This window comes from Hyla sarda, chromosome 10 (assembly GCF_029499605.1).
Source record: "Hyla sarda isolate aHylSar1 chromosome 10, aHylSar1.hap1, whole genome shotgun sequence".
In the NCBI taxonomy this organism is placed as follows: Eukaryota; Metazoa; Chordata; class Amphibia; order Anura; family Hylidae; genus Hyla; species Hyla sarda.
The window spans coordinates 1,447,178-1,573,536 of NC_079198.1; the positions used below are offsets into that span (position 1 = coordinate 1,447,178).

At 52.7% G+C, this 126,359-nt stretch overlaps 5 protein-coding genes across 7 annotated transcripts; 4 read left to right on the forward strand and 1 right to left on the reverse strand.

Annotated features, from left to right (window-relative positions):
- The first annotated feature begins 17,783 nt into the window (after positions 1 to 17,783).
- Positions 17,784 to 73,808, forward strand: CAPZB (capping actin protein of muscle Z-line subunit beta). Its single transcript, XM_056542041.1, has 9 exons — positions 17,784 to 17,967; positions 52,897 to 52,986; positions 60,703 to 60,824; positions 61,352 to 61,465; positions 67,513 to 67,654; positions 67,758 to 67,874; positions 67,955 to 68,020; positions 68,441 to 68,517; positions 73,198 to 73,808. The coding sequence occupies exons 1-9, from the start codon at positions 17,965 to 17,967 to the stop codon at positions 73,283 to 73,285; spliced, it is 819 nt and encodes a 272-aa protein (XP_056398016.1). The 5' UTR covers positions 17,784 to 17,964; the 3' UTR covers positions 73,286 to 73,808.
- A 2,873-nt stretch (positions 73,809 to 76,681) lies between these two features.
- On the reverse strand, positions 76,682 to 86,798 carry SLC66A1 (solute carrier family 66 member 1). Of its 2 annotated transcripts, XM_056542042.1 has the most exons (9): positions 86,725 to 86,781; positions 84,932 to 85,029; positions 84,369 to 84,562; positions 82,213 to 82,342; positions 82,058 to 82,145; positions 81,303 to 81,445; positions 81,094 to 81,186; positions 79,721 to 79,906; positions 76,682 to 77,040 (listed from the first exon to the last, which is right to left on the reverse strand). In XM_056542042.1, the coding sequence occupies exons 3-9, from the start codon at positions 84,551 to 84,553 to the stop codon at positions 76,954 to 76,956; spliced, it is 912 nt and encodes a 303-aa protein (XP_056398017.1). In that variant the 5' UTR covers positions 84,554 to 84,562; positions 84,932 to 85,029; positions 86,725 to 86,781; the 3' UTR covers positions 76,682 to 76,953. The 2 variants fall into 2 exon arrangements, with proteins under 2 accessions (XP_056398017.1, XP_056398018.1); XM_056542043.1 differs by lacking the exon at positions 84,932 to 85,029 and having other exon boundaries at positions 86,725 to 86,798.
- Positions 86,799 to 89,984: 3,186 nt separating this feature from the next.
- Positions 89,985 to 100,392, forward strand: LOC130293404 (aflatoxin B1 aldehyde reductase member 2-like). Its single transcript, XM_056542044.1, has 7 exons — positions 89,985 to 90,493; positions 92,915 to 93,102; positions 93,382 to 93,486; positions 96,411 to 96,507; positions 99,116 to 99,218; positions 99,302 to 99,431; positions 100,134 to 100,392. Exons 1-7 carry the CDS (start codon positions 90,220 to 90,222, stop codon positions 100,293 to 100,295), a joined length of 1,059 nt encoding a protein of 352 aa, XP_056398019.1. The 5' UTR covers positions 89,985 to 90,219; the 3' UTR covers positions 100,296 to 100,392.
- Positions 100,393 to 106,898: 6,506 nt separating this feature from the next.
- Positions 106,899 to 114,534, forward strand: LOC130293812 (aflatoxin B1 aldehyde reductase member 2-like). Its single transcript, XM_056542942.1, has 7 exons — positions 106,899 to 107,185; positions 112,161 to 112,351; positions 112,518 to 112,622; positions 113,294 to 113,390; positions 113,552 to 113,651; positions 113,944 to 114,073; positions 114,206 to 114,534. Exons 1-7 carry the CDS (start codon positions 106,996 to 106,998, stop codon positions 114,386 to 114,388), a joined length of 996 nt encoding a protein of 331 aa, XP_056398917.1. The 5' UTR covers positions 106,899 to 106,995; the 3' UTR covers positions 114,389 to 114,534.
- Positions 114,535 to 117,953: 3,419 nt separating this feature from the next.
- Positions 117,954 to 125,987, forward strand: LOC130293454 (aflatoxin B1 aldehyde reductase member 2-like). 2 transcript variants are annotated; one of them, XM_056542136.1, is made up of 7 exons: positions 117,954 to 118,637; positions 123,196 to 123,386; positions 123,549 to 123,653; positions 124,371 to 124,467; positions 124,629 to 124,728; positions 125,012 to 125,141; positions 125,557 to 125,987. In XM_056542136.1, the coding sequence occupies exons 1-7, from the start codon at positions 118,448 to 118,450 to the stop codon at positions 125,710 to 125,712; spliced, it is 969 nt and encodes a 322-aa protein (XP_056398111.1). In that variant the 5' UTR covers positions 117,954 to 118,447; the 3' UTR covers positions 125,713 to 125,987. The 2 variants fall into 2 exon arrangements, with proteins under 2 accessions (XP_056398111.1, XP_056398112.1); XM_056542137.1 differs by lacking the exon at positions 117,954 to 118,637 and adding an exon at positions 121,823 to 122,081.
- Positions 125,988 to 126,359: the final 372 nt, after the last annotated feature.

The following is a 126,359-nucleotide window of genomic DNA, read 5'->3' on the forward strand; positions in this document are numbered from 1 at the left end:
ATATAGAGGGACTGTGTGATGTCATCATGTCTATATAGAGGGACTGTGTGATGTCATCATGTCCATATAGAGGAACTGTGTGATGTCATCATGTCCATATAGAGGGACTGTGTGATGTCATCATGTCTATATAGAGGGACTGTGTGATGTCATCATGTCCATATAGAGGAACTGTGTGATGTCATCATGTCCATATAGAGGGACTGTGTGATGTCATCATGTCTATATAGAGGGACTGTGTGATGTCATCATGTCTATATGGAGGAACTGTGTGATGTCATCATGTCTATATGGAGGAACAGTGTGATGTCATCATGTCTATATGGAGGAACTGTGTGATGTCATCATGTCCATATGGAGGAACTGTGTGATGTCATCATGTCTATATGGAAGAACTGTGTGATGTCATCATGTCCATATAGAGGGACTGTGTGATGTCATCATGTCTATATAGAGGGACTGTGTGATGTCATCATGTCCATATAGAGGAACTGTGTGATGTCATCATGTCTATATGGAGGAACAGTGTGATGTCATCATGTCTATATAGAGGAACTGTGTGATGTCATCATGTCTATATGGAGGAACTGTGTGATGTCATCATGTCTATATAGAGGAACTGTGTGATGTCATCATGTCTATATGGAGGAACTGTGTGATGTCATCATGTCCATATAGAGGAACAGTGTGATGTCATCATGTCTATATGGAGGAACTGTGTGATGTCATCATGTCCATATAGAGGAACTGTGTGATGTCATCATGTCTATATGGAGGAATTGTGTAATGGTCAACTTGTGACAACATTTTGTTTCCCGTACGTACACATGTTTATACCTCAAATGCGATGTGTGCTGCACTCAGGGCCGGTGCAAGGATTTTTGGCTACACAGGCATAGGGCATTTTTGCACCCCTCACTCCCCCCCCCCCCCCCAATCCCATCAATCCCATCCAAATCCCCTGCCTGCAGCTGGAGGTTTGGATGTTTCTGCCCCTCCACCGCCTGCACCATAAGGCAGCTGCCTAAACTGCCTTATGTTAGCACCGCTGGTCTTGTAGTGAGGAAAAATTATAACTCCAATTCAGGCGCTTCTCCCAATAAGAGGTTTTCTTTATTTTCAAGATTATGCATAAAATATTTTAAAAGGCACTTCCAATGCATTTCTAGCTCGGACCGAGCTCTTTATCAAGACGTGCATGTATGACTTGATAAAGCTCGGTCCGAGCTAGAAACGCGTTGAAAGTGCCTTTTAAAATATTTTATGCATAATCTTGAAAGTAAAGAAAACCTTTAATGACAGACTATAATGGAGGCCACGGTGACTATAGATGACTTGAGATGGTGACAGACAATTGAGATGACTTACTCAGGACCGACTGCTGGCTGCAGGAATTTAGGCTTGAGGCCTCCAATGGCTGGACACAGGCACCGAAACACTTGGCTGGACATAGGCACCGGAACACTTGACTGGACACAGGCACCGGAACACTTGGCTGGACACAGGCACCGGAACACTTGGCTGGACACAGGCACCGAAACACTTGGCTGGACACAGGCACCGGAACACTTGGCTGGACACAGGCACCGGAACACTTGGCTGGACACAGGCACCGGAACACTTGGCTGGACACAGGCACCGGAACACTTGGCTGGATACAGGCACCGGAACACTTGGCTGGACACAGGCACCGGAACACTTGGCTGGACACAGGCACCGAAACACTTGGCTGGACACAGGCACCGAAACACTTGGCTGGACATAGGCACCGGAACACTTGACTGGACACAGGCACCGGAACACTTGGCTGGACACAGGCACCGGAACACTTGGCTGGACACAGGCACCGGAACACTTGGCTGGACACAGGCACCGAAACACTTGGCTGGACATAGGCACCGGAACACTTGACTGGACACAGGCACCGGAACACTTGGCTGGACACAGGCACCGGAACACTTGGCTGGACACAGGCACCGGAACACTTGGCTGGACACAGGCACCGGAACACTTGGCTGGACACAGGCACCGGAACACTTGGCTGGATACAGGCACCGGAACACTTGGCTGGACACAGGCACCGGAACACTTGGCTGGATACAGGCACCGGAACACTTGGCTGGACACAGGCACCGGAACACTCGGCTGGACACAGGCACCGGAACACTTGGCTGGACACAGGCACCGGAACACTTGGCTGGATACAGGCACCGGAACACTTGGCTGGACACAGGCACCGGAACACTCGGCTGGACACAGGCACCGGAACACTTGGCTGGATACAGGCACCGGAACACTTGGCTGGACACAGGCACCGGAACACTTGGCTGGACACAGGCACCGGAACACTTGGCTGGATACAGGCACCGGAACACTTGGCTAAACACAGGCACCGGAACACTTGGCTGGACACAGGCACCGGAACACTTGGCTGGACACAGGCACCGGAACACTTGGCTGGATACAGGCACCGGAACACTTGGCTGGACACAGGCACCGAAACACTTGGCTGGACACAGGCAACGGAACACTTGGCTGGACACAGGCACCGGAAAACTTGACTGAACACAGGCACCGGAACACTTGGCTGGATACAGGCACCGAAACACTAGACTGGACACAGGAACCGGAACACTTGGCTGGACACAGGCACCAGAACACTTGGCTGGACACAGGCACCGGAACACTTGGCTGGACACAGGCTCCGAAACACTTGGCTGGACACAGGCACCGGAACACTTGGCTGGACACAGGCACCGGAACACTTGGCTGGACACAGGCACCGGAACACTTGGCTGGACACAGGCACCGAAACACTTGGCTGGACACAGGCACCGGAACACTTGGCTGGACACAGGCACCGGAACACTTGGCTGGACACAGGCACCGGAACACTTGGCTGGACACAGGCACCGGAACACTTGGCTGGATACAGGCACCGGAACACTTGGCTGGACACAGGCACCGGAACACTTGGCTGGATACAGGCACCGGAACACTTGGCTGGACACAGGCACCGGAACACTTGACTGGACACAGGCACCGGAACACTTGACTGGACCTCAGCAGGAAAGATTACAGCCCCTCCCCTTGTTACATAGGGGGCTGTGCAAGGAGCCCATAGGTCACTGGGAAGTCACCTGGTTACTGGAGCCCAACGGCTGTCCGGCCATGCTGGGAGTTGTAGTTTTGCAACATCTGGAGGTCCGCAGGTTGAAGATCACTGTGCTAGACCCTCACAAACCCCACCCACAATAAGCCGCACCCACAATAAACCACACCCACATTGAGCAACACATAATAAGCCACACCCATAATAAGGGATACTCCTTGTTGTCAAAGCCGAAGTGTCCCAGGAAAATATTTGATAGTTTCGTTTATACTGGTTCCATGTGTGTCAGGAGCCTTATAGTGATAATGGCGGCCATATTAGTCGTCAGACAGCGAGAAACCGCTAAATATTTCCCAACCATCTGATGTATTTCACATCACGTGACTGACCGCACGGCTCATGTGTCTTATGGTTTATGTACAGTACTGAGCCTGAAGATAAGTGAGGTCGCTGCGCGTCATACTTCCTCTTGTCAGTGCGCAGCACTATGACTGAGCACCATTTACAGGATGTTCATCGCCCATGAGTGTCCATTAAGTGGTTAATGAATGGCGCCCAGCACTGATCCAAGGAGGCCCCAATACAAATTCTATAACAGGCCCCTACTTGTGAGCTGAGCCTGGGGCATTGTACCTACGGAGGACTCACTGTAGCTTTAAGTTATAGTTAACCTGTTGTTTCCCAAAGAGAAGACGTCTGTATATTACTCTATATCAGTGTTGTGGTGGTTGTGGTGATCTTAATGCTGCTGTGGTGGCCCAGTACGGGATGGTGAGTCCCCGTACATTTCTCCTGCTCTGTCAGGCAGCGTCCCTCCATGTCCCCTGGGCCCCCTGCACCTTTTCCTCTTGTATAGTTATGTTTATATTGTTGCGGTGGCCCAGTACGGGATGGTGAGTCCCCGTACATTTCTCCTGCTCTGTCAGGCAGCGTCCCTTCATGTCCCCTGGGCCCCCTGCACCTTTTCCTCTTGTATAGTTATGTTTATGTTGCTGTGGTGGCCCAGTACGGGATGGTGAGTCCCCGTACATTTCTCCTGCTCTGTCAGGCAGCGTCCCTCCATGTCCCCTGGGCCCCCTGCACCTTTTCCTCTTGTATAGTTATGTTTATATTGTTGCGGTGGCCCAGTACGGGATGGTGAGTCCCCGTACATTTCTCCTGCTCTGTCAGGCAGCGTCCCTTCATGTCCCCTGGGCCCCCTGCACCTTTTCCTCTTGTATAGTTATGTTTATATTGTTGCGGTGGCCCAGTACGGGATGGTGAGTCCCCGTTCATTTCTCCTGCTCTGTCAGGCAGCGTCCCTTCATGTCCCCTGGGCCCCCTGCACCTTTTCCTCTTGTATAGTTATGTTTATGTTGTTGTGGTGGCCCAGTAGGGGATGGTGAGTCCCCGTTCATTTCTCCTGCTCTGTCAGGCAGCGTCCGTCCCCTGGGCCCCCTGCACCTTTTCCTCTTGTATAGTTATGTTTATGTTGTTGTGGTGGCCCAGTACGAGATGGTGAGTCCCCGTTCATTTCTCCTGCTCTGTCAGGCAGCGTCCCTCCATGTCCCCTGGGCCCCCTGCACCTTTTCCTCTTGTATAGTTATGTTTATGTTGCTGTGGTGGCCCAGTACGGGATGGTGAGTCCCCGTACATTTCTCCTGCTCTGTCAGGCAGCGTCCCTCCATGTCCCCTGGGCCCCCTGCACCTTTTCCTCTTGTATAGTTATGTTTATGTTGCTGTGGTGGCCCAGTACGGGATGGTGAGTCCCCGTTCATTTCTCCTGCTCTGTCAGGCAGCGTCCCTCCATGTCCCCTGGGCCCCCTGCACCTTTTCCTCTTGTATAGTTATCTTAATGCTGCTGTGGTGGCCCAGTACGGGATGGTGAGTCCCCGTACATTTCTCCTGCTCTGTCAGGCAGCGTCCCTCCATGTCCCCTGGGCCCCCTGCACCTTTTCCTCTTGTATAGTTATCTTAATGCTGCTGTGGTGGCCCAGTACGGGATGGTGAGTCCCCGTACATTTCTCCTGCTCTGTCAGGCAGCGTCCCTCCATGTCCCCTGGGCCCCCTGCACCTTTTCCTCTTGTATAGTTATGTTTATGTTGCTGTGGTGGCCCAGTACGGGATGGTGAGTCCCCGTTCATTTCTCCTGCTCTGTCAGGCAGCGTCCCTCCATGTCCCCTGGGCCCCCTGCACCTTTTCCTCTTGTATAGTTATGTTTATGTTGCTGTGGTGGCCCAGTACGGGATGGTGAGTCCCCGTACATTTCTCCTGCTCTGTCAGGCAGCGTCCCTCCATGTCCCCTGGGCCCCCTGCACCTTTTCCTCTTGTATAGTTATGTTTATGTTGCTGTGGTGGCCCAGTACGGGATGGTGAGTCCCCGTACATTTCTCCTGCTCTGTCAGGCAGCGTCCCTCCATGTCCCCTGGGCCCCCTGCACCTTTTCCTCTTGTATAGTTATCTTAATGCTGCTGTGGTGGCCCAGTACGGGATGGTGAGTCCCCGTACATTTCTCCTGCTCTGTCAGGCAGCGTCCCTCCATGTCCCCTGGGCCCCCTGCACCTTTTCCTCTTGTATAGTTATGTTTATGTTGCTGTGGTGGCCCAGTACGGGATGGTGAGTCCCCGTACATTTCTCCTGCTCTGTCAGGCAGCGTCCCTCCATGTCCCCTGGGCCCCCTGCACCTTTTCCTCTTGTATAGTTATCTTAATGCTGCTGTGGTGGCCCAGTACGGGATGGTGAGTCCCCGTACATTTCTCCTGCTCTGTCAGGCAGCGTCCCTCCATGTCCCCTGGGCCCCCTGCACCTTTTCCTCTTGTATAGTTATATTTATGTTGTTGTGGTGGCCCAGTACGGGATGGTGAGTCCCCGTACATTTCTCCTGCTCTGTCAGGCAGCGTCCCTCCATGTCCCCTGGGCCCCCTGCACCTTTTCCTCTTGTATAGTTATGTTTATATTGTTGCGGTGGCCCAGTACGGGATGGTGAGTCCCCGTTCATTTCTCCTGCTCTGTCAGGCAGCGTCCCTTCATGTCCCCTGGGCCCCCTGCACCTTTTCCTCTTGTATAGTTATGTTTATGTTGTTGTGGTGGCCCAGTACGGGATGGTAGGTCCCTGTGTCACTGGTCTCCTCCTTGGCATATTGGCTGTACTGCATAGACTGTCATCTGTCTACCCTCAGTAAAGCTACCGTTTGTCCGTAACTTGGCATTGGTGTCTTCGTTGCCCCCGTGCCTAGCCCAGGACCAGCGGTATTACCATCGGGTGGTTAAGGCTAAACCACGCCCTGGCATCACGACAAGATGGGATTAATACCATCTGCCCCCAGGGTCACAAGATCTGCCCTGCATTGCACCCCGCTACACCACACTGTGTATTGTATATAAAAGTGTTATGTCTTTAAGAACCGTTGACATGTGACTAATCAGTGTCATGTGATTGTAACCCAGTGAGGTATCAGTGACCATGTGACCTTGGGGTGACCTATGGGACTCCTCCTAGTCTCCCCCATATAAGCCCGGGGGAGGGGGGGGGGGCTAGCTCGCTCTCTTGATTTCCAGTTAAGTCTTTGCTGAGGTCCAGTGCAGTCAAGTCCTAAGAGTCTGTCTGGAGTCCAGAGGAGGCCTCAAGTCTACAAGTCCACAACCCCCAGGTCCCAGTCAGAGCCTGGTGAGCAACAAATGGGGTATAGTCAGTCAAAGTCAACCTGTCTTCAGTCAGCATGGTCTGCATCAAAATTGTTCCAGTCCACTACAAGTCCAGCAAGCCCTAAAGTCTCTGAAGTCACTGGTCACCTCCGTGGCCCTGGCTGAACTGTATAGACTTTTCCACCTGTTCTAACTCAGTAAAGCTACTGTAACTTGGCGTCCGAGTCATTATTGCCCCCGTGCCTACCCCAGGATCCAGTGGTATACCTTCGGGTGGTATTGAGGATAAACCACGCCCTGGCGTCACGAATACAAGGGGTTAATGTCATCTGCCCCTACCGCCATTTCATCTGCCCTCATCACACCCTCTACTACAGTGTATACCAAACCGTGTGCATGTAGCTGTTGGAAAACTACAACTCCCAGCATGCCCGGACAGCCAAAGGCTGTCCGGGCATGCTGGGAGTTGTAGTTTTGCAACATCTGGGGACAAATTAATTGGGAAACACTGGTCTAGAACAGTGCACCCCTAACACATTTGACCAACGTCATTTTAACATGGCGCAAAGGGCAACAGCGGGTATCGATGGACCCCATTATAGTCAAGCAGTATTTTGTCTCCAGCTATTCACCCCGGCGGCACGGTAATGTTGAAGTAGCCAAGATGTGGCAGACACATGTCACAAATTTTGATCAGTTGGGGTCCGAAGGATTGGGAATAACTTATAGATCGCGGGAGGTCCGAAGACTGGATCCCCCGCGATCTCCTGTACGGGGCCGCAGCAGTCTGCAAGAAGGGGGCGCTCCATTCCTGCATGATGTGGCAGCCAACACGCCCTCATAGAGATACATGGAGGGGGCTTGTCTGAGGTGGGCTTCCTCAGGTGGGCTGCACTACTGAGGCCAGGGGTGACCGCCTCAATAAGTAAAGTTGAGTTTTTGCAGTTGCTGTGTCGCCCCTTCTTGCAGCACTACAACCTTCTTACATGGCGGTCACCTGCCGGACTCCTCACCGTCCACATGTCGCCTAACCCGCCACTCCTCACCCCTTTACCATGCGCCATTTATAGGCCTGTGTCTTCTCAGGTGCCGAGTATAAACGCATCCTCTATTGTTACATAAATGTAGCCCAGACGCCTGGAGGATGACAAAGCCATGAAGCCGTCTACATGTCTGTCATATAAGCCGCGGTCAGTCTCTTGACCACATCTGCTGGACACGTATCTGGCGGAGGTCGGTAATGGGAGAGGATGTGACTTGGAGCCTCCATTTGAGGTCACTCAGCACTTTTAGTGGGTAGCCTCCGCCTGACATTTTGTAGCTGGGGCCTGTGATTTGCGGACAAATTATGTAATAGCTTTGTCTTGTCTCTCCCTGAAAGCTGTGGACAGAAGGAGAAGGACGATGGTCAGTGCTGTGGACAGAAGGAGAAGGACGATGGTCAGTGCTGTGGACAGAAGGAGGAGGACAGGGGTCAGTGCTGTGGACAGAAGGAGGAGGACGATGTCAGTGCTGTGGACAGAAGGAGGAGGAGGACATGGGTCAGTGCTGTGGACAGAAGGAGAAGGACGATGTCAGTGCTGTGGACAGAAGGAGAAGGACGATGGTCAGTGCTGTGGACAGAAGGAGGAGGACAATGGTCAGTGCTGTGGACAGAAGGAGGAGGACGGGGGTCAGTGCTGTGGACAGAAGGAGGAGGACAGGGGTCAGTGCTGTGGACAGAAGGAGGAGGACGATGGTCAGTGCTGTGGACAGAAGGAGGAGGACGGGGGTCAGTGCTGTGGACAGAAGAAGGAGGACAGGGGTCAGTGCTGTGGACAGAAGGAGAAGGACGATGGTCAGTACTGTGGACAGAAGGAGGAGGACGGGGTCAGTGCTGTGGACAGAAGAAGGAGGAGGACAGGGGTCAGTGCTGTGGACAGAAGGAGAAGGACGATGGTCAGTGCTGTGGATAGAAGAAGGAGGAGGACAGGGGTCAGTGCTGTGGACAGAAGGAGGAGGACAGGGGTCAGTGCTGTGGACAGAAGGAGGAGGACGATGGTCAGTGCTGTGGACAGAAGGAGGAGGACAGGGGTCAGTGCTGTGGACAGAAGGAGGAGGAAAGGGGTCAGTGCTGTGGACAGAAGGAGGAGGACGATGGTCAGTGCTGTGGACAGAAGGAGGACTGGGGTCAGTGCTGTGGACAGAAGGAGGAGGACGGGGGTCAGTGCTGTGGACAGAAGGAGGAGGATGGGTGTCAGTGCTGTGGACAGAAGGAGGAGGACGGGGGTCAGTGCTGTGGACAGAAGGAGGAGGACGGGGGTCAGTGCTGTGGACAGAAGGAGGAGGACAGGGGTCAGTGCTGTGGACAGAAGGAGGAGGACGATGGTCAGTGCTGTGGACAGAAGGAGGAGGACAGGGGTCAGTGCTGTGGACAGAAGGAGAAGGACGATGGTCAGTGCTGTGGACAGAAGGAGGAGGACGGGGTCAGTGCTGTGGACAGAAGAAGGAGGAGGACAGGGGTCAGTGCTGTGGACAGAAGGAGGAGGACAGGGGTCAGTGCTGTGGACAGAAGGAGGAGGACGGGGGTCAGTGCTGTGGACAGAAGGAGGAGGACGATGGTCAGTGCTGTGGACAGAAGGAGGAGGACAGGGGTCAGTGCTGTGGACAGAAGGAGGAGGAAAGGGGTCAGTGCTGTGGACAGAAGGAGGAGGACGATGGTCAGTGCTGTGGACAGAAGGAGGACGGGGGTCAGTGCTGTGGACAGAAGGAGGAGGACGGGGGTCAGTGCTGTGGACAGAAGGAGGAGGACGGGTGTCAGTGCTGTGGACAGAAGGAGGAGGACGGGGGTCAGTGCTGTGGACAGAAGGAGGAGGACGATGGTCAGTGCTGTGGACAGAAGGAGGAGGACGGGGGTCAGTGCTGTGGACAGAAAGAGGAGGACGATGGTCAGTGCTGTGGACAGAAGGAGGAGGACGATGGTCAGTGCTGTGGACAGAAGGAGGAGGACGATGGTCAGTGCTGTGGACAGAAGGAGGAGGACGATGGTCAGTGCTGTGGACAGAAGGAGGAGGACGGGGGTCAGTGCTGTGGACAGAAGGAGGAGGACGATGGTCAGTGCTGTGGACAGAAGGAGGAGGACAGGAGTCAGTGCTGTGGACAGAAGGAGGAGGACGATGGTCAGAGCTGTGGACAGAAGGAGGAGGACGATGGTTAGTGCTGTGGACAGAAGGAGGAGGACGATGGTCAGTGCTGTGGACAGAAGGAGGAGGACAGGGGTCAGTGCTGTGGACAGAAGAAGGAGGAGGACAGGGGTCAGTGCTGTGGACAGAAGGAGGAGGACGGGGGTCAGTGCTGTGGACAGAAGGAGGACGGGGGTCAGTGCTGTGGACAGAAGGAGGAGGACGATGGTCAGTGCTGTGGACAGAAGGAGGAGGACGGGGGTCAGTGCTGTGGACAGAAGGAGGAGGACGATGGTCAGTGCTGTGGACAGAAGGAGGAGGACGATGGTCAGTGCTGTGGACAGAAGGAGGAGGACGGGGGTCAGTGCTGTGGACAGAAGAAGGAGGACAGGGGTCAGTGCTGTGGACAGAAGGAGAAGGACGATGGTCAGTGCTGTGGACAGAAGGAGAAGGACGATGGTCAGTGCTGTGGACAGAAGAAGGAGGAGGACAGGGGTCAGTGCTGTGGACAGAAGGAGGAGGACAGGGGTCAGTGCTGTGGACAGAAGGAGGAGGACGATGGTCAGTGCTGTGGACAGAAGGAGGAGGACAGGGGTCAGTGCTGTGGACAGAAGGAGGAGGAAAGGGGTCAGTGCTGTGGACAGAAGGAGGAGGACGATGGTCAGTGCTGTGGACAGAAGGAGGACTGGGGTCAGTGCTGTGGACAGAAGGAGGAGGACGGGGGTCAGTGCTGTGGACAGAAGGAGGAGGATGGGTGTCAGTGCTGTGGACAGAAGGAGGAGGACGGGGGTCAGTGCTGTGGACAGAAGGAGGAGGACGGGTGTCAGTGCTGTGGACAGAAGGAGGAGGACAGGGGTCAGTGCTGTGGACAGAAGGAGGAGGACGATGGTCAGTGCTGTGGACAGAAGGAGGAGGACAGGGGTCAGTGCTGTGGACAGAAGGAGAAGGACGATGGTCAGTGCTGTGGACAGAAGGAGGAGGACGGGGTCAGTGCTATGGACAGAAGAAGGAGGAGGACGATGGTCAGTGCTGTGGACAGAAGGAGGAGGACAGGGGTCAGTGCTGTGGACAGAAGGAGGAGGACGGGGGTCAGTGCTGTGGACAGAAGGAGGAGGACGATGGTCAGTGCTGTGGACAGAAGGAGGAGGACAGGGGTCAGTGCTGTGGACAGAAGGAGGAGGAAAGGGGTCAGTGCTGTGGACAGAAGGAGGAGGACGATGGTCAGTGCTGTGGACAGAAGGAGGACGGGGGTCAGTGCTGTGGACAGAAGGAGGAGGACGGGGGTCAGTGCTGTGGACAGAAGGAGGAGGACGGGTGTCAGTGCTGTGGACAGAAGGAGGAGGACGGGGGTCAGTGCTGTGGACAGAAGGAGGAGGACGATGGTCAGTGCTGTGGACAGAAGGAGGAGGACGATGGTCAGTGCTGTGGACAGAAGGAGGAGGACGGGGGTCAGTGCTGTGGACAGAAGGAGGAGGACGATGGTCAGTGCTGTGGACAGAAGGAGGAGGACAGGAGTCAGTGCTGTGGACAGAAGAAGGAGGACGATGGTCAGAGCTGTGGACAGAAGGAGGAGGACGATGGTTAGTGCTGTGGACAGAAGGAGGAGGACGATGGTCAGTGCTGTGGACAGAAGGAGGAGGACAGGGGTCAGTGCTGTGGACAGAAGAAGGAGGAGGACAGGGGTCAGTGCTGTGGACAGAAGGAGGAGGACGGGGGTCAGTGCTGTGGACAGAAGGAGGACGGGGGTCAGTGCTGTGGACAGAAGGAGGAGGACGATGGTCAGTGCTGTGGACAGAAGGAGGAGGACGGGGGTCAGTGCTGTGGACAGAAGGAGGAGGACGATGGTCAGTGCTGTGGACAGAAGGAGGAGGACGATGGTCAGTGCTGTGGACAGAAGGAGGAGGACAGGGGTCAGTGCTGTGGACAGATTGAGGAGGACGGGGTCAGTGCTGTGGACAGAAGGAGGAGGACAGGGGTTAGTGCTGTGGACAGATTGAGGAGGACGGGGTCAGTGCTGTGGACAGAAGGAGGAGGACGGGGTCAGTGCTGTGGACAGAAGGAGGAGGACGGGGGTCAGTGCTGTGGACAGAAGGAGGAGGACGGGGGTCAGTGCTGTGGACAGAAGGGGGAGGACGGGATTCAGTGCTGTGGACAGAAGGAGGAGGACGGGGTCAGTGCTGTGGACAGAAGGAGGAGGAAGGGGGTCAGTGCTGTGGACAGAAGAAGGAGGACAGGGGTCAGTGCTGTGGACAGAAGGAGAAGGACGATGGTCAATGCTGTGGACAGAAGGAGGAGGACAGGGGTCAGTGCTGTGGACAGAAGGAGAAGGACGATGGTCAGTGCTGTGGACAGAAGGAGGAGGACAGGGGTCAGTGCTGTGGACAGAAGGAGGAGGACAGGGGTCAGTGCTGTGGACAGATTGAGGAGGACGGGGTCAGTGCTGTGGACAGAAGGAGGAGGACATGGGTCAGTGCTGTGGACAGAAGGAGAAGGACGATGGTCAGTGCTGTGGACAGAAGGAGGAGGACAGGGGTCAGTGCTGTGGACAGAAGGAGGAGGTCAGGGGTCAGTGCTGTGGACAGAAGGAGGAGGACGATGGTCAGTGCTGCGGACAGAAGGGGGAGGACGGGGGTCAGTGCTGTGGAAAGAAGGAGGAGGACAGGGGTCAGTGCTGTGGACAGAAGGAGGAGGACAGGGGTCAGTGCTGTGGACAGAAGGAGGAGGACAGGGGTCAGTGCTGTGGACAGAAGGAGAAGGACAATGGTCAGTGCTGTGGACAGAAGGAGGAGGACAGGGGTCAGTGCTGTGGACAGAAGGAGGAGGACAGGGGTCAGTGCTGTGGACAGATTGAGGAGGACGGGGTCAGTGCTGTGGACAGAAGGAGGAGGACGGTGGTCAGTGCTGTGGACAGAAGGAAGAGGACAATGGTCAGTGCTGTGGACAGAAGGAGGAGGACAGGGGTCAGTGCTGTGGACAGAAGGAGGAGGAAGGGGGTCAGTGCTGTGGACAGAAGGAGGACGGGGGTCAGTGCTGTGGACAGAAGGAGGAGGACGATGGTCAGTGCTGTGGACAGAAGAAGGAGGAGGACAGGGGTCAGTGCTGTGGACAGAAGGAGGAGGACAGGGGTCAGTGCTGTGGACAGAAGGAGGAGGACGATGGTCAGTGCTGTGGACAGAAGGAGGAGGACGATGGTCAGTGCTGTGGACAGAAGGAGGAGGACGGGGGTCAGTGCTGTGGACAGAAGGAGGAGGACAGGGGTCAGTGCTGTGGACAGAAGGAGGAGGAAGGGGGTCAGTGCTGTGGACAGAAGGAGGACGGGGGTCAGTGCTGTGGACAGAAGGAGGAGGACGATGGTCAGTGCTGTGGACAGAAGAAGGAGGAGGACAGGGGTCAGTGCTGTGGACAGAAGGAGGAGGACAGGGGTCAGTGCTGTGGACAGAAGGAGGAGGATGGGGTCAGTGCTGTGGACAGAAGGAGGAGGACGATGGTCAGTGCTGTGGACAGAAGGAGGAGGACAGGGGTCAGTGCTGTGGACAGAAGGAGAAGGACGATGGTCAGTGCTGTGGACAGAAGGAGGAGGACAGGGGTCAGTGCTGTGGACAGAAGGAGGAGGACGGGGGTCAGTGCTGTGGACAGAAGGAGGAGGACAGGGGTCAGTGCTGTGGACAGAAGGAGGAGGACAGGGGTCAGTGCTGTGGACAGAAGGAGAAGGACGATGGTCAGTGCTGTGGACAGAAGGAGGAGGACAGTGGTCAGTGCTGTGGACAGAAGGAGGAGGACAGGGGTCAGTGCTGTGGACAGATTGAGGAGGACGGGGTCAGTGCTGTGGACAGAAGGAGAAGGACGATGGTCAGTGCTGTGGACAGAAGGAGGAGGACAGGGGTCAGTGCTGTGGACAGAAGGAGGAGGACAGGGGTCAGTGCTGTGGACAGAAGGAGGAGGACGGGGGTCAGTGCTGTGGACAGAAGGAGGAGGACGGGAGTCAGTGCTGTGGACAGAAGGAGGAGGACGGGGGTCAGTGCTGTGGACAGAAGGAGGAGGACGATGGTCAGTGCTGTGGACAGAAGGAGGAGGACGGGTCAGTGCTGTGGACAGAAGAAGGAGGACAGGGGTCAGTGCTGTGGACAGAAGGAGGAGGACGGGGTCAGTGCTGTGGACAGAAGGAGGAGGACGGGGTCAGTGCTGTGGACAGAAGGAGGAGGACGGGGTCAGTGCTGTGGACAGAAGGAGGAGGACGATGGTCAGTGCTGTGGACAGAAGAAGGAGGAGGACAGGGGTCAGTGCTGTGGACAGAAGGAGGAGGACGATGGTCAGTGCTGTGGACAGAAGGAGGAGGACAGGGGGTCAGTGCTGTGGACAGAAGGAGGAGGACGATGGTCAGTGCTGTGGACAGAAGGAGGAGGACAGGGGGTCAGTGCTGTGGACAGAAGGAGGAGGATGGGGGTCAGTGCTGTGGACAGAAGGAGGAGGATGGGGGTCAGTGCTGTGGACAGAAGGAGGAGGATGGGGGTCAGTATGTGCTGGGATCCACCATACCCCAGCCCCAGTGTTATTATTGTAATGTCTTCCTACGCCCGGTGAACTATATAGGATTATTCCTCAGTGCTCCCTCATGTGCTAAGTCCAGTGGTCTCCAAACTGTAGACTTCCAGGTGTTGCAGGACAACAACTCCCAGTATGCCCGGAGAGCCAAAGGCTTCGGTATGGGTGAAAAGACAATATAAGAGCCGCGCTATTATTACCAATCACCCTTGATTATTATTACTATAATCCTATATGACTGGCCCCTGATTATTATTATCCTATATGACTGGCCCCTTATTATTATTATCCTATATGACCGGCCCCTTATTATTATTATCCTATATGACCGGCCCCTTATTATTATTATCCTATATGACCGGCCCCTGATTATTATTATCCTATATGACCTGCCCCTGATTGTTATTACTATACTCCTATATGACCGGCCCTTGATTATTATTATTATTATCCTATATAACCGGCCCTTGATTGTTATTACTATAATCCAATATGACCGGCCCCTGATTGTTATTACTATAATTATATATGACCGGCCCTTGATTATTATTATCTTATATGGTCGACCCCTGATTATTGTAATCCTATATGACCGGCCCCTGATTATTATTATCTTATATGGTGGACCCCTGATTATTATTATCCTATATGACCGGCCCCTGATTATTATTATCCTATATGACCGGCCCCTGATTATTATTATTCTATATGACCGGACCCTGATTATTATTATCACCCTATATGACCGGCCCCTGATTATTATTATCCTATATGACAGGCCCCTGATTATTATTATCATAAATGACCAGCCCCTGATTATTATTATCCTATATGACCAGCCCCTGATTATTATTATCCTATATGACCAGCCCCTGATTATTATTATCCTATATGACCGGCCCCTGATTATTATTATCCTATATGACAGGCCCCTGATTATTATTATCATAAATGACCAGCCCCTGATTATTATTATCCTATATGACCGGCACCTGATTATTATCCTATATGACCGGCCCCTGATTAATATTATCCTATATGACCGGCCCCTGATTATTATTATCCTATATGGCCGGCCCCTGATTATCATTATCATATATGACAGGCCCTTGATTATTATTATCCTATATGACCGGCCCCTGATTATTCTTATCCTATATGACTGTCCCCCGATTATTATTATCCTATATGACCGGCCCCTGATTATTATTATCCTATATGACCGGCCCCTGATTATTATTATCCTATATGACCAGCCCCTGATTATCATTATCATATATGACCGGCCCCTGATTATCTAATATGACTGGCCCCTGATTATTATTATTATCATATATAGCCGGCCCCTGATTATTATTGTCCTATATGACCGGCCCCTGATTATTATTATCCTATATGACCGGCCCCTGATTATTATTATCCTATATGACCGGCCCCTGATTATTATTATCATATATGACCGGCCCGTAATTATTATTATTATTATCCTATATGATCGTCCCCTGATGATTATTGTTATTATCCTATGTGACCAGCCCCTGATTATTATTGTTATTCTATATGACCGGCCCCTGATGATTATTATTATCCTATATGACAGGCCCCTGATTATTATTATCATAAATGACCAGCCCCTGATTATTATCCTATATGACCGGCCCCTGATTATTATTATCCTATATGACCGTCCCCCGATTATTATTATCATAAATGACCAGCCCCTGATTATTATCCTATATGACAGGCTCCTGATTATTATTATCCTATATGGCCGGCCCCTGATTATTCTTATCCTATATGACCGTCCCCCGATTATTATTATCCTATATGACCGGCCCCTGATTATTATTATCCTATATGACCGGCCCTTGATTATTATTATCATATATGACCGGCCCATAATTATTATTATTATTATCCTATATGATCGTCCCCTGATGATTATTGTTATTATCCTATGTGACCGGCCCCTGATGATTATTATTATCCCATATGACCGGCCCCTGGTTATTATTACTATTCTTTAAGACCGGCCCCTGATTATTTTTTACTATTATCCTATATGTCAGGCCCCTGATTATTATTATCATCATATATGACCGGACCCTAATTATTACTATTATCCTATTTGACCAGCCCTATTTTATTTTTATTATTATTAGTATTATTTGACTTATTATTATTAATAATAATAATTAATTAATTATATTGTTATTATTATATTATTATAGTTATTAAAATGGTTATTATAGCTATTATTATGGTTATTATTATTAGTTTATTAGTGATGTTAGTTGGCATTAGTATAGTTATTATAATTATCATTAGTATTATTATAGTTATTATTATTATTATTTTCATTAGTATTTTTATAATTATTATTATTTGTATTATTACAGTGGTTATCATAGTTATTATTAGTATTATTATTTTAGTTAATATTATTAGTATTATTATTTGTATAATCATAGTTCTTATTATTATTTGTATTTTTATAGTTAGTATTATAATTATTATTTGTATTATTATAGTTATTATCATAGTTATTATCATTTGCCTTTTTATAGTTATAGTTAGTAATATTTGATTTATTATAGTTATTATTATCATAGTTACTATCATTTGTATTTTTTGTTATTATTATTATTAGTTATTATTATCAGAGTTACTATCATTTGTATTTTTCTTTGTTATTATTAGTCATTATTATCATAGTTATTATCATTTGTATTTTTTTAGTTATTATTAGTTATCATTATTATTAATTATTTTCATAGTTTTTATCATTGTTATTATTATTAGTTATTATTATCATAGTTATTATCATTGTTATTATTATGATTATTAGTTATTATTATCATAGTTATTATCATTGTTATTATTAGTTATTATCATAGTTATTATCATTGTTATTATTATTAGTTATTATTATCATACTTACTATCATTATTATTATGATTATTAGTTATTATTATCATAGTTATTATCATTTGTATTTTTTGTTATTATTATTAGTTATTATTATTAGTTATTATTATCATAGTTATTATCATTGTTATTATTATTAGTTATTATTATTAGTTATTATTATCATAGTTATTATCATTGTTATTATTAGTTATTATCATAGTTATTATCATTGTTATTATTATTAGTTATTATTATCATAGTTACTATCATTATTATTATGATTATTAGTTATTATTATCATAGTTGTTATTATTATTATTCTGGTTCTTCTATCCCTCTCATTACTATCAACAGTCTTAGCCCCGCCCTCTCCCGCTCGCGCCCGGCTCCGCCTACCTGTCAGTTACGTCACGTACTCCATACTTGGCGATGACTGAGAGGAGAAGCTCTGATTGGCTGACGGCGCCGGCGGTGGGCGTGTCCGGAGCTCAGGAACTGCTGACCCGGATGTTCACTCCTAGGTCCTGAGGAAGTGGAGGCGCCGCCGGGCCTACGGGGCACAGCGATACCGAACCGTCACCGCACCGGAGAGCCCGGCCCTCACCCACCGCAGCCATGGTAACGGCAGGGGACGCCCTCCAGTGGGGGTGGGAACCGGGGACGGGATCTGTCACACTGCGCCCGTGACGTCAGCCTGCAGGCACCATGACGACACAGGGGATCCAGGGCGCGTTATAGGGCCTCATATAACAACATGTGAGTGTGCTGTGGTGGTCATACCTCTGTATAACGCCCAACGTGTCATTATAGAGAGATCAGGACTCCTGTACACCACCCTGTCTGTATATAGAGATCAGAACCCCAGTATAACACCACCCTGTCTGTATATAGAGATCAGAACCCCAGTATAACACCACCCTGTCTGTATATAGAGATCAGAACCCCAGTATAACACCACCCTGTCTGTATATAGAGATCAGAACCCCAGTATAACACCACCCTGTCTGTATATAGAGATCAGAACCCCAGTATAACACCACCCTGTCTGTATATAGAGATCAGAACCCCAGTATAACACCACCCTGTCTGTATATAGAGATCAGAACCCCAGTATAACACCACCCTGTCTGTATATAGAGATCAGAACCCCAGTATAACACCACCCTGTCTGTATATAGAGATCAGAACCCCAGTATAACACCACCCTGTCTGTATATAGAGATCAGAACCCCAGTATAACACCACCCTGTCTGTATATAGAGATCAGAACCCCAGTATAACACCACCCTGTCTGTATATAGAGATCAGAACCCCAGTATAACACCACCCTGTCTGTATATAGAGATCAGAACCCCAGTATAACACCACCCTGTCTGTATATAGAGATCAGAACCCCAGTATAACACCACCCTGTCTGTATATAGAGATCAGAACCCCAGTATAACACCACCCTGTCTGTATATAGAGATCAGGACCCCAGTATAACACCACCCTGTCTGTATGTAGAGATCAGAACCCCAGTATAACACCACCCTGTCTGTATGTAGAGATCAGAACCCCAGTATAACACCACCCTGTCTGTATATAGAGATCAGAACCCCAGTATAACACCACCCTGTCTGTATATAGAGATCAGAACCCCAGTATAACACCACCCTGTCTGTATATAGAGATCAGAACCCCAGTATAACACCACCCTGTCTGTATATAGAGATCAGAACCCCAGTATAACACCACCCTGTCTGTATATAGAGATCAGAACCCCAGTATAACACCACCCTGTCTGTATATAGAGATCAGAACCCCAGTATAACACCACCCTGTCTGTATATAGAGATCAGAACCCCAGTATAACACCACCCTGTCTGTATATAGAGATCAGAACCCCAGTATAACACCACCCTGTCTGTATATAGAGATCAGAACCCCAGTATAACACCACCCTGTCTGTATATAGAGATCAGAACCCCAGTATAACACCACCCTGTCTGTATATAGAGATCAGAACCCCAGTATAACACCACCCTGTCTGTATATAGAGATCAGAACCCCAGTATAACACCACCCTGTCTGTATGTAGAGATCAGAACCCCAGTATAACACCACCCTGTCTGTATATAGAGATCAGAACCCCAGTATAACACCACCCTGTCTGTATATAGAGATCAGAACCCCAGTATAACACCACCCTGTCTGTATATAGAGATCAGAACCCCAGTATAACACCACCCTGTCTGTATGTAGAGATCAGAACCCCAGTATAACACCACCCTGTCTGTATATAGAGATCAGAACCCCAGTATAACACCACCCTGTCTGTATATAGAGATCAGAACCCCAGTATAACACCACCCTGTCTGTATATAGAGATCAGGACCCCAGTATAACACCACCCTGTCTGTATGTAGAGATCAGAACCCCAGTATAACACCACCCTGTCTGTATATAGAGATCAGAACCCCAGTATAACACCACCCTGTCTGTATATAGAGATCAGAACCCCAGTATAACACCACCCTGTCTGTATATAGAGATCAGAACCCCAGTATAACACCACCCTGTCTGTATATAGAGATCAGAACCCCAGTATAACACCACCCTGTCTGTATATAGAGATCAGAACCCCAGTATAACACCACCCTGTCTGTATATAGAGATCAGAACCCCAGTATAACACCACCCTGTCTGTATATAGAGATCAGAACCCCAGTATAACACCACCCTGTCTGTATATAGAGATCAGAACCCCAGTATAACACCACCCTGTCTGTATATAGAGATCAGAACCCCAGTATAACACCACCCTGTCTGTATATAGAGATCAGAACCCCAGTATAACACCACCCTGTCTGTATATAGAGATCAGAACCCCAGTATAACACCACCCTGTCTGTATATAGAGATCAGAACCCCAGTATAACACCACCCTGTCTGTATGTAGAGATCAGAACCCCAGTATAACACCACCCTGTCTGTATATAGAGATCAGAACCCCAGTATAACACCACCCTGTCTGTATATAGAGATCAGAACCCCAGTATAACACCACCCTGTCTGTATATAGAGATCAGAACCCCAGTATAACACCACCCTGTCTGTATGTAGAGATCAGAACCCCAGTATAACACCACCCTGTCTGTATGTAGAGATCAGAACCCCAGTATAACACCACCCTGTCTGTATATAGAGATCAGAACCCCAGTATAACACCACCCTGTCTGTATATAGAGATCAGAACCCCAGTATAACACCACCCTGTCTGTATATAGAGATCAGAACCCCAGTATAACACCACCCTGTCCGTATATAGAGATCAGAACCCCAGTATAACACCACCCTGTCCGTATATAGAGATCAGAACCCCAGTATAACACCACCCTGTCTGTATATAGAGATCAGAACCCCAGTATAACACCACCCTGTCTGTATATAGAGATCAGAACCCCAGTATAACACCACCCTGTCTGTATATAGAGATCAGAACCCCAGTATAACACCACCCTGTCTGTATATAGAGATCAGGACCCCAGTATAACACCACCCTGTCTGTATATAGAGATCAGGACCCCAGTATAACACCACCCTGTCTGTATATAGAGATCAGAACCCCAGTATAACACCACCCTGTCTGTATATAGAGATCAGAACCCCAGTATAACACCACCCTGTCCGTATATAGAGATCAGAACCCCAGTATAACACCACCCTGTCTGTATATAGAGATCAGGACCCCAGTATAACACCAGTCTGCCCCTATATAGAGATCAGAACCCCAGTATAACACCCGTCTGCCCCTATATAGAGATCAGAACCCCAGTATAACACCCGTCTGCCCCTATATAGAGATCAGAACCCCAGTATAACACCCGTCTGCCCCTATATAGAGATCAGAACCCCAGTATAGCACCAGTCTGCCCCTATATAGAGATCAGGACCCCAGTATAACACCACCCTGTCTGTATATAGAGATCAGGACCCCAGTATAACACCAGTCTGCCCCTATATAGAGATCAGGACCCCAGTATAACACCCGTCTGCCCCTATATAGAGATCAGAACCCCAGTATAACACCAGTCTGCCCCTATATAGAGATCCGGACCCCAGTATAACACCACCCTGTCTGTATATAGAGATCAGAACCCCAGTATAACACCACCTTGCCTGTATATAGAGATCAGGACCCCAGTATAACACCAGTCTGCCCCTATATAGAGATCAGAACCCCAGTATAACACCAGTCTGCCCCTATATAGAGATCAGGACCCCAGTATAACACCAGTCTGCCCCTATATAGAGATCAGGACCCCAGTATAACACCAGTCTGCCCCTATATATAGATCAGAACCTCAGTATAACACCACCTTGTCTGTATATAGAGATCAGGACCCCAGTATAACACCAGTCTGCCCCTATACAGAGATCAGAACCCCAGTATAACACCAGTCTGCCCCTATATAGAGATCAGAACCCCAGTATAACACCACCCTGTCTGTATATAGAGATCAGAACCCCAGTATAACACCACCCTGTCTGTATATAGAGATCAGGACCCCAGTATAACACCACCCTGTCTGTATATAGAGATCAGAACCCCAGTATAACACCACCCTGTCTGTATATAGAGATCAGGACCCCAGTATAACACCACCCTGTCTGTATATAGAGATCAGAACCCCAGTATAACACCACCCTGTCTGTATATAGAGATCAGGACCCCAGTATAACACCACCCTGTCTGTATATAGAGATCAGGACCCCAGTATAACACCAGTCTGCCCCTATATAGAGATCAGAACCCCAGTATAACACCCGTCTGCCCCTATATAGAGATCAGAACCCCAGTATAACACCCGTCTGCCCCTATATAGAGATCAGAACCCCAGTATAACACCCGTCTGCCCCTATATAGAGATCAGAACCCCAGTATAGCACCAGTCTGCCCCTATATAGAGATCAGGACCCCAGTATAACACCACCCTGTCTGTATATAGAGATCAGGACCCCAGTATAACACCAGTCTGCCCCTATATAGAGATCAGGACCCCAGTATAACACCCGTCTGCCCCTATATAGAGATCAGAACCCCAGTATAACACCAGTCTGCCCCTATATAGAGATCCGGACCCCAGTATAACACCACCCTGTCTGTATATAGAGATCAGAACCCCAGTATAACACCACCTTGCCTGTATATAGAGATCAGGACCCCAGTATAACACCAGTCTGCCCCTATATAGAGATCAGAACCCCAGTATAACACCAGTCTGCCCCTATATAGAGATCAGGACCCCAGTATAACACCAGTCTGCCCCTATATAGAGATCAGGACCCCAGTATAACACCAGTCTGCCCCTATATATAGATCAGAACCTCAGTATAACACCACCTTGTCTGTATATAGAGATCAGGACCCCAGTATAACACCAGTCTGCCCCTATATACAGATCAGGACCCCAGTATAACACCAGTCTGCCCCTATATACAGATCAGGACCCCTTTATATTGCCATATACAGAGAGCAGCGGACCATGTGTCACCCGATGAGCTGCCTGCGGGTCCCCTATATATAGCACCTGGGGGTGACGTGACCTCTGCCCCCATGTGCCCTGTATGAGGTCATCAGGAGGTCACAGTGACGCTCATCAGCGGGGGGTGTCCCTATAATGGTATGACCCATCCTGTATATAACAGTCAGGCCAGATCTGGCCCAGTGTATCGGTGCAGACAATGCTCTGTGAGCTGAACCAACACTGATACATTGTAGCAAAACCTCAGTGGTGAGAAGTATGTGTCCAGTTATGGGGCCCCTGATATGTCCTATATGGTTGATGCTATTACTCTCTGTTATCAGCCATTACAGTCTGGGTAGGAGCCAGTTGTTGTGGAATAGTGTGTAAGGCAGTGTTTCCTAATCTGGGTGCCTCCAGCTGTTGCAAAACCACAGCCCCCAGCATGCCCGGACAGCCAACGGCTGTCCGGGCATGCTGGGAGCTGTAGTTTTGGAACAGCTGGAGGCACCCTGGTTGGGAAACACTGGTGTAAGGAAATCTCATGTCCTGCTCTTTTGTGCGCCATTGATTTTTCGGGACTTCCTGGTGTTGGCGGTGACGTCCTGACCGCGCCGGCCGCGCTGTATGGTGCTGTGTGTAATCTCTGATCTGATACTTCTCACAGCTGAGGGGTTGTTACAGTGGTTTTCAGTCTACACAATCCTATCTGAGGTTAATCATCTGCACATTCTTCTGTTCTGATTGTTTGCTACAATGTATCAGTGCAGAATAAACAGCCGTCAGCATAAGACCCTATCACAAAACGACGACTCCCAGTCAGGACAGGGGGAAAGTTATAGATCTGAAGCTGTAACAAACCCTCAGCTGTGAGAAGGAACTCAGTACATGTCTTCAGCCTTGACATGTAAACAGGATTGTGTTCAGTGACAAGAAGCAGAGGTACTAAACATGGCGAGCCTGATGAGCGCCTCCTGCCTGTGCTGCAGGTAGATACTGATGGTCACATGACGCTCCCTATGGACCCGCGGTCACATGACGCTCCCTATGGACCCACGGTCACATGACAACCTGGCCCGTGCTGTGTGTGTTCAGGGTTACTTGCATCCAATGGGTTAGGTTCTTTTTGGGGTACAAGGCTCTTTAGTTTTGGGGGTCGGTGCTCTTTAGCTTTGGGTGTCGGTGCTCTTTAGCTTTGGGGGTCGGTGCTCTTTAGTTTTGGGGGTCGGTGCTCTTTAGTTTTGGGGGTCTGTGCTCTTTAGTTTTGGGGGTCTGTGCTCTTTAGCTTTGGGGGTCTGTGCTCTTTAGCTTTGGGGGTCTGTGCTCTTTAGCTTTGGGGGTCTGTGCTCTTTAGTTTTGGGGGTCGGTGCTCTTTAGCTTTGGGGGTCGGTGCTCTTTAGCTTTGGGGGTCGGTGCTCTTTAGCTTTGGGGGTCGGTGCTCTTTAGCTTTGGGGGTCGGTGCTCTTTAGCTTTGGGGGTCGGTGCTCTTTAGCTTTGGGGGTCGGTGCTCTTTAGCTTTGGGGGTCGGTGCTCTTTAGCTTTGGGGGTCGGTGCTCTTTAGCTTTGGGGGTCGGTGCTCTTTAGCTTTGGGGGTCGGTGCTCTTTAGCTTTGGGGGTCGGTGCTCTTTAGCTTTGGGGGTCGGTGCTCTTTAGCTTTGGGGGTCGGTGCTCTTTAGCTTTGGGGGATGAAATTCTTAAGTTTAAGGGTATGATGATGTTTAGTTTTGAGGTATGGGGTTCTTTATTATTGGGGTACAGGGTTCTTTATTATTGTGGTCCTTTATTATTGGGGTGGTGGGGTCCTTTTATTATTGAGGTTGGGGTTTTAATTATTGGGGTACGGGGGTTCTTTATTATTGGGGTTTGGGTTCCTCATTATTGGGGTTCGGGTTCTTGATTATTGGGGTTCTTTATAATTGGGGTACGGGGGTTCTTTATTATTGTGGTTTGGGTTCCTTATTATTGTGGTTCGGGCTTGGTTAGTTTTCTTGTCGGAGTTCCTCAGTTTTGTCTCGCGTAGTTGCAGTGCACTGTGGGTAATGTATCTGGTAACTTCCTGCAGTTCTTTATTATTGTGGTTCGGTTCTTTATTATTGGGTTACGCGGTTCTTTATTGGGGTTTGGGGTTCTTTATTATTGGGGTTCGGGTTCTTGATTATTGGGGTTCTTTATTACTGGGTTACGCGGTTCTTTATTATTGAGGTCGGGCTTCTTTATTATTGGGGTTCGGGTTCTTTATTATTGGGTTCGGGGTTCTGTATTATTGTGGTTTGGGTTCCTTATTATCAGGTTCAGAGTTCATTAGTTTTCTTGTCGGAGTTCCTCAGTTTTGTCTTGCATAGTTGCAGTGCACTGTGGGTAATGTATCTGGTTACTTCCTGCAGTTCTTTATTATTGTGGTTTGGGTTCCTCATTATTGGGGTCGGGGTTCTTGATTGTTGGGGTTCTTTATTACTGGGTTACGCGGTTCTTTATTATTGAGGTCGGGCTTCTTTATTATTGGGGTTCGGGTTCTTTATTATTGGGTTCGGGGTTCTGTATTATTGTGGTTTGGGTTCCTTATTATTGGGTTCAGAGTTCATTAGTTTTCTTGTCGGAGTTCCTCAGTTTTGTCTCTCATAGTTGCAGTGCACTGTGGATAATGTATCTGGTTACTTCCTGCAGTTCTTTATTATTGGGGTTTGGGGTTCTTTATTATTGGGGTCGGGGTTCTTGATTATTGGGGTTCTTTATTACTGGGTTACGCGGTTCTTTATTATTGAGGTCGGGCTTCTTTATTATTGGGTTCGTGGTTCTTTATTATTGTGGTTCTGGTTCTTTATTATTGGGTTGGGGGTTCTTTATTACTGTGGTTCTTTATTACTGGGTTACGCAGTTCTTTATTATTGGGTTCAGGGTTCATTAGTTTTCTTGTCGGAGTTCCTCAGTTTTGTCTCGCATAGTTGCAGTGCACTGTGGGTAATGTATCTGGTTACTTCCTGCAGTTCTTCCTCTTAGGACAAGCTGAGTCCTGCTGTGGGAGCTGCACGCCCGCTCCTGCCCGCTCCTGCCCGCTCCTGTCCTCACCGCTGCCTCAGGGCGAGATCCTCCAGCTTTGTGTCTTTGTTATTTTGGTCACATGACCGGCGCCTCGTGCCTCTTGTGAAATCTCAGAACCTGGTTCCGCCACGTCTGTGCGTCTCCGGGGGTTGTGTCTTCTTCATCTCCAACCTGTGCCCCGTCACATGATGCAGAAGTACAACTCCCAGCATGCCGTGCGGGGGGTTATATGTGTAGCTGCAGTGACGGGCACAGTTGTGCGGTATAGTCACACTGCAATAGAAGTGAATGCAGAAAAGTTGTGGAGACCCTCGGCCCGGCCACTGTAATCGAGCGAGACTGCTTCATGTTGTGGCAAATCTGTATAAGATCAAAGCTGCAGCACCGCCCTGGGTGATGTGGTGTGCGGCAGTAGGAGGTGCGGTTGTGGTGTTGCACTTGCCCTGGGTGATGTGGTGGTGTGCGGCAGTAGGAGGTGCGGTTGTGGTGTTGCACTGGCCCTGGGTGATGTGGTGTGCGGCAGTAGGAGGTGCGGTTGTGGTGTTGCACTTGCCCTGGGTGATGTGGTGGTGTGCGGCAGTAGGAGGTGCGGTTGTGGTGTTGCACTGGCCCTGGGTGATGTGGTGTGCGGCAGTAGGAGGTGCGGTGTGGTTGTGGTGTTGCACTTGCCCTGGGTGATGTGGTGGTGTGCGGCAGTAGGAGGTGCGGTGTGGTGTTGCACTGGCCCTGGGTGATGTGATGGTGTGCGGCAGTAGGAGGTGCGGTTGTGGTGTTGCACTGGCCCTGGGTGATGTGATGGTGTGCGGCAGTAGGAGGTGCGGTTGTGGTGTTGCACTGGCCCTGGGTGATGTGGTGGTGTGCGGCAGTAGGAGGTGCGGTTGTGGTGTTGCACTGGCCCTGGGTGATGTGGTGTGCGGTGTGGTTGTGGTGTTGCACTGGCCCTGGGTGATGTGGTGGTGTGCGGCAGTAGGAGGTGCGGTCGTGGTGTTGCACTGGCCCTGGGTGATGTGGTGGTGTGCGGCAGTAGGAGGTGCGGTCGTGGTGTTGCACTGGCCCTGGGTGATGTGGTGGTGTGCGGCAGTAGGAGGTGCGGTTGTGGTGTTGCACTGGCCCTGGGTGATGTGGTGTGCGGTGTGGTTGTGGTGTTGCACTGGCCCTGGGTGATGTGGTGGTGTGCGGCAGTAGGAGGTGCGGTCGTGGTGTTGCACTGGCCCTGGGTGATGTGGAGCGGTGTGCGGCAGTAGGAGGTGCGGTTGTGGTGTTGCACTGGCTCTGGGTGATGTGGTGGTGTGCGGCAGTAGGAGGTGCGGTCGTGGTGTTGCACTGGCCCTGGGTGATGTGGTGGTGTGCGGCAGTAGGAGGTGCGGTTGTGGTGTTGCACTGGCCCTGGGTGATGTGGTGGTGTGCGGCAGTAGGAGGTGCGGTTGTGGTGTTGCACTGGCCCAGGGTGATGTGGTGGTGTGCGGCAGTAGGAGGTGCGGTGCGGTCGTGGTGTTGCACTGGCCCTGGGTAATGTGGTGGTGTGCGGCAGTAGGAGGTGCGGTCGTGTTGTTGCACTGGCCCTGGGTGATGTGGTGGTGTGCGGCAGTAGGAGGTGCGGTCGTGGTGTTGCACTGGCCCTGGGTGATGTGATGGTGTGCGGCAGTAGGAGGTGCGGTCGTGGTGTTGCACTGGCCCTGGGTGATGTGGTGGTGTGCGGCAGTAGGAGGTGCGGTCATGGTGTTGCACTGGCCCTGGGTGATGTGGTGTGCGGCAGTAGGAGGTGCGGTTGTGGTGTTGCATTGGCCCTGGGTGATGTGGTGTGCTGCAGTAGGAGGTGTGGTTGTGGTGTTGCACTGGCCCTGGGTGATGTGGTGGTGTGCGGCAGTAGGAGGTGCGGTGTGGTCGTGGTGTTGCACTGGCCCTGGGTGATGTGGTGGTGTGCGGCAGTAGGAGGTGCGGTCGTGGTGTTGCACTGGCCCTGGGTGATGTGGAGCGGTGTGCGGCAGTAGGAGGTGCGGTTGTGGTGTTGCACTGGCCCTGGGTGATGTGGTGGTGTGCGGCAGTAGGAGGTGCGGTCGTGGTGTTGCACTGGCCCTGGGTGATGTGGTGGTGTGCGGCAGTAGGAGGTGCGGTTGTGGTGTTGCACTGGCCCTGGGTGATGTGATGGTGTGCGGCAGTAGGAGGTGCGGTCGTGGTGTTGCACTGGCCCTGGGTGATGTGATGGTGTGCGGCAGTAGGAGGTGCGGTCGTGGTGTTGCACTGGCCCTGGGTGATGTGGTGGTGTGCGGCAGTAAGAGGTGCGGTGTGGTCGTGGTGTTGCACTGGCCCTGGGTGAAGTGGTGGCGTGCGGCAGTAGGAGGTGCGGTTGTGGTGTTGCACTGGCCCTGGGTGAAGTGGTGGTGTGCGGCAGTAGGAGGTGCGGTCGTGGTTTTGCACTGGCCCTGGGTGATGTGGTGGTGTGCGGCAGTAGGAGGTGCGGTCGTGGTGTTGCACTGGCCCTGGGTGATGTGGTGGTGTGCGGCAGTAGGAGGTGCGGTCGTGGTGTTGCACTGGCCCTGGGTGATGTGATGGTGTGCGGCAGTAGGAGGTGCGGTCGTGGTGTTGCACTGGCCCTGGGTGATGTGATGGTGTGCGGCAGTAGGAGGTGCGGTCGTGGTGTTGCACTGGCCCTGGGTGATGTGGTGGTGTGCGGCAGTAGGAGGTGTGGTCGTGGTGTTGCACTGGCCCTGGGTAATGTGGTGGTGTGCGGCAGTAAGAGGTGCGGTGTGGTCGTGGTGTTGCACTGGCCCTGGGTGAAGTGGTGTGCGGCAGTAGGAGGTGCGGTTGTGGTGTTGCACTAGCCCTGGGTGATGTGGTGGTGTGCGGCAGTAGGAGGTGCGGTCGTGGTGTTGCACTGGCCCTGGGTGATGTGGTGGTGTGCGGCAGTAGGAGGTGCGGTCGTGGTGTTGCACTGGCCCTGGGTGATGTGATGGTGTGCGGCAGTAGGAGGTGCGGTCGTGGTGTTGCACTGGCCCTGGGTGATGTGATGGTGTGCGGCAGTAGGAGGTGCGGTCGTGGTGTTGCACTGGCCCTGGGTGATGTGGTGGTGTGCGGCAGTAGGAGGTGTGGTCGTGGTGTTGCACTGGCCCTGGGTGATGTGGTGGTGTGCGGCAGTAGGAGGTGCGGTGCGGTGTGGTGTTGCACTGGCCCAGGGTGATGTGGTGGTGTGCGGCAGTAAGAGGTGCGGTGTGGTCGTGGTGTTGCACTGGCCCTGGGTGATGTGGGGGTGTGCGGCAGTAGGAGGTGCGGTTGTGGTGTTGCACTGGCCCTGGGTGATGTGGTGGTGTGCGGCAGTAGGAGGTACGGTGCGGTTGTGGTGTTGCACTGGCCCTGGGTGATGTGGTGGTGTGCGGCAGTAGGAGGTGCGGTGCGGTGTGGTGTTGCACTGGCCCAGGGTGATGTGGTGGTGTGCGGCAGTAAGAGGTGCGGTGTGGTCGTGGTGTTGCACTGGCCCTGGGTGGTGTGCGGCAGTAGGAGGTGCGGTTGTGGTGTTGCACTGGCCCTGGGTGATGTGGTGTGCGGCAGTAGGAGGTGCGGTGTGGTTGTGGTGTTGCACTGGCCCTGGGTGATGTGGTGGTGTTCGGCAGTAAGAGGTGCGGTGTGGTCGTGGTGTTGCACTGGCCCTGGGTGATGTGGTGGCGTGCGGCAGTAGGAGGTGTGGTTGTGGTGTTGCACTGGCCCTGGGTGATGTGGTGGCGTGCGGCAGTAGGAGGTGCGGTGTGGTCGTGGTGTTGCACTGGCCCTGGGTGATGTGGTGGCGTGCGGCAGTAGGAGGTGCGGTCGTGGTGTTGCACTGGCCCTGGGTGATGTGGTGGTGTGCGGCAGTAGGAGGTGCGGTGCGGTCGTGGTGTTGCACTGGCCCTGGGTGATGTGGTGGTGTGCGGCAGTAGGAGGTGCGGTTGTGGTGTTGCACTGGCCCTGGGTGATGTGGTGGTGTGCGGCAGTAGGAGGTGCGGTCGTGGTGTTGCACTGGCCCTGGGTGATGTGATGGTGTGCGGCAGTAGGAGGTGGGGTCGTGGTGTTGCACTGGCCCTGGGTGATGTGGTGGTGTGCGGCAGTAGGAGGTGCGGTGTGGTTGTGGTGTTGCACTGGCCCTGGGTGATGTGGTGGCGTGCGGCAGTAGGAGGTGCGGTCGTGGTGTTGCACTGGCCCTGGGTGATGTGGTGTGCGGCAGTAGGAGGTGTGGTTGTGGTGTTGCACTGGCCCTGGGTGATGTGGTGGTGTGCGGCAGTAGGAGGTGCGGTCGTGGTGTTGCACTGGCCCTGGGTGATGTGGAGCGGTGTGCGGCAGTAGGAGGTGCGGTTGTGGTGTTGCACTGGCCCTGGGTGATGTGGTGGTGTGCGGCAGTAGGAGGTGCGGTCGTGGTGTTGCACTGGCCCTGGGTGATGTGGTGGTGTGCGGCAGTAGGAGGTGCGGTTGTGGTGTTGCACTGGCCCTGGGTGATGTGATGGTGTGCGGCAGTAGGAGGTGCGGTCGTGGTGTTGCACTGGCCCTGGGTGATGTGATGGTGTGCGGCAGTAGGAGGTGCGGTCGTGGTGTTGCACTGGCCCTGGGTGATGTGGTGGTGTGCGGCAGTAGGAGGTGTGGTCGTGGTGTTGCACTGGCCCTGGGTAATGTGGTGGTGTGCGGCAGTAAGAGGTGCGGTGTGGTCGTGGTGTTGCACTGGCCCTGGGTGAAGTGGTGGCGTGCGGCAGTAGGAGGTGCGGTTGTGGTGTTGCACTGGCCCTGGGTGAAGTGGTGGTGTGCGGCAGTAGGAGGTGCGGTCGTGGTGTTGCACTGGCCCTGGGTGATGTGGTGGTGTGCGGCAGTAGGAGGTGCGGTCGTGGTGTTGCACTGGCCCTGGGTGATGTGGTGGTGTGCGGCAGTAGGAGGTGCGGTCGTGGTGTTGCACTGGCCCTGGGTGATGTGATGGTGTGCGGCAGTAGGAGGTGCGGTCGTGGTGTTGCACTGGCCCTGGGTGATGTGGTGGTGTGCGGCAGTAGGAGGTGTGGTCGTGGTGTTGCACTGGCCCTGGGTAATGTGGTGGTGTGCGGCAGTAAGAGGTGCGGTGTGGTCGTGGTGTTGCACTGGCCCTGGGTGAAGTGGTGGCGTGCGGCAGTAGGAGGTGCGGTTGTGGTGTTGCACTGGCCCTGGGTGATGTGGTGGTGTGCGGCAGTAGGAGGTGCGGTGCGGTGTGGTGTTGCACTGGCCCAGGGTGATGTGGTGGTGTGCGGCAGTAGGAGGTGCGGTCGTGGTGTTGCACTGGCCCTGGGTGATGTGGTGGTGTGCGGCAGTAGGAGGTGCGGTTGTGGTGTTGCACTGGCCCTGGGTGATGTGGTGGTGTGCGGCAGTAGGAGGTGCGGTGCGGTGTGGTGTTGCACTGGCCCAGGGTGATGTGGTGGTGTGCGGCAGTAAGAGGTGCGGTGTGGTCGTGGTGTTGCACTGGCCCTGGGTGATGTGGGGGTGTGCGGCAGTAGGAGGTGCGGTTGTGGTGTTGCACTGGCCCTGGGTGATGTGGTGGTGTGCGGCAGTAGGAGGTGCGGTGCGGTTGTGGTGTTGCACTGGCCCTGGGTGATGTGGTGGTGTGCGGCAGTAGGAGGTGCGGTGTGGTGTTGCACTGGCCCAGGGTGATGTGGTGGTGTGCGGCAGTAAGAGGTGCGGTGTGGTCGTGGTGTTGCACTGGCCCTGGGTGATGTGGTGGTGTGCGGCAGTAGGAGGTGCGGTTGTGGTGTTGCACTGGCCCTGGGTGATGTGGTGTGCGGCAGTAGGAGGTGCGGTGTGGTTGTGGTGTTGCACTGGCCCTGGGTGATGTGGTGGTGTGCGGCAGTAAGAGGTGCGGTGTGGTCGTGGTGTTGCACTGGCCCTGGGTGATGTGGTGGCGTGCGGCAGTAGGAGGTGTGGTTGTGGTGTTGCACTGGCCCTGGGTGATGTGCTGGTGTGCGGCAGTAGGAGGTGCGGTGTGGTCGTGGTGTTACACTGGCCCTGGGTGATGTGGTGGCGTGCGGCAGTAGGAGGTGTGGTTGTGGTGTTGCACTGGCCCTGGGTGATGTGGTGGCGTGCGGCAGTAGGAGGTGCGGTGTGGTCGTGGTGTTGCACTGGCCCTGGGTGATGTGGTGGCGTGCGGCAGTAGGAGGTGCGGTGTGGTCGTGGTGTTGCACTGGCCCTGGGTGATGTGGTGGCGTGCGGCAGTAGGAGGTGGGGTTGTGGTGTTGCACTGGCCCTGGGTGATGTGGTGGTGTGCGGCAGTAGGAGGTGCGATGTGGTCATGGTGTTACACTGGCCCTGGTTGATGTGGTGGTGTGCGGCAGTAGGAGGTGCGATGTGGTCATGGTGTTACACTGGCCCTGGTTGATGTGGTGGTGTGCGGCAGTAGGAGGTGCGATGTGGTCATGGTGTTGCACTGGCCCTGGGTGATGTGGAGTGGCGCTTTGTAATGTGGTTTGATCCTGGGTGGTGTGGTGACGGGTGATGTAGTGCGGCCCTGGGTGGTGAGGTGCGGGGTGGTGGTGCGGTGGTGGCGGGTGGTGGTGCGGCGGCCCTGGGTGGTGTGGTGGCGGGTGGTGGTGCGGCGGCCCCGGGTGGTGTGGTGGTGGTGCGGTGGCCCCGGGTGGTGTGGTGCCGGGTGGTGGTGCGGCGGCCCTGGGTGGTGTGGTGCCGGGTGGTGGTGCGGTGGCCCTGGGTGGTGTGGTGCCGGATGGTGGTGCGGTGGCCCTGGGTGGTGTGGTGCCGGATGGTGGTGAGGCGGCCTTGGGTGGTGCAGCGGCGGCCCTGGGTGGTGGTGCAGCGGCGGCCCTGGGTGGTGTGGTGCGGGGTGGTGGTGTGACGGCCCTGGATTGTGTGGTGCCGGGGGTGGTGCGGCGGCGGCCCTGGGGGGTGTGGTGCCGGGTGGTGGTGGTGCGGCCCTGGGTGGTGTGGTGCGGGGTGGTGGTGTGGCGGCCCTGGTTGGTGTGGTGCGGCGGCCCTGGGTGGTGTGGTGCCGGGTGGTGGTGCGGTGGCCCTGGGTGGTGTGGTGGCGGGTGGTGGTGCGGCGGCCCTGGGTGGTGTGGTGGCGGGTGGTGGTGCGGCGGCCCCGGGTGGTGTGGTGCCGGGTGGTGGTGCGGCGGTCCCGGGTGGTGTGGTGCCGTGTGGTGGTGGTGCGGCGGCCCTGGGTGGTGTGGTGCCGGATGGTGGTGCGGCGGCCCTGGGTGGTGTAATGCCGGGTGGTGGTGCGGCGGCCCTGGGTGGTGTAATGCCGGGTGGTGGTGCGGCGGCCCTGGGTGGTGTGGTGCCGGATGGTGGTGCGGCGGCGGCCCTGTGTGGTGTGATGCCGGGTGGTGGTGCGGCGGCCCTGGGTGGTGCGGCGGCCCTGGATGGTGTGGTGCCGGGTGTTGGTGCGGCGGCCCTGGGTGGTGTGGTGCCGGATGGTGGTGAGGCGGCCCTGGGTGGTGCAGCGGCGGCCCTGGGTGGAGCGGCGGCCCTGGGTGGTGTGGTGCGGGGTGGTGGTGTGGCGGCCCTGGGTTGTGTGGTGCCGGGGGTGGTGCGGCGCGGCGGCGGCCCTGTGTGGTGTGGTGCCGGGTGGTGGTGGTGCGGCCCTGGGTGGTGTGGTGCCGGGTGGTGGTGCGGCGGCCCTGGGTGGTGTGGTGCCATATGGTGCAGCGGCGGCCCTGGGTGGTGCGGCGGCGGCCCTGGGTGGTGTGGTGCGGGGTGGTGGTGTGGCGGCCCTGGGTTGTGTGGTGCCGGGGGTGGTGCGGCGGCGGCCCTGGATGGTGTGGTGCCGGGTGGTGGTGGTGCGGCCCTGGGTGGTGTGGTGCCATATGGTGCAGCGGCGGCCCTGGGTGGTGCGGCGGCGGCCCTGGGTGGTGTGGTGCGGGGTGGTGGTGTGGCGGCCCTGGGTTGTGTGGTGCCGGGGGTGGTGCGGCGCGGCGGCGGCCCTGTGTGGTGTGGTGCCGGGTGGTGGTGGTGCGGCCCTGGGTGGTGTGGTGCCGGGTGGTGGTGGTGCGGCCCTGGGTGGTGTGGTGCCGGGTGGTGGTGGTGCGGCCCTGGGTGGTGTGGTGCCGGGTGGTGGTGGTGCGGCCCTGGGTGGTGTGGTGCCGGGTGGTGGTGGTGCGGCCCTGGGTGGTGTGGTGCCGGGTGGTGGTGCGGCGGCCCGGGGTGGTGGGGTGTCGGCCCTGGCTTGTGTGGTGCTGGGGGTGGTGCGACCCTGAGATGTGGGGGTCATTGGCTGTAGATAAATCATCCATCCTGTACATTATATTAATATTACGGGGGGGCGGGGGGCGGCTGGGTGGGCAGCGCGACCTCGGGCTCCACATTCCGGCACATTAGTACTTTCACATCTGCTGTAACTCTATCCCCCCCAGGCTCCGGGCAGCCGCTTCCTGACGCTTTCCATTCTGATCGGCCAAAAATAGAGATGGTCCCTGAATGGTGGCTCGGACATTAGTGCGGTAACCGGCGGGACGGAGGGTGAGGGTGAGGCCGTCCACGGGGAGGTCCGAGCTGTGGACTGGATGTTACTATGTATAGGCAGTGTTTTACAACTAGGGTGCCTCCAGCTGTTGCAATACTACACATCCCAGCCGTTGGCTGTCCTGGCATGCTGGGAGGTGTAGTTTTGCAACAGCTGGGGGCACCCTGTTTAGGAAACGCTGGCTCAGGGGCTGATCACATGACCTCTAGATTCCCCTGCAGGTCAGATGCTGAATTCCCAATTCTTCTGGTTCCCCATTAGCTCTCAGGTCGCAGGGCCTCACGTTTCGGTGCCTTCCCCTTCTGGATTGTTCCGCAGTGCATTATGGGACCATCGTATGATGAAAGCTTCAGTGACGTCTTCGCTCACTTCTGCTTTCCTTAGAGCTCTGAGGATATATATCCTGGTGCATTGTGGGAGATTTAGTGTTTGCGTCATCTCTAGTCACCCCTTCTACTCCAGTCACCCCCAGAGCTGCGCTCCTGATTCTTCTGGTTTCCTATTAGCTCTTGTTGCAGGATTTGACGTCTCAGCCCTCACCCCTGGAGGAGGAGGAGGGGTCTGGCTTGTGCTGCAGTGCATTGTGGGAGTTGTAGACTGTGGTTATATATGGGAGGGGTCTATGTGGCAGCAGAAGATTGAATGCAGCTCTGGAAGTGAATGGAGAGTACGATGCGGATTCTGGGGCAGACGGTTTAGTGTTAGGATTTTTCCGTGTTCTGTGATGTGTAGTGTGGATTGCGCAGCTCGTGGCGCTGTGGGCGTGGCCTTATGTACAGTATCCACCTATAATCCGTCTCCTACTACTTTCCTTTCCTATGTAATGTTTCTGGGATTTGTAGTTCTCATCATTACTCTGTATTATTCCTCTTCAGTCTCTGAGGAAAGAAAGTCTGTGACCCCCAACCCTTCCTTGCCCTGTGGACCCCCGCCTTGCCCTGTGGGCGCCTCGGGGACCCCCCGCCTTGCCCTGTGGGCGCCTCGGGGACCCCCCGCCTTGCCCTGTGGGCGCCTCGGGGACCCCCCGCCTTGCCCTGTGGGCGCCTCGGGGACCCCCCGCCTTGCCCTGTGGGCGCCTCGGGGACCCCCCGCCTTGCCCTGTGGGCGCCTCGGGGACCCCCCGCCTTGCCCTGTTGGCGCATGAGTCATGTTCCTCAGCAGCGGGCGGTCGGAGGATTTATGTTGTTGGTGTAGAATGACCCCCAGTAATGGGACTACCACCCTCACCGTCCGCTCTGCTTATATCTTCAGTCACCGTCCGTCCTGGTGAAATCACATTTACGCGTCTGCCAAGATTGAACGACAACATGGAGGCACTGGATACAGGAGTACTGAGAAGAATGGTGGCTGCGGCCCCTGGCCCCTCGGGCCCCCGTCTATGTCCCGGGACGGACGTCCTCCTTTCAGAGTCTTTTAAAGTTTTCCTTCAGGTTGTGAATGGCGTTGGGTGGACAGAGGGCGGGTATAGTTGGCAGGAGCGCCCTGTGCCCCCATAGACTCCACATACCAGGGAGCTGCCGCCTCTCGGCTTTCACTGCTGACCGGACAACCTGACACCTGAGCGGCGCTGACATTCTGCACAGCAGCACATTCCTGCGTCCACTATCACAGGCACGGTGGGGGGCACCACAGGGAGCCCCCCCATACTAATGGACATAGAATGTGTCCGCAGATACACCACTCCTGTCCTGATCATCCAGCATATTTACCATTCAGGGGTCTGGGAAAGAGGAACCTTGATTGGCTGCCGTAAACTTTACATAGGTGACAAAGACAGAAGAGTAACTTTTGCAAACTGTCTGATTTACTAGACTCATGTCTAATCCTCCAGAGCTGCACTCACTATTCTGCTGTTACATCATGTCTTATCCTCCAGTCACCTCCAGAGCTGCACTCACTATTCTGCTGGTACACCATGTCTTATCCTCCAGAGCTGTACTCACTATTCTGCTGTTACATCATGTCTTATCCTCCAGTCACCTCCAGAGCTGCACTCACTATTCTGCTGGTACACCATGTCTTATCCTCCAGAGCTGCACTCACTATTCTGCTGTTACATCATGTCTTATCCTCCAGTCACCTCCAGAGCTGCACTCACTATTCTGCTGGTACACCATGTCTTATCCTCCAGAGCTGCACTCACTATTCTGCTGGTACACCATGTCTGATCCTCCAGAGCTGCACTCACTATTCTGCTGTTACATCCTGTCTTATCCTCCAGAGCTGCACTCACTATTCTGCTGTTACATCCTGTCTTATCCTCCAGAGCTGCACTCACTATTCTGCTGTTACATCATATCTTATACTCCAGAGCTGCACTCACTATTCTGCTGTTACATCCGGTCTTATCCTCCAGAGCTGCACTCACTATTCTGCTGTTACATCATATCTTATCCTCCAGAGCTGCACTCACTATTCTGCTGTTACATCATATCTTATCCTCCAGAGCTGCACTCACTATTCTGCTGTTACATCATATCTTATCCTCCAGAGCTGCACTCACTATTCTGCTGTTACATCCTGTCTTATCCTCCAGAGCTGCACTCACTATTCTGCTGTTACATCCTGTCTTATCCTCCAGAGCTGCACTCACTATTCTGCTGTTACATCCTGTCTTATCCTCCAGAGCTGCACTCACTATTCTGCTGTTACATCATGTCTTATCCTCCAGAGCTGCACTCACTATTCTGCTGTTACATCATATCTTATACTCCAGAGCTGCACTCACTATTCTGCTGTTACATCCGGTCTTATCCTCCAGAGCTGCACTCACTATTCTGCTGTTACATCCTGTCTTATCCTCCAGAGCTGCACTCACTATTCTGCTGTTACATCATATCTTATCCTCCAGAGCTGCACTCACTATTCTGCTGTTACATCATATCTTATCCTCCAGAGCTGCACTCACTATTCTGCTGTTACATCCTGTCTTATCCTCCAGAGCTGCACTCACTATTCTGCTGTTACATCCTGTCTTATCCTCCAGAGCTGCACTCACTATTCTGCTGTTACATCATATCTTATCCTCCAGAGCTGCACTCACTATTCTGCTCTTACATCATGCCTTATCCTCCAGAGCCGCACTCACTATTCTGCTGTTACATCCTGTCTTATCCTCCAGAGCTGCGGTTTCCAGTGCACTTTCAGCGTTTCGTTGCGCACCAGCAGAATTTAGAACTGAGCTCTGGATAAACAGCATAAAATAATTGGAATCCTTTACGGGTTTCATCCCTGTATATAGTGATGATTTCTCTGTATATAGTGATGATTTCTCTGTATATAGTGAGGAGGTTTTCCCTGTATATAGTGATGATTTCTCTGTATATAGTGAGGAGGTTTTCCCTGTATATAGTGAGGAGGTTTTCCCTGTATATAGTGAGGAGGTTTTCCCTGTATATAGTGAGGAGGTTTTCCCTGTATATAGTGAGGAGGTTTTCCCTGTATATAGTGAGGAGGTTTTCCCTGTATATAGTGAGGAGGTTTTCCCTGTATATAGTGAGGAGGTTTTCCCTGTATATAGTGAGGAGGTTTTCCCTGTATATAGTGAGGAGGTTTTCCCTGTATATAGTGAGGAGGTTTTCCCTGTATATAGTGAGGAGGTTTTCCCTGTATATAGTGAGGAGGTTTTCCCTGTATATAGTGAGGAGGTTTTCCCTGTATATAGTGAGGAGGTTTTCCCTGTATATAGTGAGGAGGTTTTCCCTGTATATAGTGAGGAGGTTTTCCCTGTATATAGTGAGGAGGTTTTCCCTGTATATAGTGAGGAGGTTTTCCCTGTATATAGTGAGGAGGTTTTCCCTGTATATAGTGAGGAGGTTTTCCCTGTATATAGTGAGGAGGTTTTCCCTGTATATAGTGAGGAGGTTTTCCCTGTATATAGTGAGGAGGTTTTCCCTGTGTATAGTGAGGAGGTTTTCCCTGTGTATAGTGAGGAGGTTTTCCCTGTGTATAGTGAGGAGGTTTTCCCTGTGTATAGTGAGGAGGTTTTCCCTGTGTATAGTGAGGAGGTTTGCCCTGTATATAGTGAGGAGGTTTGCCCTGTGTATAGTGAGGAGGTTTGCCCTGTGTATAGTGAGGAGGTTTGCCCTGTGTATAGTGAGGAGGTTTGCCCTGTGTATAGTGAGGAGGTTTGCCCTGTATATAGTGAGGAGGTTTGCCCTGTATATAGTGAGGAGGTTTGCCCTGTATATAGTGAGGAGGTTTGCCCTGTATATAGTGAGGAGGTTTGCCCTGTATATAGTGAGGAGGTTTGCCCTGTATATAGTGAGGAGGTTTGCCCTGTATATAGTGAGGAGGTTTGCCCTGTATATAGTGAGGAGGTTTGCCCTGTATATAGTGAGGAGGTTTGCCCTGTATATAGTGAGGAGGTTTGCCCTGTATATAGTGAGGAGGTTTGCCCTGTATATAGTGAGGAGGTTTGCCCTGTATATAGTGAGGAGGTTTGCCCTGTATATAGTGAGGAGGTTTGCCCTGTATATAGTGAGGAGGTTTGCCCTGTATATAGTGAGGAGGTTTGCCCTGTATATAGTGAGGAGGTTTGCCCTGTATATAGTGAGGAGGTTTGCCCTGTATATAGTGAGGAGGTTTGCCCTGTATATAGTGAGGAGGTTTGCCCTGTATATAGTGAGGAGGTTTGCCCTGTATATAGTGAGGAGGTTTGCCCTGTATATAGTGAGGAGGTTTGCCCTGTATATAGTGAGGAGGTTTGCCCTGTATATAGTGAGGAGGTTTGCCCTGTATATAGTGAGGAGGTTTGCCCTGTATATAGTGAGGAGGTTTGCCCTGTATATAGTGAGGAGGTTTGCCCTGTATATAGTGAGGAGGTTTGCCCTGTATATAGTGAGGAGGTTTGCCCTGTATATAGTGAGGAGGTTTGCCCTGTATATAGTGAGGAGGTTTGCCCTGTATATAGTGAGGAGGTTTGCCCTGTATATAGTGAGGAGGTTTGCCCTGTATATAGTGAGGAGGTTTGCCCTGTATATAGTGAGGAGGTTTGCCCTGTATATAGTGAGGAGGTTTGCCCTGTATATAGTGAGGAGGTTTGCCCTGTATATAGTGAGGAGGTTTGCCCTGTATATAGTGAGGAGGTTTGCCCTGTATATAGTGAGGAGGTTTGCCCTGTATATAGTGAGGAGGTTTGCCCTGTATATAGTGAGGAGGTTTGCCCTGTATATAGTGAGGAGGTTTGCCCTGTATATAGTGAGGAGGTTTGCCCTGTATATAGTGAGGAGGTTTGCCCTGTATATAGTGAGGAGGTTTGCCCTGTATATAGTGAGGAGGTTTGCCCTGTATATAGTGAGGAGGTTTGCCCTGTATATAGTGAGGAGGTTTGCCCTGTATATAGTGAGGAGGTTTGCCCTGTATATAGTGAGGAGGTTTGCCCTGTATATAGTGAGGAGGTTTGCCCTGTATATAGTGAGGAGGTTTGCCCTGTATATAGTGAGGAGGTTTGCCCTGTATATAGTGAGGAGGTTTGCCCTGTATATAGTGAGGAGGTTTGCCCTGTATATAGTGAGGAGGTTTGCCCTGTATATAGTGAGGAGGTTTTCCCTGTATATAGTGAGGAGGCTTTCTCTGTGTATAGTGAGGAGGGTTTCCCTGTGTATAGTGAGGAGGTTTGCCCTGTGTATAGTGAGGAGGCTTTCTCTGTATATAGTGAGGAGGGTTTCCCTGTGTATAGTGAGGAGGTTTGCCCTGTATATAGTGAGGAGGTTTTCCCTGTGTATAGTGAGGAGGTTTTCTCTGTATATAGTGAGGAGGTTTTCCCTGTATATAGTGAGGAGGTTTTCCCTGTATATAGTGAGGAGGTTTTCCCTGTATATAGTGAGGAGGTTTTCCCTGTATATAGTGAGGAGGTTTTCCCTGTATATAGTGAGGAGGTTTTCCCTGTATATAGTGAGGAGGCTTTCTCTGTGTATAGTGAGGAGGGTTTCCCTGTGTATAGTGAGGAGGGTTTCCCTGTGTATAGTGAGGAGGTTTTCCCTGTGTATAGTGAGGAGGTTTTCCCTGTGTATAGTGAGGGTGTTTTCCCTGTGTATAGTGAGGGTGTTTTCCCTGTGTATAGTGAGGAGGTTTTCCCTGTATATAGTGAGGAGGTTTTCCCTGTGTATAGTGAGGAGGTTTTCCCTGTGTATAGTGAGGAGGTTTTCTCTGTGTATAGTGAGGATGTTTCCCTGTATATAGTGAGGAGGTTTTCTCTGTATATAGTGAGGATGTTTCCCTGTATATAGTGAGGAGGTTTTCCCTGTGTATAGTGAGGAGGTTTTCCCTGTATATTGTGTGTGTTGTTGCGCTCTTCAGGGCCGCGGGGTCTGTGCGTCGCGGTGGTAGAGCCATTGGCGTCGCGGTGGAATGGTTCCCAGCTGCAGACAGAGGTGAGCGCGTCCAGCCGGATGCAGAACCCCGTGCAGAGCGCACATTGCTGGCAGCGTCCGGCCGCCCTCATCATGGAGTTCTGGCAGCGGATGAAAGGAAAGTCAGATTTCTGCGCTGCGTCTAACAAGGGGAGAAAAATGATTCTATAGAGAGATAAACATCCGTCTGTAAGATAAACACCGCGCGGTGATCACCGCCACACGAGGCAAGATGCACCGCTCACCTCCCCACAGTGCTCCCACATAACCTGCAGCTGTCCCCTGCCCCATGGGTCACATCTGCCCCAGTATACAGCCCTGCGCTTCATATCTGCCCCTGTATACAGCCCTGTGCCTCATATCTGTCCCAGTATACAGTCCTGCGCCTCATATCTGCCCCAGTATACAGTCCTGCGCCTCATATCTGCCCCTGTATACAGCCCTGTGCCTCATATCTGCCCCAGTATACAGCCCTGCGCTTCATATCTGCCCCTGTATACAGCCCTGCGCCTCATATCTGTCCCAGTATACAGTCCTGCGCCTCATATCTGCCCCAGTATACAGTCCTGCGCCTCATATCTGTCCCAGTATACAGTCCTGCACCTCATATCTGCCCCTGTATACAGCCCTGCGCCTCATATCTGCCTCTGTATACAGCCCTGCACCTCATCTGCCCCAGTATACAGCCCTGCACCTCATCTGCCCCAGTATACAGCCCTGCGCCTCATATCTGCCGCTGTATACAGCCCTGCGCCTCATATCTGCCCCTGTATACAGCCCTGCACCTCATCTGCCCCAGTATACAGCCCTGCGCCTCATATCTGCCCCTGTATACAGCCGTGTGCCACGTATCTGCCCCTGTATACAGCCCTGCGCCTCATATCTGCCCCTGTATACAGCCCTGCACCTCATCTGCCCCAGTATACAGCCCTACGCCTCATATCTGCCCCTGTATACAGCCATGCGCCTCATATCTGCCCCTGTATACAGTCCTGCGCCTCATATCTGCCCCAGTATACAGTCCTGCGCCTCATATCTGCCCCAGTATACAGCCCTGTGCCTCATATCTGCCCCAGTATACAGCCCTATGCCTCATATCTGCCCCTGTATACAGCCCTATGCCTCATATCTGCCCCTGTATACAGCCCTATGCCTCATATCTGCCCCTGTATACAGCCAAATGCCTCATATCTGCCCCAGTATATATATCGGATCCTTGGATATGGAATAATTTATTTTTTACTAGACTACTCTTTTAACTGCCCCTGCATACAGGCCTAGGGGCCTCTGTGCTCTGTTAGGTCTGATCAGTGATTGGGGGCGCTGTGCTCTGTTAGGTCTGATCAGTGATTGGGGGCGCTGTGCTCTGTTAGGTCTGATCAGTGATTGGGGGCGCTGTGCTCTGTTAGGTCTGATCAGTGATTGGGGGCGCTGTGCTCTGTTAGGTCTGATCAGTGATTGGGGGCCCTGTGCTCTGTTAGGTCTGATCAGTGATTGGGGGCCCTGTGCTCTGTTAGGTCTGATCGGTGATTGGGGGCGCTGTGCTCTGTTAGGTCTGATCAGTGATTGGGGGGCTGTGCTCTGTTAGGTCTGATCAGTGATTGGGGGGCTGTGCTCTGTTAGGTCTGATCAGTGATTGGGGGGCTGTGCTCTGTTAGGTCTGATCGGTGATTGGGGGCGCTGTGCTCTGTTAGGTCTGATCAGTGATTGGGGGGCTGTGCTCTGTTAGGTCTGATCGGTGATTGGGGGCGCTGTGCTCTGTTAGGTCTGATGGGTGATTGGGGGCGCTGTGCTCTGTTAGGTCTGATCGGTGATTGGGGGCGCTGTGCTCTGTTAGGTCTGATCGGTGATTGGGGGGCGCTGTGCTGTGTTAGGTCTGATCAGTGATTGGGGGGCGCTGTGCTCTGTTAGGTCTGATCAGTGATTGGGGGGCGCTGTGATCTGTTAGGTCTAATCAGTGATTGGGGAGCGCTGTGCTCTGTTAGGTCTGATCAGTGATTGGGGGCGCTGTGCTCTGTTAGGTCTGATCAGTGATTGGGGGCACTGTACTGTATGAGGCGAGGGCACTGTACTGTATGATACAGTGCTGTATGAGGTGAGGGCACTGTACTGTATGGGGTGAGGGCACTGTACTGTATGGGGTGAGGGTGCTGTACTGTATGGGGTGAGGGCGCTGTACTGTATGGGGTGAGGGCGCTGTACTGTATGGGGTGAGGGCGCTGTACTGTATGGGGTGAGGGCGCTGTACTGTATGAGGTGAGGGCACTGTACTGTATGGGGTGAGGGCACTGTACTGTGTGAGGTGAGGGCACTGTACTGTATGAGGTGAGGGCACTGTACTGTGTGGGGTGAGGGCACTGTACTGTATGAGGTGAGGGCACTGTACTGTACTGTGTGGGGTGAGGGCACTGTACTGTACTGTGTGGGGTGAGGGCACTGTACTGTACTGTATGAGGTGAGGGCACTGTACTGTATGAGGTGAGGGCACTGTACTGTACTGTATGAGGTGAGGGCACTGTACTGTACTGTGTGGGGTGAGGGCACTGTACTGTACTGTGTGGGGTGAGGGCACTGTACTGTATGAGGTGAGGGCACTGTACTGTATGGGGTGAGGGCACTGTACTGTATGGGGTGAGGGCACTGTACTGTATGGGGTGAGGGCACTGTACTGTATGGGGTGAGGGCACTGTACTGTATGGGGTGAGGGCGCTGTACTGTATGGGGTGAGGGCGCTGTACTGTATGGGGTGAGGGCGCTGCACTGTGTGAGGTGAGGGCGCTGCACTGTGTGAGGTGAGGGCGCTGTACTGTGTGAGGTGAGGGCGCTGTACTGTGTGAGGTGAGGGCACTGTACTGTATGAGGTGAGGGCACTGTACTGTATGAGGTGAGGGCACTGTACTGTACTGTATGGGGTGAGGGCACTGTACTGTATGAGGTGAGGGCACTGTACTGTATGAGGTGAGGGCACTGTACTGTGTGGGGTGAGGGCACTGTACTGTATGAGGTGAGGGCACTGTACTGTACTGTGTGGGGTGAGGGCACTGTACTGTACTGTGTGGGGTGAGGGCACTGTACTGTATGAGGTGAGGGCACTGTACTGTATGAGGTGAGGGCACTGTACTGTACTGTGTGGGGTGAGGGCACTGTACTGTACTGTGTGGGGTGAGGGCACTGTACTGTATGAGGTGAGGGCACTGTACTGTATGGGGTGAGGGCGCTGTACTGTATGGGGTGAGGGCGCTGTACTGTATGGGGTGAGGGCGCTGTACTGTATGGGGTGAGGGCGCTGTACTGTATGGGGTGAGGGCGCTGCACTGTGTGAGGTGAGGGCGCTGCACTGTGTGAGGTGAGGGCGCTGCACTGTGTGAGGTGAGGGCGCTGCACTGTGTGAGGTGAGGGCGCTGCACTGTGTGAGGTGAGGGCGCTGCACTGTGTGAGGTGAGGGCGCTGTACTGTGTGAGGTGAGGGCGCTGTACTGTATGAGGTGAGGGCGCTGTACTGTATGAGGTGAGGGCGCTGTACTGTATGAGGTGAGGGCGCTGTACTGTATGAGGTGAGGGCGCTGTACTGTATGAGGTGAGGGCGCTGTACTGTATGAGGTGAGGGCGCTGTACTGTATGAGGTGAGGGCGCTGTACTGTATGAGGTGAGGGCGCTGTACTGTATGGGGTGAGGGCGCTGTACTGTATGGGGTGAGGGCGCTGTACTGTATGAGGTGAGGGCGCTGTACTGTATGAGGTGAGGGCGCTGTACTGTGTGAGGTGAGGGCGCTGTACTGTGTGAGGTGAGGGCGCTGTACTGTGTGAGGTGAGGGCGCTGTACTGTGTGAGGTGAGGGCGCTGTACTGTGTGAGGTGAGGGCGCTGTACTGTGTGAGGTGAGGGCGCTGTACTGTACTGTGTGAGGTGAGGGCGCTGTACTGTACTGTGTGAGGTGAGGGCGCTGTACTGTATGAGGTGAGGGCGCTGTACTGTATGAGGTGAGGGCGCTGTACTGTATGAGGTGAGGGCGCTGTACTGTATGAGGTGAGGGCGCTGTACTGTATGAGGTGAGGGCGCTGTACTGTATGAGGTGAGGGCGCTGTACTGTATGAGGTGAGGGCGCTGTACTGTATGAGGTGAGGGCGCTGTACTGTATGAGGTGAGGGCGCTGTACTGTATGAGGTGAGGGCGCTGTACTGTATGAGGTGAGGGCGCTGTACTGTATGAGGTGAGGGCGCTGTACTGTATGAGGTGAGGGCGCTGTACTGTATGAGGTGAGGGCGCTGTACTGTATGAGGTGAGGGCGCTGTACTGTATGAGGTGAGGGCGCTGTACTGTATGAGGTGAGGGCGCTGTACTGTATGAGGTGAGGGCGCTGTACTGTATGAGGTGAGGGCGCTGTACTGTATGAGGTGAGGGCGCTGTACTGTATGGGGTGAGGGCGCTGTACTGTATGGGGTGAGGGCGCTGTACTGTATGGGGTGAGGGCGCTGTACTGTATGGGGTGAGGGCGCTGTACTGTACGGGGTGAGGGCGCTGTACTGTACGGGGTGAGGGCGCTGTACTGTACGGGGTGAGGGCGCTGTACTGTACGGGGTGAGGGCGCTGTACTGTACGGGGTGAGGGCGCTGTATGTACTGTACGGGGTGAGGGCGCTGTATGTACTGTACGGGGTGAGGGCGCTGTATGTACTGTATGGGGTGAGGGCGCTGTATGTACTGTATGGGGTGAGGGCACTGTATGGGGTGAGGGCACTGTATGGGGTGAGGGCGCTGTATGTACTGTATGGGGTGAGGGCGCTGTATGTACTGTATGGGGTGAGGGCGCTGTATGTACTGTATGGGGTGAGGGCGCTGTATGTACTGTATGGGGTGAGGGCGCTGTATGTACTGTATGGGGTGAGGGCGCTGTACTGTATGGGGTGAGGGCGCTGTACTGTATGGGGTGAGGGCGCTGTATGTACTGTATGGGGTGAGGGCGCTGTATGTACTGTGTGAGGTGAGGGCGCTGTACTGTACTGGGGTGTGGGCACTGTATGTACTGTACTGGGGTGTGGGCACTGTATGTACTGTACTGGGGTGTGGGCACTGTATGTACTGTACTGGGGTGTGGGCACTGTATGTACTGTACTGGGGTGAGGGCACTGTATGTACTGTACTGGGGTGTGGGCACTGTATGTACTGTACTGGGGTGTGGGCACTGTATGTACTGTACTGGGGTGAGGGCGCTGTACTGTATGGGGTGAGGGCGCTGTACTGTATGGGGTGAGGGCGCTGTACTGTATGGGGTGAGGGCGCTGTATGTACTGTATGGGGTGAGGGCGCTGTATGTACTGTATGAGGTGAGGGCGCTGTATGTACTGTATGAGGTGAGGGCGCTGTATGTACTGTATGAGGTGAGGGCGCTGTATGTACTGTATGAGGTGAGGGCGCTGTATGTACTGTACTGTGTGAGGTGAGGGCGCTGTACTGTATGGGGTGAGGGCGCTGTACTGTATGAGGTGAGGGCGCTGTACTGTATGAGGTGAGGGCGCTGTACTGTATGAGGTGAGGGCGCTGTACTGTATGAGGTGAGGGCGCTGTACTGTATGAGGTGAGGGCGCTGTACTGTGTGAGGTGAGGGCGCTGTACTGTGTGAGGTGAGGGCGCTGTACTGTGTGAGGTGAGGGCGCTGTACTGTGTGAGGTGAGGGCGCTGTACTGTGTGAGGTGAGGGCGCTGTACTGTGTGAGGTGAGGGCGCTGTACTGTGTGAGGTGAGGGCGCTGTACTGTGTGAGGTGAGGGCGCTGTACTGTATGAGGTGAGGGCGCTGTACTGTACTGTGTGAGGTGAGGGCGCTGTACTGTACTGTGTGAGGTGAGGGCGCTGTACTGTACTGTGTGAGGTGAGGGCGCTGTACTGTACTGTGTGAGGTGAGGGCGCTGTACTGTATGAGGTGAGGGCGCTGTACTGTATGAGGTGAGGGCGCTGTACTGTATGAGGTGAGGGCGCTGTACTGTATGAGGTGAGGGCGCTGTACTGTATGAGGTGAGGGCGCTGTACTGTATGAGGTGAGGGCGCTGTACTGTATGAGGTGAGGGCGCTGTACTGTATGAGGTGAGGGCGCTGTACTGTATGAGGTGAGGGCGCTGTACTGTATGAGGTGAGGGCGCTGTACTGTATGAGGTGAGGGCGCTGTACTGTATGAGGTGAGGGCGCTGTACTGTATGAGGTGAGGGCGCTGTACTGTATGAGGTGAGGGCGCTGTACTGTATGAGGTGAGGGCGCTGTACTGTATGAGGTGAGGGCGCTGTACTGTATGAGGTGAGGGCGCTGTACTGTATGAGGTGAGGGCGCTGTACTGTATGAGGTGAGGGCGCTGTACTGTATGAGGTGAGGGCGCTGTACTGTATGAGGTGAGGGCGCTGTACTGTATGAGGTGAGGGCGCTGTACTGTACGAGGTGAGGGCGCTGTACTGTACGGGGTGAGGGCGCTGTACTGTACGGGGTGAGGGCGCTGTACTGTACGGGGTGAGGGCGCTGTACTGTACGGGGTGAGGGCGCTGTACTGTACGGGGTGAGGGCGCTGTATGTACTGTACGGGGTGAGGGCGCTGTATGTACTGTACGGGGTGAGGGCACTGTATGGGGTGAGGGCGCTGTATGTACTGTATGGGGTGAGGGCGCTGTATGTACTGTATGGGGTGAGGGCGCTGTATGTACTGTATGGGGTGAGGGCGCTGTATGTACTGTATGAGGTGAGGGCGCTGTATGTACTGTATGAGGTGAGGGCGCTGTATGTACTGTATGAGGTGAGGGCGCTGTATGTACTGTACTGTGTGAGGTGAGGGCGCTGTACTGTATGGGGTGAGGGCGCTGTACTGTATGAGGTGAGGGCGCTGTACTGTATGAGGTGAGGGCGCTGTACTGTATGAGGTGAGGGCGCTGTACTGTGTGAGGTGAGGGCGCTGTACTGTGTGAGGTGAGGGCGCTGTACTGTGTGAGGTGAGGGCGCTGTACTGTGTGAGGTGAGGGCGCTGTACTGTGTGAGGTGAGGGCGCTGTACTGTGTGAGGTGAGGGCGCTGTACTGTGTGAGGTGAGGGCGCTGTACTGTGTGAGGTGAGGGCGCTGTACTGTGTGAGGTGAGGGCGCTGTACTGTGTGAGGTGAGGGCGCTGTACTGTACTGTGTGAGGTGAGGGCGCTGTACTGTACTGTGTGAGGTGAGGGCGCTGTACTGTACTGTGTGAGGTGAGGGCGCTGTACTGTATGAGGTGAGGGCGCTGTACTGTATGAGGTGAGGGCGCTGTACTGTATGAGGTGAGGGCGCTGTACTGTATGAGGTGAGGGCGCTGTACTGTATGAGGTGAGGGCGCTGTACTGTATGAGGTGAGGGCGCTGTACTGTATGAGGTGAGGGCGCTGTACTGTATGAGGTGAGGGCGCTGTACTGTATGAGGTGAGGGCGCTGTACTGTATGAGGTGAGGGCGCTGTACTGTATGAGGTGAGGGCGCTGTACTGTATGAGGTGAGGGCGCTGTACTGTATGAGGTGAGGGCGCTGTACTGTATGAGGTGAGGGCGCTGTACTGTATGAGGTGAGGGCGCTGTACTGTATGAGGTGAGGGCGCTGTACTGTATGAGGTGAGGGCGCTGTACTGTACGGGGTGAGGGCGCTGTACTGTACGGGGTGAGGGCGCTGTACTGTACGGGGTGAGGGCGCTGTACTGTACGGGGTGAGGGCGCTGTACTGTACGGGGTGAGGGCGCTGTACTGTACGGGGTGAGGGCGCTGTACTGTACGGGGTGAGGGCGCTGTATGTACTGTACGGGGTGAGGGCGCTGTATGTACTGTACGGGGTGAGGGCGCTGTATGTACTGTACGGGGTGAGGGCACTGTATGGGGTGAGGGCGCTGTATGTACTGTATGGGGTGAGGGCGCTGTATGTACTGTATGGGGTGAGGGCGCTGTATGTACTGTATGGGGTGAGGGCGCTGTATGTACTGTATGGGGTGAGGGCGCTGTACTGTATGGGGTGAGGGCGCTGTACTGTATGGGGTGAGGGCGCTGTACTGTATGGGGTGAGGGCGCTGTACTGTATGGGGTGAGGGCGCTGTATGTACTGTATGGGGTGAGGGCGCTGTATGTACTGTATGGGGTGAGGGCGCTGTATGTACTGTACTGTGTGAGGTGAGGGCGCTGTACTGTACTGGGGTGTGGGCACTGTATGTACTGTACTGGGGTGTGGGCACTGTATGTACTGTACTGGGGTGTGGGCACTGTATGTACTGTACTGGGGTGTGGGCACTGTATGTACTGTACTGGGGTGTGGGCACTGTATGTACTGTACTGGGGTGAGGGCACTGTATGTACTGTACTGGGGTGTGGGCACTGTATGTACTGTACTGGGGTGTGGGCACTGTATGTACTGTACTGGGGTGAGGGCGCTGTACTGTATGGGGTGAGGGCGCTGTACTGTATGGGGTGAGGGCGCTGTATGTACTGTATGAGGTGAGGGCGCTGTATGTACTGTATGAGGTGAGGGCGCTGTATGTACTGTATGAGGTGAGGGCGCTGTATGTACTGTACTGTGTGAGGTGAGGGCGCTGTACTGTATGGGGTGAGGGCGCTGTACTGTATGAGGTGAGGGCGCTGTACTGTATGAGGTGAGGGCGCTGTACTGTATGAGGTGAGGGCGCTGTACTGTACGAGGTGAGGGCGCTGTAGTGTACTGTATGGGGTGAGGGCGCTGTACTGTATGGGGTGAGGGCGCTGTACTGTATGAGGTGAGGGCGCTGTACTGTACTGGGGTGTGGGCACTGTATGTACTGTACTGGGGTGTGGGCACTGTATGTACTGTACTGGGGTGAGGGCACTGTATGTACTGTACTGGGGTGAGGGCACTGTATGTACTGTACTGGGGGCACTGTACTGTGCTGTATGAGGTGAGGGTACTGTGCTGTATGAGATGAGGGCACTGTATGTACTGTACTGGGGTGTGGGCACTGTATGTACTGTACTGGGGTGAGGGCACTGTATGTACTGCACTGGGGTGTGGGCACTATATGTATTGCACTGTACTGGGGTGTGGGCACTGTATGCACTGTACTGGGGTGTGGGCACTGTATGCACTGTACTGGGGTGTGGGCACTGTATGCACTGTACTGGGGTGTGGGCACTGTATGTACTGCACTGTACTGGGGGTGTGGGCACTGTATGTACTGCACTGTACTGGGGTGTGGGCACTGTATGTACTGCACTGTACTGGGGTGTGGGCACTGTATGCACTGTACTGGGGTGTGGGCACTGTATGCACTGTACTGGGTAGAGGGCATGTTCCTGGGTATGATTACTTGGTTAGCTCACTCCCTGGCTCTGGTTTCCGCCGCGGCTCTGTGTGTACTGGATGGGGTGTGGGCACTGTATGCACTGTACTGGGGTGTGGGCACTGTATGCACTGTACTGGGGTGTGGGCACTGTATGCACTGTACTGGGGTGTGGGCACTGTATGCACTGTACTGGGGTGTGGGCACTGTATGCACTGTACTGGCGTGTGGGCACTGTATGTACTGTACTGGGGTGTGGGCACTGTATGTACTGCACTGTACTGGGGTGTGGGCACTGTATGTACTGTACTGGGGTGTGGGCACTGTATGTACTGCACTGTACTGGGGTGTGGGCACTGTATGTACTGTACTGGGGTGTGGGCACTGTATGTACTGTACTGGGGTGTGGGCACTGTATGCACTGTACTGGGGTGTGGGCACTATGTACTGCACTGCACTGTACTGGGGTGAGGGCACTGTATGTACTGTACTGGGGTGTGGGCACTGTATGTACTGCACTGTACTGGGGTGTGGGCACTGTATGCACTGTACTGGGGTGTGGGCACTGTATGCACTGTACAGGGTTGTGGGCACTGTATGCACTGTACGGGAGTGTGGGCACTGTATGGGGTGAGGGCGCTGTACTGTATGGGGTGAGGGCGCTGTACTGTATGGGGTGAGGGCGCTGTACTGTATGGGGTGAGGGCGCTGTACTGTATGGGGTGAGGGCGCTGTACTGTATGGGGTGAGGGCGCTGTACTGTATGGGGTGAGGGCGCTGTACTGTATGGGGTGAGGGCGCTGTACTGTATGGGGTGAGGGCGCTGTACTGTATGGGGTGAGGGCGCTGTACTGTATGGGGTGAGGGCGCTGTACTGTATGGGGTGAGGGCGCTGTACTGTATGGGGTGAGGGCGCTGTACTGTATGAGGTGAGGGCGCTGTACTGTATGAGGTGAGGGCGCTGTATGTACTGTATGAGGTGAGGGCGCTGTATGTACTGTATGAGGTGAGGGCGCTGTACTGTATGAGGTGAGGGCGCTGTACTGTATGGGGTGAGGGCGCTGTACTGTACTGTATGAGGTGAGGGCGCTGTATGTACTGTACTGGGGTGTGGGCGCTGTATGTACTGGGGTGAGGGCGCTGTATGTACTGTACTGGGGTGAGGGCACTGTACTGTGCTGTATGAGGTGAGGGCATTGTACTGTACTGGGGTGAGGGCACTGTATGTACTGTACTGGGGTGAGGGCACTATGTACTGTACTGGGGTGTGGGCACTGTATGTACTGCACTGGGGTGTGGGCACTATATGTATTGCACTGTACTGGGGTGTGGGCACTGTATGCACTGTACTGGGGTGTGGGCACTGTATGCACTGTACTGGGGTGTGGGCACTGTATGCACTGTACTGGGGTGTGGGCACTGTATGCACTGTACTGGGGTGTGGGCACTGTATGCACTGTACTGGGGTGTGGGCACTGTATGCACTGTACTGGGGTGTGGGCACTGTATGCACTGTACTGGGGTGTGGGCACTGTATGCACTGTACTGGGTAGAGGGCACGTTCCTGGGTATGATTACTTGGTTAGCTCACTCCCTGGCTCTGGTTTCCGCCGCGGCTCTGTGTGTACTGGATGGGGTGTGGGCACTGTATGCACTGTACTGTATGGGGGCTGGGCACTGTACTGGGGTGTGGGCACTGTATGCACTGTACTAGGGTGTGGGCACTGTATGCACTGTACTAGGGTGTGGGCACTGTATGCACTGTACTGTATGGGGGCTGGGCACTGTACTGGGGTGTGGGCACTGTATGCACTGTACTGGGGTGTGGGCACTGTATGCACTGTACTGGGGTGTGGGCACTGTATGCACTGTACTGGGGTGTGGGCACTGTATGCACTGTACTGGGGTGTGGGCACTGTATGCACTGTACTGGGGTGAGGGAACGTTCCTGGGTATGATTACTTGGTTAGCTCACTCCCTGGCTCTGGTTTCCGCCGCGGCTCTGTGTGTACTGGATGGGGTGTGGGCACTGTATGCACTGTACTGTATGGGGGCTGGGCACTGTACTGGGGTGTGGGCACTGTATGCACTGTACTAGGGTGTGGGCACTGTATGCACTGTACTAGGGTGTGGGCACTGTATGCACTGTACTGTATGGGGGCTAGGCACTGTACTGGGGTGTGGGCACCGTATGCACTGTACTGGGGTGTGGGCACCGTATGCACTGTACTGGGGTGTGGGCACTGTATGCACTGTACTGGGGTGTGGGCACTGTATGCACTGTACTGGGGTGTGGGCACTGTATGCACTGTACTGGGGTGTGGGCACTGTATGCACTGTACTGGGGTGTGGGCACTGTATGCACTGTACTGGGGTGTGGGCACTGTATGCACTGTACTGGGGTGTGGGCACTGTATGCACTGTACTGGGGTGAGGGCACGTTCCTGGGTATGATTACTTGGTTAGCTCACTCCCTGGCTCTGGTTTCCGCCGCGGCTCTGTGTGTACTGGATGGACAGGAATAAGTTACATTAATGGCGGCCGGGCAGTGCACTCTACAGATATCAATGTGCGGTTGGCAGGACTGTGGGTAGACGCTGCCAGGCCCTGGGTCATCTCCACAGAGAGCTGATTCCAAACATTCCCATCCTTATCACTGCTGCACCACGAGCCCAGCGCCACCTGCTGGAAGACACTGTAACAGCTGCCCCAGCCCGATCCTGTGAGAGGTTTCCTGCAGACTTGTAGGGTGGATTACAGAATGCACCACCAGGGCTCCTCCCTGGACCTGTCGGCAGGGGGCACAGGTGGTGGCGCTGGTTCGGGGCTCTTCTGGAGTTATGGGGTGGTGGGTGGTTTTGGGTGAAGATGCTGATTTTTCCTGATGACATCATTGATATTTTTGTGTCTTGTGTTGCAGAGTGACCAGCAGCTGGACTGTGCCTTGGATTTAATGAGGCGTCTCCCCCCACAACAGATCGAGAAGAACCTCAGTGACCTCATTGATTTGGTAAGAGCCTAGAGATCTGGTTATGTCCCTCTCCTCCTCCTCCTGTAGATCGGGTTATGTCCCTCTCCTCCTCCTCCTGTAGATCGGGTTATGTCCCTCTCCTCCTCCTCCTGTAGATCGGGTTATGTCCCTCTCCTCCTCCTCCTGTAGATCGGGTTATGTCCCTCTCCTCCTCCTGTAGATCGGGTTATGTTCTCTCTTCCTTCTGTAGATTGGGTTATATCCCTCTCCTCCTCCTGTAGATTGGGTTATGTCCCTCTCCTCCTCCTCCTGTAGATTGGGTTATGTCCCTCTCCTTCTCCTGTAGATCGGGTTATGTCCCTCTCCTCCTCCTGTAGATCGGGTTATGTCCCTCTCCTCCTCCTGTAGATCGGGTTATGTCCCTCTCCTCCTGTAGATCGGGTTATGTCCCTCTCCTCCTCCTGTAGATTGGGTTATGTCCCTCTCCTCCTCCTGTAGATCGGGTTATGTCCCTCTCCTGTAGATTGGATTATGTCCCTCTCCTTCTCTTGTAGATCGGGTTATGTCCCTCTCCTCCTCCTCCTGTAGATCGGGTTATGTCCCTCTCCTTCTCCTGTAGATTGGATTATGTCCTTCTTCTTCTCCTGTAGATTGGGTTATGTCCCTCTCCTCCTCCTGTAGATCGGGTTATGTCCCTCTCCTCCTCCTCCTGTAGATTGGATTATGTCCTTCTTCTCCTGTAGATTGGGTTATGTCCCTCTCCTCCTCCTGTAGATCGTGTTATGTCCCTCTCCTCCTCCTGTAGATCGGGTTATGTCCCTCTCCTCCTCCTGTAGATCGGGTTATGTCCCTCTCCTCCTCCTGTAGATCGGGTTATGTCCCTCTCCTCCTCCTGTAGGTCGGGTTATGTCCCTCTCCTCCTCCTGTAGATTGGGTTATGTCCCTCTCCTCCTCCTGTAGATCGGGTTATGTCCCTCTTCTTCTCCTGTAGATTGGGTTATGTCCCTCTCCTCCTCCTGTAGATTGGGTTATGTCCCTCTCCTCCTCCTGTAGATTGGGTTATGTCCCTCTCCTCCTCCTGTAGGTCGGGTTATGTCCCTCTCCTCCTCCTGTAGGTCGGGTTATGTCCCTCTTCTTCTCCTGTAGATCGGGTTATGTCCCTCTCCTTCTCCTGTAGATTGGATTATGTCCTTCTTCTTCTCCTGTAGATTGGGTTATGTTCTCTCTTCCTTCTCCTGTAGATCGGGTTATGTCCCTCTCCTTCTCCTGTAGATCGGGTTATGTCCCTCTCCTTCTCCTGTAGATCGGGTTATGTCCCTCTCATTATCCTGTAGATCAGGTTATGTTCTCTCTTCCTTCTGTAGATTGGGTTATGTCCCTCTCCTCCTCCTGTAGATTGGATTATGTCCCTCTCCTTCTCCTGTAGATCGGGTTCTGACTAGAGATGAGCGAACTTACAGAAAATTTGATTCGTCACGAACTTCTCGGCTCGGCAGTTGATGACTTTTCCTGCATAAATTAGTTCAGCTTTCAGGTGCTTCCGTGGGCTGGAAAAGGTGGATACAGTCCTAGGAAACTCTTTCCTAGGACTGTATCCACCTTGTCCAGCCCACCGGAGCAACTAAAATCTGAACTAATTTATGCAGGAAAAGTCAGCAACCGCCGAGCTGAGAAGTTCGTGACAAATCGAATTTACTGTAAGTTCGCTCATCTCTAGTTATGTCCCTCTCCTCCTGTAGATCGGGTTATGTCCCTCTCCTTCTCCTGTAGATCAGGTTGTGTTCTCTCTTCCTTCTGTAGATTTGGTTATATCCCTCTCCTCCTCCTCCTTTCTCCTCCTGTAGATTGGGTTATGTCCCTCTCCTCCTCCTCCTGTAGATTGGGTCATGTCCCTCTCCTGCCCCTCCTCCTGTAGATTGGGTTATGTCCCTCTCATCCCCCTCCTCCTGTAGATTGGGTTATGTCCCTCTCCTCCTCCTGTAGATTGGGTTATGTCCCTCTCCTCCTCCTCCTGTAGATTGGGTCATGTCCCTCTCCTCCTCCTGTAGATTGGGTCATGTCCCTCTCCTCCCCCTCCTCCTGTAGATTGGGTTATGTCCCTCTCCTCCTCCTCCTGTAGATTGGGTTATGTCCCTCTCCTCCTCCTCCTGTAGATTGGGTTATGTCCCTCTCCTCCTCCTCCTGTAGATTGGGTCATGTCCCTCTCCTCCTCCTGTAGATTGGGTTATGTCCCTCTCCTCCTCCTCCTGTAGATTGGGTTATGTCCCTCTCCTTCTCCTCCCGTAGATTGGTTTATGTCCCTCTCCTCCTCCTCCTCCCGTAGATTGGGTTATGTCCCTCTCCTCCTCCTGTAGATTGGGTTATGTCCCTCTCCTCCTCCTCCTGTAGATTGGGTTATGTCCCTCTCCTTCTCCTCCCGTAGATTGGTTTATGTCCCTCTCCTCCTCCTCCTCCCGTAGATTGGGTTATGTCCCTCTCCTCCTCCTGTAGATTGGGTTATGTCCCTCTCCTCCTCCTGTAGATTGGGTTATGTCCCTCTCCTCCTCCTGTAGATTGGGTTATGTCCCTCTCCTCCTCCTCCTGTAGATTGGGTTATGTCCCTCTCCTTCTCCTCCCGTAGATTGGGTTATGTCCCTCTCCTCCTCCTGTAGATTGGGTTATGTCTCTCTCCTCCTGTAGATTGGGTTATGTCTCTCTCCTCCTGTAGATTGGGTTATGTCCCTCTCCTCCTCCTCCTGTAGATTGGGTTATGTCCCTCTCCTTCTCCTCCCGTAGATTGGGTTATGTCCCTCTCCTCCTCCTGTAGATTGGGTTATGTCTCTCTCCTCCTGTAGATTGGGTTATGTCTCTCTCCTCCTGTAGATTGGGTTATGTCTCTCTCCTCCTGTAGATAGGGTTATGTCCCTCTCCTCCTCCTGTAGATTGGGTTATGTCCCTCTCCTCCTCCTCCTGTAGATTGGGTTATGTCCCTCTCCTTCTCCTCCCGTAGATTGGGTTATGTCCCTCTCCTCCTCCTGTAGATTGGGTTATGTCTCTCTCCTCCTGTAGATTGGGTTATGTCTCTCTCCTCCTGTAGATTGGGTTATGTCTCTCTCCTCCTGTAGATCGGGTTATGTCCCTCTCCTCCTCCTGTAGATCGGGTTATGTCCCTCTCCTCCTCCTGTAGATCGGGTTATGTCCCTCTCCTCCTCCTGTAGGTCGGATTATGTCCCTCTCCTCCTCCTGTAGATTTGGTTATGTCCCTCTCCTCCTCCTCCTGTAGATCGGGTTATGTTCTCTCTTCGTTCTGTAGGTTTGGTTATGTCCCTCTACACAGGTTTTTGGGCCCTGTCCTGTCATATGTCTGCACAGGGCCCATGGGACATATGTTTAGATATTCCCTCATTCTCTGTCCTACCTCCTGGTGTTGAGCCTTACAGTCCCATTGACTCTCTTGCTACAGTCATTGCCTCTGCTGCCCCCCTCAGGCCGGACATTGAATCCAACACATTCAGGGAGCAACTGAACAACAAGTGCGCTGTGTGCCCTATGGCCCCCGCGCCATTCCCAGACAGTTTCCCCTCATTATCGGAGCCTCCTGATGCGCCCGCGGTCACGTTCCCAGCGCCGATAATTAGATCACATTAGCCGAGCCGTCAGTCACACGTCTGGTGATCCACACAGGCGGCAGGGGCCCAAGCGTGACTGGAGCGAGACGGAGTTAAGCCGCAGCGTTCTCTCAGATCCTCTTAATGAAGCCGCGGATTGTGGCCTTTATCCCAGGGGAGAAAAGCTGCATCACATAGGGGGGGGATGGACCCCAAACCACAAGCTGTGAAAGCTTCCACCATCAGCGGGGCCCCTGTGGCTTCTGGGGTCTGCAAACATGGACAGGGCACTGGATACAATATAAAGGGGTTTACCTGGAGTCAGACATTGATGAGGAACCTTATGATAGGGCCGACACTGGGGGCTCCAACCTATGGCTTACACAGGATACAAATAGAGTCCTGGGCTGTGGGTCCTAACCAGTGTATGAAGGGCCCCACCAACCCGGTGTATGAAGGGGCCCCCCCCCAACCCAGTGTATGAAGGGCCCCCCCCCCAACCCAGTGTATGAAGGGCCCCCCCCAACCCAGTGTATGAAGGGCCCCCCCAACCCAGTGTAGGAAGGGCCCCCCCAAACCGGTGTAGGAAGGGCCCCCCCAACCCGGTGTAGGAAGGGCCCCCCCAACCCGGTGTAGGAAGGGCCCCCCCCAACCCGGTGTAGGAAGGGCCCCCCCCAACCCGGTGTAGGAAGGGCCCCCCCCAACCCGGTGTAGGAAGGGCCCCCCCCAACCCGGTGTAGGAAGGGCCCCCCCCAACCCGGTGTGGGAAGGGCCCCCCCCAACCCGGTGTGGGAAGGGCCCCCCCCAACCCGGTGTAGGAAGGGCCCCCCCCAACCCGGTGTAGGAAGGGCCCCCCCCAACCCGGTGTAGGAAGGGCCCCCCCAACCCGGTGTAGGAAGGGGCCCCCCCCCCCAACCCGGTGTAGGAAGGGGCCCCCCCCCAACCCGGTGTAGGAAGGGGGCCCCCCCCCCCAACCCGGCGTAGGAAGGGCCCCCCACCCGGCGTAGGAAGGGCCCCCCCCACAACCCGGTGCACGAAGGGCTCCCCAACCCAGTGTGCCCATTAACCCATCCCTGGAAGATTAACCTGTGGACCTCCAACTGTTCCAAAACTACAACTCCCAGCATGCCCTGAGAGCATCACTCATAGTATGGGGCAGCGATATCCAACCTGTTGCTTTCAGCATTGCTCATTATTTAGGTCAAAGACCTCCAATCTCTGACTGTCCAGCTATTGCAGAACTACAACTTGTAGAATGCTGGTGGTTGTAGTTTTGCAACAGCTGGAGAGCCATGCATGATCAATAGCAGTGTTTCCCAACCAGTGTGCCTCCAGCTGTTGCACAACTATAACTCCCAGCATGCCTAGACAGGCTTTGCAACAGCTGGAGAGCTATGGGTTGAAGATCAATGATTCATAACAATGTTTCCCAACCGGGGTGTCTCCAGCTGTTGCAAAACTACAACTCCCAGCATGCCCGGACAGCCAACGGCATGCTGGGAGTTGTAGTTTTGCAACAGCGCTCAAGCCATTGGCTGTTCGGACATGCAGGGAGTTTTGCAACAGCTGGAGGCACTCTAGTAGGGAAACACTGCATTAAGCACTAGAATTTTCAGTGGGTTAGACTGGTGATCACATGACCCAGTTACACTAACAAAATGCATTGATGCAACGGCTGTCTGGGCATGTTGGGAGTTGTGGTTTTGCCACAGCTGGAGGCACCCTGGTTGTCAAACACTGATCCATAGGCTTCTGCTCTGTTGTCCTCCATTGCCCGTGTTCCGCACCAGTTCTCCGCGGTTTCGCTCTAACAACCCCATTTCTTGTCCCCACACTCGGAGCGGATGTTTCCCATGTCGGGTGGTCCGGGGGTCTACACTTCGGCCTCAGGTTTCCTTCGTCTCTGCCGTACTTAAATGTTGTAGGAGGAGATGAATTGTAAGGAACCTCCGGGGCTCCATTGTGCGCAGATCCGTGGGGCCACGTCTGAGCCACGTCCCACCTGTCGGCCGGCAGCGCTCGGATGCTTTCATTTTCCTCTTGGGCCGTATCCCAGCTCGCCATCTCCGCCGCTATCTGGTTACGGCCCTGGACAATGGCCGCAGTCTTGTACGGTTGGTTTACAAGTGGTTAAGTTATTTAAGTTGTGTTCAGATACCTGGCGCAGGGGGCGGAGGAGGGGCCGCGGCTCCAGGTACGACAAGAGGAACCTTGTTCCATGCGCAGCGATCAGAATCTCATTAACTTCTTACAATTTGTCTTCTCTTTGTGTTTCACCTCTTTTAATGTCCCCTGAAGACTTTCTGAAGTTTCATTGTTGAACCCCCTGCTCCCCCCCCCCCGCCCCCGCCCCTCCTCCGTTCGGAGATTTCCGACCCCTTCACCACTCGTCCTCTCAGCACTGATCAATCCGTCCACACACCGGACTCAACCATGACCTGTACAAACTCCTCAGCCCACCCAAGTCTGCTATCCCCCCCAACCAGGTGCATGACGGCCATAGTGAGGGCGGCCATTGTTATATGGATTAATTCATAGGAACACGAACAGCTTCAATATAGAAGAAATCAGCCACTATGTATATACTGATCCTGTATTATACTCCAGAGCTGTACTCACTATTCTGCTGGAGGGGTCACTGTGTACATACATTACATTACTTATCCTGTACTGATCCTGAGTTATATCCTGTATTATACTCCAGAGCTGTACTCACTATTCTGCTGGTGAGATCACTGTGTACATACATTACATTACTTATCCTGTACTGATCCTGAGTTATATCCTGTATTATACCCCAGAGCTGTACTCACTATTCTGCTGGTGAGGTCACTGTGTACATACATTACATTACTTATCCTGTACTGATCCTGAGTTATATCCTGTATTATACTCCAGAGCTGTACTCACTATTCTGCTGGTGAGATCACTGTGTACATACATTACATTACTTATCCTGTACTGATCCTGAGTTATTTCCTGTATTATACACCAGAGCTGTACTCACTATTCTGCTGGTGAGGTCACTGTGTACATACATTACATTACTTATCCTGTACTGATCCTGAGTTATATCCTGTATTATACCCGAGAGCTGTACTCACTATTCTGCTGGTGAGGTCACTGCGTACATACATTACATTACTTATCCTGTACTGATCCTGAGTTATATCCTGTATTATACTCCAGAGCTGCACTCACTATTCTGCTGGTGAGATCACTGTGTACATACATTACATTACTTATCCTGTACTGATCCTGAGTTATATCCTGTATTATACCCCAGAGCTGTACTCACTATTCTGCTGGTGAGGTCACTGTGTACATACATTACATTACTTATCCTGTACTGATCCTGAGTTATATCCTGTATTATACTCCAGAGCTGTACTCACTATTCTGCTGGTGAGGTCACTGTGTACATACATTACATTACTTATCCTGTACTGATCCTGAGTTATATCCTGTATTATACTCCAGAGCTGTACTCACTATTCTGCTGGTGAGATCACTGTGTATATACATTACATTACTTATCCTGTACTGATCCTGAGTTATATCCTGTATTATACTCCAGAGCTGTACTCACTATTCTGCTGGTGAGATCACTGTGTACATACATTACATTACTAATCCTGTACTGATCCTGAGTGATATCCTGTATTATATCCCAGAGCTGCACTCACTATTCTGCTGGTGAGATCACTGTGTACATACATTACATTACTTATCCTGTACTGATCCCGAGTTATATCCTGTATTATACTCCAGAGCTGTACTCACTATTCTGCTGGTGAGATCACTGTGTACATACATTACATTACTTATCCTGTACTGATCCTGAGTTATATCCTGTATTATATCCCAGAGCTGTACTCACTATTCTGCTGGTGAGGTCACTGTATACATACATTACATCACTTATCCTGTACTGATCCTGAGTTATATCCTGTATTATACTCCAGAGCTGTACTCACTATTCTGCTGGTGAGGTCACTGTGTACATACATTACATTACTTATCCTGTACTGATCCTGAGTTATATCCTGTATTATACTCCAGAGCTGCACTCACTATTCTGCTGGTGAGCTCACTATGTACATACATTACTTATCCTTTACTGATCCTGAGTTATATCCTGCACTCACTATTCTGCTGTTGGTTGCAGGTCCCCAGTCTCTGTGAAGATCTCTTGTCCTCGGTGGATCAGCCCCTGAAGATCGCTCGGGATAAGGTGGTCGGGAAGGATTATCTGCTTTGTGACTATAACAGAGATGGCGACTCTTACAGGTAACACACGAGCAGAACTGGTGGCCATATAAAGACCCCTGACCGCAGAACTACAACACCCAGCATGCTCTGTGTTTTGCAGTAGATTAGTGTTTTTCTAACAGTGTGTCTATGGTTGTTGCTAAGCTTCAACTCCCAGCATGCCATGTTTGGAGATGAATGATCCATAGCAGTGTTTCCCAACCAGGGTGCCTCCAGCTGTTGCAAAACTACAACTCCCAGCATGCCAACGGCTGTCCGGGCATGCTGGGAGTTTTGCAACAGCTGGAGGTACCCTGGTTGGGAAACACTGCAGTAGATTGGGAGCTACAGGTTGGGGAAGCTCCATGTGGCCATCCAGGCATGCTGGGAGTTGTAGTTTTGCCCCAGACTGAGGAGATATAAATATGGGGGGGGGGGGGAGGGAGATCTCCTCAGTCACGTGGGACATATTTCTGTGTTCATGTGGTCCTGTCGGACAGTCAGGTTGCTAGGCAGAGAGACCCTAGCAACCCCGATCTCATCCGGTCTTGTCTCTTCGCCCGCAGGTCACCGTGGAGCAATAAGTACGACCCGCCCCTGGAGGATGGAGCCATGCCGTCCGCTCGTCTGCGCAAGCTGGAGGTGGAAGCCAACAACGCCTTCGACCAGTACCGAGACCTGTAGGTGGTCTGTGATGGGGGAGGGGGGGCCGCGCCGTGTAGCAGAGCTGAGTGTGTGGGACGATGATTGAATCCAGATTTCTTTGTTTGGGGCTGGAGCACCAGGGTAACGCAGGATCGGGCCTGGCGCAGACGGCGTGATGTCATGATGAGGTCATGGCTCCCAGCGAGTCGTGTGGTCTCCACATCACACTCCCCCGAACACCCGACAAGCGTTTCTCCAGCTGCCGGGCGGAGTGTCGGCCCCCGGGGGCCCCGCTCTGGGCTCTTCTTCTTCTTCTGCAGTTTCTTGTTTTGTTTCCTATGGAGATATAAACAGGATCTGCAGTCAGGAGACGGGAAAGATGGATCCTGGGATAGAAATGATCGGCACGTCAGATGTCCGGGTCCGGATAACGAGCGGGGGATGCTGGGAGTTGTATACCTGGAGCAGGGGGTAATAGGTGTAAGGGAGGGCGGTCCTGAAAGCCCCCGTGGGCGCACCTCATACAGTGGTCCCTCAACATGCCATGGGAATTCCTTCCAAATGAACCATCGTTACCTGAATCCATCGTATGTTGAGGGATCCGAGCAATAATAATATAGAAAGTTATACTCGTGTCCCCACCGCTCCGGACCGTCACCGCTGCCCTGGATCGTCACTGTCATTACATCCCCGGGGTGTCCCCACCGCTCCGGACCGTCACCGCTGCCCTGGATCGTTCCTGTCATCACATCCCCGGGGTGTCCCCACCGCTCCGGACCGTCACCGCTGCCCTGGATCGTCACTGTCATTACATCCCCGGGGTGTCCCCACCGCTCCGGACCGTCACCGCTGCCCTGGATCGTCACTGTCATCACATCCCCGGGGTGTCCCCACCGCTCCGGACCGTCACCGCTGCCCTGGATCGTCACTGTCATCACATCCCCGGGGTGTCCCCATCGCTCCGGACCGTCACCGCTGCCCTGGATCGTCCCTGTCATCACATCCCCGGGGTGTCCCCACCGCTCCGGACCGTCACCGCTGCCCTGGATCGTCACTGTCATCACATCCCCGGGGTGTCCCCACCGCTCCGGACCATCACCGCTGCCCTGGATCGTCACTGTCATTACATCCCCGGGGTGTCCCCATCGCTCCGGACCGTCACTGCTGCCCTGGATTGTTCCTGTCATCACATCCCCGGGGTGTCCCCACCGCTCCGGACCGTCACCGCTGCCCTGGATCGTCCCTGTCATCACATCCCCGGGGTGTCCCCGCCGCTCCGGACCGTCACCGCTGCCCTGGATCGTCACTGTCATCACATCCCCGGGGTGTCCCCACCGCTCCGGACCGTCACCGCTGCCCTGGATCGTCCCTGTAATCACATCCCCGGGGTGTCCCCGCCGCTCCGGACCGTCACCGCTGCCCTGGATCGTCCCTGTCATCACATCCTCGGGGTGTCCCCGCCGCTCCGGACCGTCACCGCTGCCCTGGATCGTCCCTGTCATCACATCCCCGGGGTGTCCCCACCGCTCCGGACCGTCACCGCTGCCCTGGATCGTCGTTGTCATCACATCCCCGGGGTGTCCCCGCCGCTCCGGACCGTCACCGCTGCCCTGGATCGTCCCTGTCATCACATCCCCAGGGTGTCCCCGCCGCTCCGGACCGTCACCGCTGCCCTGGATCGTCGTTGTCATCACATCCCCGGGGTGTCCCCGTCGCTCCGGACCGTCACCGCTGCCCTGGATCGTCACTGTCATCACATCCTCGGGGTGTCCCCACCGCTCCGGACCGTCACCGCTGCCCTGGATCGTTAGTGTCATCACATCCCCGGGGTGTCCCCGCCGCTCCGGACCGTCACCGCTGCCCTGGATCGTCCCTGTCATCACATCCCCGGGGTGTCCCCACCGCTCCGGACCGTCACCGCTGCCCTGGATCGTCGTTCTCCATCGCTGTCATCACATCCCCGGGGTGTCCCTGCCGCTCCGGACCGTCACCGCTGCCCTGGATCGTCACTGTCATCACATCCCCGGGGTGTCCCCACCGCTCCGGACCGTCACCGCTGCCCTGGATCGTCACTGTCATCACATCCCCGGGGTGTCCCCACCGCTCCGGACCGTCACCGCTGCCCTGGATCGTCACTGTCATCACATCCCCGGGGTGTCCCCACCGCTCCGGACCGTCACCGCTGTCCTGGATCGTTAGTGTCATCACATCCCCGGGGTGTCCCCGCCGCACCGGACCGTCACCGCTGCCCTGGATCGTCACTGTCATCACATCCCCGGGGTGTCCCCACCGCTCCGGACCGTCACCGCTGCCCTGGATCGTCGTTCTCCATCGCTGTCATCACATCCCCGGGGTGTCCCCGCCGCTCCGGACCGTCACCGCTGCCCTGGATCGTCCCTGTCATCACATCCCCGGGGTGTCCCCACCGCTCCGGACCGTCACCGCTGCCCTGGATCGTCCCTGTCATCACATCCCCGGGGTGTCCCCGCCGCTCCGGACCGTCACCGCTGCCCTGGATCGTCGTTGTCATCACATCCCCGGGGTGTCCCCGTCGCTCCGGACCGTCACCGCTGCCCTGGATCGTCCCTGTCATCACATCCCCGGGGTGTCCCCGTCGCTCCGGACCGTCACCGCTGCCCTGGATTGTCACTGTCATCACATCCCCGGGGTGTCCCCACCGCTCCGGACCGTCACCGCTGCCCTGGATCGTTAGTGTAATCACATCCCCGGGGTGTCCCCGCCGCTCCGGACCGTCACTGTCCTCACTTCCCCGGGGTGTCCCCACCGCTCCGGACCGTCACCGCTGACCTGGATCGTCGTTCTCCTTCGCCGTCATCACGTCGCTGTGCACACGCCGCTCCTGTTGGGTGATTGGACGGCGTGCGTTGGCGATGTGATGACGACGAAGGAGAGTGACTGCCATGCAGCGGAGCCTAAAGAGGATGGTCCGGAGCGGCTGGGACAGGTAAGTGACACTGGAGCACACGGGGCAACTTAAACATCTCTCCGGCAGCAGCTGAAGAAGTCTGCGCTGTTTATGCGATGGTCCCGACATACAAAAGCATCATATGTTGAAATTATCGTAGGTCGGGGGATCACTGTACTGGTGTGTGTATAAATGTATATATCTCTGATGTCTATATGTGTGTGTATATATGTGTGTGTGTGTATATATATGTGTGTGTGTGTATATATATGTGTGTGTGTGTATATATATATGTGTGTGTGTATATATATATAATGTGTGTGTGTGTATATATGTGTGTGTGTGTGTATATGTATATGTGTGTGTGTGTGTATATATGTGTGTGTGTGTGTGTGTGTATATGTATATGTGTGTGTGTGTATATGTATATGTGTGTGTGTGTATATATATATAATGTGTGTGTGTGTATATGTATATATCTCTGATGTCTATATGTGTGTATAAATGTATATATCTCTGATGTTTATGTGTGTGTGTGTGTATATATATATATATGTGTGTGTGTATATGTGTGTGTGTATATATATGTGTGTGTGTGTGTGTGTGTGTGTATATATATATGTGTGTGTGTGTGTGTGTATATATGTGTATATATATATATATATATATATATATATATATATATATTTATTGGTGTGAGCCAGGGACATGGCCTCCTCAGGTTTCAGTGTTCCAGCCGAGCTCAGATGTTTGTTGGGCTCTGACTCCAGGACCTTGACATGTAGCCTGAGGGAGGCGCTGCGACAATGACACGCTGAGACTTGGGGTACAGGATGATGACACTCGGGGTACAGGATGATGACACTCGGGGTACAGGATGATGACACTCGGGGTACAGGATGATGACACTCGGGGTACAGGATGATGACACTTGGGGTACAGGATGATGACACTCGGGGTACAGGATGATGACACTCGGGGTACAGGATGATGACACTTGGGGTACAGGATGACGACACTTGGGGTACAGGATGACGACACTCGGGGTACAGGATGACGACACTCGGGGTACAGGAGGATGACGACACTCGGGGTACAGGAGGATGACGACACTCGGGGTACAGGAGGATGACGACACTCGGGGTACAGGAGGATGACGACACTCGGGGTACAGGAGGAGGACGACACTCGGGGTACAGGAGGAGGACGACACTCGGGGTACAGGAGGAGGACGACACTCGGGGTACAGGAGGAGGACGACACTCGGGGTACAGGAGGAGGACGACACTCGGGGTACAGGAGGAGGACGACACTCGGGGTACAGGAGGAGGACGACACTCGGGGTACAGGAGGAGGACGACACTCGGGGTACAGGAGGAGGACGACACTGGGGGTACAGGAGGAGGACGACACTGGGGGTACAGGAGGAGGACAACACTGGGGGTACAGGAGGAGGACGACACTGGGGGTACAGGAGGAGGACGACACTGGGGGTACAGGAGGAGGACGACACTGGGGGTACAGGAGGAGGACGACACTGGGGGTACAGGAGGAGGACGACACTGGGGGTACAGGAGGAGGACGACACTGGGGGTACAGGACGACACTGGGGGTACAGGATAACACTTGGGGTACAGGATAACACTTGGGGTACAGGATGATGACACTTGGGGTACAGGATAACACTTGGGGTACAATGTCGCTGTGATTCTTATACTGAGGTCTGAGATGAGATTTATCTTTCCAGCTTCAGTTCCCATCGCTTGTAGAGGGGCACACACAGGGTTAATGGGGGGGGGGCAGCCTCTTTCTGGGCGTCCGTCCATGGCGGTGCGTGCCAGCAGTGTTGGGGTTGCGGCGGCGCGGGGTCGGCTCTGCCATGTGGTTGCTGTTAGGTCGGTTCGGTCTCTCCGGGGCCCTGTGCGGTTTTTAGCTATCGCTTTAGCGCATTCCTCAAATACCCACAAAAGCCGTTATGTAAAAATCAGCAACGACCACATCAGACCCCCACCCCCACCGCCGCCGCCACCAGACCGCCCCAACCGACCGCCGCCGCACCCCGACCGCCCCCCGCCACCCGATCTCCCCCACCGCCGCCCGACCGCTGCGTTTCCTTTTGAACCAAAGCTGCTGTAGGTAGGAAGAGGTCTGGGGGCATTAACGCCATATAACCCTGCAGGCAGGTCCGCCTGGCAGATTGGGCCAATCAGAGGCCGAGAGCGGGCGATATACCTCACTGCTGACCTCTGGGTTTTGCCCCTTCTTACCCCTCTCGTTTTGCACAATATTTTTCCCCCTCTCGTCTCGCCCCGCCTTGGCTCGTTCCTCTCACCTTGCCCTTCTTGTCTTGCCCCCCCTCTGATTTTGCCCCCCTCTGATTTTGCCCCCCTCTGATTTTGCCCCCCTCTGATTTTGCCCCCCTCTGATTTTGCCCCCCTCTGATTTTGCCCCCCTCTGATTTTGCCCCCCTCTGATTTTGTCCCCCTCTGATTTTGCCCCCCTCTGATTTTGCCCCCCTCTGATTTTGCCCCCCTCTAATTTTGCCCCCTCTAATTTTGCCCCCCTCTAATTTTGCCCCCACCTCTGATTTTGCCCCCCCCTCTGATTTTGCCCCCCTCTCATTTTGCCGCCCCCCCTCTCATTTTTCCCCCCTCTCATTTTGCCCCTCTCATTCCTTTCGTCTCATTTTGCCCGTCTCATTTTGCCCCCTCTGATTTCGCCCCTCTCATTCCTCCCGTCTCATTTTGCCCCCTCTCATTCCTTTAGTCTCATTTTGCCCGTCTCATTTTGCCCCCTCTGATTTTGCCCCTCTCATTCCTCCCGTCTCATTTTGCCCCCTCTGATTTTGCCCCTCTCATTCCTTTTGTCTCATTTTGCCAGTCTCATTTTGCCCCCTCTTATTTTGCCCCTCTCATTTTGCCCCTCTCATTCCTCCCGTCTCATTTTGCCTCCTCTGATTTTGCCCCTCTCATTCCTTTTGTCTCATTTTGCCCCCTCTCATTTTGCCCCCCTCTCATTTTGCCCCCCTGATTTTGCCCCTCTCATTCCTTTCGTCTGATTTTGCCCCCCTCTGATTTCGCCCCCTCTGATTTTGCCCCTCTCATTCGGCCCGTCTCATTTTGCCCCTCTCATTCCTCCCGTCTCTTTTGCCCGCAGGTACTTTGAAGGTGGCGTCTCCTCCGTCTATCTCTGGGATCTGGACCACGGATTCGCCGGCGTGATCCTTATCAAGAAAGCTGGAGACGGTTCCAAGAAGATCAAGGGATGCTGGGACTCCATCCACGTGGTGGAAGTGCAGGTGACGGCTCCCCCTGTGGCCATGATGGCGCACTGCACCCTGTAGGTTTCTTTTAACCCTGTGCGTGCTGCGGATCTCCTCACCAATGTCTTTGTGTTCTCAGGAGAAGTCGAGTGGCCGCACGGCTCACTACAAGCTGACCTCCACCGTCATGTTGTGGCTGCAGACGAACAAGAGCGGCTCCGGGACCATGAACCTGGGCGGGAGCCTCACCCGGCAGGTAAGGGGTCCGGGAGGAGACCACCCTGAGGTCCCATACATAACAGTCTCTTCTCATTCGGGATCTTCGTTCTTTTTCAGATGGAAAAGGACGAGACCGTGAGCGACTCCTCCCCACACATAGCAAATATCGGGCGGCTGGTAGAGGTAGGTGGTCCGTCCTGTAGGGGGACATATCATTGGGGTTCGCTGCTGAGACCCCGCTCCCCACTATCCTCAGTATAATGCAGAGGTGGTGATATCCTGGACCAGATCTGTCAAAAGTTAGAATCTGATTCAGCAATCCAGTGGTCTTCAAACTGTGGCCCTCCAGCTGTTGCAAAACTACAACTCCCATCATGGTCGGACATTCGTTGGCCATCCAGGCATGTTGGGAGTTGTAGTTTTGCAAAAACTGAAGATGAAGACCTTTATATTTGATGCAGTAACGGGAACCTGGTGCGACGCTGAATGACTTCCCCCTGTATTAGATAACACTGTTCTGGTGACCTTTGACCCTTCCTGTAGGTTTGGGATCGGTCTCGGCCGTTTCCTCTGTAAAATAATTTGTTGTTTCTTTTTCTTCAGGACATGGAGAACAAGATCCGGAGCACGCTCAATGAGATTTACTTTGGGAAAACCAAGGACATAGTCAACGGGCTCAGGTAATGGGGCGCCCTCCTCGTGGTCCCGCTGTCCCTCCACCGATCCTCGCTCTCATGTCTCATCGTCTCCTCCACCTCCTGCCTTCTCTATTTATGCTTCATGTCCCTGGTCCTCCTCCTCCGCCCTGCGTCCTCCTCCTCCGCCCTGCGTCCTCCTCCTCCGCCCTGCGTCCTCCTCCTCCACCCTGCACCCCTTGTCCTTCTCCTCCGCCCTGCGTCCTCCTCCTCCGCCCTGCACCCCTTGTCCTCCTCCTCCGCCCTGCACCCCTTGTCCTCCTCCGCCCTGCACCCCTTGTCCTCCTCCTCCGCCCTGCACCCCTTGTCCTCCTCCTCCGCACTGCGTCCTCCTCCTCCGCCCTGCACCCCTTGTCCTCCTCCTCCGCCCTGCACCCCTTGTCCTCCTCCTCCGCCCTGCACCCCTTGTCCTCCTCCACCGCCCTGCACCCCTTGTCCTCCTCCTCTGCCCTGCACCCCTTGTCCTCCTCCTCCGCCCTGCACCCCTTGTCCTCCTCCTCCGCCCTGCACCCCTTGTCCTCCTCCTCCGCCCTGCACCCCTTGTCCTCCTCCTCCGCCCTGCACCCCTTGTCCTCCTCCTCCGCCCTGCACCCCTTGTCCTCCCCTCCTCTGCCCTGCGCCCCTTGTCGTCCCTTCCTCTGCCCTGCGCCCCTTGTCGTCCCTTCCTCCGCCCTGCACCCCTTGTCCTCCTCCACCGCCCTGCGCCCCTTGTCCTCCCCTCCTCCACCCTGTGCCCCTTGTCCTCCCCTCCTCCACCCTGTGCCCCTTGTCCTCCCCTCCTCCACCCTGCGCCCCTTGTCCTCCCCTCCTCCGCCCTGCGCCCCTTGTCCTACTCTTCTCTGCGCCCCTTCTCCTCCCCTCCTCTGCGCCCCTTGTCATCCCCTCCTCCACCCTGCGCCGCTTGTCCTCCCCTCCTCCGCCCTGCGCCCCTTGTCCTCCTCTTCTCTGCGCCCCTTCTCCTCCCCTCCCCTCCTCTGCGCCCCTTGTCCTCCCCTCCTCTGCGCCCCTTGTCCTCCCCTCCTCTGCGCCCCTTGTCCTCCCCTCCTCTGCGCCCCTTGTCCTCCCCTCCTCTGCGCCCCTTGTCCTCCCCTCCTCTGCGCCCCTTGTCCTCCCCTCCTCTGCGCCCCTTGTCCTCCCCTCCTCTGCGCCCCTTGTCCTCCCCTCCTCTGCGCCCCTTGTCCTCCCCTCCTCTGCCCTGTGCCCCTTGTCCTCCCCTCCTCTGCCCTGCGCCCCTTGTCCTCCCCTCCTCCGCCCTGCGCCCCTTGTCCTCCCCTCCTCCGCCCTGCGCCCCTTGTCCTCCCCCCCTGCGCCCCTTGTCCTCCCCTCCTCCTCCCTGCGCCCCTTGTCCTCCCCTCCTCCGCCCTGCGCCCCTTGTCCTCCCCTCCTCCGCCCTGCCCCCCTTGTCCTCCCCTCCTCCGCCCTGGACCCCTTGTCCTCCCCTCCTGCGCCCTGGGCCCCTTGTCCTCCCCTCCTGCGCCCCTTGTCCTCCTTCTCTTCCACCATGTGCCCCTTGACCTCCCCCCCCCCCCCCTCTGCCCAGCACCCTGCAGCCCTTGCCCTCTTCCTACTCTGCCCCTCGTCGTCCTTCTCCGCTCCTCATCTTTCACCCCTCACGCTCCTCCTCTGCCCCTCGGCCCCGCTCCTCCTCTGCCCCTCGGCCCCGCTCCACCTCTGCCCCTCGGCCCCGCTCCACCTCTGCCCCTCGGCCCCGCTCCTCCTCTGCCCCTCTGCCCCTCTCCTCCTCTGCCCCTCGGCCCTGCTCCTCCTCTGCCCCTCGGCCCCGCTCCTCCTCTGCCCCTCGGCCCCGCTCCTCCTCTGCCCCTCGGCCCCGCTCCCCCTCGGCCCCGCTCCTCCTCGGCCCCGCTCCTCCTCGGCCCCGCTCCTCCTCTGCCCCTCGGCCCCGCTCCTCCTCTGCCCCTCGGCCCCGCTCCTCCTCTGCCCCTCGGCCCCGCTCCTCCTCTGCCCCTCGCCCCGCTCCTCCTCTGCCCCTCGGCCCCGCTCCTCCTCTGCCCCTCGGCCCCGCTCCTCCTCCTCTGCCCCTCGGCCCCGCTCCTCCTCCTCTGCCCCTCGGCCCCGCTCCTCCTCCTCTGCCCCTCGGCCCCGCTCCTCCTCCTCTGCCCCTCGGCCCCGCTCCTCCTCCTCTGCCCCTCGGCCCCGCTCCTCCTCCTCTGCCCCTCGGCCCCGCTCCTCCTCCTCTGCCCCTCGGCCCCGCTCCTCCTCCTCTGCCCCTCGGCCCCGCTCCTCCTCCTCTGCCCCTCGGCCCCGCTCCTCCTCCTCTGCCCTCGGCCCCGCTCCTCCTCCTCTGCCCCTCGGCCCCGCTCCTCCTCCTCTGCCCCTCGGCCCCGCTCCTCCTCCTCTGCCCCTCGGCCCCGCTCCTCCTCCTCTGCCCCTCGGCCCCGCTCCTCCTCCTCTGCCCCTCGGCCCCGCTCCTCCTCCTCTGCCCCTCGGCCCCGCTCCTCCTCCTCCGCCCCTCGCCCTCCCATCGGGCCCCTTGTTGTGTCATGCTCTCATTCCAGCCTCTTCTCTCTCCTCTGCCGGCCTCGGTGTAGATCTATAGACGCAATCCCCGACAACATTAAGTTTAGGCAACTCCAGCGGGAGCTGTCACAGGTCCTGACCCAACGCCAGATCTACCTGCAGCCAGATAACTAGTCCAGGTACCCACTGTGCGTCCTCCCTGACACGGGCCGGTGGTGTCCGCATGGTGTGACCCTCACGATGGCACTGTGTACTGCATGGCAGCCGGCGGCTCGGGCAGCATTGTCGGCTCCAGTGTTGTGCATGTCAGTATGAGGAGTCGGAGTTCTCACTTAGTTAGTATTTGCAGCTTTTCCTGCCCGCTATGCATTACTGCAGCAGCTTCCTGCGGGTGATGGGTCCTGACCCGCCCGGTCACATGTGGAGGAAGCTGCCCGAACGTGAGGCTGCATGGAGTGAAGACTAATCCCTTGTGGAGTTTACTGAGATGCATGTAATCTAACATGGAGTGTGTGAGGGGAGGGGCTGACTGCGCTAGGGGGAGGGTCTGACTGCGCTAGGGGGGAGGGGCTGACTGCGCTAGGGGGGAGGGGCTGACTGCGCTAGGGGGGAGGGGCTGACTGCGCTAGGGGGGAGGGGCTGACTGCGCTAGGGGGGAGGGGCTGACTGCGCTAGGGGGGAGGGGCTGACTGCGCTAGGGGGGAGGGGCTGACTGCGCTAGGGGGGAGGGGCTGACTGCGCTAGGGGGGAGGGGCTGACTGCGCTAGGGGGGAGGGGCTGACTGCGCTAGGGGGGAGGGGCTGACTGCGCTAGGGGGGAGGGGCTGACTGCGCTAGGGGGGAGGGGCTGACTGCGCTAGGGGGGAGGGGCTGACTGCGCTAGGGGGGAGGGGCTGACTGCGCTAGGGGGGAGGGGCTGACTGCGCTAGGGGGGAGGGGCTGACTGCGCTAGGGGGGAGGGGCTGACTGCGCTAGGGGGGAGGGGCTGACTGCGCTAGGGGGGAGGGGCTGACTGCGCTAGGGGGAGGGGCCGACTGCGCTGTGGGGGGGGAGGAGGGGCCGACTGCGCTGTGGGGGGGGGGAGGAGGGGCCGACTGCGCTGTGGGGGGGGGAGGAGGGGCCGACTGCGCTGTGGGGGGGGGGAGGAGGGGCCGACTGCGCTGTGGGGGGGGGGGAGGAGGGGCCGACTGCGCTGTGGGGGGGGGAGGAGGGGCCGACTGCGCTGTGGGGGGGGGGAGGAGGGGCCGACTGCGCTGTGGGGGGGGGAGGAGGGGCCGACTGCGCTGTGGGGGGGGGGGGAGGGGCCGACTGTGCTGTGGGGGGGGGAGGGGCCGACTGCGCTGTGGGGGGGGAGGGGCTGACTGCGCTGTGGGGGGGGGGAGGGGCTGACTGCGCTGTGGGGGGGGGGGGAGGAGGGGCTGACTGCAGTGTGGGGGAGGGGCTTGCTCTATAGCTATAACTATCCCTCCTCCAGGTATCACACAGTATACAGCCGACTCCTGAGTGATCAGATTACTCCGTATAATGTCTCTGACTCCTCCACAGCTGAGGGTTTGTTGCAGTTGTATCCAGTCCAGACAATCCTCTGTTAATGACTGCAGTGAATGACTTCATTATCACAATCCCTCCGCCCATTCACTGACAGGTAGCAGAGATACTGAAATTACTTAGTCTATTAGATGGAGAGATTTACCCACAATTCCCCTTATACGTCACCGGATGATGAGCGGTGGAGAACCGTAGGTATTAATCATTATTAACCCCTTCACCGCCATCTCATCGGCTCCTAATCTTCTTCTGCTTTCTTACTAAATGACTGATATATGACCCATAGCGCCCCCCAGAGGTCAAGTAGGGTTGTGATGGGGAACCATAATCTACAAAATTGGTTTCCAACCAGGGTGCCTCCAGCTGTTGCAAAAACTGCAACTCCCAGCATGCCCGGACAGCCAACGGCTGTCTGGGCATGCTGGGAGTTGTAGTTTTGCAACAGCTGGAGGCGCCCTGGTTGGGAAACACTAATCCCTGGTGAATGCTATAGGACTCCTGTATGGCCTATGGCGCCCCCTGTAGGTGATGCATTGTGTGGTCTCTATAGTAGTCAGTGGGCAGTACAATGGTCTCAGCCCCCCGGTCCAGTCTTTCCCCGTCGCCCGCTCACCCTCTCCCTCTCTCTCGCCCCCTGCAGGTCCGTCCAGACGTTAGCAGACAAATCGAAACAGGAGGCTTTGAAGAACGACTTAATGGAGGCTCTGAAGAGAAAGCAGCAAAGTTAAACGTCCCCCTCCCCCCTTTTCATTTCTTATGTCCCCCCCCCCCCCGGCCCCCCCTCAGTCAGGCTCCGTTTTTTTATGTTAATTTTTTTTGCCCCTTCCCGGCCGTCCGTCGCCCCTCATCTGTGTCTGCATCACTTACATATTCAGCACCGTCTGCTCCTGTATGAACCCGTCACAGTCCGGGGTCCTTTTTTTCCCCTCCCCCGTGTTATATACCGCCGCACACCCGGCTCCGCCCTCCGCAGCGCCACCAATGGTTACCTCCTATGGGAGAATAGACGGATCTGTCCTGGAGGGCGGGAGAAGAGACTTTGATGTTTTCATCATGGGATCCCCGTGGCCCCCGACTTCTGCCCCCCCTCCCCCGACTTTTGCCCCCGATTCTGATTTTTCCTGGTGACTGTCTGGGGAATGCGTAGGGTATGTTTATTTTTTTTTGATTTGTTATATATATATTTTTTGTAAAGCTTTAAGTCTTCTATATGAGCCTTCCTGTACTAACAATAAAATGATTATAAATATCCGCCCCGGGTTATGGTTTATCTGTTCTCCTCCAGTCACATCCAGAGCTGCAAGGTCACGTCTCACTGCTGCCACCTGATGGTTAAATGCTTGTACGGGATTGTCACAAGGTTTTCTAACTAGGGTGCCTCCAGCTGTTGCAAAACTACAACTCCCAGCATGCCCGGACAGCCGAAGGCTGTCCGGGCATGCTGAGAGTTGTAGTTTTGCAACAGCTGGAGGCACCCTAGTTGGTAAACACTGCCTTAAGGGTACGTCACACGCTGCAGATCTCGCCCAGTCACAGGACGCGGCTGCTGTCAGCTCGAGGAGCGTTGAGCCCCAGTGTGAAGATGACGGGTGGTCCGAGAGGGCGCGGACCCCCTGCAACCAGGTAATTATTTCCTGTGGAGATTTATGAAAACCTGCGCAGAGGAAAGGTGGTGCAGTTGCCCATAGCAACCAATCAGATCGCTGCTTTCATTTTTGAAAAGGCCTCTGAAAACGGAAAGAAGCGATCTGATTGGTTGCAATGGACAACTGGGAAACTTTCCTCTGGACGGGATTTGATAAATCTCCCCCGATGTTTCTATCATTGGAGACGATTCCCTGCGGGAAGATGAGGGAACAGAAGACTCTGGTGGAGGGAGGGAGGACAGAGGAGTCTGGGGGGAGGGAGGACAGAGGAGTCTGGGGGGAGGGAGGACAGAGGAGTCTGGTGGGAGGGAGGACAGAGGAGTCTGGGGGGAGGGAGGACAGAGGAGTCTGGGGGGAGGGAGGACAGAGGAGTCTGGAGGGAGGGAGGACAGAGGAGTCTGGAGGGAGGGAGGACAGAGGAGTCTGGAGGGAGGGAGGACAGAGGAGTCTGGAGGGAGGGAGGACAGAGGAGTCGGCGGCGTCTGAAGGGGAGGGAGGGATGAGGACGACAGCGGGATCGGGAGGGAGGGGACAGCTGGGTCTGGAGGAGGAGGGGACAGAGGAGTCTGGATGGATGGGAAAGGGGTTTGGAGGGAGGAGGACAGAGGGGTTTGGAGGGAGGAGGACAGAGGGGTCTGGAGGGAGGAGGACAGAGGGGTCTGGAGGGAGGAGGACAGAGGGGACTGGAGGGAGGACGACAGAGGGGACTGGAGGGAGGGGAAAGGGGTTTGGAGGGAGGAGGACAGAAGAGTCTGGAGGACAGAAGAGTCTGGAGGGAGGAGGACGACAGGAGTCTGGAGGGAGGAGGACGACAGGAGTCTGGAGGGAGGAGGACGACAGGAGTCTGGAGGGAGGAGGACGACAGGAGTCTGGAGGGAGGACAGAGGAGTCTGGAGGGAGGGATGAGGGGGACAGAGGAGTCTGGAGGGAGGAGGACGACAGGAGTCTGGAGGGAGGAGGACGACAGGAGTCTGGAGGGAGGACAGAGGAGTCTGGAGGGAGGGATGAGGGGGACAGAGGAGTCTGGAGGGAGGGGACAGCTGGGTCTGGAGGGAGGAGGACAGAGGGGTCTGGAGGGAGGAGGACAGAGGGGTCTGGAGGGAGGAGGACAGAGGGGTCTGGAGGGAGGAGGACAGAGGGGTCTGGAGGGAGGAGGACAGAGGGGTCTGGAGGGAGGAGGACAGAGGGGTCTGGAGGGAGGAGGACAGAGGAGTCTGGAGGGAGGGATGAGGGGGACAGAGGAGTCTGGAGGGAGGGGACAGCTGGGTCTGGAGGGAGGAGGACAGCTGGGTCTGGAGGGAGGAGGACAGCTGGGTCTGGAGGGAGGAGGACAGCTGGGTCTGGAGGGAGGAGGACAGAGGGGTCTGGAGGGAGGAGGACAGAGGAGTCTGGAGGGGGCAATGGAGTCTGGAAGAATATTTTCTAGGGTCAATTTGTCTTATACAGCGAAAGTTTATTGTGGGCGTGGCTTGTCAGGGTGTGTTTTTGTTGTTGAATTTTCACTATATAGTCCTTGCTGTAAGACCCCCCCCCCCCCCCCCCCCCCCCCCCGTAGGTAGTTTGGCCCCTGTATATATTACCCCCTGTAGGTAGTTTGGCCCCTGTATATATTACCCCCTGGAGGGAGGACTAAGGGGAATGACTCCTATACTGCTCTCCCATGTGCTGGCTGAACGGCGCCCCCATCCATAACATGGCGTCCTCTGGAGCAGCATGTGATGATACACCTCCCCCTCCATGGTGTTACAGGCGCGGTGCTGGAGGGGGTGCTGGAGGTGACGAGGTCCCAGCGATGGGGACAGAACAGACCCTTATGCAGTCGCCATGTTACATGGTTGATGTAAAACGCTGGAGCTCCCTCTAGTGGTTACAACAGGTAAATATGAAAACCTTTAATTTTTTCATGTTTCCTGATCTTCAAATTTTTCTTTTTTCTTGGAATATTATTAACTTTTTCGTTTACGGGCGCAGATGAGCCATTTCCTTTCTCCCCCGCGACATCACACAAGACTCAGTGATAACGGTGACTTTTTATTAAGGTTTAATCCCTGAACACGACGGATCCTGGTGTTATAAATACATCGAGCGTAGTGTTCTGCATCCTCGGGCTCTCCTGGTGCCGCAGAACTACAACTCCCAGCCAAAGGCCGTCCAGGCACATGATGGGGGTTGCAGTTTTGCAGCAAATGGAGAACAGCCGTAAAGTAACCGGCGCCTCTGCACATAACAAAATGATATTCTAATCTAAACATCCCTCGTGCGACCTCAGAGGTCGAGATCCCGACCCATAAAAGATTAAAAAATATAAATTTATAATAAATTGTTATAAAATATCTAGAATAAAGTTAAAGAAATTCCCTTAAAATGTTCCTGTCACTTAAAAGAATTTTTTTGGGACCGTGTTTCCTATCCAGTGTGTCTCCAGCTGTTGCAAAACTACAACTCCCAGCATGCCCGGACAGCCAAAGGCTGTCCGGGCATGCTGGGAGTTGTAGTTTTGCAACAGCTGGAGACACACTAGATAGGAAACTCTAAAAATGTCTTTTTTTTTTTTTTTTAAAGTGACAGTGCCTTATTTAAAATCCCATAAAACGTTGCACTCAGACTCGCCGTACTTAGAGGACGTCCCCGGTCAATCGCTTCATAAAGTCCTGTGGGGTGAGGAAGGCGTCACGGAAGACTTTAATCCTGTAGGGTCGCCCTCCTCAGCGTATCTTCCTCTTGTGTAAACACGGAGTTGGTCCGGTCTTCTAGGCGGAATGCATCAGCGGTTCTTGTTCTTCTGCCTCAGCGTTGGTGGAGCCTTTTGCGCTGAACACGAAAAATTGGAAGATTATCTGCTCAGGATTCAGGAAAGTAAGCATGATGGGAGTCGTAGTGGTGACCGGAAGCTGCTGTGAAGGTTAACAGTGCCGTGTGGCTCCTCAGGGGCGGGGCTATACTAGGGGCAGAGCTTGTAGACATGCCCCAGAGCAACAAACCAATAAAAAACAACAAAAAAAAAATTCTTAAATGTTGCACTTTTTTTTTTTTTAATAACCCCTTAACGCCGCAGGACGTAAATGTACGACCTGGTGAACTGGTACTTAATGCACCAGGACGTACATCTACGTCCTATACATAAACGCGAGCAACGGAGCAATGCGCTCTTAATGCGCGGCCGGTGCCCGCTGCTATCAGCAGCCAGGGACCCGCCGGTAATGGTGGACATCCGCGATCGTGCGGATGTCCACCATTAACCCCTCAGATGCCGTGATCAATACAGATCACGGCATCTGCAGCGCTGCGGTCACCAAAATGGATAACCGGATCGCCAGCGAAGCTGCCGCGGCGATCCGATCGTCCAGAACGGCATCCGGAGGTCCCCTCACCTGCCTCTGCTGCCTTCCATGAGTCTTCTGCTCTGGTCTGCGATTGAGCAGAAGATGACTGATAATACTGATCAGTGCTATGTCCTATACATAACACTGAACAGTATTTGCCATCAACTGATTGATATAAATAAAACAATATTTAAAAAAAAAAATTCCCCCATTAAAAATGTAAATTGTCCCATTTTGCCCATTTCACCCCCAAAAAGTGTAAAAAAATAAATGAAAAAAATTTAATAAACATTTGGTATCGCTGTGTGGGTGGAAATATTGGAACTATTAAAATATAATGATACTGTACGGTGAGCGGCGTGAACGTAATTAAAATAAAAAAGTCCAAAATTGATGCATTTTTATAACATTTTATATATAAAATTTTTTTGATAAATTCATTAAATGTTTTATATATGCAAATATGTTATCAATAAAAAGTACAGATCACTTCGCAAAACAGGAGCCCTCATACCGCCGCTTATACGGAAAAATGAAAATGATAGGTCTTATAAATAGGGGGATTTTAAACGCACTAATTTGGTTAAAAAACTTGCGATTTTTTTTAAGCGCAACAGTAATAGAAAAGTCTTATCATGGGTATCATTTTAATCGTATTGACCCAAAGAATAAAGAACACATGTCATGTTTACCGTAAATTGTACGGCGTGAAAACGAAACCTTCCAAAATATTCCTTATTGCGGTTTTCTTTTTAATTTCCCCACAAATAGTATTTTTTTTGCTGCGCCATACATTTAATGGTAAAGTGAGTGATGGCATTACAACGGACAACTGGTCGCGCAAAAAACAAGCCTCATACTAGTCTGTGGATGAAAATATAAAAGAGTTATGATTTTTTGAAGGCGAGGAGGAAAAAACGAAAACTTAAAAATAAGATTGTCTGAGTCCTTAAGGCCCAAATGAGGTTAAAGTTGTTCTAAAATCCCAATAATAAAAAATATAAATAATAATTCAGAGAGATATTACATTATATACTCAAAGTGAATGCGGTGAACAGAAAAAAGTTACGTTTTTTGGAAATTCTTTTCTTTTTGGACCACTGATGACATCACGAGCACAGTGCTCTCTGCTGACATCACGAGCACAGTGCTCTCTGCTGACATCACAAGCACAGTGCTCTCTGCTGACATCTCTGTCCATTTTAGCAACCATGCATAGCAGATGCATGCTAAGGGCAGCATGGTGGCTCAGTGGTTAGCACTGCTGCCTTGCAGTGCTGGGGACTTGGGTTCAAATCCCACTAAGGACAACAATAAATAAAGTGTTATTATTATTATAATAACGTCAGCAGAGACAACTGTGGTCGTGATGTCATCAGAGAGCATTCCAAAAAGAGAATTTCTTCTGTAGTATTCAGAAGCTAATAAGTACAGGAAGGATTAAGATTTTTTAATAGAAGTAATTTACAAATATGTTTAACTTTCTGCCACCAGTTGATTTAAAAGAAAAAAGGTCTTCACCGGAGTACCCCTTTAAGGTCATGCCCCCATTGAAGTCAAGTGTCAAGGAGGCGGTGCTGAGCCACAGGAGACACGCCTCCTCCCTGCCATGTCTGATTGACATGCACATCTCATTGCTGGAAGACCAGCCCTGTACATCAGTCAACCAAGGCAGGGAGGGGTGGGGGAGGGAAGAGGCGTGTCTTCTGCAGCCCAGCCCCACCCCCTTGACACTAGAGCGGACGGATTTAAAGTATCACCACTTTTCGACGCCCATATCTGCACTTGTCGTGAGAACATCTGGTGTCGCTGGATTCGTTCTGACCGGGTGGATCCAGCACTAAGTGGGGGATGGGAGAGGTGAGTACGGCTACTTTTCTATTTCATCCTGACTTGTAACCCTTAGTGACCCAGACTGCGGCCTTCATTATAAAAGATATAACTTCTTATAATAAACCTGATTTCTTCTGAAGAGTCTTATAGGGCAGTGGTCTCCAACCTGCGGACCTCCAGATGTTGCAAAACTACAACTCCCAGCATGCCCGGACAGCCGTTGGCTGTCCGGGCATGCTGGGAGTTGTAGTTTTGCAACATCTGGAGGTCCGCAGGTTGGAGACCACTGTTATAGGGGATTGTGTTTTGCAGCACCACAATGGGGTTCACCCCGGTGCCCACCAGACGGACTAAAGGATACAACGAGGTCCAGACTCATGACCCCCAGACTCCCGATCAGCCAGGGCAGGTGGTGTTCGATGTAGTCGGCTTCGGACTGGTCCCGGTCGGGGTTCTTCAGGAGGACGCTCAGGCCGTACGTCAGGTTCCCCAATATGACCATAAAGAAGAGCGACAGCGCCAGCCCCTCCGTGGATCTCCGCCGGAACTGCATTCACCAAAGAGACAGGTTAACAGGGGGCCTCCAGCTGTTGCAAAACTACAACTCCCAGCAGTACCTCCTATTAGATAGAAGCCCCCATTAAAGGGGTACTCCATGAAGAATTTTTTTTTTTTTTTTATTTTTTTTATCAACTGGTGCCAGAAAGTTAAACAGATTTGTAAATTATTTCTATAAAAAAAAATCTTAATCCTTCCTGTACTTATTAGCTGCTGAATACTACAGTGGAAATTCTTTTCAGTTTGAAACACAGAGCTCTCTGCTGACATCACGAGCACAGTGCTCTCTGCTGACATCTCTGTCCATTTTAGGAACTGTCCAGAGTAAAAGGAAATCCCCATAGCAAACCTATGCTGCTCTGGACAGTTCCTAAAATGGACAGAGATGTCAGCAGAGAGCACTGTGCTCGTGATGTCAGCAGAGAGCTCTGTGTTTCAAAAAGAAAAGAATTTCCGCTGTAGTATTCAGCATCTAATAAGTACAGGAAGGATTAAGATTTTTTAATAGAAGTAATTTACAAATCTGTAATTTACAACTTTCTGGCACCAGTTGATTAAAAAAAAAGTTTTTCACCGGAGTACCCCTTTAAGTAGTTTCCCCCAATATTCCTCTTCAAATGCTCCACAGGAAGTTGTGTCGTTCTTTTCAGTCTGACCACAGTGCTCTCTGCTGACACCTCTGTACATGTCAGGAACTCTCCAGAGCAGCATATGTTTGTTATGGGGATTTTCACCTACTCTGGACAGTTCCTAAAGTGGACAGAGGTGTCAGCAGAGAGCACTGTGGTCAGACAGTATAGAAATTCAAAAAGAAAAGAATTTCCTCTGTATTCTACAGCAGCTGATAAGTACTGGAAGGATTAATATTTTTAAATAGAAGTCATTTACAAGTCTGATTAACTTTTTGGCACCAGTTGATTTAAAAGAAAATGTTTTCCAGCGGAGTACCCCTTTAAATATATTGAGAAAGTAGGAAAATGTCTCATTATTCAGTGATAATTCTGTATTTAAGGGGTTAACACCTCCCTCGCCCATGAGCCCCCACCCTGCCGCCCTCCAGCTGTCATATAGCTACAACATCCATGTCCTGACAAGCAAAGGCTGTGATGGCATGCTGGGAGTTGTAGTCCTGCGGCAGGTTGTGGGAGGAGCTTTCTCTGGGGGGCGGGCACTTACATTAGTGACGATCTGCGGGAGTCGGGAGCAGAGGTAGAACATGGAGGAGACGGAGCCGATGGTAAATCCGATAATCTCCTGGGTGGAGAACGGCTGAAACACACAAGATGGCGGCCGCGGTCAGGAGCTTCGTGTCCCCGAATCATTTCTATTGTTTTGCGCTGGTTTTCTGTATATAACAAATAGATATGGCTGCAGCCAGCACTCACCTCGCTGTGCGAGTCCTCGGCAGAGAGAAGGCGCCTGGCACTCACCACGGTGGAGACGTCTCCTGCAGCCGGAGCTGAACCGCTCAGGAACGCGGCGGAACCGAACAGAGCGAAGCCGCAGAGCGCGTTTATACTGAGGGCCGCTGTGAATGGAGGAAGGAGGGCGGTTATTATAGGATAAAGGGGGCCACCGCAGTCATGTGATCAAAGGATTGGTCTGGTTTGTATGAGCAGAACTTCACTATGGGGAGGGTTCCCCTTTAAATGTGCAGCTCCTATCTGTGTCTTTTCAGCTGTTGCAAAACTACAACTCCCAGCATGCCCTGACTGCATCGCTAATTCTATAGGAAAATGGAATCCAAACTGTGGACCTCCAGCTGTTGCAAAACTACAACTCCCAGCATGTCCTGACTGCATTGTTTATAGGGCAATGGTCTCTAACTGTGCACCTCCAGCTGTTACAAAACTACAACTCCCAGCATGCCCTGACTGCATCGCTAATTGTATAGGAAAATGGTCTCCAAACTGTGGACCTCCAGCTGTTGCAAAACTATAACTCCCGGGAGTTGTAGTTCTGGAATAGCTGGAGGTCCGCAATTTGAAGACCACTGGTATAGGGCATGCTGGGAGTTGTAGTTTTGCAACAGCTGGAGGGCCACGGGTTGAGGTGGGATTGTTCTGCCCGACACCATTCCCCTAATGGGAGGGGGGGCAGTATTCGGAATGGGGCGCCCCCTACAGGGCAGTTCACTCACCGCTCGGGCCCCGGTTCCGGTACTTGTAGTACATGTACAGCGAGAGCATGAAGATGTCGGCCAGCACGTAATAAACCGCGGTGTACGTCTGCAGAAGAGAGGCGGGTGAGGTCACATGATGTGCGTCATATAGGGGTATACGGGGGGACACTCACCTGTATGGGCAGCTGGTGGGACAGGAAGGCCCCCACAAAGTTACAGGAGTCCCCGGCCAACCACCCCAGCAGGAACCAGATGGACAGCGCCCGGTCCATGTTCCCCGTCTTACAGGACTGGTAGTATTGTCTGTGGAGAGGAGACAACGGATCACATGACCCAGGTGGGAGGTCTATAAAGAGTTAACACAATGCTCAGGATGTGCATGTGAGGAGACAGCAGCCTCTGCAGTAGTGTTTCCCAACCAGGGGGCCTCCAGCTGTTGCAAGACTACAACTCCCAGCATGCCCGGACAGCCAACGGCTGTCCGGGCATGCTGGGAGGTGTAGTTTTGCAACAGCTGGAGGCCCCCTGGTTGGGAAACACTGTTGAGGAGGATTGTGACATCTCACGGGTCTGTGGTCAGAGAATCGTCAGGTCAGCACATGAGTCAGTGGAAACCCCAGAACGATGACTATGTGGTATATATATATATATGTAATGAAGAGAGGAGCACCAGGCACTGTCTACCCCGCTGTAAGTCAGGTTATCCTGTCCGGACTATCCGGGGGGGGTGACCTGCTGCACTGGGGGCTGTGACCTGCTGCACTGGGGGCTGTGGGGAGCGTCTACGTCTGATATAGAGCAAAGTCTTTCATATAATATCAAATAGAAATGAAGAGAGACGGACGACGCAGGGGGGTCTGTCAGCAGGAACGCAGGGGGGTCTGTCAGCAGGAACGCAGGGGGGTCTGTCAGCAGGAACGCAGGGGGGTCTGTCAGCAGGAACGCAGGGGGGTCTGTCAGCAGGAACGCAGGGGGGTCTGTCAGCAGGAACGCAGGGGGGTCTGTCAGCAGGAACGCAGGGGGGTCTGTCAGCAGGAACGCAGGGGGGTCTGTCAGCAGGAACGCAGGGGGGTCTGTCAGCAGGAACGCAGGGGGGTCTGTCAGCAGGAACGCAGGGGGGTCTGTCAGCAGGAACGCAGGGGGGTCTGTCAGCAGGAACGCAGGGGGGTCTGTCAGCAGGAACGCAGGGGGGTCTGTCAGCAGGAACGCAGGGGGGTCTGTCAGCAGGAACGCAGGGCTGTGGGGTGCAACGACCGTATCGCTTCGGACTGAAGCTTCTTCCGGCCTCCAATGAGTCTGAAGCGATACGGTCGTTGCACCCCACAGCCCTGCGTTCCTGCTGTTATTTTACGCTACAAGCTCTGAATAAAGAAGAATATTTTGCTCCCTGGGTGAGTCGTCCGTCTCTCTTCATTTCTATTTGATATTATATATATATATATATACTCCTGTGTGCTGATGGTATATATATATATATATACTCCTGTGTGCTGATGGTATATATATATATATACTCCTGTGTGCTGATGGTATATATATATATATATATATATACTCCTGTGTGCTGATGGTATATATATATATATATATATATACTCCTGTGTGCTGATGGTATATATATATATATATATACTCCTGTGTGCTGATGGTATATATATATATTCTCCTGTGTGCTGATGGTATATATATATATTCTCCTGTGTGCTGATGGTATATATATATATATATACTCCTGTGTGCTGATGGTATATATATATATTCTCCTGTGTGCTGATGGTATATATATATATATTCTCCTGTGTGCTGATGGTATATATATATATATACTCCTGTGTGCTGATGGTATATATATATACTCCTGTGTGCTGATGGTATATATATATATATATACTCCTGTGTGCTGATGGTATATATATATATATATATACTCCTGTGTGCTGATGGTATATATATATATACTCCTGTGTGCTGATGGTATATATATATACTCCTGTGTGCTGATGGTATATATATATACTCCTGTGTGCTGATGGTATATATATATATATACTCCTGTGTGCTGATGGTATATATATATATATACTCCTGTGTGCTGATGGTATATATATATATTCTCCTGTGTGCTGATGGTATATATATATATATACTCCTGTGTGCTGATGGTATATATATATACTCCTGTGTGCTGATGGTATATATATATACTCCTGTGTGCTGATGGTATATATATATATATACTCCTGTGTGCTGATGGTATATATATATATATACTCCTGTGTGCTGATGGTATATATATATATACTCCTGTGTGCTGATGGTATATACTCACGGGAAGGAAGCCGCCACGAAACAGAAGATGGAGAAGAGCCCCAGGTAGATGCTGGCGAGGTCCCTCCCGTCGGCCGCGCACTCATTGAACACGTTCCACACCCAGCTCGTACCATTGGGGCAGTCAGAAAAGTTTTTGGGTGGGGAGGGACCCCCCTGACCCCAGGAATAGTGCAGCCCCCACATGCTGCGGCCCTGAAAAGAAGAGCAGAAGTGATCACATCGTCACACCAGGAGCTGCGCTCACAATTCTGCTGCACTGTAAGACCAACTGCTCCCTGCACTCACAATTCTGCTGCACTGTAAGAACAACTCCTCCCTGCACTCACAATTCTGCTGCACTGTAAGACCAACTGCTCCCTGCGCTCACAATTCTGCTGCACTGTAAGAACAACTCCTCCCTGCACTCACAATTCTGCTGCACTGTAAGACCAGCGCATTGTTGCCCCCTGCAGGACCAGGACTACACAACAAGGCAGCGCCCTCCAGCTGCTGTGAAACTACAACTCCCAGCATGCCCCGACAGCCATGGACTCTCCAACTGCTGCAAAACTCCAACTTTACCTGTCAGGACTTGCTGGGACTTGTAGTCCTGCGGCTGGGTAACGTCTATGCCGTCAGGTTCGGGCGCGCTGCGTAATACATCAGGAATGTCGCCATCGCTGCGATAAATATTATAGATTCAGGAGGAGGGAGGAGGCGCAGAGCTCAGGTCCTGTTCACACTGAGGCGTCAGATCAGAGAACAACAACAAGGGACAAATAACGATGACCCCCCCGGGGCCCCGGACCTGCCCCTGTATAATCCCCGATGTGGCCCCGGACCTGCCCCTGTATAATCCCCGATGTGGCCCCGGACCTGCCCCTGTATAATCCCTGTCCGGGCCCCGGATCTGCCCCTGTATAATCCCTGTCCGGGCCCCGGCTCTGCCCCTGTATAATCCCTGCTGTGGCCCCGGATCTGCCCCTGTATAATCCCCGATGTGGCCCCGGAATCTGTATAATCCCTGCTGTGGCCCCGGAATCTGTATAATCCCTGCTGTGGCCCTGTCAAATGTATTCCCTCAGTGATCGGTCGGGGCCCCTGTATTCCCTCAGTGATCAGTCGGGGCCCCTGTATTCCCTCAGTGATCGGTCGGGGGCCCCTGTATTCCCTCAGTGATCGGTCGGGGCCCCTGTATTCCCTCAGTGATCGGTCGGGGCCCCTGTATTCCCTCAGTGATCGGTCGGGGGCCCCTGTATTCTCTCAGTGATCGGTCGGGGGCCCCTGTATTCCCTCAGTGATCGGTCGGGGCCCCTGTATTCCCTCAGTGATCGGTCGGGGCCCCTGTATTCCCTCAGTGATCGGTCGGGGGCCCCTGTATTCCCTCAGTGATCGGTCGGGGGCCCCTGTATTCCCTCAGTGATCGGTCGGGGGCCCCTGTATTCCCTCAGTGATCGGTCGGGGGCCCCTGTATTCCCTCAGTGATCGGTCGGGGGCCCCTGTATTCCCTCAGTGATCGGTCGGGGGCCCCTGTATTCCCTCAGTGATCGGTCGGGGGCCCCTGTATTCCCTCAGTGATCGGTCGGGGGCCCCTGTATTCCCTCAGTGATCGGTCGGGGCCCCTGTATTCCCTCAGTGATCGGTCGGGGCCCCTGTATTATCTCAGTGATCGGTCGGGGCCCCTGTATTATCTCAGTGATCGGTCGGGGGCCCCTGTATTCCCTCAGTGATCGGTCGGGGGCCCCTGTATTCTCTCAGTGATCGGTCGGGGGCCCCTGTATTCCCTCAGTGATCGGTCGGGGGCCCCTGTATTCCCTCAGTGATCGGTCGGGGGCCCCTGTATTCTCTCAGTGATCGGTCGGGGGCCCCTGTATTCTCTCAGTGATCGGTCGGGGGCCCCTGTATTCCCTCAGTGATCGGTCGGGGGCCCCTGTATTCCCTCAGTGATCGGTCGGGGGCCCCTGTATTCCCTCAGTGATCGGTCGGGGGCCCCTGTATTCCCTCAGTGATCGGTCGGGGCCCCTGTATTCTCTCAGTGATCGGTCGGGGCCCCTGTATTCCCTCAGTGATCGGTCGGGGCCCCTGCATTCCCTCAGTGATCGGTCGGGGCCCCTGCATTCTCTCAGTGATCGGTCGGGGCCCCTGTATTCCCTCAGTGATCGGTCGGGGCCCCTGTATTCCCTCAGTGATCGGTCGGGGCCCCTGTATTCCCTCAGTGATCGGTCGGGGGCCCCTGTATTCCCTCAGTGATCGGTCGGGGGCCCCTGTATTCCCTCAGTGATCGGTCGGGGGCCCCTGTATTCTCTCAGTGATCGGTCGGGGCCCCTGTATTCCCTCAGTGATCGGTCGGGCCCCTGTATTCTTCCCGGACTCACCGATCTCTCCTCTTCTCCGGGCTCCGCTCTCTCTACCGGGAACCCAGCCTGTAATCACATGACCTGCAACCGTCACATGACTTCACCACTAGCCCCTCCCACCCCGGGACTGAATGTGATGATGGTGCGAAATGTATAATGGAGGGGGGGGGACTCCTCACCTGTATAATGGAGGGGGGGGGACTCCTCACCTGTATAATGGAGGGGGGGGGCTCCTCACCTGTATAATGGAGGGGGGGGGGCTCCTCACCTGTATAATGGAGGGGGGGGGGGCTCCTCACCTGTATAATGGAGGGGGGGGGGGCTCCTCACCTGTATAATGGAGGGGGGGGGACTCCTCACCTGTATAATGGAGGGGGGGGGACTCCTCACCTGTATAATGGAGGGGGGGGGGGCTCCTCACCTGTATAATGGAGGGGGGGGGGGCTCCTCACCTGTATAATGGAGGGGGGGGGGACTCCTCACCTGTATAATGGAGGGGGGGGGGGGGACTCCTCACCTGTATAATGGAGGGGGGGGGGCTCCTCAACTGTATAATGGAGGGGGGGGGCTCCTCACCTGTATAAAGGAGGGGGGGGGACTCCTCACCTGTATAATGGAGGGGGGGGACTCCTCACCTGTATAATGGAGGGGGGGGGCTCCTCACCTGTATAATGGAGGGGGGGGGGGCTCCTCACCTGTATAAAGGAGGGGGGGGGGGACTCCTCACCTGTATAATGGAGGGGGGGGGGACTCCTCACCTGTATAATGGAGGGGGGGGGGACTCCTCACCTGTATAATGGAGGGGGGGGGACTCCTCACCTGTATAATGGAGGGGGGGGGACTCCTCACCTGTATAATGGAGGGGGGGCGACTCCTCACCTGTATAATGGAGGGGGGGGGGGGACTCCTCACCTGTATAATGGAGGGGGGGGGGCTCCTCACCTGTATAATGGAGGGGGGGGGGCTCCTCACCTGTATAAAGGAGGGGGGGGGGGACTCCTCACCTGTATAATGGAGGGGGGGGGGACTCCTCACCTGTATAATGGAGGGGGGGGGGACTCCTCACCTGTATAATGGAGGGGGGGGGACTCCTCACCTGTATAATGGAGGGGGGGGGACTCCTCACCTGTATAATGGAGGGGGGGGGCTCCTCACCTGTATAATGGAGGGGGGGGGGGGCTCCTCACCTGTATAATGGAGGGGGGGGGGCTCCTCACCTGTATAATGGAGGGGGGGGGGGCTCCTCACCTGTATAATGGAGGGGGGGGGCTCCTCACCTGTATAATGGAGGGGGGGGGACTCCTCACCTGTATAATGGAGGGGGGGGGGACTCCTCACCTGTATAATGGAGGGGGGGGGGGGACTCCTCACCTGTATAATGGAGGGGGGGGGGCTCCTCAACTGTATAATGGAGGGGGGGGGGCTCCTCACCTGTATAAAGGAGGGGGGGGGACTCCTCACCTGTATAATGGAGGGGGGGGGGACTCCTCACCTGTATAATGGAGGGGGGGGGGGACTCCTCACCTGTATAATGGAGGGGGGGGGGGCTCCTCACCTGTATAATGGAGGGGGGGGGCTCCTCACCTGTATAAAGGAGGGGGGGGGGACTCCTCACCTGTATAATGGAGGGGGGGGGACTCCTCACCTGTATAATGGAGGGGGGGGGGACTCCTCACCTGTATAATGGAGGGGGGGGGGGCTCCTCACCTGTATAATGGAGGGGGGGGGGACTCCTCACCTGTATAATGGAGGGGGGACGACTCCTCACCTGTATAATGGAGGGGGGGCGACTCCTCACCTGTATAATGGAGGGGGGGCGACTCCTCACCTGTATAATGGAGGGGGGGGACTCCTCACCTGTATAATGGAGGGGGGGGGGACTCCTCACCTGTATAATGGAGGGGGGGGACTCCTCACCTGTATAATGGAGGGGGGGGGACTCCTCACCTGTATAATGGAGGGGGGGGGGGGCTCCTCACCTGTATAATGGAGGGGGGGGACTCCTCACCTGTATAATGGAGGGGGGGGGACTCCTCACCTGTATAATGGAGGGGGGGGACTCCTCACCTGTATAATGGAGGGGGGCGGGGGGCTCCTCACCTGTATAATGGAGGGGGGCGGGGGGCTCCTCACCTGTATAATGGAGGGGGGCGGGGGGCTCCTCACCTGTATAATGGAGGGGGGGGACTCCTCACCTGTATAATGGAGGGGGGCGGGGGGCTCCTCACCTGTATAATGGAGGGGGGGGGGCTCCTCACCTGTATAATGGAGGGGGGGGGCTCCTCACCTGTATAATGGAGGGGGGGGACTCCTCACCTGTATAATGGAGGGGGGGGACTCCTCACCTGTATAATGGAGGGGGCGGGGGGCTCCTCACCTGTATAATGGAGGGGGGGGGCTCCTCACCTGTATAATAAGGGGGGGGGACTCCTCACCTGTATGATGGAGGGGGGCGGGGGGCTCCTCACCTGTATAATGGAGGGGGGGGCTCCTCACCTGTATAATAAGGGGGGGGGGGGACTCCTCACCTGTATAATGGAGGGGGGGCTCCTCACCTGTATAATGGAGGGGGAGGGCTCCTAACCTGTATAATAAGGGGGGGGGCTCCTCACCTGTATAATAAGGGGGGGGGGGGACTCCTCACCTGTATAATGGAGGGGGGGCTCCTCACCTGTATAATGGAGGGGGGGGGGCTCCTAACCTGTATAATAAGGGGGGGGGCTCCTCACCTGTATAATAAGGGGGGGGGGCTCCTCACCTGTATAATGGAGGGGGGGGGCTCCTAACCTGTATAATAAGGGGGGGGGGGCTCCTCACCTGTATAATAAGGGGGGGGGGGACTCCTCACCTGTATAATGGAGGGGGGGCTCCTCACCTGTATAATGGAGGGGGGGGGCTCCTAACCTGTATAATAAGGGGGGGGCTCCTCACCTGTATAATGGAGGGGGGGGGCTCCTCACCTGTATAATAAGGGGGGGGGCTCCTCACCTGTATAATAAGGGGGGGGGGGGGCTCCTCACCTGTATAAAGGAGGGGGGGTCACATGACACAGATCACATGACGTGCGCCTGGAAGAGGAATCCCCCTATAGTTGCAGAATTTCATATATTTTATTATAAATAAAGGCGATGAATCAGTGTTTCCCAACCACTGCGCCTCCAGCTGTTACTAAACTACAAATCCCAACATTCCCGGAGGCCAGGTATGATGGGAGTTGTAGTTTGGCAGTAGCTGGAAGCCAACAGGTTAGGGTACAGTAGTACAATGGTCTCCCAGCAGTCCTGACCACCGAATGTTGAAACAAAAAAAATACAAGCTACAATTTCTGCCCAGAGAGTAAAATGCTGCAAAACTACAACTCCCATCATGCCGATGCAGCGAAGTGTTGTAGTTCGGGTGTAATCATCCCGGTTGGGACACTGTGTTCTTCATTACACCGGTGCAGAAAGAGTTAATGGTTAGTCGGGCCGGAGGTCACATGATCCTGAGGGTGAAGTCCTCCGCGCATGCGCCATGCTGTCAGTGTCCCTGCGGGCGGCTCGGCGGTTGGTCCCGGTCGCAGTGCTCGGCTCCGCCATGTCCCGCTCACCCGCCGCCGTTCCTTCGTCCCCTCTCCCCCGCACGGTCCTGGGCACCATGGAGTTCGGACGCCGCATGGACGCTCAGGCCAGCGGAGCGGCGGTGCAGGAGTTCCGGAGACGCGGACACGACGAGCTGGACACCGCCTTCATGTACGGGGACGGGGAGACCGAGAGGGTGCTGGGGACACTCGGCCTGGACGCGGGAGGTAAACACGGACACTTCCGGGATCGCTGCGGGTCAGGCCTCCATCTCGGGTTTAGTTTTAGCCAATCAGTGATCGGCCTGTGGGCGGGGTTTAGTGTTGGCGGAGATGATTGACAGCTCGATGCAGTCACGTGCTCTATTGCTGGTATCTTAGATCTGTTATGAAGTCTCTCCTATATACCAGCTGATGCACAACTACAACTCCCAGCATGTCCTGACAGCCCTACCTATTATATAGAGTAATGATACTGAACATAAGGCTATCAACAAGAAAACTACAACTCCCAGCATGTCCTGATAGCCCTACCTATTATATAGAGTAATGATACTGAACATAATGCTATCTACAAGAAAACTACAACTCCCAGCATGTCCTGACAGCCCTACCTATTATATAGAGCACTGTTACTGAACATAATGCTATCTACAAGAAAACTACAACTCCCAGCATGTCCAGACGGCCCTACCTATTATATAGAGTAATGATACTGAACATAATGCTATCAACAAGAAAACTACAACTCCCAGCATGTCCTGACAGCGCCCTTTATTGTATAGCGCAGTGTTTTCCAACTATGGACTTCTGGATGTTGCAAAACTACAACTCCCAGCATGCCCGGATAGCCATTGGCTTTCTGGCCATGCTGGGAGTTGTAGTTTAACCACACCTGAAAGTCTGCAATTTAGGGTTGGCTGTCAGGGCATGCTGGGAGTTGTAGTATTGAGTGCTGTACGTTTACTCAATTAGTATCTGTAATAATTTTGAGGCGCCCAGTGATATAGTCGCTGACTACTGCTGAACTCTGCAGGTGTCTAGGGCGAAGTTCACACCAGTGCAGAGTCCGGACACCAAGTGCGGAGCGGTCGCCGCAGACCATCGCATCTCGTCATCTGTTTTCACTTCCTGGTTATTTCTCTGAACTGTGACTCTGTGGTTGCTAGGCAACCGAGCGCACACTTACCCACAATCCCCCATGTACAGTGGAGACCAACTGCAGTTCAACTGACCATGTGCGACCACCTTAGCTCTGCTTGCTGTCAGTGAATGTGGCTGAAAGTCCAACCTGTCGGTGTATATAGACAATCCTCTGTGCACTTAACACAGCGTTTCCCAACCAGTGTGCCTCCAGCTGTTGTAAGACTACAACTCCCAGCATGCCTGGGCAGCATTGCTCATTGTTTAAATTAGCGTTTCCCAACCAGTGTGCCTCCAGCTGTTGCAAAACTACAACTCCCAGCATGCCTGGGCAGCATTGCTCGTTTTATAGAGCAGGGTTTCCTGCCAAGTGTGCCTCCAGCTGTTGCAAAACTATAACTCTCAGAATGCCTGGGCAGCATTGCTCATCGTATAAACCAGTGTTTCCTAACAAGTGTGCCTCCAGCTGTTGCAAAACTACAGCTCCCAGCATGCCTAGGCAGCATTGCTCATTGTATAAACCAGCGTTTCCCAACCAGTGGGCCTCCAGCTGTTGCAAAACTAAAACTCCCAGCATGCCCTGTCAGCATCTCTCATTCCCTAGAGTAGTAACCTTCAACGAGGGTGTCTCCAGCTGTTGCAAAACTACAACTCCCAGCATGCACGGGCAGCATTGCTCATTGTATTGAGCAGTGTTTCCCAACCAGTGTGCCTCAATCTGTTGCAAAACTACAGCTCCCAGCATTCCTGGGCAGCATTGCTCGTTGTATAGAGCGGTGTTTCCTACCAAGTGTGCCTCCAGCTGTTGTAAAACTACAACTCCCAGCATGCCTGGTAAGCATTGCACATTGTATAAACCACTGTTTCCCAACCAGTGTGCCTCCAGCTGTTGCAAAACTACAACTCCCAGCATGCCTGAGCAGCATTGCTCATTGTATAGAGCAGTGTTTCCCAACCAGCGTGCCTCCAGCTGTTGCAAAACTACAACTCCCAGTATACCCGGACAGCCGTTGGCTGTCCGGGCATACTGGGAGTTGTAGTTTTGCAACAGCTGGAGGCTCGCTGGCTGGGAAACACTATTTTAACACGTGAGCATCAAAAACAAATTGTAACGCTCAGCTGTGATTCCTATGTCTTGTGTTATTTTAGGGAATTACTTTTGTATTCCAGCTATTAACACTTATGTACAGGATTAGGTGACAAGTGCATGATCATGGGGGTCTGACTAGTCATGTGACCAGGATCTGCGGAGCAGCTCTCTGACCCCGCCATTTATTGTCTATGGGCCTGGCGGAGTTGACTGGCGCGGCACCTATCTCTGGCAGCTCCATGGATCCTGCATGGTGAGGCTGACCACTAGTCAGAGGCTCCGGACCCTGGTCACATGACTAGCGGTGGTCCCAGCAGTCGGACCCCCATGATCATACATTTCTGGTTGGAGTTCTCCTTTAATTCCATGGCTGAATCCTAATTTCCACCTCTTCTTCTACTTTCCGGTTCCCGCAGTGAAGATGGCGACTAAAGCCAACCCCTGGGAAGGGAAGACCCTGAAACGGCAGAGCGTGCGCGACCAGCTGGAGACCTCGCTGCAGCGGCTGAACATGTCCAGCGTCCAGATCTTCTACCTCCATGCGCCCGACCACCAGACCCCGGTGGAGGAGACATTGGAGGCCTGCCAGGAGCTGTACAAGGAGGTAACGCACTTACCTTTGGGTCTGTCCACCATGCTTTACCCTTCACATTCTCGTCCTGACACATTGTAACAAATACACACCACAGTGGCATCCAGATATTGCGGAACTACAACTCCCAGCATGTGCCACAGTCTGGAGACCGCAGCGTGTAAACTGGATACAATAGCCGGATATGAGCAGAATGTTTCCATTCACTGTCAGCAAGCGTTCTAACTCACAAATCCTATTAGAAAGTTGCCTAAAGCTGCGGATTCTCAGGTTTGATCTTTTTCCTTGTAGGGAAAGTTTAAGGAGCTGGGTCTGTCCAACTACGCGTCCTGGGAGGTGATGGAGATTTACCGCATCTGTAAGGAGAGGAGCTGGGTGCTGCCGACCGTCTACCAGGTGACACAATGAGGCAGATATCAGAGATATGTAGCAAAACCTCCAAACTCCACAAGGACTTGAATCGGCGCAGGATAGATCACTAGGCCATTTATTAGGAACAACGCGTTTCGACGCCAGGACAGGCGTCTTTTTCAAGTTCACAATATCTAATGGTCACATAGACATACAGTGCTCCCTCAAGTTACGATATTAATTGGTTCCAGGACGACCATTGTATGTTGAAACCATTGTATGTTGGGGCCATACCTCTATGGAAACCTGTTAATTGGTTCTGAAGCCCCAAAAATATCATCCAAAAATAGGAAAAAGTGAGGATTAAAGATAAATAAGTAGATAACTAATATAGATAAAGCAAATCCTTACATATAAAAGTAATAAAGATCTGCTGGGAGCTGTAATCACTGTCTGTGACAGTGTTTCCCAACCAGGGTGCCTCCAGCTGTTGCAAAACTACAACTCACAGCATGCCCGGACAGCCAAAGGCTGTCCGGGCATGCTGGGAGTTGTAGTTTTGCAACAGCTGGAGGTACCCATGTTGGAAAACACTGGTCTATGTAGAGGACAGGAGCTTCTTCAGGGTCCTGTACAGTACACAGTGTCCTAAAAAAGTAAAATAGAGTCACCCTCACCTGGCGTCCATAGGAGCAGCTAACCGTGGCACAGGTTAAATGTAGTACAGAACATGTAATACCTCCCTGTACTGTAGGGGGCGCTACCAGACAGGAATTCAGTGCATACACTTCAGTAATACAGGTAAAGAGTACAGAACATGTAATACCTCCCTGTACTGTAGGGGGCGCTACCAGACAGGAATTCAGTGCATACACTTCAGTAATACAGGTAAAGAGTACAGAACATGTAATACCTCCCTGTACTGTAGGGGGCGCTACCAGACACCAGTCAGTGCATACACTTCAGTAATACAGGTAAAGAGTACAGAACATGTAATACCTCCCTGTACTGTAGGGGGAGCTACCAGACAGGAATTCAGTGCATGCACTTTAGGAATACAGGTGTTTTACCAGTGAATGCCCATTCTGATTGGTCGTTTCTTCCAGCCAGTGACATGTTTCACAGATCTGGACTATCCGTACATCGTATGTTGAGTCTGGTTTCAAGTTACAATGGTCCAGAAAAGACCATTGTATGTTGAAACGATTGTATGTTGAGGCCATTGTAAGTTGAGGGATCACTGTATTTATACAAGCTTAAAACACAACTCAATTAACTTACGGCATGTGTGTACAAGTTAATTGAGTTGTGTTTTAAGCTTGTATAAATATGTCTATGTGACCATTAGATGTTGTGAACTTGAAAAAAGACGCCTGTCCTGGCATCGAAACGCGTTGTTCCTAATAAACCGCCTAGTGAGCTATCCTGCTCCTCATCCATGCTGCGCCGATTCAAGTCCTTGTGGAGTTTGGAGGTTTTGCTACATTTGTTACATCGTTGCGGTGGTGGGACTGGCTGCATTGTGGAATACTTCTTAGTGTTGTGCCTGACATTGCACAACCTATTGGGTAAGTGCGTCCGATAACATCGGCTCAGCTATATTACCCTTTAATGCACTATGGGCGCTTCTTGTCTTTTTATAGAGATAGGTCATGTGACAGCAGGGGGGGCTCCAGACTTGGTGAAGCTTTAGGCGATGGTCGAACATCAGGCCCTCACTGACACTCATAATTAAGATATGCCCCAGTAGGTCAGTAGGTAGGTAGAAAGGGAGTCCCAAACCCCTCCCTATTAGGTAGAATCCACAGTAAGTAGTAAGGTAGGAAATCCCCTTTCCTATTAGGTAGAAGCCCTCAGTAAGTAGGTAGGGAATCCTCCTATTAGGTAGAAGCCCCTAGTATGTAGGTAGGGAATCCCCCTATTAGGTAGAAACCCTCAGTAAGTAGGTTAGGAATCCCCCTATTAGGTAGAAGCCCCTAGTATGTAGGTAAGGGTATCGCCTTATTAGGTAGAAGCCCCCATTAGGTAGTTAATCCCTGTAATAGGTAGAAGCCCCTAGTATGTAGGTAGGGAATCCCCCTTATTAGGTAGAAGCCCCTAGTATGTAGGTAGGGAATCCCCCTATTAGGTGGAAGCCCCCATTAGGTAGTTAGGTAGTGAATCCCTGTAATAGGTAGAAGCCCCTAGTATGTAGGTAGGGAATCCCCCTTATTAGGCAGAAGCCCCTATTATGTAGGTAGGGAATCCCCCTATTAGGTAGAAACCCTCAGTAAGTAGGTTAGGAATCCCCCTATTAGGTAGAAACCCCTAGTATGTAGGTAAGGGTATCGCCTTATTAGGTAGAAGCCCCCATTAGGTAGTGAATCCCTGTAATAGGTAGAAGCCCCTAGTATGTAGGTAGGGAATCCCCCTATTAGGTAGAAGCCCCTAGTATGTAGGTAGGGAATCCCCCTATTAGGTAGAAGCCCCTAGTATGTAGGTAAGGATATAGCCTTATTAGGTAGAAGCTCCAGATAATAAGTAATTACATAATTAGGTAGGAGACCTTCTAATATGTAGATTCCCCCATTAAGCAATTTCCCCCAATATGTCCCCTCCTAAACAGCCCACCCACCTTCCCGCCTCTATATCCTCCGCTCTGTTACCTTCTTCTGTATCTCGCACAATGACATCATAAAGAGGTAAATGATGAGCGGAGGGAAGGTGAGAGGGATTTTGCTCATCTTGGGGGGGACCTATTGGGGGGTCTCTCTACCCACTGATAGGGTTAGTGTTATCGAGACATCCCTAATTATAATGTGACCGTTTTTCCCCAGGGTGTAATGATTTTTTGATCTTTGTGTGTATATATATATATATACTGTATATATAATGCATGAAATACTATTAATATGTTTTGTAATTAATGTAATTTATATTTATGTATTTTCTCGTCTTTCACTTTGTAAACAAAACACATTCCTCTCCAGGGTATGTACAACGCCACCACAAGACAAGTGGAGACGGAGCTCCTCCCCTGTCTGCGCCAACTCGGGATCCGCTTCTACGCCTACAATCCGCTGGCAGGTGAGTGCGCCACTTTATAGTTCGGTTTTGCTGTAGAGTATAAATAAAATGTCCTCTATTCCCAGTAAGGCCGGGTTCACACCACGTTTTGTTAAATACGGTTCCCGTATTTAATGTATGTCTATGAGCCGACCGGAGTGAACCGCAGCCTCCGTTCGGCTTCGTTTTCGGCCGTATGCGGTTTCCCGACCGCAGGCAAAAACTTGGTCGACCGCTTTTTTGTCTACGGTCGGGAAAACGCATACGGCCGAAAACGAAGCCGACCGGAGGCTGCGGTTCACTCCGGTCGGCTCATAGACATACATTAAATACGGTTCCCGAATACGGCTGAGTGCGGGCGCCGTGATTAAGCCCCGCCCCCCTCCTCCCAGCCGTATACGGGAACCGTATTTAACAAAACGTGGGGTGAACCCAGCCTAAGTGGCCATAAAGAAGGCCCCCGCCAACTTTCCTTTCTTTCAGCCTTCTTTTACAATGTCGTGTTTTTTTATTTTTTTATTTTTATTTTGGTGTTCTCTGTTTTTTACACTGGCAGTGTTTTGTTTTACAATGTTGGTGTTGTCTCTCTCATACACTGGCGGGGTTCTCCTCTCTCTCTCTCTCTCTTACACTGGCGGGGTTTTCTCTCTCTCTCTCTCTCTCTCTCTCTCTCTCTCTCTCTCTCTCTTACACTGGCAGTGTTTTCTTTTACAATGTTGGTGTTGTCTCTCTTACACTGGCGGGGTTCTCCTCTCTCTCTCTCTTACACTGGCGGGGTTCTCCTCTCTCTCTCTCTCTCTTACACTGGCGGGGTTCTCCTCTCTCTCTCTCTCTCTTACACTGGCGGGGTTCTCCTCTCTCTCTCTCTCTCTTACACTGGCGGGGTTCTCCTCTCTCTCTCTCTCTCTTACACTGGCGGGGTTCTCTCTCTCTCTTACACTGGCGGGGTTTTCTCTCTCTCTCTCTCTCTCTCTCTCTCTCTCTCTCTCTTACACTGGCGGGGTTTTCTCTCTCTCTCTCTCTCTCTCTCTCTTATATTGGCGGGGTTCTCTCTCTCTCTTACACTGGCGGGGTTCTCCTCTCTCTCTCTCTCTCTTACACTGGCGGGGTTCTCTCTCTCTCTCTTACACTGGCGGGGTTCTCCTCTCTCTCTCTCTTACACTGGCGGGGTTCTCCTCTCTCTCTCTCTCTCTTACACTGGCGGGGTTCTCCTCTCTCTCTCTCTTACACTGGCGGGGTTCTCTCTCTCTCTTACACTGGCGGGGTTCTCCTCTCTCTCTCTCTTACACTGGCGGGGTTCTCCTCTCTCTCTCTCTTACACTGGCGGGGTTCTCCTCTCTCTCTCTCTCTCTTACACTGGCGGGGTTCTTCTCTCTCTCTCTCTTACACTGGCGGGGTTCTCTCTCTCTCTTACACTGGCGGGGTTTCTCTCTCTCTCTCTCTCTCTCTCTCTCTCTCTCTCTTACACTGGCGGGGTTTTCTCTCTCTCTCTCTCTCTCTCTCTCTTATATTGGCGGGGTTCTCTCTCTCTCTTACACTGGCGGGGTTCTCCTCTCTCTCTCTCTCTCTCTTACACTGGCGGGGTTCTCCTCTCTCTCTCTCTTACACTGGCGGGGTTCTCTCTCTCTCTTACACTGGCGGGGTTTTCTCTCTCTCTCTTACACTGGCGGGGTTTTCTCTCTCTCTTACACTGGCGGGGTTCTCTCTCTATCACTGGCGGGGTTCTCTCTCTCTCTCTCTCTCTCTATCACTGGCGGGGTTTTCTCTCTCTCTTACACTGGCGGGGTTTTCTCTCTCTCTCTCTCTTACACTGGCGGGGTTTTCTCTCTCTCTCTCTCTCTCTCTCTTATATTGGCCGGGTTCTCTCTCTCTCTTACACTGGCGGGGTTCTCTCTCTTACACTGGCGGGGTTTTCTCTCTCTCTCTCTTATATTGGCGGGGTTCTCTCTCTCTCTTACACTGGCGGGGTTCTCTATCACTGGCGGGGTTTTCTCTCTCTCTCTTACACTGGCGGGGTTTTCTCTCTCTCTCTCTCTCTTACACTGGCGGGGTTCTCCTCTCGCTCTCTCTCTCTCTCTTACACTGGCGGGGTTTTCTCTCTCTCTCTCTCTCTTACACTGGCGGGGTTCTCCTCTCGCTCTCTCTCTCTCTCTCTCTCTCTCTTACACTGGCGGGGTTCTCCTCTCGCTCTCTCTCTCTCTCTCTCTCTCTCTTACACTGGCGGGGTTCTCTCTCTCTCTCTCTCTCTCTCTTACACTGGCGGGGTTCTCCTCTCGCTCTCTCTCTCTCTCTCTCTCTTACACTGGCGGGGTTTTCTCTCTCTCTCTCTCTCTCTCTTACACTGGCGGGGTTTTCTCTCTCTCTCTCTCTCTCTTACATTGGCGGGGTTTTCTCTCTCTCTTACACTGGCGGGGTTTTCTCTCTCTCTCTCTCTCTCTCTTACACTGGCGGGGTTTTCTCTCTCTCTCTCTCTTACACTGGCGGGGTTTTCTCTCTCTCTCTCTTATATTGGCGGGGTTCTCTCTCTCTCTTACACTGGCGGGGTTCTCTCTCTTACATTGGCGGGGTTTTCTCTCTCTCTTACACTGGCGGGGTTCTCTCTTACACTGGTGGTGTTTTTTTATTACAGGGGGGCTTCTGACCGGCAAATACAAATACGAGGACAAGGATACGGCGGAGCAGACGCCCTCCAGGTTCTTTGGGAACAGTTGGGCAGACACCTACAGGAACAGGTCGGTCCGTGGGGTGGGCAGGCATTTTCCGGATTGTGCCTTTATGGGCTCTGTTAACCCTTTTGTGTCCTGGCCTTGTGCAGATACTGGAAGAAGTATCATTTCCAGGCTATTGACCGAGTGCAGAAGGCGCTGGAGGAGGCGTATGGCAAAGACCGACCCAGTCTGACGGCCGCTGCTCTCCGCTGGATGTATCACCATTCCAAACTACAGGTGTGTGCGCGGTCTTTACCTTTGTCTGGGGTGTTCTCCAACCAGCGTGCCTCCAGCTGCTGCAAACTGCAACTACCAGCACGACCGGACAGCCAAAGGCTACAGCTGGAGGCACCGTGGTTGGGAAGCACTGTGTTTAAAGGGGTACTCTGCCCCTAAACATCTTATCCTCTATCCAAAGGATAGGGGATAAGATGCCTGACTGTGGGGCTTCCGCTGCTTGGGACCCCCAAGATCTCCGTGCTGCACCCGGCGTTCGTATAGAGTGTCTGGTTCAGCGCCAGAGGCTCGTGGTGTCATGGTGCGCCCTGCTTGTGATGTCACGGCTACGACCCCTCAATGAAAGTCTATAGACTAGCATTGAGGAGCGTGGCCGTGACGTCATGACCGGGGCGCAACTGTGACTTCATGAGCCTCCGCCCCGGATCGCCAGTCATCCGGCACGGAGCAAAGTTTGCTGCAGCTGAGATTGCGGGTGTCCACAGCGGCGGGACCTCCGCGATCAGACATCTTATCCCCTGTCCTTTGGATATGGAATAAGATGTCTAAGGGCGGAGTACCCCTTTAAGGGTTCAGAGCAGTACAGAATGTTTAAGGAATACAAGTGAGAGGCTACAGACTGTTACATAGGGTCCTCAGCAGCACAGAATATTTCTGGCAGACGTGCGTTGATCTCATTGGGCGCTGATTTTGCCATTTCAGGGGAGTCGGGAAGACGCTGTGATCCTGGGGATGTCCAGTACGGAGCAGCTGGTGCAGAACCTGGACGGGGCGGAGGGTGGGCCCCTGCTTCCCCCCGTGGTCAGCGCCTTCGATGACGCCTGGAACCTGGTCGCCCACGACTGTCCAAACTATTTCCGCTAGAACATTTCACAGGATCGGCCTCATCTGTAGCGTCATTTCTATGCACTTTGTCTGAACACGAGACGCAACTGGAAATGTATAAATAATTTCATTATAATGTGTGAGCTCCGCCTCTTTATTATTGGGCACCTGGATTGTATCTAATGGGGCGGCATCACTCCTTGTATCCTGCACCCATGTCTTATGCATATAATACAATGCTCCTAGAGAAAAGGGCAGCGTTAACCAACCAGGGTGCCTCCAGCTGTTGCAAAACTACAACTCCCAGCATGCCCAGACAGCCGTTTGCAACAGCTGGTGGCACAATGGTTGGGAGACACTGCCCTGAGCAATCACTAATGTGAGCCTAATGATTGATGCTGACAGGGCATGCTGGGAGTTGTAGTTGTGTGACAGGGCATGCTGGGAGTTGTAGTTGTGTGACAGGGCATGCTGGGAGTTGTAGTTGTTTCACAGTACAGTGCCCAGCGCACGTATTTAGCAGTTGTGTCGTTTCATCCTCCCCTCTACTTGATGGTTTGTTACAATGTATCAATACTGCGCTCCCATTCACTAACACAGTGTTAATGGCTTTGGCTGTCTGGGCATGCTGGTAGTTGTAGTTTTGCAACAGCTGGAGGCACCCTCGTTGGAAAACACTGGATGATGGAGACCTCACCTATGGGCAGGAGACTATAAAGTCTCTAGTAAAATGTTATCAAGTATACGTACGCTCCGAAAATGCTGAAACGGTAACACCACGAAGTAAAATGTGTGAAATTATGGAAATCACAGGATCGGTAAATATGATAGTGAAATGCAAATTATAATAGCAATGGATACAAAATATTGATAACATCTCGATGTATTAAGTATGAGCACCACACAACGTGGCTGTCTACCAGGTTATTTCTGAGGAATATTGTGCCACGCTGAATGCACTCGGACACGCAAATCATCAAGATCCGCTGCTGTCAGCTCCCTGCGCAAATGACGACCGCGGACATCCCAGACACACTGGATAGGTGACTGCCGGCCATGGGAGCACGTTTAAGCCGCACAGGCTCCTTGGGCTATGTTCATTCAGATGCCAGAATATCTATGTGAGATTCCGACGGAAATTCTGCCAAAATTAACCGTACATTATAATGTTATTCTGCTGTCCCATTCGCACAGCGGAATTTCTGCAGCGGGCATTCTGCCGAGGAAATTCTACTTCCAGCATTAATATTTTACCAATCTTGTATTTTGCAGAATTCCGTGGCAGCATCCAAAGTCAATGGGACTGGAAGTTCGGGGGAATTCTGAGAACACAGAAATTCCGCAATTCCCTTCCGCATCCTTTGAGGAATGGACATTGTGCGGTATTGTGGAAATTCTGCCGTGTGACTATAGCCTTATGGGATTCCCCACTCCCATTGACACTTCGGAATTTCCGCAAGCGGAAATTTCGAAGTGTCATCAGGAGTGCGGAATCCCATAGAAGTGTATTAGGCTTTCATTTGAGGCATAATTCCACTGGTGGAAATTCTGCCGTGTGAATAGCACGAGGAACACATGGCAATCGTATTGTAAAACAGCGCCTCCCACACTTTGTAGAAATGGCCGTACCACTGGTTACCCATCAGATCAATGTAAAGTTGAGCAGTTATTGTATCTATAAGGGTCCGGTTACCATACATTATACCACCCCACACCATAATTCTGGGAGTAGGATTGGTGTGATGGTGCCTGGCGAAGGCCTTTTCATGGTGTTGCCCCCGTTGTTTCTGGTAAGACATTCTTGCTAACTACAACAGTCGGCTCTCGACACTTCCTAGGAAACCAGGAAAGACTTTGGTTAGTGGTTAATGAAGGACAAGATGTCCTGTGGGAGTCCTCCTTCTTCTGTTCCTCAGTTGTTTATTACTACAGACACCTCTATGGTACAATGGGGGGCCCTTATCTGAGACCTGAGGGTTATGGTGGCCGTACACCTTGGCCTTCCTCACTTCTCCAGGGTCAGAGAGTCCTTGTACAATCCGGCTAGATTATACTGACAACATTGGGGAGGAACAAGGCTGATAGAAGGGTGCCAGTCCTTGATGTTTTGGGCAAAGTAGTACTTGGCAGAGATTCAGGCTACTCCTATCAGAAGAAAAAGCATAGTCATGGTGAATAAGCTCAGCAGCCAATATGTAAATCAGGCAGCAGAGTGATAACCCCATCCAGAATGATTACGCCATCCCCTCTACTGGTGATCACACCCTCCCCTCTACTGGTGATCACACCCTCCTCTCTACTGGTGATCACATCCTCCTCTCTACTGGTGATCACACCCTCCCCTCTACTGGTGATCACACCCTCCCCTCTACTGGTGATCACACCCTCCCCTCTACTGGTGATCACACCCTCCTCTCTACTGGTGATCACGCCCTCCTCTCTTCCGGTGATCACACCCTCCCCTCTACTGGTGATCACACCCTCCCCTCTACTGGTGATCACACCATCCCCTCTACTGGTGATCACACCCTCCCCTCTACTGGTGATCACACCCTCCTCTCTACTGGTGATCACATCCTCCTCTCTACTGGTGATCACATCCTCCTCTCTACTGGTGATCACACCCTCCCCTCTACTGGTGATCACACCCTCCCCTCTACTGGTGATCACACCCTCCCCTCTACTGGTGATCACACCCTCCTCTCTACTGGTGATCACGCCCTCCTCTCTTCCGGTGATCACGCCCTCCCCTCTACTGGTGATCACACCCTCCCCTCTACTGGTGATCACACCCTCCTCTCTACTGGTGATCACACCCTCCTCTCTACTGGTGATCACATCCTCCTCTCTACTGGTGATCACACCCTCCCCTCTACTGGTGATCACACCCTCCCCTCTACTGGTGATCACACCCTCCCCTCTACTGGTGATCACACCCTCCTCTCTACTGGTGATCACACCCTCCTCTCTACTGGTGATCACACCCTCCCCTCTACTGGTGATCACACCCTCCTCTCTACTGGTGATCACATCCTCCTCTCTACTGGTGATCACACCCTCCCTTCTACTGGTGATCACACCCTCCCCTCTACTGGTGATCACACCCTCCTCTCTACTGGTGATCACACCCTCCCCTCTACTGGTGATCACACCCTCCCTTCTACTGGCGATCACACCCTCCCCTCTACTGGTGATCACACCCTCCCCTCTACTGGTGATCACACCCTCCTCTCTACTGGTGATCACACCCTCCCCTCTACTGGTGATCACACCCTCCCCTCTACTGGTGATCACACCCTCCTCTCTACTGGTGATCACACCCTCCTCTCTACTGGTGATCACACCCTCCCCTCTACTGGTGATCACACCATCCTCTCTACTGGTGATCACACCCTCCTCTCTACTGGTGATCACACCCTCTCTTCTACTGGTGATCACACCCTCCCCTCTACTGGTGATCACACCCTCCCCTCTACTGGTGATCACACCCTCCCCTCTACTGGTGATCACACCCTCCCCTCTACTGGTGATCACACCCTCCCTTCTACTGGCGATCACACCCTCCCCTCTACTGGTGATCACACCCTCCCCTCTACTGGTGATCACACCCTCCCTTCTACTGGCGATCACACCCTCCCCTCTACTGGTGATCACACCCTCCCCTCTACTGGTGATCACACCCTCCTCTCTACTGGTGATCACACCCTCCCCTCTACTGGTGATCACACCCTCCCCTCTACTGGTGATCACACCCTCCTCTCTACTGGTGATCACACCCTCCTCTCTACTGGTGATCACACCCTCCCCTCTACTGGTGATCACACCATCCTCTCTACTGGTGATCACACCCTCCTCTCTACTGGTGATCACACCCTCTCTTCTACTGGTGATCACACCCTCCCCTCTACTGGTGATCACACCCTCCCCTCTACTGGTGATCACACCCTCCCCTCTACTGGTGATCACACCCTCCCCTCTACTGGTGATCACACCCTCCCTTCTACTGGTGATCACACTCTCCCCTCTACTGGTGATCACACCCTCCCCTCTACTGGTGATCACACCCTCCTCTCTACTGGTGATCACACCCTCCCCTCTACTGGTGATCACACCCTCCCCTCTACTGGTGATCACACCCTCCCCTCTACTGGTGATCACACCCTCCTCTCTACTGGTGATCACACCCTCCTCTCTACCGGTGATCACACCCTCCTCTCTACTGGTGATCACACCCTCCCCTCTACTGGTGATCACACCCTCCCCTCTACTGGTGATCACACCCTCCTCTCTACTGGTGATCACACTCTCCTCTCTACTGGTGATCACACCCTCCTCTCTACTGGTGATCACATCCTCCTCTCTACTGGTGATCACATCCTCCCCTCTACTGGTGATCACATCCTCCTCTCTACTGGTGATCACACCCTCCCCTCTACTGGTGATCACACCCTCCTCTCTACTGGTGATCACATCCTCCTCTCTACAGGTGATCACACCCTCCCCTCTACAGGTGATCACACCCTCCCCTCTACCGGTGATCACACCCTCCCCTCTACCGGTGATCACACCCTCCCCTCTACCGGTGATCACACCCTCCCCTCTACCGGGGATCACACCCTCCCCTCTACCGGGGATCACACCCTCCCCTCTACCGGGGATCACACCCTCCCCTCTACTGGTGATCACACCCTTCTCTCTACTGGTGATCACACCCTCCTCTCTACTGGTGATCACGCCCTCCCCTCTACTGGTGATCACGCCCTCCCCTCTACTGGTGATCACGCCCTCCCCTCTACTGGTGATCACGCCCTCCCCTCTACTGGTGATCACGCCCTCCCCTCTACTGGTGATCACGCCCTCCTCTCTACTGGTGATCACGCCCTCCTCTCTACTGGTGATCACGCCCTCCCCTCTACTGGTGATCACGCCCTCCCCTCTACTGGTGATCACGCCCTCCCCTCTACTGGTGATCACGCCCTCCTCTCTACTGGTGATCACACCCTCCTCTCTACTGGTGATCACACCCTCCTCTCTACTGGTGATCACACCCTCCTCTCTACTGGTGATCACACCCTCCCCTCTACTGGTGATCACACCCTCCCCTCTACTGGTGATCACACCCTCCTCTCTACTGGTGATCACACCCTCCTCTCTACTGGTGATCACACCCTCCCCTCTACCGGGGATCACACCCTCCCCTCTACCGGGGATCACACCCTCCCCTCTACTGGTGATCACACCCTTCTCTCTACTGGTGATCACACCCTCCTCTCTACTGGTGATCACACCCTCCTCTCTACTGGTGATCACACCCTCCCCTCTACTGGTGATCACACCCTCCCCTCTACTGGTGATCACGCCCTCCCCTCTACTGGTGATCACGCCCTCCCCTCTACTGGTGATCACGCCCTCCCCTCTACTGGTGATCACGCCCTCCCCTCTACTGGTGATCACGCCCTCCTCTCTACTGGTGATCACGCCCTCCTCTCTACTGGTGATCACGCCCTCCTCTCTACTGGTGATCACGCCCTCCCCTCTACTGGTGATCACGCCCTCCCCTCTACTGGTGATCACGCCCTCCTCTCTACTGGTGATCACGCCCTCCTCTCTACTGGTGATCACGCCCTCCTCTCTACTGGTGATCACACCCTCCTCTCTACTGGTGATCACACCCTCCCCTCTACTGGTGATCACACCCTCCCCTCTACTGGTGATCACACCCTCCTCTCTACTGGTGATCACACCCTCCCCTCTACTGGTGATCACACCCTCCCCTCTACTGGTGATCACACCCTCCTCTCTACTGGTGATCACACCCTCCCCTCTACTGGTGATCACACCCTCCCCTCTACCGGTGATCACACCCTCCCCTCTACCGGTGATCACACCCTCCCCTCTACCGGTGATCACACCCTCCCCTCTACCGGTGATCACACCCTCCCCTCTACCGGTGATCACACCCTCCTCTCTACCGGTGATCACACCCTCCTCTCTACCGGTGATCACACCCTCCTCTCTACCGGTGATCACACCCTCCTCTCTACCGGTGATCACACCCTCCCCTCTACCGGTGATTACACTGTCCTCTCTACCGGTGATCACACCCTCCCCTCTACCGGTGATCACACCCTCCTCTCTACTGGTGATCACACCCTCCTCTCTACTGGTGATCACACCCTCCTCTCTACTGGTGATCACACCCTCCTCTCTACTGGTGATCACACCCTCCTCTCTACCGGTGATCACACCCTCCTCTCTACCGGTGATCACACCGTCCCCTCTACTGGTGATCACACCGTCCCCTCTACCGGTGATCACACCCTCCTCTCTACCGGTGATCACACCGTCCCCTCTACCGGTGATCACACCCTCCCCTCTACCGGTGATCACACCGTCCCCTCTACCGGTGATCACACCGTCCCCTCTACCGGTGATCACACCGTCCCCTCTACCGGTGATCACACCCTCCTCACTAGTTTTACAGCAATCTGACATGTCTTATCTTAGTGCATTATTTACCTTTGTCAGTGTAGAATAAAATAAGTGCAGTGCCCTTTAGACTCCATTATATAATCAGCAGGAGGAGGGGCTCATGTGTGGATCAGGTTCTGGCCGCCTTGTTATGTGTGTATACAGGTTCCTGGCCTGTTGCCATGATAAATTAATGTGTGGCAGGCGGTGAGGCAGCGGCTGCTCTCAGTCAGTGTTCTCCACTCCGTCCATACTCTTTCTCCTCACTATGTCGACTTCAGGTCTCCCCCGCACCATATTGGGTGCCATGGAGTTTGGGCACCGCATGGATGCCGTCTCCAGCCAGCAGGTGGTGCAGGAGTTCCTGCGGCGTGGACACCACGAGCTGGACACTGCGCACATCTACGGCGTTGGGAAAAGCGAGGAGATCCTGGGGGACATGGGGCTTGGCGCTGGAGGTAAGTGTCTGTGATGGGTCGGTCACACTGAGGAGTGAGACAGTGAGTATACAGCACTACCACCCCGGCACTCTCACTAACCCAACGGCTGTCCGGGCATGCTGGAAGTTGTAGTTTTGAAACAGAACTAGACTTCAGATTCTTCACTTCAGTTAGTTCACAAGTCAAATGTACAGCATCCGCAAAAGAACATGCATCAAATTACAAACAAAATACCTGACCCTGACCTGTGACTCTGATACCTGACCCTGACCTGTGACTCTGATACCTGGCCCTGACCTGTGACTCTGATACCTGGCCCTGACCTGTGACTCTGATACCTGGCCCTGACCTGTGACTCTGATACCTGGCCCTGACCTGTGACTCTGATACCTGGCCCTGACCTGTGACTCTGATACCTGACCCTGACCTGTGACTCTGATACCTGGCCCTGACCTGTGACTCTGATACCTGACCCTGACCTGTGACTCTGATACCTGGCCCTGACCTGTGACTCTGATACCTGGCCCTGACCTGTGACTCTGATACCTGACCCTGACCTGTGACTCTGATACCTGGCCCTGACCTGTGACTCTGATACCTGACCCTGACCTGTGACTCTGATACCTGGCCCTGACCTGTGACTCTGATACCTGGCCCTGACCTGTGACTCTGATACCTGACCCTGACCTGTGACTCTGATACATGACCCTGACCTGTGACTCTGATACCTGGCCCTGACCTGTGACTCTGATACCTGGCCCTGACCTGTGACTCTGATACATGACCCTGACCTGTGACTCTGATACCTGGCCCTGACCTGTGACTCTGATACCTGACCCTGACCTGTTACTGATACATGACCCTGACCTGTGACTCTGATACATGACCCTGACCTGTGACTGATACATGACCCTGACCTGTGACTCTGATACATGACCCTGACCTGTGACTCTGATACATGACCATGACCTGTGACTCTGATACATGACCCTGACCTGTGACTCTGATACATGACCCTGACCTGTAACTCTGATAACTGACCTGTGACTGATACATAACCCTGACCTGTGACTGATACATGACCCTGACCTGTGACTCTGATATCTAACCCTGACATGTGACTCTGATACATGACCCTGACCTGTGACTCTGATATCTAACCCTGACATGTGACTCTGATAACTGACCTGTGACTGATACATAACCCTGACCTGTGACTGATACATAACCCTGACCTGTGACTGATACATGACCCTGACCTGTGACTGATACATGACCCTGACCTGTGACTGATACATGACCCTGACCTGTGACTGATACATGACCCTGACCTGTGACTCTGATACCTGGCCCTGACCTGTGACTCTGATACCTGGCCCTGACCTGTGACTCTGATACCTGGCCCTGACCTGTGACTCTGATACCTGACCCTGACCTGTGACTCTGATACCTGGCCCTGACCTGTGACTCTGATACCTGACCCTGACCTGTGACTCTGATACCTGGCCCTGACCTGTGACTCTGATACCTGGCCCTGACCTGTGACTCTGATACCTGACCCTGACCTGTGACTCTGATACCTGGCCCTGACCTGTGACTCTGATACCTGACCCTGACCTGTGACTCTGATACCTGGCCCTGACCTGTGACTCTGATACCTGGCCCTGACCTGTGACTCTGATACCTGACCCTGACCTGTGACTCTGATACATGACCCTGACCTGTGACTCTGATACCTGGCCCTGACCTGTGACTCTGATACCTGGCCCTGACCTGTGACTCTGATACATGACCCTGACCTGTGACTCTGATACCTGGCCCTGACCTGTGACTCTGATACCTGACCCTGACCTGTTACTGATACATGACCCTGACCTGTGACTCTGATACATGACCCTGACCTGTGACTGATACATGACCCTGACCTGTGACTCTGATACATGACCCTGACCTGTGACTCTGATACATGACCATGACCTGTGACTCTGATACATGACCCTGACCTGTGACTCTGATACATGACCCTGACCTGTAACTCTGATAACTGACCTGTGACTGATACATAACCCTGACCTGTGACTGATACATGACCCTGACCTGTGACTCTGATATCTAACCCTGACATGTGACTCTGATACATGACCCTGACCTGTGACTCTGATATCTAACCCTGACATGTGACTCTGATAACTGACCTGTGACTGATACATAACCCTGACCTGTGACTGATACATAACCCTGACCTGTGACTGATACATGACCCTGACCTGTGACTGATACATGACCCTGACCTGTGACTCTGATATCTGACCCTGACATGTGACTCTGATAACTGACCTGTGACTGATACATAACCCTGACCTGTGACTGATACATGACCCTGACCTGTGACTGATACATGACCCTGACCTGTGACTGATACATGACCCTGACCTGTGACTGATACATAACCCTGACCTGTGACTGATACATGACCCTGACCTGTGACTGATACATGACCCTGACCTGTGACTCTGATACATGTCCCTGATACTTGACATTTGACTCCGACACTGACCTGATACTATAATCTGACCCTGGACTCTGATACCTGGCCCTGACCTGTGACTCTGATACCTGGCCCTGACCTGTGACTCTGATACCTGACCCTGACCTGTGACTCTGATACATGACCCTGACCTGTGACTCTGATACCTGGCCCTGACCTGTGACTCTGATACCTGGCCCTGACCTGTGACTCTGATACATGACCCTGACCTGTGACTCTGATACCTGGCCCTGACCTGTGACTCTGATACCTGACCCTGACCTGTTACTGATACATGACCCCGACCTGTGACTGATACATGACCCTGACCTGTGACTCTGATACATGACCCTGACCTGTGACTCTGATACATGACCATGACCTGTGACTCTGATACATGACCCTGACCTGTGACTCTGATACATGACCCTGACCTGTAACTCTGATAACTGACCTGTGACTGATACATAACCCTGACCTGTGACTGATACATGACCCTGACCTGTGACTCTGATATCTAACCCTGACATGTGACTCTGATACATGACCCTGACCTGTGACTCTGATATCTAACCCTGACATGTGACTCTGATAACTGACCTGTGACTGATACATAACCCTGACCTGTGACTGATACATAACCCTGACCTGTGACTGATACATGACCCTGACCTGTGACTCTGATATCTGACCCTGACATGTGACTCTGATAACTGACCTGTGACTGATACATAACCCTGACCTGTGACTGATACATGACCCTGACCTGTGACTGATACATGACCCTGACCTGTGACTGATACATGACCCTGACCTGTGACTGATACATAACCCTGACCTGTGACTGATACATGACCCTGACCTGTGACTGATACATGACCCTGACCTGTGACTCTGATACATGTCCCTGATACTTGACATTTGACTCCGACACTGACCTGATACTATAATCTGACCCTGGACTCTGATACCTGACTCTGACCTCAGATGCTGACACCTGACTGACCTCTGAAGATGAAACGTGACTCTGATATATGGCTCTGACATGTAACGTCAACTCTGATACCTGATGCTGATACCTGACAGACCTCAGGGCATCAAATGTGACTGGCATCTGTCTGTAACATGTAACTTTGACTGACATCTGTCTGTAACATGTAACTTTGACTGACATCTGTCTGTAACATGTAACTTTGACTGACATCTGTCTGTAACATGTAACTTTGACTGACATCTGTCTGTAACATGTAACTTTGACTGACACCTGTCTGTAACATGTAACTTTGACTGGCATCTGTCTGTAACATGTAACTTTGACTGACATCTGTCTGTAACATGTAACTTTGACTGACATCTGTCTGTAACATGTAACTTTGACTGACATCTGTCTGTAACATGTAACTTTGACTGACACCTGTCTGTAACATGTAACTTTGACTGGCATCTGTCTGTAACATGTAACTTTGACTGGCATCTGTCTGTAACATGTAACTTTGACTGGCATCTGTCTGTAACATGTAACTTTGACTGACATCTGTCTGTAACATGTAACTTTGACTGACATCTGTCTGTAACATGTAACTTTGACTGACATCTGTCTGTAACATGTAACTTTGACTGGCATCTGTCTGTAACATGTAACTTTGACTGGCATCTGTCTGTAACATGTAACTTTGACTGACATCTGTCTGTAACATGTAACTTTGACTGGCATCTGTCTGTAACATGTAACTTTGACTGGCATCTGTCTGTAACATGTAACTTTGACTGACATCTGTCTGTAACATGTAACTTTGACTGGCATCTGTCTGTAACATGTAACTTTGACTGACATCTGTCTGTAACATGTAACTTTGACTGGCATCTGTCTGTAACATGTAACTTTGACTGACATCTGTCTGTAACATGTAACTTTGACTGACATCTGTCTGTAACATGTAACTTTGACTGACATCTGTCTGTAACATGTAACTTTGACTGACATCTGTCTGTAACATGTAACTTTGACTGACATCTGTCTGTAACATGTAACTTTGACTGACATCTGTCTGTAACATGTAACTTTGACTGGCATCTGTCTGTAACATGTAACTTTGACTGGCATCTGTCTGTAACATGTAACTTTGACTGACATCTGTCTGTAACATGTAACTTTGACTGACATCTGTCTGTAACATGTAACTTTGACTGACATCTGTCTGTAACATGTAACTTTGACTGGCATCTGTCTGTAACATGTAACTTTGACTGACATCTGTCTGTAACATGTAACTTTGACTGACATCTGTCTGTAACATGTAACTTTGACTGACATCTGACTAATTCTGACACCAGATCTCTGAGGATGAAAGGTGACCATGATACCTGACTGACTCTTGACACCAACATCTGATGAATATCTGACTCTGACAAGTGACACTGACAAATGACTGTGATACCTTAGTCTGACCAGTACATTCCCCACAGTGAAGATAGCGACTAAAGCCAACCCGCTGGAGGGGAAGAAGAACCTGAAACCGGAGAGCGTCCGCCAGCAGCTAGAAGAATCCCTAAAGCGGCTGAAGACCACCAGTGTCCCCCTGTTCTACCTGCACCTCCCCGACCACCAGACCCCCCTGGAGGAGACACTGGCGGCCTGCCAGGAGCTGTACCTGGAGGTACGGTCTATTGTTCTGGACCAATATGGCTGCCTCTCCTAGGCTCCTGAATGGCTGTGAGGAGATATCACTATATATGAGATCTGGAGAATGGTGCGGAACTGCATCTAGTGAAGTATTGGAAGAATTTACCGTATACTAAATGACAATTTGTTTTTTTTTTTAGGGAAAGTTTAAGGAGCTGGGTCTGTCCAACTACGCGTCCTGGGAGGTGATGGAGATTTACTGCATCTGTAAGGAGAGGAACTGGGTGCTGCCGACTGTCTACCAGGTGCCAGCTCTGCGGGGGAAGGTGTAGTGCAGTGATATCCAACCTGTGGCTCTGCAGCTGTTGCAAAACTACAACTCCCATCATGCCATGGTCATGATGGAAGTTGTCATTTTGCAACAGCTGGAGGTCCCCTATTTGGGGAACACATAAAAGAGCTCGGTGTGGGTGACACCAATAACCTGAAAGCTGCTCTTCCTGGATGTCAATAATTAATAACACCAGCTGACCTACACCAGTGATAAGAGGTGGCTTAAAACATAACTTTTAATTGTTATCTCAATAAAAGATGCATATAGTACAAATAGTGCCGTTTTGTGCATGTACCCAATGATCTTTAAACCAGAGTAATACTGCTAAAAGAAGAAATCAATATTCCTTCATCAATAATATCCAAGTAGGGAGTGCTATAGTATTATACAAGCACATCCGTCCATCCGGTCTTCCTGGATGTCCTTGGAAGCACTGAATGGCATATAATACTGCCTACAGACTCCAGGAAAGGACATTTCCTGGATTCCATGGACAGCACTACATATCATTCAGTACTGTCAAGGACAGTCTCACATTGTAATGAACATGGACATTCCTGGCAGAGTGGAAAGTTCTCTGTAGTGATAGAGGGGGTCCTGTCCAGTCATGTTTTTTTTTTATCGTAGCCCTCTCTCCTCCAGGGTATCTACAATGCCACATCAAGAGCAGTAGAGACAGAGCTGCTCCCCTGTCTGCACCAACTTGGGATCCGCTTCTATGCCTACAGTCCGCTGTCAGGTGAGTGCGCCACTTTATACTGCAGCACTGTGGCAATCACTATCCCTGGAGGGAGCGATCCCTGGTACAGCTGTCAGCTGAGGCGGCCATGTTGTTGTAGTCAGTATTGATGACGTTTGTTGGTTTTGTGATTGATTCCCATTATTTCCTGTTCTTTTAAGGCGGATTGCTAACCGGGAGATACAAGTACGAGGACAAGGATAAGGAGCAGCCGACCTCCAGGTTTTTTGGCACAAACTGGTCTGGTTTTTACATGAACAGGTCAGCATACCGATGCGGGACCCCAATGCAAAAACTATTACAGGGCCCCCAACTATAATCCTTCATGGGCCCCTTTTGCAACCGGACCCTCTGTACCAACTATAGTTACACCCCCGCATACAGGGCACTACTGCTCTTATAATCTACCTATGTAGGTGAATAATTAGGCTGTCCGGGCATTCTGGGAGTTATAGTTTTGCAACAGCTGAAGGCACCCTGATTGTTAACATTGATATAGGGGGAAGTTCACTGGTTTGGGTCTGTTAACCCTTTGTTTCCTGGCCTTGTGCAGATACTGGAAGAAGCATTACTTCCAAGGCATTGACCTGGTGCAGAAGGCGCTGGAGGAGGCGTACGGCAAAGACCGACCCAGCCTGGCTGCCGCTTCTCTCCGCTGGATGTACCACCATTCCAAACTACAGGTGTGTGCCACAGTTTGCTCATCTTTTGGTGGTCGACTGAGCATTACACCGGAGCAGGGTCCTCAGCAGCACAAAGTATTTCAGTAGGTTCTCCTGGCAGCTCCATTGACATCACTTTTCATGTGTCTCTAGGGGAGCGACGCTGTGATCCTGGGGGTGTCTAGTTTCGAGCAGCTGGTGCGGAACCTGGATGGGGCGGAGGGGGGTCCCCTGCTTCCCCCCGTGGTCAGCGCCTTTGATGAAGCCTGGAACCTGGTCGCCCACGATTGTCCGAACTATTTCACTGATTCTGCTACTTTACGCAAATCGATGTAAACTTTTCAACTGTTGGTGTGAATGAGGCTTTACACGGGATAATCTGCCGCCATGTGTGATCTCGGTCTGAACGTCCCAAAGGGGTCAATGAGATGTCGCGCCCATTGTCTCACAAATGTACAAGTGTTACCATTAAACTGATTTTACAGCAACGAGAAAATCATTAGTTCTTCCCCGCCATACAGTGTCCTTGTTTCAAGGCTGTAACCCAGTGTTTTCCAAACAGTGTGCCTCCAGCTGTTGTAAAACTACAACTCCCAGCATGCCTGGACAGCCTTTGGCTGTCCGGGCATGCGGGGAGTTGCAGTTTTGCAACAGCGGAAAACACACTTTTTGCAGTGCAACTCACTTGTTTCCCCCCCCAGTGTGGTTACAGCATGCTACTTTGTTCTGAGCAATTTCACAGACAGAGGAGCAGACAGGGAATGAATACAGCAGGCGCTGAAACCTCACTATGCAGCAGTCTGCTGTGAAATAAGATCTTCTGCAGCATCTCAGGGCAGGGAACAGGCAGGAGTGCTGTGGGAGGGCTGATGGAAAGCAATGCATTATGGGAAATTAGTGCTAAGCACCTGCTCATCCAAGAAGTACCAGACTAACGATTTTTATCAATGGTGAAGCAGGCAAATTATTTTTATACACCTCTAATTTTGGTGGAGGTAATGTGGACGTGGGCCAAATTTAGGAAATGGTGCAGAGCATGTGATAAATATGGCCCTAGTGCATATTTTTTTTTTTTTAATTACATTTCAGTTCCCCACTTTGTAGAATTCATCCCGTGACTTTTTTTTTTAGCCTGTTTGTGCCAAAATGTGACTTTTTAGTAATGCTGTCCCCAGACTGTTTTGTAAGATTACTGTTTTGTAGTAATGCAATGATAATGAGTTTCTCAGTAGCGATTTGTTGCACAGTTTGTCGCAAAGCCCTCGATTTATCCCAAAACTATACAAACCCATTACCACAAATCTGTGGATTACACACCTTGATTTCTTGTGTAAATAAAATGTTGCGGGAAAAAAATCACAAATTTTCCACTGCAACAAATTTACCAAATTTACCCCTATAAAACATAGGTAAATACTTTGATAAATCCCACCTAAGACCTCTAAACAAAAGAGTTTTCGGTGATTTTAGAACTGGGGTGAAAGGTAAGTAATGCCATATGATTTTGCAGCATTGTAACATTGTGTTTTTTCACCTGATGGTGGAGTACCCCTTTAAATGAAGCTGCAAACACAAAATGGTAATTGGAACCGATCTAGTATATTAATGGTCTACATATCAGAACGGAGTCACACAAGGAGGTAAAGTTGTCACTTTATTAGGGTCAGAGGAGAAGCCTCATTCTCTATAATGTTTTTTAAAGGGGTACTCCAGAGGAAAACTTTTTTTTTTAATCAACTGGTGCCAGAAAGTTAAACAGATTTGTAAATTACTTCTATTAAAAAATCTTAATCCTTCCAGTACTCATTAGCTGCTTAATACTACAGAGGAAATTATTTTCTTTTTGGAACACAGTGCTCTCTGCTGACATCATGAGCACAGTGCTCTCTGCTGACATTTCTGTCCATTTTATGAACTTTCCAGAGCAGCACATGTTTTCTATGGAGATTTTCTCCTACTCTGGACAGTTCCTAAAATGGACAGAGATGTCAGCAGAGAGCACTGTGGTCGTGATGTCAGCAGAGAGCTCTGTGTTCCAAAAAGAAAAGAATTTCCTCTGTCATATTCATCAGCTAATAAGTACTGGAAGGATTTAGATTTTTTTTTTATAGAAGTGATTTACAAATCTGTTTAACTTTCTGACACCAGTTGATTAAAAAAAGAATAGTTTTCCACCGGAGTACCCCTTTTAAGGACACATTATACGGTTGTATTTACTTATTATGCACTTTCTGCCAAAACGTTCCCAGGCTCCATCCCAGGAGAGAAAACATGGCGGCCTGCTGAGGTCACTCCTGAAGGGTCTCATAGATCAAAGGACACATAGAATCAATAAAAACGACTTTATTATTAAAACATATAAACATAGACAAATAAACCTGCACTTATTTCACTACGCTCTATTACACTTGTGTGAAACCGGCCCAATACAAAGTTTATAGAACTATATATACTGCATTAAAAATGGAACTTCGGTACTTAAAAATGTATCTCCTGTCCCCAGCTCTCACCAAGCATGGAGCGGGGGTTGATATGTCTCCTCCATGCATCTCTGTGGGTGGGCTATAGATACACGAGCGCTGTCTCCTGCTCTCCTATAGAGGTGCATGGAGGGGACGTGTCGGCCACGCTCCGTACATGGAGAGAGTCAGGGCGCCGTGCAGGACATAGCGTGGGGTCCCTGGCGGTTTCTCCAGTGACTGATGGGTCACTTATATGCAGACAGGAGGAGATCTATTAATCACCACTGTGGAGCAGGAAGAAGCCTTCACACCCTCCTCTCTACTGGTGATCACACCCTCCCCTCTACTGGTGATCACACCCTCCTCTCTACTGGTGATCACACCCTCCTCTCTACTGGTGATCACACCCTCCTCTCTACTGGTGATCACACCCTCCTCTCTACTGGTGATCACACCCTCCCCTCTACTGGTGATCACACCCTCCTCTCTACTGGTGATCACACCCTCCCCTCTACTGGTGATCACACCCTCCCCTCTACTGGTGATCACACCCTCCTCTCTACTGGTGATCACACCCTCCTCTCTACTGGTGATCACACCCTCCTCTCTACTGGTGATCACACCCTCCTCTCTACTGGTGATCACACCCTCCTCTCTACTGGTGATCACACCCTCCCCTCTACTGGTGATCACACCCTCCTCTCTACTGGTGATCACACCCTCCTCTCTACTGGTGATCACACCCTCCTCTCTACTGGTGATCACACCCTCCTCTCTACTGGTGATCACACCCTCCCCTCTACTGGTGACCACACCCTCCCCTCTACTGGTGATCACACCCTCCCCTCTACTGGTGATCACACCCTCCCCTCTACTGGTGATCACACCCTCCCCTCTACTGGTGATCACACCCTCCCCTCTACAGGTGATCACACCGTCCTCTCTACTGGTGATCACACCCTCCCCTCTACCGGTGATCACACCCTCCCCTCTACCGGTGATCACACCCTCCCCTCTACCGGTGATCACACCCTCCCCTCTACCGGTGATCACACCCTCCCCTCTACCGGTGATCACACCCTCCCCTCTACCGGTGATCACACCCTCCCCTCTACCGGTGATCACACCCTCCCCTCTACCGGTGATCACACCCTCCCCTCTACCGGTGATCACACCCTCCCCTCTACCGGTGATCACACCCTCCCCTCTACCGGTGATCACACCCTCCTCTCTACCGGTGATCACACCCTCCCCTCTACCGGTGATCACACCCTCCTCTCTACTGGTGATCACACCCTCCTCTCTACTGGTGATCACACCCTCCTCTCTACTGGTGATCACACCCTCCTCTCTCCTGGTGATCACACCCTCCCCTCTACTGGTGATCACACCCTCCTCTCTACTGGTGATCACACCGTCCCCTCTAATGGTGATCACACCCTCCTCTCTACTGGTGATCACACCCTCCTCTCTACCGCTGATCACATCCTCCTCTCTACTGGTGATCACACCCTCCTCTCTACCGCTGATCACATCCTCCTCTCTACCGGTGATCACACCCTCCTCTCTGGTGGTAATTCATTGTAAAGACCCTCCTCCTATTTCTCTCAGTCCAATGAGCCCCCTGGTGTCTGATCAGACCCTACCTGTAATTATTACCTTTCTGTCTGAGACATAACTGCAGGACTAGTTTTTCAGCAATCCAACATTTCTATCTTAGTGCATTATTAACCTTTTTCAGTGAACAATAAAGACTCCATTATATAATCAGCAGGAGGAGGGGCTCAGGTGTGGATCAGGTTCTGGCCGCCTTGTTATGTGTGTATACAGGTTCCTGGCCTGTTGCCATGATAAGTTAATGTGTGGCAGGCGGTGAGGCAGCGGCAGCTCTCAGTCAGTGTTCTCCACTCCGTCCATTCTCTTTCTCCTCACTATGTCGACTTCAGGTCTCCCCCGCACCATATTGGGTGCCATGGAGTTTGGGCACCGCATGGATGCCGTCTCCAGCCAGCAGGTGGTGCAGGAGTTCCTGCGGCGCGGACACCACGAGCTGGACACCGCGCACATCTACGGCGATGGGAAAAGCGAGGAGATCCTGGGGGACATGGGGCTCGGCCCCGAAGGTACGTGCCTGTGATGGGCCAGTCATGCTGAGGAGTGAGACAGTGATTTATTAACGTGAAACCCACACTTTTTTCTAGGGCTGTGAGACACAATTCTGGAGCATTGCCAGTGTGCCAAAAATGTGCCTCACATGCGGCAGTAAATCATACTGAAACCCACAATCCCTACAGTTTGCATTATAGTTTGAGAAAATGCTGCATGTCCTTTGTTAGGTCTGCAAAACCATCAGATTTATCATTATAACCTACAGAAAGTGTCGATTGAAGTCTTTTAACCCCCTAAGGTTTTAATTTTCAGGTGGTGTAATTTTTTTTTTACAGTTTTAGTTTGTACTATTGACAATTTGGGACCCATTTTAATTTTTTTTTATTTGTTTGTTTATTTATTTTTAAGGGCTCATTCACACGGGTGGATCTGCAGCGTATTTTACGCTGCAGATCCGCCGACAATAGACCCTACAGTGCTGCCTCCTCTGTGCCTGCTCATAGCGGCAATCCGGCGCAATGAGCAGACACACCACGATGTGCGAGTCGCCGCGCGCATGCGCGGTGTACTCTCACACATGGCGTCTGCTCCCCTTACTCCCTTAGTTAGGCCGAGAGCAGCCGCGATGTGTGAGAGTATACTGCGCATGCGGGCAGCTACTTGCACATTGCAGTGTGTCTGCTCTTTAGCGGCGGATTGCCGACATGAGCAGGACCAGAGAAGGCAGCACTGTAGGGTCCATTGTTGGCAGATCCGCATCGTAAAATACACTGCGGATCCGCCCGTGTGAATGAGCCCTTAATGTGCAATGTATTGTGTCTGTCAGAATAAAGGTTAACACTACGGAATTTCTGAGCAAAATTACACTCGGGAATTGTGCTCACAATTTGACTTCAGCATTGAAAGGGTAAATGAACCAAAAACAGTGGCTTCTCTGGTATTTACAGCGGGGGTCTGTCCCTATACAGGAGATACATCAGGTAACATCTTATTCTAGACCCATCCTGATAACATAGACAATATAATAAGGAAGGAAAATAAAACATACATTTTCCCTTTAGGGTACGTTCACACGAGCGGATTTACAGCGGATTTTACGCTGCGGATCCGCTGGTGAAGGCTCGCTCTATGCTGTCTTTACATGTGCCTGCTCGTATTGGCAATACGCCGCGACGAGCAGACACTCTGCAGTGATGTGCGCGGCGTACTCGCGCATCGCAGCCAATCTCCCTGCTCTGAGCTAGGCAGAAAGCTCCCGCGATGTGCGAGTATACTGCGACTCGCACATCGCAGTGTGTCTGCTCGTAGCAGCGTATTGACAGCGTATAAGACAGCATTGAGCGGGCCTTCACCAGTGGATCTGCAGCGAAATACGCTGCGAAAATCCGCTCGTGTGAGCGTACCCTTAAAGTCCCTTCTTGAACATAAATATATTTTGTTTAGTAGGAGAGACAGAAAAGGGAGGGCACACTAAACGGAATATTCACCTATATGGAGTCTGCAGTCAGCCTCAGCGGTCAGTGTGAATAGTGGCACCTGCGGGGTGCATATACTGAAGGTGAAGTATCAAAAAAAGTAATACAAAAAGAGAGTGTATGTGCACTCACCGCTCGGCACTTGTCACTGCGTTCCGGCGTCCGGGTCACTGGGTCTCAGTGTGGACGCATGGTGGTAGTGCTCAGAGGCAACGCCGTCAGTTTCGCACGTGAGTGCGTGCTTCTTCCGGCCTCCTTGTGGCTGGAAGAAGCACGCACTCACATGCGAAACTGCCGGCGTTGCCTCTGAGCGCTACCACCATGTGTCCCCAATGAGACCCAGTGACCCGTGACCAGGACTCCAGAACGCAGTGACAAGTGTCGAGCGGTGAGCACATACAAAATATTTTTATTGCAAAAAGAGAGTGTATTGCCACGCCCGAGCAATAAAATTATTTTAGTATTTATCCTGGTTGGGCATTAAGACAGCTGGCAGGGGGGGGAAGAGGTTATAAGAACGGAAAAAAGGAGCAAATTTCTTCTTTTTGTAGTATTACAAGTTGGCTCCAACTGAAATAAGCTGCAATACCACAAACAACCTAAGGACAGGGGTGATGCTGTTTGAAAGAAATCACCTCTGTTTTTCTAATCCTGGATAACCTCTTTACATGGGAGCCGTGACTGGAGCCTGTATCACAGATGTAACTCATATATATATATATATATATATATATATATATATATATATATATATCAGTAGTAACATACGTACCTCCTCAATAATTTGTTTTTTCATGAAAAGCTCTTTTTTTTTCTTACCCCACTCTTGCTGATCTGGTGCGGCTCGTCCTCCATCTTCCTCATCACAAGGATTCTTCTCTGCCCCATTGTGGCCTCTGTTATGACTGTATACACAGAAAGACAAAAAAAGAGAGACATAAAGCGCCCCTAGTGAAGTATGTCAAGCACAGATGAGGTATTAAAGGGTATAAACACTCACCCTGTGATGTTGCGCTAAGAGCATAACACCTGCAGGCATATGTAGGTAAATGGTGGGGTCCTGCCGCTCAGTTCCCTCCGATCGCAGTGGTATCCTGGTCCGGTAGTGAATCAGCAAAAAAGGAAAAAGTGGAACTTTTTAAAAAGCGCCGGACCCAGTCCGGGAGTAAGTCCAACCAAATCAGACCAAGTGGATTAAAATAATGTATTTAGTCAAGGCACACATCTACGCGTTTCTGGCCCGGAATGGGCCCTTCGTCAGGATAAAAGTGCTGACCTCAGCACTGTTATCCTGACGAAGGGCTCATTCCGGGCCAGAAACGCGTATAATAAATACGTTATTTTAATCCACTTGGTCTGACTTGGTTGGACTTACTCCCAGACGGGGTCCGGCGCTTTTTGAAATATCCCAGTTTTTCCTTTTTTTGCTCTGTTATGACTGTGGCCTCTTTAATTTGCCCAGAGTCAATGTCCTTCCAGCATTGACTGGGAGACTAAACCCCATTATTAAGGACCGCGGAGGGTGGGGGCTTCCTTAGTCTTCACACACTGCTGCCGGACTGATGGCAGAACCTCCTGAGGCACAATATATGACCCCTGGATTCCTGCTCTAACTTTTCATCCAATAAGATGACACCACTGGAGCTTCTCTGCCCGGCAACAGAACCTCTGGCTGGAGAATCTGCCCAGCAACACTGGGGCAAGACCACCTGTGGATAGAAAAAAGGGGGAGGGGGGGTAGTCTGAACCGAAACAATAAATGTTAATGACAGCCATGCCCAAAATAAAGGAAGGGGGCGAAATTCCATGTGTCCCCCCTATTATAAAAGGGGGCCCCTGTCATCTTGGGACACTTGGTTCATCCTTCTGTAGAAAATGAGTCTCAAGGAATTATTTTTTTTTTTTAAAGGGTTGATTTGGTTTCTTCCTAAAGTCTCCACATGAGCCGCCATCATTCTTCTATCCCAGAGTATAAGATGTCAGGTAATGATGTGAGGTAATGATGTGAGGTAATGATGTGCGGTAATGATGTGAGGTAAAGATTTGAAGTAAACCTGTGAGATAAAGGTGTGAAGTAATTGTGTGAGGTATGTTGTGGGGTAAAGACATGAAGTAAAGTTGTGAGGTAAAGACGTGATGTAAAGTTGTGAGGTAAAGACGTGATGTAAAGTTGTGAGGTAAAGACGTGATGTAAAGTTGTGAGATAAAGACGTGATGTAAAGTTGTGAGGTAAAGACGTGATGTAAAGTTGTGGGGTAAAGACATGAAGTAAAGTTGTGAGGTAAAGACGTGATGTAAAGTTGTGAGGTAAAGACGTGATGTAAAGTTGTGAGGTAAAGACGTGATGTAAAGTTGTGAGGTAAAGACATGATGTAAAGTTGTGAGGTAAAGACGTGATGTAAAGTTGTGAGGTAAAGACGTGATGTAAAGTTGTGAGGTAAAGACGTGATGTAAAGTTGTGAGGTAAAGACGTGATGTAAAGTTGTGAGGTAAAGACGTGATGTAAAGTTGTGAGGTAAAGACGTGATGTAAAGTTGTGAGGTAAAGACGTGATGTAAAGCTGTGAGGTCAAGTTGTGAGGTGAAAATGCATCATGTAATTTTGCAGCAGCTGGAAGTCCACAGTTAAGAGAGCGGCTGTCTGGGCATGCTGGAAGTTGTAGTTTTGCAACAACTGGAGGCTACCAAATGAAACTGTCCCAATTCTTCACTTCAATTAGTTCACAAGTCACATGAGCAGCGTCTGCATGAGAACATCCTCAGATATCAGTCATACATCAAATTAACCTGTTAAGGGCATAAATTTACTCCATTTGACATCTGGAACTAAACGCACCAGGGTGTAAATGTACGCCATTAAGTGACTTTGAGGCTAGCGCAGCTTCAGAGCAGTAAATGTCGTCTACTATCAGTAGCCAGACACTCGCTGCTAATGACAGGCAGCGGCTATCCCACCACTGTCCATCATTAACCCTTTATATGCCGTGATCAATGCCAATCACAGCATTTAAAGTGAAAGTAAAAGTTCCCTATCTGACGGACAAGTGACACTGACAAATGACTGTGCTACCTTAGTCTGACCATTACATTCCCCACAGTGAAGATAGCGACTAAAGCCAACCCGCTGGAGGGGAAGAAGAACCTGAAACCGGAGAGCGTCCGCCAGCAGCTAGAAGAATCCCTAAAGCGGCTGAAGACCACCAGTGTTCCCCTGTTCTACCTGCACCTCCCCGACCACCAGACCCCCCTGGAGGAGACACTGGCGGCCTACCAGGAGCTGTACCTGGAGGTAAGGTCTGTTCTTCAGGACCAATATGGCTGCCTCTCCTAGGCTCCTGAATGGCTGTGAGGAGATATCACTATATATGAGATCTGGCGAATGGTGCGAAACTGCATCTAGTGAAGTATTGGAAGAATTTACTGCATACTAAATTACTATTTATTGTTTTAGGGAAAGTTTAAGGAGCTGGGTCTGTCCAACTACGCGTCCTGGGAGGTGATGAAGATTTACTGCATCTGTAAGGAGAGGAACTGGGTGCTGCCGACTGTCTACCAGGTGCCAGCTCTGCGGGGGAAGGTGTAGTGCAGTGATATCCAACCTGTGGCTCTGCAGCTGTCAGGACATCAGTAGTTGTCATTATACATCATCTGGAGGTCCAAGGGTTGGGGAATACAAGTGTGTGTGACAGTAATATGAAAACCGTTTTTTTTTGTCCTTGCAAGCCCTGAATGGCATATAGTACTGCCTACAGACTCCAGGAAATGAAATGTATTCTCTGTGGAAATCTGATCTCTAAGGTTACAAGCCCAAAACCTGAGGCTACACTACTGAGGACAACATGTCTCCTCCTGGACTGTCAGGCCCTGTCATGGAGATCTGTGTAGATGCAGATTTTTGTCTCCATCCTGCCTGGCACATGTGTGTGTGTGTGTGTGGACATTGATGTGGATGGTGATTTGGGTCCACACAGCAGGTCCTACATTAGGACACAGCACCTGACAGTCTAGGAGGAGTCATGCTGTCCTCAGTAGTGCAGCCTTAGGCTTTGGGCCTGTAACGTTCACAAGATCTCATCTTCACAGAGAAGAAATATATTTTCCTGGAGTCCGTAGGCAGCACTGCATATCGTTCAGTGCTGCCAAGAACGTCCAGGAAGAGCGATGTTCACATTGTATTGAACATGGCCATTACTGGCGGAGTTGGAAGGTCTCTGTAGTGATAGAGGGGGTCCTGTCCAATCATAGTTTTATATCTGAGCTCTCCCTCCTCCAGGGTATGTACAACGCCACAACACGACAAGTAGAGACGGAGCTGCTTCCCTGTCTGCGCCAACTCGGGATCCGCTTCTATGCCTTCAATCCCCTGGCAGGTGAGTGCACCACCACTTTACACTGCAGCTATCACTGACACGTGAGGGAGTGGTACCTTGTACAAGTGGCCTGTCAGTGGAGGCGGCCATGTTGTCTTAGTCAGTACTGATGACGTTTGTTGGTTTTGTTATTGATTCCCGTTATTTCCTGCTCTCTTCAGGCGGAATGCTGACCGGGAGGTACAAGTACGAGGACAAGGATAAGGAGCAGCCGACCTCCAGGTTTTTTGGCATCAACTGGTCTGAAATGTACAGGAACAGGTCAGCATACTGATGAAAACTGTTACAGGGCCCCCAAAGCAAAAACTAGTCCAAGGTCCCCAACTTTAAGGCTTTATGGGCACCAGTTGCAAAAGGACCCTCTGTACCAACTATAGTTACACCCCCGCATACAGGGCACTACTACTCCTCCCCTATACAGGTGGATAATAAGGCTGTCCGGGCATTCTGGGAGTTGTAGTTTTGCAACAGCTGAAGGCACCATAGTTGGGGGGAAGGTCACTGGTTGGGCTCTGTTAACCCTTTGTTTCCTGGCTTTGTGCAGATACTGGAAGAAGCATCTCTTCCAAGGCATTGACGGCGTGCAGAAGGCGCTGGAGGAGGCGTACGGCAAAGACCGACCCAGCCTGACGGCCGCTTCTCTCCGCTGGATGTATCATCATTCCAAACTACAGGTGCGCAAGCTGTCTAGTCACCGGTATAATCTGTTAGGACAGATGGGCCACAGCAGCGCCGAGAATTTCAGGAGAGAATGTAGGGATTTTGTGTGAGTGACATAGTGGAATGAGCAGCAGCACAGAGTATTTCAGGAGAACAGTGCGCTGATCTTTTGGAGATGATCAACTGAACATTAGAGCTCCGCCGTATGACTGGTGACCACAGCCAACACGCCCCTCTATTAACGTTTATGTGGAGGCGTGACTGCTATGTACTAACAGTCACGTCCCCTCCCATAGATATGAATGGAAGGGGCGTGGCTTTACATGTTTATGACCCCCGCAATCAGACATATTATCCCATCCTTTGGATAGAAGATATGATGTCTAGAGGCGGAGTACTCCTTTTACATCACTTTTCATGTGTCTCTAGGGGAACGACGCTGTGATCCTGGGGGTGTCTAGTTTGGAGCAGCTGGTGCAGAATCTGGACGGGGCGGAGGGTGGGCCCCTGCTTCCCCCCGTGGTCAGCGCCTTTGATGAAGCCTGGAACCTGGTCGCCCACGACTGTCCAAACTATTTCCGCTAGAACGTTTCACAGGATTGGCCTCATCTGTATCATCCTGAATCTCCCATGATCCTTTGTGCCCCGCTGGGGAATCTGCTGCTTTACACCAATGATCTCTAATCTCATTTGATGCCATGAACTGTGGGTGTGAATGAGGCTTTACAAGGGATAATCTGCCTGTGTGTGAACTGGGGGGCAGGGTAGGGTCAACGAGATGCCGCGCCTCCCCCCCATTGTCACACAAATGTACAAGAGTTACCATTAAACTGATTTTACAGCAACATAAAAAGTCTTTGTTTCCAGGTTGTATCTCATTGTTTTCAAAACAGTGTCCCCAGCTGTTGCAAAACTACGACTCCCAGCATGCCTGGACAACGGCTGTCCGGGCATGCTGGGAGTTGTAGTTTTGCAACAGCTGGAAGCACACTATTTGGAAAACACTACTCTTGAAATAGCAGCTTTCATATTCCCCGGGATTTTGTCTCTCAGCTCTAGCACCGTCCCCTGAGTGATGTCATCATTTCTGACCAGCCCCTGCAGCTACATCTACCTTTCATATACACCTATATATCTTTATCAGGACACTTGAGGTGTCGTTACAGTATACTACCTTGTGCTAAGCAATACCACAGGCCGAGGATCAGACAGGGAATGAGTACAGCAGGTGC

Bases quoted from the DNA above. Each gene is read 5' to 3' on its own strand.
- CAPZB (XM_056542041.1), top strand. The intron at 52,987-60,702 runs GTAAGAGCCTAG...TGTTGGTTGCAG, and splicing joins TCAGTGACCTCATTGATTTG to GTCCCCAGTCTCTGTGAAGA. The intron at 68,021-68,440 runs GTAGGTGGTCCG...CTTTTTCTTCAG, and splicing joins ATATCGGGCGGCTGGTAGAG to GACATGGAGAACAAGATCCG.
- SLC66A1 (XM_056542043.1), bottom strand. From the start codon at position 84,553: ATGTGGGGGCTGCACTATTCCTGGGGTCAGGGGGGTCCCTCCCCACCC. The intron at 82,343-84,368 runs GTGAGTATATAC...TCCTCTCCACAG, and splicing joins TTCGTGGCGGCTTCCTTCCC to ACAATACTACCAGTCCTGTA. The intron at 82,146-82,212 runs GTGAGTGTCCCC...TCTCTTCTGCAG, and splicing joins CCCACCAGCTGCCCATACAG to ACGTACACCGCGGTTTATTA.
- LOC130293404 (XM_056542044.1), top strand. From the start codon at position 90,220: ATGCTGTCAGTGTCCCTGCGGGCGGCTCGGCGGTTGGTCCCGGTCGCA. The intron at 93,103-93,381 runs GTAACGCACTTA...TTTTCCTTGTAG, and splicing joins GCCAGGAGCTGTACAAGGAG to GGAAAGTTTAAGGAGCTGGG. The intron at 96,508-99,115 runs GTGAGTGCGCCA...TTTTTATTACAG, and splicing joins CGCCTACAATCCGCTGGCAG to GGGGGCTTCTGACCGGCAAA.
- LOC130293812 (XM_056542942.1), top strand. From the start codon at position 106,996: ATGTCGACTTCAGGTCTCCCCCGCACCATATTGGGTGCCATGGAGTTT. The intron at 107,186-112,160 runs GTAAGTGTCTGT...CATTCCCCACAG, and splicing joins CATGGGGCTTGGCGCTGGAG to TGAAGATAGCGACTAAAGCC. The intron at 114,074-114,205 runs GTGTGTGCCACA...ATGTGTCTCTAG, and splicing joins ACCACCATTCCAAACTACAG to GGGAGCGACGCTGTGATCCT.
- LOC130293454 (XM_056542136.1), top strand. From the start codon at position 118,448: ATGTCGACTTCAGGTCTCCCCCGCACCATATTGGGTGCCATGGAGTTT. The intron at 123,654-124,370 runs GTGCCAGCTCTG...TCCCTCCTCCAG, and splicing joins TGCTGCCGACTGTCTACCAG to GGTATGTACAACGCCACAAC. The intron at 124,468-124,628 runs GTGAGTGCACCA...TGCTCTCTTCAG, and splicing joins TGCCTTCAATCCCCTGGCAG to GCGGAATGCTGACCGGGAGG.